The sequence below is a fragment of the Atractosteus spatula genome, chromosome 2 (genome assembly GCF_055471065.1).
Source record: "Atractosteus spatula isolate fAtrSpa1 chromosome 2, fAtrSpa1.hap1, whole genome shotgun sequence".
NCBI lineage: Eukaryota > Metazoa > Chordata > Actinopteri > Semionotiformes > Lepisosteidae > Atractosteus > Atractosteus spatula.
In genome coordinates, this window is record NC_142707.1 from 43,086,375 (window position 1) to 43,230,553 (window position 144,179).

A 144,179-nucleotide genomic window follows, 5' to 3' on the forward strand; every position below is an offset into this window, starting at 1 on the left:
AAAGCAAGTGTTCTCACTACTCTAGGAGGTTTCGTGAAAATGCTACAGGCGTGCCAAAATCGTTTTTTTAAATTCAAGGTGACTTTACCGCATTTTCATTTTCAGATTGTGAATCATAAAAGGCATTTAATTAAACACGCGATTGCGATTTTAATCAATTACTGTATTGATTGAAACACACATTCTGTACAGATACAGTACAGTCATATTCTCCTGTCGTCCAGTGGTGTAAAACGAATTAGCAGGTGATTGAGATAACAATGCACCGCCCACTGAGTGGAATGTTCTCATTTGTTCTCAAGTGATAATTCTTAATAATTCCATGTCGCATTAACTAACCTCTTCAGTTTATTCCGCCAGACAGTACATGAATATAATTATATCGTTATTAATTTGTTTAGATACGCAATTCCATATTATATTCCCTTTTAATCAAATTCTAAAAGTATGCATTTGTTAGATAACAAGCGAATTCACAGAAAAGGTTAAAAGACTATCAATTTTCACAAAGTATATAATCCTAATATGGTCAGAAGGAGCACGTAAAAACGTTTTCCAAATAACAACATGTAAGACTTTGATGCTTAAAATGTTTAGGGAGAAATGGAATACTGGTGTGTATTTTTTCTTTAAACTACCAAGACCAGCAATATACAGTACAGTTTACATACAGTAATATGTTTATGTTCCTAAATTAATATCGTTTATGAGCATGTAAAAAGGTATGGTGAATCGGAGATTCTCAAGAATTACTTTGTATGATTGGAAACGAATGCGTGATCGGATCAACTAAATGCTGTACTGTTACTTTTTGTCAATGAAAAAATAAACTCTTTTCGTTTACAAAGACGGTTACAAAGAATGTGGACCAGGGTAATACTTTGAGCTTACAGCTTGTCCAAGGTCATTCATTATTAATACTATTAGTAATATCTTCGGTTAAGACTTTGATGCATAAAATATTCCTGCATAATTAAAATATTTATGATAAAGGTGGTAGGTTGTGTACCTTTGTCCAACAGAACAATCTTGCTTTTATAAAATATACCGCCTTTTTAATGTTTAATGATTAACATGCTGCAATACACTGTTTAAAATTAAAAGTCTAAAGAGTATACAACTTAAATTCTTAATTGAATAAAGATTGTCCCTCAGCAGTGATCGGGATTCGAAACCGACGTTTTCTGGTGACAGCTCAAATGCTGTACAGGAGAGGTTAACCTTTATTAGCTCCACCTGGCGGTTTTACAAGGTGATTCCGGATACTATTAACATAATCTAATTTGCATACGGTATGATGCGGTATACTGCGACACGCCCACCGTGTTATACCGCAGCATACCCTGCTTGTTTTGAATGGCTGCATCTGTAAGCATATGCATAAAATATAAAATGAATATTATACTGTTGTGTGTTGGAGGTTAACAAAATGTTTGAAGTTCCCAAGAAAAGAACCCCTTCCTAAAATGACAATGTGATGGGCATTATATACAGATATAGTCATTCAAAATGCGCGGTAAAACCCTGTAACATGGGACTGGGGCTGCAGATTACTGCAGCATGTGATCACTGACCAAAAATGATCGACAGGTGGCAGTTGTGGTGCATTAGATGTGAGTGAAGCAATTGCTTTATTTAATCTCTCTACCGTGCATTTTTAAATCTGCTTAATATGGAATAGTAACATAGAATTTTAAAACTAAAGGAAACTTTTGGCAGCAGAACATAAAAATAACAGGAGCATAATGTCTCTGAATGTCATAAACAATATTAATTTAGGAATATAAATATATTATACATAGTGTATATTCATTGGTAAATAAAATAAAAAAATAATTAAATTAAGATTAACCAATGTTAATTAAAATTTAAATTTAAATTATCACAATGCTGTACAGGAGAACCCAGTACAACAGTATGCCTTCACCAATGGGGGGTGATATTATCTTAAAATATTAATTTTATATTTTTACAATACTGAACCCCATTACAAATTTGTTGTTTTGTAAAGCAAAAGTATATTTTTTTATTTACTATTCTGTAACTGTTGTCTGATTGAATTAAAACATAAAAACATCTTTGTTTACCTTACAAATCAAAATTAATTACATTACATATTACAATTAAATATTTACATTTTTCTACCACCACAAGTATTTATGCTGAAACCATGTGAACATTTTTTGTACTGGTATTTGCTAAATCTAGGCACAAGTACTTTAATGTGACAGCACTGGTCTATTTTCCTGTTAAAGCAGAATGAAATTCTGAGTAGTGTGCTTCATTGGAGCATGTCCCATATACGTCGAATAGGACTCAGGTCAGATGTTAATTACTTCACATCAGAGAAAATCCACTGCAGTCTGGGGTCTGCTGGGTCTGCTAATGTCATCCATCAGAGTGAAAGTCAAATTGACTACTCCAGCAAATATGTTCCAAAATCATGTCCTTACATCTCTGGGTAGTGATCTTCTATTGATGACAAGTGTTTCCGTGAGAATGGAGCTTCTAGGCCACGCAATCTTTAAGTGATCCTTCTTCAAGATAAGCACATTTCTGAAAGGCAGAAGAATGAATTTCTATAGTCTTGGGTCATTTCTGAATACATAAGCATATTTCAATGACAAGTTCATGCCACCTATCATCTAAAAATGTCATTGATTGTAATATGGATTTAATTTTCACAGATTAAGGAAAAACTGCATTAATCGTACATTTCTTTATGGAAAATTAAGTTGACCATTGGGCACAACAAGCTCCCACAAATAAAAAACAAAACTGTCTTATGATCTTTATAATTTTAATATTTCTGATGTATTTTAATTACCTCTAATGAAGAGACTTTTAGCATTTAGTTTGCTTCTGTAGACTAGTTGCTCTAATATACTTTTTGTGATAAATAATGGATATATACAGCATATATGGCTTTTTATTACCAAACATGTACTTGAAATGTCAGGTAACAATATTGTGCTATTTCTTTTGTATTAATATATATGCAAATAAACATATATTTTCTATAGATATTCATAACAAAGTCAGATTCGTGCAATAAACATCTGACTATATTCAAATAATTTACAAGGTGATTAAATTCCCATTGCTTTCTGTTCATGTTTTAAGTGCAGAAGTATTTTGAGCATCCATCATTTTAACTGAAATTAAGAATATAATAATGCAAATAATACCTCATATAGGAAGATTATGTAAATATTACTAAAACTAACTCACAAATACAAAAAGAAATATTTTCCCTTTAGATTAGAGGAGGTTGAATTAGTGCTTTAAAAAATATATAGTAACACATTAAAATCTTTGTATTTCCCGGATACTGCATTTCTCATTATATCCGAGTTAGTTATGCAAAACAATTACAGCTTCTAATGGAATGTACATTTTCTAATCAGTCAAAAAGCTGAAATGTGGGACAAATCAACATTTAATAGGCTTAAAAATGAAGTGCTGCTTCATTTAAACAGGTAACCTTAAAGACAGAAGTAGTGGAGTGCATCAATAGGACTCATTACTTAAAATAAAAAGGCAAACTATCAAACTGTTAACTTAATTTTCAGCAAATTGTACTATCCAAAAATGACCCCAAAATGGAATTAGCTTTAGCCATCAAAGTTAAACCTCTTCTTGAAATGTATTGTGGTTACAAATAATTTCTTACATAAATTTTCTAAGTGAATCCAAGTTTGCTCATGATATATCAAAGCATATTGGATCCAGACAAAACTTGTATAAAAAGGCTTTGATTCTTGCAAGGAGAAATAAACTGAAACACTAGAAAAAAGATTACGCTTTTCCAAAGAGCATAAAACTTTTATTTTGTTTAGCTATACACTGCTGTGAAGCACTGGGTATAAGAGGGTGTGATTTAGAGAACTCCATGTGTTTTCTTGTAATGTAAAGGCATTTTATATTAACATTTATTATCACAGATGTCTGTTGCACTGCTGTGTTGAGAGTAACATCAGCAAAAGAAACAATAAAATCTGGCTACTATGTATGTTTAGTACCTCATCACTACCCTCTCTAACATAGTTCATTAACCCTTCTCCCTTCAAGATTTTTTTTCTATAATTTTCTGTGACTACATTGGTTAATATCTGGCCAAACAACCTGCTAGTTTCCCGCTTAACAAGAAATGGTAAATATTTACTGATATCTACTAACATCTATTAGTTCAGCCAACTGGAACAAACTTACTTGATCACTGTTTTTGTAATTTAAAAATGAGCAACAATTAACACTGTAAAATTACACAAAATTACTACTAAATCTTGGCTGAATTATGTCAAACATGACCTGAATTGAACATTTTCAGAAATAAATTAAATATATATATGGAATATATATTAAATATATGTATGGAATATATCATATATATATATGTATGAGTCCAGGTACAGTACACATTGTTTAAAGGGGTATATTGCTCATTTCCATATAAAGTTAAGCATATTATATTATCCTCCTTGCTCATTATTATCATGTTTAGAAAACGCCATTAGTAGATTTTGATTTTCAAATCACGCAAAACTAAAATGTTCCAATTCAACCTATGAATCCATAGGATTTACTTTATCCAAGGGGATTGTCTTATTGCAATACAATGAGAGCAAACCATTAGGATCACACATTTTCAGTTCTTAACCCTACTGAAAGGGTGTGTTTTCCGTACACACATATTTTTGCCTTTAAAGCTACTTTGATAAGTGCCACCTAAATATCTATAATTAAACATTTTATCAAGTCAGTGATTACAGTGCACTGATGAACATTCCCCGTGGGCTTGACAAGTGTGTTCTTAACAACTATAATCTGATAGGGTAATTAGTCATTCTACCGAGGACTTCCTAAAAATTTAAGCCGCATGCAGATTTCTGATTACAGCACTCAAAGATCAACTTTAGCTTCATCAAGGAGAAAGTGTGTAATAAACATTATAATTATATACATTAAAATTTATTAAAATGTTAACTTACACGCTGTTGAAATAGGATCCTGTTGAGACCTTTCAAAAGCCACTTTTATAATTCCATTTTCACAGTAGCACAACCTCAGGGTCAAGGATAAGCTATGGGCTGCGAAAGGCAAGTTTTGTTTAATGTATAGATCACTAAGTGTGCAGAAATCAGTTGCAGTACTGTAAATGCTGCAAGAATTATCCCAGGCAGGTAATACAGCTGCTGTTTCCAGTTTTATAAAATTTTATAAAATATATGGATGGATTTTCTGTTGCATTCTGTCAGGCAATTCTGTCAAAGTGTTTTCTTTCTTTTCCTACAAAGGGTTCAGAAAAGGCTGGGTAAATCATTTTTGTTCAACTTGATGTATAGGTTACAAGGTGCCAAGATTAAGTTAAAAAGTCAACATTCTCTTGAGGAATTGACAGTAATAATTAATAATTCTTTGCTGAATTTGTAAAGTGCTTTTATCCACTTCATTCACCACTGACGTGCAGCACCTGCCTGGGTGAAACACAGCAGCCATTATGCTCCAGCAGTCCTACTTCATGCCTGATCAGGTGGAGAAGTGAGAAATTGCTTCACTACATAAATTAAGTGGGAAGTAAGACAGATTGTGTGAGACCAGGGTGAAATTTATCCAGGACACTGAGTAACACCCCTACTCTTCAGAACAGTGCCATAGAATGTTTAATGATGAAGTAGTCAGGACATTGGACATTACTGAATGTCTCAATTAAAGTACAGCATCTCCTACAGCATAAAGTCCCCTGTCACCACATCGAGGCATTGATTTGGAAATTCTGGAACAGGTGGAAAAGTAAGAGTCACTTACTGGTTTACAAACATCAAATATTGGAATTATCTAACCTTCTCAAGAACTGCGTTTCTGAGTTCTGACAGGCCCAGCCTTGCTTAGTTTCTGAGATGTGATAAAATAAGGATTTCTTTAAGACAGTTTTGGTAATTGAAGGAACACAGACTAAACAGCAATATGGATTCCTTTTTTTGTTTTAGTTTCAATGTTGTCCCAGTGTGGACTCCAAGGTCAATTATAATATAGCAGGAATGCAGTACAATAAAGCAAATCCTAAAGGTCTCCTTTAAGTCATTGATTTGTAAAAACCTGGAACACATGTGATTTCCTATTACAGGAATGGATGGGTGTAATGGGATATGGTGTTTCTCTTCCTTATTGTGCCGTAGATACTGTAGATGTTCTTTGTTGTATTGTGGTTTTGTAGGTAAGTTATCAAACAATACTAAATATACACTGAGGGGATTAACTGTTGTAACAGAGAATAAGGTTCTGGATCACGAGATGAAGTTAAACAGATGAGTTTATTGCATGCAAGGAATAATAAAGCTGAAGTCTTGTTTCCCACAAGAAACAACAAAACCGAAGTATTGTTCAATGTGCCGGTACAAACTTTTAGTTTATATAGTATTTTCTTTCTGCTTCTGACGTCACTCGGTATTATGGTAAAGAGGGGGGGGGGGTCATGGTATTTGGCCAGTTAAGAGACCCTGGCCAAATGGTCAGTTTAAGATTACATCCCCAGGGGGTTCCTAGCTTGCATCTGGAATCCTTATCAGTTAACCCCCTTTCCTGCCATAAATTCCAGCTTGTTGTTTAGAAGTCTAAACCTCATACAGAAAAGGATTTAATTTAAACCCGTTTTCACATCTTTCTTCATAACTAAAAGTTTTACTAAAAGTTTGTATTAGTTTGTATTATATCTTGTTAACTATGTATCTTTTTACTTATATTTTACTAAATCCGTCTCAGGATGTCTGGTCTCAAAAGATAACATAGCCACATGATATCTTTATGCATAGCTGGCATAGTTCTCAGGGAAATTAACGAGTGACCTATCCTGGAACAAATTATCTATTCAGCAGAAGGAGCAGCTTGTCACGCAAGCCAGCAGTTAAGAAAATATATGTACTGGTCAGCTTTCTAGGATGACCATATATAGCCACAATGCAAGCAGAGAGCCATGTGGGGATGTATCTTGGATTGTTTGTTTCACTATATAAAAGAGCACTATAAACATTATCTTTTCATAATCTTGTGTCCAAAAGCAAGACTCCCATATGCATATGAAATAAAGACGGCTTTCAACACACAAACTCTTGGCTAATACCTTTGTTTGGCACAACAACACTAAATAGATTAATCAAGGACATCTTATAAAACCTGCTCAACCGTAACTTAATAGGATAAAACCTGGTCATCTAATGTAGGCTACTGATTTATGTTTGATGTGATAGAACAGGAGTGTCCACATTTGGTACGGTTGGCTTGGTATGTCTTCAGGTTTTCATTTAAGCTCAACTCTTAAGACTGTAAATTAACTCATAATCAAATCAATTTGACAATTTCTCCCATCTTTTCAGGTGCTGATGTTTTGAAGACTTGAAGACCTGCAGACACACTGGTAATACTGATATGTTCAAAGATGGAAACTTCTCATTTGTTTGTAATATAAAATAGTTTTAAATGTATTGCATTGTCATTACTTTTATATCAATGGATTGATATCTAGTTAGGAAGCAAAATCTTAGGTGCATTAATAAGAAAAAAAACGTGATGTTCTATTACTGTATGTGTTTTTTTTCTTTGAACTTTGCAATATATTGAGAAACCACAAATCAGATACTTAAAATGGGCATTTTCGTTTTGTACAATCAATGTTTTTATACACACCAATTCCAAAATAATGTAATACTTTTAATTTCCATTCCGTTATAACTAGGAGTCTTGCTCTGACTGCAGCTTTTAGCATAAATTAAAGTCTAATAATAATTTTATATTGCATCAAATATGAAGCAACAGTGGCTAAATGCCAACTACTGCATATATTAGCATTCACAAATGCTGTCACAGCCCCACGAGTGCATAGATAATTAGCCATTTTCTTTCTTTTTTTTTAATCTGGAATAATGTAGGGCATAAAATTATATGTTTTAACATGTATTATTTTGGTGGGCTATGTCCAGAAAATAGACAAGATGAATTGTTTGTAATTCTGAATTGTGCGGTCTATGACTTTGAATTTTACAAAGAAATGCCTCATGAGAATAAAATACCTAGCAGAAAACCAATATTGGTCACAGTACTGGTAAAAATATAGGCCATACAAAGAATAATGCAAAAAGGATCCAATTTTTTATTTAATGGAAGCAGCCCGGTGAGCAGCGAGTGACGTATTTTCAAAATTCTTTTTCTGTTTTGAAAAACTAAAGAGAGCTTCTGTGCTACTGCATAAATCCTGTTGCCACAGAATGCCAAGAGTTGAAGGAGGAACAGGCTGTGATTAATTAGGTGGCTAGGATTGTGTTAATGTGTGCCTTTCCCAACATCTTCAATTTCAAATATAGACAGTTTTGAAGGAAACAATGAGACAACAACACAGTGGTTGTCCAGACATGACCCAATTAGCATACCTTAGGTGTGAGTGATTGCTTCGCCAGTTTGGAGTGGGAAGCACGAAAGCAAACAAAGAAGTGATAGGGCCCATGACACCTCACAGTTCTCAAACAACCCAAGCTTCCTCCTGATAATCTACCGGGCACACGTGCTCCTGAGGAGATTGGTTAACAGAAAACATAACAAGATCTGAGCCTGAACAGAGAAGCCTCTTTCTCCTTCTCATAAGCCCCTTGACACAAGACAGACAGAGCAAAAATAAAAAGGGCACTTAAATGATACTAGTGTCTTTTATAATTGCTTACATTTATAAAGCAATTTTCTGGACACTCTACTCAAAGCACTTTACTGGTAATGGGGACTCCCCTCTACCACCACCAATGTGCAGCATCCACCTGGATGATGCAACTGCAGCCATAGTGCACCAGAACGGTCACCACACATCAGATATTACTGAGGAGGAGTACAGAGCCAATTCATAGATGGGGATTATTAGGAGGTAACATTTCAAATATATATATTAGCAATGCACAAGCATACTAGGAATGGCCAAACACAGAAGTGTTTACTCTCCTGGATTGATACAATATTATGTAATGTGCGAATATAGAATAGAGATATAGAATAATGAAGAACCAAATATGTTTAAGTGCACAATAAAAGTAATTTTACATATTTTAGGTAATGGCCAATGGGAAATTTGGCCAGGACACCAGGGTTACACCCATACTCTTTTCAAGAAATGCCAGGGGATTTTTAACGACCACAGAGAGTCAGGACCTCTGTTTTAAATATCATCCGAAGGACGGAGCCTTTTTAAGTATAGCGTTCCCGTCACTATACTGGGGCATTAGGATCTACATAGACCACGGGGAGAGTGCCACCTGCTGACCCCACTTACACCTCTTCCAGCAGCATTCTTAAGTTTTACCCAGTAGGTCTCCCATCCAGGTACTGACCAGTCTCACACCTGTTTAGCTTCAGTGGGTCGCTAGTTGTGAGTTGCAGGGTGATATGGCTGCTGGCTTTTGTTTGTCTGCATGTGCATTGGTGATTCTTGGAGTTAACAACCACCTGTGGCTGGGGAAAAAAGGTCCTAGCATCCTCTGCAACTGCTAGGTGGTGTAGTTATGCACAAAACAAGAATAAGTTTTGTTTTTAGGGGTAACCTATCTATGACACTAACATCTTGTTTTACCAGGCTGTAACACAGTTAGTTTTATGTTACAAGTACGTAAGTGACTTCATTTACATGCAGTTTCTTTATTGGGGTATTACAAATAAATTACATAAATTAGGAAATCAATTATAAATAACACAAATTAAATTAAACCCAGTTTAGGTATTTGAATGATCTGTTTTCTATATATTAAGCAGTTCTCTGTCCAAATGCATGAATTACCTTGGATGCGACCAGCCTTCAGCCTAAGAATGAATCTTTTATGTGGCATGTTATCAAAGTCTTTTGAAATTTAAATATATCATATTAAACATAATAAGAAGTGTCATAGTGTCTTTAAGAACATTTTGCTTTCAGCTGTCTTCAGTAGATATTTAAGAAGGCATGTTACAAATTACTCTTTAAATTATGAAAAGCCCCATTGCCTGCATATAACATAAATACATGTGTGTTGATGTGTACAGTTTTTAAATTTACCCAGCTGAAAGTTATATATAAATCTTTGTAATGAAGCAAAATTATTTTGTGTAGTATTCACCCCCCTTGGATGTTATCATATTTTTACATTTTACATATTTTACAAGAATCATAATGTATTTAAGTGTTTTTTTTTTCCATTGATCAACACATAACTTTCTACAATGTCAAAGTAAATACTTCCTCCCTTATGTTCCTCATGTTAGATGGGGACCATTGGTAAACAGCAATTTTCAACTTCTGCCACACATTCTCAATTGAACTAAGGTCCAGGCTTTGACCGTGCTACACCATAACATTTACTTTTTTCATTGACTTGTTTGTAAGTCATTCCAGTGTGACTTTGGCTGTATGTTTAGGGTCATTGTCCTGCTGGAAGATGAACCATTTTCCAACTTGATGTTGGTTTCAACTTCAGCAGGTTTTCCTCCAGGATTTCTCTGTACTTTTCTGCATCTACTTTGCCTTCTATTTTCACAGGTTTTCCAGGCCCTGATGCAGCGAAGCATCCCCATAGCATGATACCACCTGCTTCATGGTAGGGATGGCAATCTCAGGATAATGTGGGGTGTTATGCTTCCACCAAACTGCTTCGTGTTAAGCCCATAAAGTTCAATTTTTGTTCCATCAAATCACAGAATGTTATTCCACTTAGTTTCAAAATCTCCCAAAAATCTTCTGACAAACTGTAGCTGGGATATGATATGTGATTTTTGCATCAATGCTTTTGGTTTTGTCAATCTCCCATGAAGCCCAGACTTGTTAATCACTTGGTTAAAGGTTGTCCTATGCACAATTTTTTTCTATCTCAGCTCGGGAAAACTGTACTTCCTTTAGAGTTGTCATAGGCCTCTTGGTTCCTCCCTGTCCAGTGCTCTTCTTGCCTGGATATTCAGTTTTTGAGGATGCCCTATTCTGTGCAGATTCAAAATTGTGCCATATTTTCTCTATTTCTTTATAATGGGATTTCCGGTGCTTTGGGGGGATATTTAATGCTTTGGAAATGTACTTATACCTTTCACCTAATTGGTGCTTTTCAATACCCCTGTCCCAGATTTACTTTTAATGTTCCTTTGTCTTCATAATGTAACTTGTGTTGGGAGCTGTACTAATCAACTGTGGCACCTCCTGCAGATTTGCAGGTGTACTTAACTTAAATTCATGTGAAACATCTTCATTGCACACAGGTAGACTCCATCCAACTACTAACATGACTTTTTAAGACTATTGGTTCCAATGAAATATATTACGATTCAATTTTGTAACACAAAAATGGTGACAAAATCCAATGGAGGTGAATACTTCTGATAGCCACATTATCTTTTCTCTTGTTAAATTTAAAATAGTGAGTGGATTTACTCTCCACTTTTTTGCATTACACACAAGTGGTTTGATTTTGTGAATAATACAGTATCCTAATCCTTCTTCATTTTTTTCCTTGAGTTGTGAAACAGATGACAATTAATTGTGGAGTCTAGATTAAGACAGAGTCCTTGCTGATTTACATCATAGATGAAGTCAGAACATCCAACAGTGGAAGACAGACTATAAACCAACTACGCAGAAACATGATTTGATATGTATTGCAGGTACCTCTACAAAGTTAAATTGTTGCTGTATAGTTAAAACCATAAACATTATAAACAATAGCAGGATTCACATGTGCTTGAAATCCCAATAATCGGGTGAAAGCATTTAAAGGTTTTGACACAAAACAAAGCCTATCAGTAACACACTAAAATTAAGACAGAGGCATGGGACAACTAATACATTATAATTCAGCAGATTGAAAGATCATTCCTTATCTGTATCATTGCTTGCCTTGTCTTTGAGTTGAAAATTTTACATAACCAGTAGAAATGACCTGTAATTAAGTAGATAGGAAATGAAGTGCACTGCCAATGCAATTGAAGCAAAATTGTTCTGCACTTTTTGATGCATGCCAGATGCTGGGAATCCCATTTAACAAAATCAATGGTTAAATAACAGAAATATAATATAATCATTTAAAAAACCTCTGTGGTTATTCTAAAAGCAGTTCTGGCGAAAGCAGATTATATAATCAAGACACAGCTGCTACATTTTGATTGAAAAGATGCTTTACATTTTTTTCAATAATTCTGTTAATTAAATCACATTGAAAATTTCTCTATTATGCAAATGTAACATACTGGGAAAGAAAATAATTTTAGCTGTCATTTTCCATAAAGTCCTCTTTGATTGACTGCTTTAGACAATTTAATTTCCAGGAATTTTGTTTGTTTCAATTACTTTTTTTTAGAAACCTAGCTTTGCATATTATTCCAAACAATCATATAGTGCGACATCATATAGTGAGATCAATATACTGTATATATACAGTAAATACATTACCATTGGGTTTTGCTGACCTTCCTTCTGCTCATAAATTATGTTAAATGGGCACCAGTACCTTTTACATCCTGAAATCCATTTTTACCATCTCATTTGTGTAAAGCCAGTAATAAATAATTAATACTTAATCATTGGTTAATTAGCATTACTGATGCTTCTCCAGGGATTGCTAATTTTCATATAATTGACAAACTGCCTTGGGAAGATAGATTAAAACTTAATTTTGTGGGATACAGTGATGTTACAGATGCAACCATTCAAAGTGCGCGTCACAGACACGTACCGCAGGTGGCGTCGCTCAGTGTGACGCAAGATGACGCGTGGCACCGCAGTACGTGATTGGTTGACCAACAGGGGCACTCGTGGTCCGTTGGTCTGTCGTAGAAAGACTTACAGTTAACGTCTTTGCTGTGCCCGTTGTAGATATTGAATTTTACCACTGAAGGGAAATCTTAGTAGCTGAGCATAAAAAGAATAGGAGCATACTGTAACGCGTGTGAAGGCCATAAACGATATTAATTTTGGAACATAAACATACAGTATATAGCTGGTCTTGGTACTTTAAAGAAAAAAATACACACCAGTATTCCATTTCTTCCTAAACATTTTAAGCTTTGAAGTCTTTAACTAACGTGATACCGGAGTCAACAAGCATACTTTTAGAATTTGATTAAAAGGGAATATAATATGGAATCGCGTATCTAAAGAATTTAATAACGGTTTTTGTGTGCTGCAACAGGGCTGTGTAGGGCTGTTTCGCCTGCCTGTTCATATGAGCTGTCTTGTAGCCGACTGGTCTAGGTGCGTGACTACCAACTGACAGGTTGTGTGTTCGAATCCAGCTGGTGCCAGACTTTTCTTTTAACAAACATTTCTTCAAAAAAATAGAATAGCGATATTATGGACAATCAATTGACTTTTATATTTCAAAATATCGCAACATGATCGATATTTGCGATATTTTGAACATATCTTCCCTTCTGACAGCGGTTCCTGCTTCTATTGTGTGTGTGTGTGTGTGCAACAGAGTAAATTTTTATAGAGAAATGGAGGCTGGACAGTATGCGTTACAATATAAACATTTATATTGATTTAAATCGTGTTCTGATTTAAATCGCAAACGCGTGTTTAATTATGTGTTTTTTAATCATAATCAGGCTAATGCATTTCTACATTTTCTGTATGAACCAGCTTAGAGGTTCATACAGAAAGACAGCTTGTGTTTAAATTGAGTGTAAGGTAATTTATGCTTCTAAAGTCATGGTCAGCATTTATTATTGTACTGTGCTGTAAACTTTTTCTGTGCCTAGTCACATTATTTTATAGCGTTTTTATTGCGTTATTAAATCCGGTGGCGCTGTGTGTTACAGTAGTTTCCTGACTCCCATGTCACATGGTCTATGATTGAATCCCATAGAACTATGACTTTATTTTTTAACAAACATTTCTTTGAAAAAATGAAACGTTTCCCTTGGTCAGAGATTAAATAAAACCTCACTCGCACCAAACAAATTTATATTTCTAAATATCACAAAATACGTTCATTGTCTTCCAATCGAGTCGAGTTGACATTGGAAGCCTGCCACACCCGGACTGTTAAACCAACGCATTAGCACGTCAAAGCCCATCGAGGGTATTGAGCCAGTATTGGCTTTAGTATTCCCCCCCTCTCCCCTCAATTCAATTCAATTCAAGGTGTTTTATTTGCATGACAGATGGGTACAAGCAGTGTTGGGTATGTATATTGTAACGCTTACGGCAGACAGGCACTGTGTAAGAGCCGGCGCACCAGAGCAGCGCACCGAGGGAGCGTCTGCATTTCTAACTTAGTTTTTAAAATTAGTCAAGCAATATGAAGCATCTCCTTTTACTTAGTGCCTGAGCATAAAAAGAATAGGAGCATACTGCAACGCGTGTGAAGGCCATAAACGATATTAATTTTGGAACATAAACATACAGTATATGGCTGGTCTTGGTACTTTAAAGAAAAAAATACACACCAGTATTCCATTTCTCCCTAAACATTTTAAGCATCGAAGTCTTTAACTAACACGATACCGGAGTCAACAAGCATACTTTTAGAATTTGATTAAAAGGGAATATAATATGGAATCGCGTATCTCAAGAAATTAATAACGATATAATTATATTCATGTTGCAAAAGAACTGCAATGGACATAAAAACTCCCTTGCTTTTAACAGAGCGTTCCATAATTTCTAACTACGAAAATGCCAGGTGAAAGGATTTGTAAACATATTTTGTTAAAGCAAGTCAGTTTTTTCCACAACACATAAAAGACATTTTTCCAAGAAAGTTTAGCCTTTGTCACTAATGAAACCACTAAATAAAGACATAAATATAGAAATCTTAAGATTTGTTCTATTTAATGTTGGTAGCAGGATGAACTGTCAGAGTGTATATTTTGTCGCAGAGTTGCTGCAAGATGTTAACAGTGAAAAAGGTATTTAGTTATTTCAAGATGAAAATTTTCAGAATAATTGCAAATCTAGCAGGATAGAGAAAGCACAGAAAACTGGCAGTTAGATTGATCAGATTAGTATGAAAAGTCATTTAGCAAAGGGAATTAGAAGAGTGACAAACTAGTATACTTTAGATCTTTTTTTCTGAACCAGGGACAATCTGATCATGTTTCCCTATAACAATAATAAAAAACTTTATTTGATATATCACCATTAAAGGTGGCATCTCAAAGCAATACAGTAGATGTAAAAACAGATAAAAGGACCACAGATTACAAAGTAAATGCATATAAGAAAGACAAGCAGTTAGAGGTGCTACCAAAATTAGAAAATGAAGCAGATACAGACACTAAGTCTTCTGAAAAGAAAGGTTCTGAGGTTAGATTTAAACTGGCCTTGGTGTGTGTGTGTTTGTGTCCGTCTGTCCTGTGATGGACTGGCGCTATGTCCAGGGTGTATTCTGCCTTGTGTCCGTCGCTTACTGGGATAGGCTCCAAATCCTCTGTACTGGATAAAGAGATTAGAAATGGATGGAAGTAAAGGCACTGTGTGGATGGAACTATACACAGTGTTAGAAACCCACTATGAAATGGCAGCATCTCACTGAGAATAAAACATTTTATACTGCTGGCTTAAGGAAACAGCCTTTCCACCTCTCTTGCACATCAGTATCCATACCTAGTTATTTAAACAAATTGCCTCTAATTATAAACATCTTAATATGCTGGCTCTGTGGATCCGCATCAGCTATGTTTGCCCATTCCTTCAATTCATGTGCATCCAACACACAGTTCAACGCTAGCAACTACACAAAATCTAAAATATGGGCTCTACTTGCCACTTACAGTACCAACAGTACCAGCTAACTTTAGTAGTGACATTTTCATGGATCTTTTTAACAATAAAATTTACAACATCAGACTTCAGACACAATTAAACAGGCCTCAAAAAAGTCTGGTACAAACATTTTCAGCATGGAATAAACCGTTACTTTAATGGTATAAACCTTAAATGGATTCATATTCTCAATAAGATTTGGTGCTCAGTAACATGACTTAGAAAATGACAGAAGACATACGTATCATGCTTATCCTTCTATTTTTCATAATCGTAAACTCCTTAAGGCAGTTACATTTTCTCTGTTCTGACCTGGAGTTACAGAGAAATTTAAATTCTAATAAGAGATTTGTAATGAGGAAAGTCATACCAATCACTCATACAGTACCAGGATTTGCAATTACAATACAAATACTTTCTTTCTGTATGTGTTTATTTTGCAGTTTGAGTCTATGGCATTCCTTTGGGGGTCTATACTCCAAGGCATGACTTTTTTATGTATAAACATCAGTATTTACTGCTATTAATTACTGTACGATTTATAGTTGAAATCTGAGCCTAGATATAAAGTTAGATATAAAGTTAAAATCTCGACAAAGCAATGTAGGAAATACAAAGAAAATAAATCCTTTCTGACATCTAAAATCAGTTTCGATCAAGGTCTCTAAAACGAACAAGAAAAAGAAGATTTTCGGAGGGCAATTACGCTGTGTTTATATAGAATAAGTGATTTATGAGCAATCTAATTTCTTGTTCGTTTAAAACAGTGAAATGTCAGCTGTAAAAGATCGCACCAGAAACAGCACTCTCTCTGCCTGTCATAGACGTTCAGGAAAGGCTGAATGAAGTCATGTCAAGTACAATAATTCGGAGATCAATAATAACAGTTGTAGGACAGTATATAAGGAGGATAAGGATTTTGAAGTTGACTCGAAATCTGATAGGTAACCAGTGCAAGGACTTGAAAACAGGTGTAATGCATCCCTGATAGGATTCTTGCTGTCATATTCTGAACATATTGAAGATTGCTCAGTGTGGATTTAATTTCCCCAGTGAACAGGATGTGCATTTATTAATTCTAGAAAAAAACTAGATTTCTCTAGTTCTTAGTTTCTCTAGTTCCCTTTAAAATAAACTATTATTCCACAATGCAGAGTATTACATGGCCAGTATTTACACATGATATTTGTGATTTAAAGAAATTAACACAAGCAGCTTTTGGAGATTTAAGTGTTGGCTGAGTTATTGCAGGATAAAAGACTAGAGATGTTGGCAAGAAGAAGATAGTTTGGGGAAAGCTGAGGAATACACTTATAACAAGAACACTTCCTAATGGGGTTAGGCATACTTTTGATGAAGATGATGAAGTTAACAGACTATATGTTTACATAGATACTGAAATAAGGATTGTATTTTAGATTATGTGTAGTTGCTGGCATTGAACTGTGTGTTGGATGCACATGAATTGAAGGAATGGGCAAACATAGCTGATGCGGATCCACAGAGCCAGCATATTAAGATGTTTATAATTAGAGACAAGTTGTTTAAATAACTAGGTATGGATACTGATGTGCAAGAGAGGTGGAAAGGCTGTTTCCTTAAGCCAGCAGTATAAAATATTTTATTCTCAGTGAGATGCTGCCATTTCATAGTGGGTTTCTAACACTGTGTATAGTTCCATCCACACAGTGCCTTTACTTCCATTTCTAATCTCTTTATCCAGTACAGAGGATTTGGAGCCTATCCCAGTAAGCAACGGACACAAGGCAGAATACACCCTGGACATAGCGCCAGTCCATCACAGGACAGACAGACACAAACACACACACACCAGGGCCAGTTTTCCCATAAACCAATTAACTTACCAGTATGTTTTGGAGTGCGAGAGGGAGTCATATCACACATATGGAGAAAAACCATGTAACCCAGAGAGAACATGTAAACCCCACACACACAGGATGGCAGGAATTGAACCTAGGACCCCAGTGCTGCAAGATAGCAATGCTAACCACTTTGCCACCATTATAAATGGATGGATATCTTAGTTATCTTTCTAGTTCACAGGTTTGCATGCATAATTTAATTTTGAAAGCCACTGAGACATCAGGTACTACTGTTGTATTTATGAAAAAGAAACAAAACAAAAAACATACTAACAACTGTGACATCCTACTCCTTAGCTAATACATTTTATTATTCATAAACAGTTAACATTGTTAGCAAAATATTTTGAATTATATTTAACCCTATTTTTTCTTTAGTTTTGTATTTAACTTATTATATGATAGTCAGACTTAATGTATATTTGAACAATGAAAATATATTTTTACAAGATTTTACATTAAGCACTTAAAATTAATATGGTTAATAATAGTAAACTGTAACATGCTGTAACAAGATCGGTTAAACTGCGAAGAAAATGCTTTCAGAGAAAATGTTTCAGGTGTGAAGAACATAGATCTCCAATGCAATTTCAACCAAACCTGTTCCCACACACCCTGCCCCCACTACCATTAGAATATACACAAAGCACTCAAATATTTCGAGCTAATGATCAGGTGACCCGAGAGAGAGTGAGAGGAACACCAAGGGGTGCGGAACCAGGGAACTATTTACATGGAAAACGGGCGATCTCCCCAGACTGTCCGCCCATTTCACTGTTACCTGGATACCTCTTTATTTAGAACTCACAAACACTGATTTTTAGTTTAGAAGGATTCAAGTAGGGTTTTAGATGAAAGGCAGCGACCTTAATCAAGCCCAAATCACAATTGAACCCATTCAGAGCCTACATTACATTTTAGCGTTTCATTCTGAGCAGAAGACCCTCACACCTGAAGAAGGGGGAGGTGTTTTTCGCTGGAAATCTCGCCTGCTTCTACTTTACAACCGGAGTGCTGGCTGTGACGAATTAAACCGGTATTACAGGTTTCAATCACAGACCATGTGACATGGGAGTCAGGAAACTAACAGCACAGTCCCAGCACGAAACGAAACTAAAACGCATACCGTTTCGCGCTTCTTATTAGTTGCTCAAAAGTAATTTGACCGTATGAAATGCATAATATAAACCTAGAAACATATACGTGAGCAGTACTTAAGCACTGTAGTATCGGTGTTAAGACATACCTCTCAAATACTGTAAATCAAGTTAAAAATATCTCAAGACAGATTCTGGTCATAATGAAACCATGTTTCGTGTATGTTTTCTTTAAAGTACCGAGACCAGCCATATACTGTATGTTTATGTTCCAAAATTAATATCGTTTATGGCCTTCACACGCGTTGCAGTATGCTCCTATTCTTTTTATGCTCAGCTACTAAGATTTCCCTTCAGTGGTAAAATTAGATATGAATAGTCAATACTTAAACGGGCACAGTTAAGACATTAAATATACATATACATACTGTATACAGTACAGTTTGCATACGGTAATATGTTTATGTTCCTAAATCAATCTCTTTTATGAGCATGTGTAAGGCATGGTGAATCGATTCTCAAAAATTACTGTACTTTGCATGATTGGAAAAAAATGCGTGATTGCGAAATGCTGTGGTGTTACTTTTACAAAGACGGTCAATGAAAAAAAGAATGTGGACCAGGGCAATACTTTGAGTTTACAGCTTGTCCAAGGTCATTTATTATTAATACTATTATTAATATCTTCGTTAAAGGCTTTGATGGCTACAGCTGAAACATGAGAGGTTGAGCTTTATTAGCTCCACCTTGCGGAAATTCCGGATACTATTATTTTGCTAGCGGTATTTACCGGTAACTTGCGGTATTTACCGGTAACTTGCGGTAGACTGCGTACAGCATACCGGAAAATAATGCGGTATCGCCCGCGCATTTTGAATGGCTGCATCTGTATGTTCCATATTGTGTACTCTGTGATTATATAATTCATCTCCGAAATTCAGCTAAAGATAGCTAGAAACTGTCTTAATCATTTAAGTAACTCAAAAAACATAACTTAATGGCTAAGTTAAAATATAGTTCAGAAAATCTTAATATACTTGATGTTGTGATAATTTTAGGGACACCACACATATTCAGAATGTTACTTGAGTAATGAGTCACGTTTAGGTGCATATACATTTTCAGACTAAAAATAGACTAATAATAGGAATTATGCAGTATACAGAGGATAAATGGACACTGAATACATTCCTGACAACAATGTAATGTGCTGTCAAACTGGAATTCATGAAGAATGCAATACTTCAATACACAATGTCTTCCACAGTGGTGCTACAGTGATGATTAACACTTGTAATTAAGCATTTGTAATTAAGCAATTGAGTGTCCAGATGTTCTTATAATTTTGACAGCCTGTGTATGTAAATACTAGGAATGTATGTCTTGGGAATGTCTTGGGAAAGGTCATGGAAGGTTGCTATATCCTGGGAAGTTCTCTACATTCATTGCATTTTAGAAAGCATATGAGCAGAAAACTGCAGATCCTAGGATTCCATACAGCAACAATCAACTGGCTGATGCAAAGAATTGTGACCTTCTAGGCAGATAGAATTGATCAAACAAACAGTTAAGAGCTGCACTCTCACATGGGTCAGAGAGAGAAGACAATGTTCACTATACTGTAAGCTTGATCAACAACAAAAAAGAAACCCTGCTGACTTCCTTAGACAGAGCCAAAAGGAACACATGAACTTAAATACTCTCTGGAAAAGAAGTTAGGTGAGAGAGAAAGATATTTCACCTGAAAGAATTGTGTTTACTGAACTTTATTGTATGTTACACATTTCTCAGAGGAGAGAAAGCTTGAAATTTTGCCCTTTTGGACTTGGACTCCAGGTCATTCTCTTCCAGAGCCAAACGTTTTGTTTTTTATTGTTATTGAGTATATTAAGTTTGCTGTACCTGATTTTCTACAGAGCAGTTTGTCATTTGATATAAAAGATACAGTACACATGCAGCTATTCAAAGTTCGCGGTGCAAACCCGTACCGCATGCAACTACGCACGAGCCACCGCGCCATACCATGGTACGTGATTGGCTGGCCAAAATGACCGACGGGGCACTTGTGGTGCATTGGTTGGTAGTGAAAAGATTTAATCATTTAATCTCTTTACTGTGCACATTTTAATCCACTTAGTATTGAATATTTATATGGAATTTTACAACTAAAGTTATAGCTGAGCATAAAATGAATAGGAGCATTACGCATCTGAATGTCATAAACGATATTAATTTAGGAACATAAACATATTATGTAAACTGTATATTGCTGGTATTGGTAGTTTAAAGAAAAAATACTCACCAGTATTCCATTTCTCCCTAAACATTTTAAGCATCAAAGTCTTACATCCGGTTATTTCGGAAACATTTTTACGTGCTTCTTCTGACCATATTATATACATTTATATGCTTTGTGAAAATTGATCATTTTAACCTTTTCTGTGAATTAGCTTGTTATCCGATTAAACAGAGGCATACTTTTAGAATTGGATTGATAGGGAATATAATATGGATTCGTGTATCTAAATCGCGCAGGCGAGCAGACACACCCTCTAATGTCAGGCGTATGCGTTAAATATATTTAGATCTTTGAAATAATATCGTTATTGATTTCTTTAGCCTCACAACATTGTCCAATAATACTCTTCTTGTGTCTAATTTTTAGTTAAGCAGGATTTGAGCTACAGACCATAAAAAACAGAATTCACTTTTTTCACACATTGATGATAATTATATCAGTAGCAGTTTGAAACTATTCACTTTTAATAATAAATGATTTAGATTTGAACATGTTGTGATATTTAGAAATATAAAAAAGTCAATAAAGTGTCCATAATACTGCTATTTTGCTATTGGTATTTTAGTTTTTCAAAGAAATGTTTATTTGTTAAAAGAAAACTCTTGCCGATAGCTGGATTTGAACACCCAACCTCAGGGTTAAAAGTCACTCACTTAAGCCATCACACCACTAACACAGTCACATAACAACCAGTGAAACAGCCATACACATATCAATAGAAAGTCTTATACTACTGTTTGTGCTATAGTACATGAATATAATTATATCTTTATTAATTTCTTTAGATATGCGATTCCATGTTAAATTCCCTATTAATCAAATTCTAAAAGTATGCTTTTGTTTACTCCGATATCAAGCATATTCGCAGAAAAGCTTAAAACTATCACTTTTCTCACAAAGTACTGTATATAAACGTACAGTAACATGGTCAGAAGGAGCACACAAAAACGTTTCCGAAATAACCACATGTAAGACTTTGATGCTTAAAATGTTTAGGGAGAAATGGAATACTGGTGGGTATTTTTTCTTTAAACTACCAATACCAGCAATATACAGTTTACATAATATGTTTATGTTCCTAAATTAATATCGTTTAAGAGCGTTTGAAAGGCATGGTGAATCAGAGATTCTCAAAACGAATATGTGATCAGATCAACGAAATGCTGTGGTGTTACTTTTTGTCAATGAAAAAATAAAGTATTTTCGTTTACAAAGACGGTTACAAAAAATGTGGACCAGGGTAATATGTTGAGTTTACAGCTTATCCAAGGTCATTCATTATTAATACTATTAGTAATATCTTCAGTAAAGACTTTGATGCTTAAAATATTTCTGCATAATTAAAATATTTATGATAAAGATGGTAGGTTGTGTATTTTTGCCAAATGAGTAATCTTGCTTTCATAAAATATACCAACGTTTTAATGTATAATGATTAATATGCTCTAAAACACAGTTTAAATTTAAAAGTCTAAAGAGTATACAACTTAAATTTTTAATTGAATAAAGATTGTCCCTCAGCAGTGATCGGGATTCGAAACCAGGTGTTTTCTGGTGACAGCTCAAATGCTGTACATGAGAGGTTAAACTTTATTAGCTCCACCTGGTGGTTTTGCAAGGTGCCCCCGGATACTATTAACATAATCTAATACTGCAGCGTACCCCACTCGTTTTGAATGGCAGCATCTGTACGTGTTAAATCAGAACTAGTTGCTAATTGTGGTTATGAGATTTGGCATATTGCTGTAATAAAGACACCACCACAATCAAGTAAAACATGACATGAATCGTTAATGTGTAAATGTTTAGTCAATGATGCAGAATGCATACATGGCTGTGAGCGTTGTTGCCTCGTTGCACCATAGGTACTGCCTTACTGGCATCATGTGTCTATATGCAGTATTTGGAGTTTATGTGGTCAACGTGTTTTGTAATGGGTTTTGTTTTGGTACTTCAGTTCATTCCCACAAATGACAAATCGCTCAAAGATATGCTGCCTGTGTTTGATTGGTTATTCTGTGTTGTCCCTTTATTCATGCAGGACAAAAATTGTATGCTCTTAATACTACCTTACACCCTTTGCTCAGCAGGATTTCTGACTTTCTGATAATAGATGAATGAATCACTAGCAATTCCCACAGAATAGCAAGAAAACAATATTCCTTGTTTCCAGTCTGGTATGTATTGAAGCTGTTACTGAAATGCTGTACATTTAATAGTTTTGACAAACTGTCTTAATATAAACTGACTGTACATTGGCTTTATCCTATCTCAATGCATTTGTGTAATGTAACTGTCATGCTCTTGATCTACACTGTATGTATATTTTAAGGGTCATCTGGCATGAACATCACCTTTATGTTGTTCAGAGTATTTTGATTGATTACCTTTCATAACTGTTTTTCAGTGGTCCATGAGGCCAACTGCTCAGGTGGTGAATATTTGGAAAATAACCTCAGAATGCTCAGCTTTCAGTTTTCCAGTCCAGTTACTGACATGCTTTACATTACTAGGATACAAAAGCTTAAAGATATTTATTCTTTCTTTTTTGCTCACAAGAATGAAAGAAAATTATATAATTGTGAAATTCAGACATAGAATGGTTCCTGATTGTCATTATTTCACATTTTGTTGTATATTCTTGTGTACTTTAAGTTATGTTATGTAAATATCATAAAAACTAGTAGAAAATTATAGCAATCAGTTGAGAACATTTTTGATATATTCAAATATCCTGTAAAACTGTTATAGCTTGTGCATAGCTGTACATTGTATTGTACATAATACCCCTAAGCACAAAAATAGTCATTCAAAAGTCTCTCTATAAAACACTTACAGTACATCTAATTTAGACAAGAAACAAATGTGAATTAAGTAATAAATGGTTACAAGTATCAGAAGTCTAAACCACAATAAATATTTAATTAATTGTTTCTTTATTAAATTATTAAGATTCCTACAAACAGTTGACCTTACATCTTCTTATGAAAAACGATGTCTATAGAGGTTTTCTATGCAAAAAAACACAGCTTTCAAGCCATCCTGACCATCAAGCAGGGTGGTATAAGTATCACGGATAATGCTTTGCTGCCATCACTGGCTAACCATTAGTGAATGAACCATTAATTCGACACTGTATCAGTAAATCCTGCAGAATGTCAGGCTCTCCATTTGTCAGCTGAAGCTGTGAAGAAAGTGAGTCATGCGACAAGACAATTATCCTAAACAAACAAGAATGGCTGAAAAATGCATTCTGCCTAAACAAGATCCAGACCTAAACTCTATTGAAATGCTATTGAAATGCTACAGCTGGACCTGTAGCAAGTTATTCTTGCAAGGAAACGATCAAATCTTACAAACATGAAGCAATTCTGTTAGCAAGAATAAGCCAAAATTCCTAAGAAAAGACTTAAAACTTAAAGAGACTTAAAAACAGTTGCATAAAATGTTAGTCCAAGTCATTACTATTTATGGAAGTGTCACCAATTACTGTATTTAAAGATTCGCATATATATTCACTTAGGAACAAGTAATAAGTTTATTCCATGCTGAAAGGAGAAGAAAAAAAACACAATGTTTCAGCTGTGGAGCCTTCTTCGGGTGTCGTATGTATTTACTCAGGGATATTTACTGATGGGTCATTGTGTTAATTAAATTATTATAAAAATCTATCTTTAATTTTAGACTTTCATGAAAGATCTATTTTACAGTTGAGGTCTAAAATACATAAAAATATAGACCAACCTTGGAGATTCACAATCTTTTATTGATAGTGATTTCTACTATCATTCTCATAATGGAGTGCAATGGTTTTAGTTTTAATCCACAGTATTTTACATTTACTTTCCCACGTTTTGGTCATAATTATTTAAATGATTTATTACTTCTAAAATACCCCATCTTGTTTTGATTTCTTGAAAAGGTCTGTTCAATACACATATTTCTTCATGTAGCTTTTCTGATGAACTGAGTTAGAAAGCAGTCATTATCCATGTCTACCATTTTGGTTTCTGTTGCCTATATTCCTGTACGTTTAATAGGTGTTTGTGTGGAAGTTCCCTCTTATACATATTTTTTATTTAATTATATATTGATTAATTTCATTATAGATGATTAATTGTAGATTATTTCATTATAGATTTTAATTATTAAATAATATATTTAGTTGCTATTCCATACTCTATACACTGTAGGGGTTTTGTGCATTTACTGGGACAATTATTAATTGTAGCACTACGTCACAAAATGATTCTTTGATGGCTATTAGAAAACCGATCTTGCGGAATGACTCAGCAATGCACACACACAGATACTAATACACGAGAATACACTCCTTAATTCATAAAAGGTGCATATAGACATAACAGATTTTATAGTGAGGGTTTGCACAATACAAAGGTATATATTCAATAACAAAGAGTTACAAATACCAAGAGAGACATACATTCAGTATACCATTCATTTATACCGTTTTGTTAATGAGCTTTGATTACAACTTCTACACTAGATACTCAAAAGCAAGTACATCACTCTTAGGAATTAAATTGATATCAACTGGCGTTGAGGTAACAATTGAATTCTCGAGCTGTAACGCAGAATGTTGAGTACTCATCCAATCTGTGTGGATTCAGATCTCCCGCAGACACAAAGGAACACCAACAGGCTGTTGCTGCATCCAATCGGCGTCCTCTGGCCGGGTGCCAGGCAGTCCTGGTTCGGCGTGAGGTGGGGGAGAAGGAGGGAGAGATTCCTGCTGCGGCGCACTGGCGGTGGGCTCTCTGAAGACCAACTAGTTAGTTCTGGCCTAACTAATAGAGATTGTGCACATGAAACACACTCTTAGACGGGAAGAGGACTGGTTCGTTCCCGACGTAGCGCTAGTCCTGAATACTGAAATTCAACTGTCGACAGTTCCTACCGTAGATCATGGTTGGGTACCGGCGGTTCACGAGGCTTGCTGCTGGGCAAGACAAAACAATGGTATCCTGTTCAACCAACAAGTCCCTCCGGGGTACAGGTTGTTTGACCTCCCGCGTCTCTCAGGCAGAGGTGGGGGCATCATTGTTATTTACAATGTTCTTTACAATTTACATCCTGTAACTGTACCTCTTCCCTCTTCTTTTGAGTGTTTTATTTTAAATGTCTCTGTTCCCCACTCTACTATCATTGCCACAATTTATAGACCACCCAAACCTAAAGAAACCTTTTTAGGTAAGTTTGCTGATTTACTTTTATTTTTATGCCTCCGATTTGAGAGGATCTTTATTCTTGAGGACTTTAATACACATTACACATTGACTCAAGGTCTTCCAATTTAGATAAGGATTTTCAAGCTCTATTTAGATGCTTTGATCTAAATCAAAGTTTGTTTGTAGCCCACCACATAACAAAGTACACACCTTAGATTTAATCATTGCAAATGACTCTTTTGTTTCCCACTGCTCTTCCCTTGAACTCTCTGACCACTTACCTATTCTTTTCAACCTGGAATTACCCAACAGTTCCTCCCATGCTCTGTAAATTTCCGCCACTGGTGATCAATTAATCAGCCTAGGTTCTAATTCTGTTCTAATTCTCTTTATCTTGTTTCTCTTCCTCTGACCCTCTAGAGGACAACATACAGTTGCTTAATAGTGCTCTTTTATCTACCCTTGACACCTTTGCTCCTCTAAAAACACAAACCATCTCTTTTTCTTTTTATAAACCATGGCAATAATGGCAGAGTGGGGAACAAAGACATTTAAAACAAGACATTCAAAAGAAGAGAAAAGAGGTATAGTAATAGGATTTCTGGCCTAAACATACATTATCAGGATTTGAAAGATTATTTGTCTGAAAATAAGGATACGATAGAATCTGCTAGATCCACCTACTTCTCTCAAATCTTCGAAAATAAGCATAATGACCCCAGGCATCTTTTCTCCACCATCAACAGACTGCTAAAGCCTAACTGCTCCAACCACATTACCTGCCTCATAACAACTTTGCAACCCATTCTTAGATTTCTTTAGCTCCAAGATCAACAACATCTGGCATTACATTCTCTCCACAATGCATATCATTTCCACACCTCCTCCCTGCTTGTCCAGCTTTTTTGCCCTCAGTAAATTGGTTTCACATATGAAATCCAACACCTCTATATTAGATCCCATTCCCACCATTTTATTTCAGTCCTGTTTCACTTCTCTCTGCCCCGTTGTCTTCAATATAATAAATTAATCCTTGAGCACTGGTGTTGTACCAATGGTCCTCAGAACTGCGTGCCAAAAAAGCCTAACGTGGCTCTGGACAATCTAAACAATTTTCACCCCATCTCCAACTTACCCTTTCTTGCAAAAATTCTAGAACGGGCTGTCACATTTCAGCTACATAACCACCTCATTGCAAATAATGTTTTCATACCCCTCCAATCTGGCTTCCAGCAACTTCACAGCACAGAAACTGCCCTGGTCAAAGTCACTACCGATCTTCTAATAGCTTCTGATTCTGGTTCTCTTTCTATCTTCATTCTTCTTGATCTCAGTGCTGCTTTTGACACTGTTAACCATGATATCTTACTTTCTCATCTTGAGACTGTGTTTGGAGTTTCTGACACTGCTCTCAAATGGTTCAAGTCTTACCTCACTGATCGCTGTCACTTTGTATCTCTTGGCGGATTTATGTCTGAAATTGGTCTTGTTAAGTCTGGTGTTCCTCAGGGCTCAATACTGGGCCCCTTACTTTTCAGCATTTACATGTTTCCACTTGGTCAGCTTTTAAGATCACATCTTCACTATCATTTCTATGCTGATGATACTTAAATATACATCCATACCAAACCTGGCACTAATGTGGTTGCCTCTATTCTATCTAATTGCATCTCTGACATAAAAACTTGGTTGACTCAAAATTGACATTATCTTAACTGTGACAAGACTGAAGTCATGCTTATTGGCACCCCCCCCCCCCCCCATCAGCTTTGTAAAGCCAGTCCTGTAACCCTATCTGTGGATGGTACTGTACTTGAGCTTCAGTCTAAATTGAAATACCTTGGGGTAATATTTGATTCAGGCTTGACATTTGACTCACATGTGCCACATATTGTCAAAACATCTTTCTTTCACCTCAGAAAATGTTAGATTACGCCCTATGTTATCACTAACTGTGGCTGAAAAGCTGATCAACTCATTTGTGTTCTTCCGAATTGACTACTATAATGCTCTACTCACTGGGGTATGTATAACCATCTATATCCACATTGAACAAACTTCAGTATGTCCAAAATTCGTGCAAGTGATCACATTACTCCTATACTGGAGTTCTTGCACTGGCTTTCTGTCAAGTTTCGTCTGGACTTCAAAATCTTCATGCTCATCTATAAGGCTCCGCATGGCTTGGCACTTCAGTACCTGTCTGAGCTATTGGGCTATATGTAAAGGCATATGTGGAAATTTTGTAAACATATTCACTCCCAATTAATCTGAAACAAAGATTGATCAGGGTGATTAGCACAGGTAACTCATGACAGTAGTTGTAGATCCATTAAATAAACTAAGAATATTTCATGTCAATGTACAATATCAGGATAGAATATGTTGTTTCTTGAAGAGGCAATTCAGTTACTCCATAAATAAAGAAACATTAATCTCATGGATTTATAACAAAGTCCTTAACTTAAATTTATTTATTAGTAAAATTCTCTTAAGCTCTATTTAGCAAAGGAGATAATAGCTTTTCTTAAGAAGTCTTCTACATCTTTTTTACATCAATATATACATTACTGTCTTGCTTTCATAGACAGTGCCAGAGTTAAATTCAAACACGCCTGAAATTCACAGCAGCATTTTTATTTGAAGCCTCCAGATGACTAAATGTGCCTTGTCTTATCCATGCCATGCTTCCAAAGCTACTAAATGCAGACTTATTTTTCACCAAATCCTTATAGATGAAATGAGATTCTTATTTTAGCGTGTTGTTCTCTGGCAACTGACCATATTTTCTAATCTATGCGTTTATCTGAAATTGCCTCATGTTTCACATTAAGCTCTGTAAGCCTATAATCACCATTATAATCATTATTATTGTTGTTTGAGATAAATTGCTTTTTCAACAGATCTAAGAATAAATCATAGTTCCATTGGTAAAGCTGCATTTTTCACACAGGTTTTTTTAAGGAAAATCATAGGCAAGCTACAGCTAATAAAAAAAAAACAGAAATATAGTTTATATCACTTCAATGCAGAAGCTATTAAATCAAAATAAATGATCTTAATTGTTAAAGTATGAGAAAATTATTTTACTTACAGTTATGATATGTCATAATTCTGGTGTCTGCTTTGAACATCTCTCATTTTACTAGATACCTTTGGAATATGAAAATACTTCTGAAGCTTGGACTGCCAATAGAGCAGATTAGGAAAGTGATGTTTTACATCACAATGAAGTTCCGCAGCCCGTTTCATGCACTTTGTGTCAGAACCTACTGCTGTAGCCACTTATTTCTGTTTTGTGTTTTGTTTAGGAAATATATCTGTTAACATATTTTGTGTTTTAGTTTTCTCTTCTACTGTCAATCTCAGGCCTTGCAGATTCCATCTATGTAAAACCATTATTATATCTCAGTGTTGCAGCTTGTTTTTCTCTTGTTTTTAATTCAAAGGAATTTTGCATGCTTTTCATGATATCCTACTACCTTCATGAAATGTTCCCTCTGGGTATGTTACACTTCTCTCTGATGATCCTGCTGTTGCCATTTATCTTTCAACTCTCTCTTCAGCATAATCATTTGTATCCCTGATTGCATGCCTGTTACATCAAATCGTATAGACTGTCACAGATTTCGCTACATGTTTACTATATAACAGCAGATTTGCCTTGCGCTGCATTTTTAGATTTCATTCATCCACTAATAAGAGCTCGAAAACAGAAAAAGGCATTCATTTTCTTTTACTGCATAATATATCTTTGTGTATAATGCTGTGCTCATATCTGGTCCCGTTTCTACAGACATTCTGAAAACGCACAAAACCATGAACAAAAGTAAAATCCATATTTTGAAAATGAACCACATATACACCTGTATAATATTTAAAGACACAGAGATAGAGAATTTAGGGTGCATCATAATGTGAAAGATTATAAATAAATATGACAATATTTAGTCTCTCACCTGCCTCTGGCTCTGTTACGTAACCAATCACAAACTGCCAAGCACTTTCATGTTCGAATAATTTGGTAAACAATATGGATTGGGGTTGAAAGTGCATCTGGACTTTATTTCTCACCCATGCAATATACTGTATTAGCTACACTGATGTGCATAAAATGTCATTATGATTGATAGGATATGTGACAGTATAAATTCAGTTTACGAAAAGCCTTCAGGATAAAAAACAATTACAGTATCAGATTTGTTTATAAAATAACTTAAAGGCTAATGGAAGTAGAGAAAATATGTGAAAAGCTAGTTATTTGTGGTTTTCATATTATGTAAGAATTATTCAACACAGAAAAGTTCCACACGGGGAGGCACTGTTGATTACCACCTTAGGCACAATCTTAATGTGTAGCAGATTGCAACCATACTGAAATGTTATCAGAAGGCTAATTATCCTTGGAATATTCAAAATATAAAAAATGATAGTAGCTGTGATACTATGTCTACCCTTTGTATTTTCAATACTTTGCATATGCTGCCAAGACAAATGTTTTTGACAATCTTTTAGACTTTTGTAAACATCAGATTACATTTAGAAACATTAAACTATAATTAAATATCTAGCCTTCCATGCTGTAAATTGTGTTTGATGAGAAGCAGGCCAACAGAAGTGATTTTCCCCTGAAATAATTGTATTCTACTTTCTTGCAAACTATAGTTGGGTTTCACAGGTTCTCATATGTATGTGGGGATTTACCATTTTGCCTTTGAATATACAGATGCAGCCATTCAAAATGCGCGGTAAAAACCCGCGGTACAGTAACCTACCCACAAGCCACCGCAGGGCACCGGAGGGCACCGCGGTAAGTGATTGGCTGGCCAAAATGACCAACAGGGGCACTCGTGGTGCATTGGTTGGTAGTGCAAAGATTTAATCATTTAATGTCTTTACTGTGCACATTTTAATCCGCTTAGTTTTGAATATTTATATGGATTTTACCACTTGAGGGAAATTTTAGTAGCTGAGCATAAAAAGAAGAGGAGCATAACGCATCTGAAGGTCATAAACGATATTAATTTAGGAACATAAACATTACTGTATGTATGTAAACTGTACTGTGTATGGCTGGTCTTGGTAGTTTAAAGAAAAAATACACACCAGTCTTCCATTTCTCCCTAAACATTTTAAGCATGAAAGTTTTATGAAACGGTACCCAAATATGCGATTGCTGTATAGAATGAATTTTAATTTAAAATAATTATTTAACACGAACATTAAGCTGTTTACATCTTCCGCCTGAGAACAGTCACCCGTTGCTACCCAATGCAGAAACACAGCCACTAACTAGCAAAGAGAGGACATTAGCTACCCAATATGATAAAGAAATAAATGATTATTTTGTTTATTTCTTTTGCACATTTATTTGAACATTTCCATCGATTGTACAAGCACTTGGAAACTGTCCAATCCCTAGTTCATCAGGCATTTTACCGGTCTGGCGCCGGTCTGTGTCTTCCAGGATATAATGCCAGCGAACTCTTGTTTTTATGTCCACTATAACAGACAATCTCCTTTGCTTTTAACCGAGCGTTTAATAATTTCCTAAAATGAAAATGATTTACTTTATTTCCCTCACGGGATCAATAAAAGTATCTATCATCTGTCTAAACTATGGGACAGAATTCTGGGGTCTCCCCATACCAGAGATTATGGTAGGGCTTCAGAATGGTGATTGGCTGACACCATCTGACACCCCTCTGATTGGAGAAAAAAGACGTGCTGGTTTGCTATACATACTGTACCAGGAAGAGGATTTCTTTCTATTCAAAACGTGTATTTTAAAAGTTTAAGAAGTAAAAACCTTACAGCGTACACAGATTTCTAAACTGATCAGGATCGTTATCTTTGTCTTATGCATAATAATGTTCACCGCTCTGTCCAGCAAATTAATAATAAACTTTATTTTATATAGCGTTTTAAACGAATAAGTAATTAGATTGCTCATAAACCTAATCACTTGCTTTTTCTTTTTATTTAGGCTCAGATTTCAACTATAGATCGTATTATTAATAACCATAATAACAACCAACCAACAAAAACAACCATATAAGCATAATACCAACCAAAAACATAGATAACAACCACAATACAAAATCAAATATATCAAACCATTTTACTCTCGCAAAGTCCTCCAATTATCATAATCCCGCCCCTTATGCAAAACCAAACCTTCCTCCCATCCCAGTTTATCCTCTTTATCATAAACAAAATCCACCTCAATTTTCAACATAAAGCATTACACAAAATCAATACCTCAACACTCCATACTCAACAACGATAATTCACAAACAGCCAGAACATGAAACTACACATTCCCAAACAGACCTCATTTCCATAGCCCCGCCCCTTATGCAAAACCAACATCCCTCCCCTGTTCTCTCTCTCCCCTGGCGGTTGTAATTGTTTTTATTTTCAAATAAATTTTAGCAAAGTCATGTATTTTAAAAATCTTAAGATTTTTATATTTATGTCTTTATTTAGTGGTTTCATTAGTGACAAAGGCTAAACTTTCTTGGAAAAATGTATTTTATGTAAACCATGTTTGCTATTAATTCATTCAGGGCTAAAATATGTTCATTGTCTTCTAATGAAAGAAGGGTTCCTTTCGCCGTAGTCGGGTTGAAATTAGAAGCTTGCCACGCCCGGACTGTTACACCAACGCATTAGCATGTTAAAGCGATTTCATTGAGGAGCCTAGCCTTTAACTAGTAAGTACTGTACTTACTGGGTTTTTGAGGGGGGGGGGAGGTGTCTTTCGCTGGAAATCTCGCCTCCTACTTTGAAAATACCTGTGAAACCGGTTCAATTCGTCACAGCCAGCACTCCTGCAGAGAGGGGGGTTGTACTTGCAGTGTATACAGTACACGCGTTATGCTCTTCGTTAATGTCTAAGCCGGAACATATCATTATATCTCATTTTGTATTTCTTAAAAAAAAATCGTTTTCCCAGCCTAACAGTATTGTTTTTAACCTGTAAAGCGCTTTGAGGAGCCACCTTTAAAGGCGCCATATACAATAAAGTTCATTATTATTACTATTGTAAATTTGCTGGACAGAGAGGTGAACATTATTACACAGAAGACAAAGATAGCGATTTACGTTGCATTGTGTATCGTGCTGCTTTAATACAGTTTTAAATAATTAAAAGTCTAAACAGTATCAGCTTTATTTATGGGTTTTAAATAAAGGTGATTTAAACGCGATTTAAATCAATATAAATGTTTATATTGTAACGCATAGGTGACTATTCATTGTTATTAAAATGACTTAAATTCGATCATGTTGTGATATTTAGAAATATACATTTGTTTGGTGCGAGTGAAGTTTTATTTAATCTCTGAGCCATACTGATTCTTCTGGAAGCCAGTTTCCGCCAGGGAGTAAAAAAAAAAACACACTATGGTATTCTCTCCAATGCAGTGCAGTTAAAAACATTCCTCTGATGCTGCTCCTAAATGAATATCGTTTATGACCATCAGAAGCTTTATGCTCCTTTTCTTTTTTCCAGTGGATTGAACAGGGAGAGGCATTTCATGATGTACTTTTCACTGATGAAACAACAGTGGCTCTGGAACAGTTTTCAACCATGTCGTTTTATAAAAAGGGGAGATATGTACACGTTACTGAAGCTAAAAGTTTAGCCTTTGTCACTAATGTAACCACTAAATAAAGACATATAGAATCCCTACGTTACAGACTGTATATGGCTGGTATTGGTAGTTTAAAGAAAAAATACACACCAGTATTCCACTTTCTCCCTAAACATTTTAAGCATCAGAGTCTTACATGTGGTTATTTCGGAAACCTTTGTACGTGCTCCTTCTGACCATGTTACTGTTTACTGTTACTGACCATATTAAGTTTAAGTGCCTGTGGGCACTTTTCCTGTCCGTGGGGGGTGGACCGTCTTTCATTAGAAGGTTAGTCTGTTCTACTCTGAGAATGTAGAGGGGGTGGAAAGTGCCCGCGGTCATTTAATTAGTATTAAAATTCGCACTGATTCCCTTGCGAAGATACGGACATAGGAATATTCGTGCGTGGTCAAAAAATGGCATAAAAACGACAAAGTGAAGGCTGTGAAAACATTCACAATGTACTTTATACACAAAGCAAATATACCCCCCCCCCCCCTCAGTTCAATTCAAGGTGCTTTATTAGCATGACAGATGGGTACAATCAGTGTTGGGTACTTACTTTGCTTTGAGATGCCACTTTTAAAGGTGATATATAAAATCAAGGCTTTAACTTGCTTTAACTCCGCAAGTCTGAGTTCTTGTGTCTGTCCTATCCGAACCCGAAAGTATTACAATATGTATCTTTATAGCAGGTGGTGTACAGCTTTTTAGTATAGATTACACTTTTCTAAAATGTATTTAAAAAATAAAAACGATTACAATCTAATCTTTCCACGTTTGATCCCAAAATAAATCTAAACGGGGAGAAAGCTATGCTGAAAGTTTATTAAGATACTTAGAAGACAAAGATATCAATTTATGTTGCATTTGTCTGATTGTGAATCAAAAAACACATATATTTAAACCCGCATTTGCGATTTAAATCAAAACGTTATTTAAATCAATATAAATGTTTATATTGTAACGCCTAGGTGACTATTCATTGTTATTAAAATGACTTAAATTCGATCATGTTGTGATATTTAGAAATATAAATTTGTTTGGTGCGAGTGAGGTTTTATTTAATCTCTGACTCAGTGATGGCCTGGCATGGTGAGGTGCGCTGGCAGCTATGTGGTGTTACACAGTGGTGGCCTGACACGGTGAGGTGCCCTGGCAGCTGTATGATGCAGTGGTGGCCTGGCACGGTGAGGTGCGCTTGCAGCTATGTGACGCAGTGGTGGCCTGGCACGGTGAGGTGCGCTGGCAGCTGTGTGATGCAGTGGTGGTCGGGTATGTAGAGGTGCACTGGCAGCTGTGTGTTGTGACGCAGTGGTGGCCTGGCACGGTGAGGTGCGCTGGCAGCTGTGTGATGCAGTGGTGGCCTGGCACGGTGAGGTGCGCTGACAGCTGTGTGGTGTGGCGCAGTTGTGGCCTGGCACGGTGAAGTGCGCTGGCAGCTGTGTGATGCAGTGGTGGCCGGGCACGGTGAGGTGCGCTGGCAGGTGGGTGATGCAGTGGTGGCCTGGCACCGTGAGGTGCGCTGGCAGCTGTGTGGTGTGACGCAGTGGTGGCCTGGCACGGTGAAGTGCGCTGGCAACTGTGTGCTGTGACGCAGTGGTGGCCTGGCACGGTGAAGTGCGCTGGCAGCTGTGTGGTGTGACGCAGTGGTGGCCTGGTACGGTGAGGTGCGCTGGCAGCTGTGTGGTGTGACGCAGTGGTGGCCTGGCACGGTGAAGTGTGCTGGCAGCTGTGTGGTGTGACGCAGTGGTGGCCTGGTACGGTGAGGTGCGCTGGCAGCTGTGTGGTGTGACGCTGTGGTGGCCTGGCACGGTTACATGCGCTGGCAGCTGTGTGGTGTGACGCAGTGATGGCCTGGCATGGTGAGGTGCGCTGGCAGCTATGTGGTGTTACGCAGTGGTGGCCTGACACGGTGAGGTGCCCTGGCAGCTGTATGATGCAGTGGTGGCCTGGCACGGTGAGGTGCACTTGCAGCTATGTGACGCAGTGGTGGCCTGGCACGGTGAGGTGCGCTGGCAGCTGTGTGATGCAGTGGTGGTCGGGTATGTAGAGGTGCACTGGCAGCTGTGTGTTGTGACGCAGTGGTGGCCTGGCACGGTGAGGTGCGCTGGCATATAATGAATATATTCATGTGCATCCAACACACAGTTCAACGCTAGCAACTACACAAAATCTAAAATATGAGCTCTACTTGCCACTTACAATACCAACAGTACCAGCTAACTTTAGTAGTGACATTTTCATGGATCTTTTTAACAATAAAATTTACAACATCAGACTTCAGACACAATTAAACAGGCCTCAAAAAAGTCTGGTACAAACATTTTCAGCATGGTGAAACATGGTGAACATTTCCACCACTGCGTCACACCACACAGCTGCCAGCGCACCTCACCGTGCCAGGCCACCACTAGATCACCCAGCTGCCAGCGCACCTCACCGTGCCAGGCCACCACTGCATCACACAGCTGCCAGCGCACCTCACCGTGCCAGGCCACCACTGCGTCACACCACACAGCTGCCAGCGCACTTCACCGTGCCAGGCCACCACTGCGTCACACCACACAGCTGCCAGCGCACTTCACCGTGCCAGGCCACCACTGCGTCACACCACACAGCTGCCAGCGCACCTCACGGTGCCAGGCCACCACTGCATCACCCACCTGCCAGCGCACCTCACCGTGCCCGGCCACCACTGCATCACACAGCTGCCAGCGCACCTCACCGTGCCAGGCCACCACTGCATCACCCACCTGCCAGCGCACCTCACCGTGCCCGGCCACCACTGCATCACACAGCTGCCAGCGCACTTCACCATGCCAGGCCACAACTGCGCCACACCACACAGCTGTCAGCGCACCTCACCGTGCCAGGCCACCACTGCATCACATAGCTGCCAGCGCACCTCACCGTGCCAGGCCACCACTGCGTCACAACACACAGCTGCCAGTGCACCTCTACATACCCGACCACCACTGCATCACACAGCTGCCAGCGCACCTCACCGTGCCAGGCCACCACTGCGTCACATAGCTGCAAGCGCACCTCACCATGCCAGGCCACCACTGCATCATACAGCTGCCAGGGCACCTCACCGTGTCAGGCCACCACTGCATCACACATATTTCAGCGCCATATATTTCATGGATATTATGGAATATAATGGATGGATATCTTAGTTATCTTTCTAGTTCACAGGTTTGCATGCATAATTTAATTTTGAAAGCCACTGAGACATCAGGTACTACTGTTGTATTTATGAAAAAGAAACAAAACAAAAAACATACTAACAACTGTGCCATCCTACTCCTTAGTTAATACATTTTATTATTCATAAACAGTTAACATTGTTAGCAAAATATTTTGAATTATATTTGACCCTATTTTTTCTTTAGTTTTGTATTTAACTTATTATATGATAGTCAGACTTAATGTATATTTGAACAATGAAAATATATTTTTACAAGATTTTACATTAAGCACTTAAAATTAATATGGTTAATAATAGTAAACTGTAACATGCTGTAACAAGATCGGTTAAACTGCGAAGAAAATGCTTTCAGAGAAAATGTTTCAGGTGTGAAGAACATAGATCTCCAATGCAATTTCAACCAAACCTGTTCCCACACACCCTGCCCCCACTACCATTAGAATATACACAAAGCACTCAAATCTTTCGAGCTAATGATCAGGTGACCCGAGAGAGAGCGAGAGGAACACCAAGGGGTGCGGAACCAGGGAACTATTTACATGGAAAACGGGCGATCTCCCCAGACTGTCCGCCCGTTTCACTGTTACCTGGATACCTCTTTATTTAGAACTCACTAACACTGATTTTTAGTTTAGAAGGATTCAAGTAGGGTTTTAGATGAAAGGCAGCGACCTTAATCAAGCCCAAATCATAACTGAACTCATTCAGAGCCTACATTACATTTTAGCGTTTCATTCTGAGCAGAAGACCCTCACACCTGAAGAAGGGGGAGGTGTTTTTCGCTGGAAATCTCGCCTGCTTCTACTTTACAACCGGAGTGCTGGCTGTGACGAATTAAACCGGTATTACAGGTTTCAATCACAGACCATGTGACATGGGAGTCAGGAAACTAACACACAGCGCCACCGGATTTGATAACGCTATAAAAACGCTATAAAATAATGTGACTTGGCACAGAACAAGTTTACAGCACAGTACAATAATAAATGCTGACCATGACTTTAGAAGCATAAATTGCCTTACACTCAATTTAAACACAAGCTGTCTTTAGCCCTCTAAGCTGGTTCATACAGAAATGTAGAGATCCAGGCTCAGAACACACAGCTTCATTAGCGAATACATATGCAGGACAACTAGAGAAGACGTTTTACAGAGGATGGATTTTTAGAAACATCCCATCAGTGACATCACTGAAGTCAACTCCTAGGTACTGTAACTGTCGTGTGGATAGTTTCACAAGAATCAGACAAAGGTTTAAGCATCGCTTGTTCTAGATAAAACTGCAAAAAAAAAACAACAACCCATAATGTACTTCTTTGCGGCTCTGTTTGCCCAAATCATATATTCACAACGTGAAATCTAGAAAATAATATTACGTAACCAAAATCCGCAATATGGAAACAGAACCTGTGTAATTGTTGATAGATGATGTACTCGTAACATTTTTTCAAGACGAACTACAACATTTAAAAAATGACTTGTATGGACTTGATATCTCTAATCAATCCACGGGTCCCAGCACAAAACGAAACTAAAACGCATACCGTTTCGCGCTTCTTATTAGTTGCTCAAAAGTAATTTGACTGTATGAAATGCATAATATAAACCTAGAAACATATACGTGAGCAGTACTTAAGCACTGTAGTATCGGTGTTAAGACATACCTCTCAAATACTGTAAATCAAGTTAAAAATATCTCAAGACCGATTCTGGTCATAATGAAACCATGTTTCGTGTATGTTTTCTTTAAAGTACCGAGACCAGCCATATACTGTATGTTTATGTTCCAAAATTAATATCGTTTATGGCTTTCACACGCATTGCAGTATGCTCCTATTCTTTTTATGCTCAGCTACTAAGATTTCCCTTCAGTGGTAAAATTAGATATGAATATTCAATACTTAAACGGGCACAGTTAAGACATTAAATATACATATACATACTGTATACAGTACAGTTTGCATACGGTAATATGTTTATGTTCCTAAATCAATCTCTTTTATGAGCATGTGAAAGGCATGGTGAATCACTGTACTTTGCATGATTGGAAACAAATGCGTGATTGCGAAATGCTGTGGTGTTACTTTTACAAAGACGGTCAATGAAAAAAAGAATGTTGACCAGGGCAATACTTTGAGTTTACACTTACAGCTTGTCCAAGGTCATTCATTATTAATACTATTAGTAATATCTTCGTTAAAGACTTTGATGGCCACAGCTCAAACATGAGAGGTTGAGCTTTATTAGCTCCACCTTGCGGAAATTCCGGATACTATTATTTTGCTTGTCGTATTATAGGAGAATTTACGGTAACTCGCGGTATTCACCGGTAACTTGCAGTAGACTGCGTACAGCGTACCGCAAAATAATGCGGTATCGCCCGCGCATTTTGAATGGCTGCATCTGTAGAGCTTAAACAGATATCTGGATTCAGTTGTTCTTCTACTTTAGACCTACCAGCAGGATTCAAGGGGTTCTTCTTGCATGAAAAAATAACAGAAAAACAGGCACTCCCTCAAAACCTTACATATACAGCACAAATACTGTGCCTTGTGTATTCATACCTTCATGTGATGTCCCATAATGTGACATAACCAAATGATACACTTTTTTAACTTAACATTCAATTCAAATCTTGAGTGCTCAAACTGAATGCTTTTAATGTCATTAATCTTACATATTTTTAATGTAATGTAATGAAAACTTAACAAAAAGCCAAAAGATGTTCAATTCTTAAGTATTCATGCCTGTGAAATCAATATTTGGTGGAAGTATCTTTGGCAACAAGCAACCTTACAGAGACCTTACAAATAAACAATTTATTTTTTTATTTTTTATTTTTGTTTTAAATGTGTGGAAGAGGTTATGTACATAACAGAGATTTTTTGATACTCCACAGTGTCAGTCTTCAAAGACTGCAAGCTTTATAGCAAAAAACTGCACAAAGATCTGAATACTTTTCCAAGTGTAACAGTTCTTGGAGTTTCCAACCTTGACGCTTCTGCCCTGCCAGTTTGTACTTCACTGCCTGGGCATGAACCTGGGTCTCTAGTGTTATGCAACAGGGAACTTGCCAGCTGAGCTAAAGGAGAACTCCTTCAGCCTGGGGGGCTTAGATTCCTGTTAAACGCAGGGGCATATGTGTTAAACAAGACACTGTTTAGTACACAAAATGCTTTAGAAAAACATTTACTTCCAATCAATAATATTTTAAAAAAATATCAATATTTTTTTAAAAGTACTTTTTTCAAAACTGCATTTTGAGTCAGTACTTGGTAGAGGCAATTTTGTATAGGTCTCTACCAGCTAAACCCAGTGGGAGTGTCTGTCTATTCTTTCTGCCACCAATCCTCCTGATATGCCTGATACGTTCACTAGGAATATTTGACAGACTGCCACTTGCCATGAAATGTCTATAGGATTTGAATTAGGACTCAAAAACATCCATTATATTTCATATGTACACTTCAGTTTGATTTGGCCTTGTGCTTACTGTTGCAATCATCTATGATGCACATGAATCTTGCGTTAATGGTAAGCATACCACAATATAACACAGTTTTGGCACTGTGCTTCTGTAACAGTGTGGGTTTTCTGGACTGCCTTTTCACGGGCAGAAGGTTCGAGACGAGGTTGTAAGCCAGTGTATAGTCACTCAGATTAAGTTCTTCAACCCCGTGAACTAGAATGAATGGCAGGGTTCTAAACAAGTCTCTCTAAAGGATCATTAGAGATATAAGGGCTTTCAGTAGCTTTCCATCTAGTGCCGTGGTTTTAGGGCGAACACATGGGAATCATGTGAGAATATAACATAGGGTTTCTGTTTAAGAACCCAGGTGGTGCTGATATACATTCTCATGCAGTAGGTAGGGGGGGAGAGAGAAATCTCCTTGAAGTTGGCCTTTGTAGTTCGTGATAGCCTTCAAGCCTTGCCACATGTGCCTTGAGTCACCCCCAAGCTGTTTTTCTAATTTGTCCTTATATTCCTGCTTTGCCAGTTAAATAACTTTCTCCAGGTTGAAGAAACATTAAAATGTCAGAGTCCGAGTGTTGGTGAAAGAAGAGCTGTTTATTACGCTTGCAAGCGGGAGAGTAGCTTACCAAAGCCAGTCTCCCCGAGCAGTTATAAAGCTAGTCTTTTTATACAGTGTAACAAACAAAATATTAGCACATACATCATATGACTTGCTAACTGTTGACTCAGTCCTTTCCGTTCTTATGCTGGTCTAACAGAAAAGACCTCCTTATATGGCACTTTGCCAGAACTCAGCATTCACAAAACAGGATGCTACAAGTTCCGAATAGACGTTATGTGAAATCGTGAATGGACAGCACTTGCTATACGTTTCCTGCTGACAGGCAAAGAATATGCAGCTAGACCTTTAGGAGATAAATTGTTAAAAGCATTTATTAGCTAATACAGTATTGGCAACATACAATTAAAAGTACCTTGATTTTTTATACAGTTCTCTGTCACCTGATTGGAAGGCAGCAGACCGCGCTTTAAGTTTGGAGTGAACATCTTTGTTCATCCAGGGCTTCTGATTGGGATATATCCGGATTTTCTTGGTAGGAACAGATCTGTCCACACAGTAGTCGACATAGGACTTGACCACTTCCTACGATCTGATAAATAGCTCCTAAGATGGCGCCGTTCAATGGCGTCGTCTAGCTTGTAGCTCTCTCGTTTATGTTGTTTATTTACATATGTCTCGTGTGTTGTACATGAACTCATTACATTCTGCTGTTTTTTTAAACCCAGTTCATTCTACTGTTAAGAAACAGCTTAACAGCATTGTAGACATTTGATTAATTTTAATAAAAAGATATGTTCTTCTCAGTGTAATATCTGATACAGTATGTTGCCAATGCAAATGGTCATGCACAATAGTTTCACAATAATAGTGTGAATGAACTGGTTAGTACGTTTGCACTACTTTTTCCTTAAAAAAAATGTTTGGTTAGATAGTATATAATCCAACAATATACATTTGAAATATGTAAAAATATCCTTTGAATAAATACAAATGTGTATTACATTTATTATAAAACCATTAACTTTAATAAATCTTATCTCCTCAAAACGTTGCTACAGATGTCTTTATGATGTAAACTGACCCAGAAACCAGTTATTCTAAAGGGCCATTGTCTTTACGTCTTTAGCAATATTCCCTCCTGTCTGGATTCTGATACTGATTAGCATTGTTCTTGCAGACTGCCTTCATTTAGATGTCATACTAGCACCACTGTTTCGCAAGCAATCATTAAAATTATATTGCATTAAACTTTTCAAGCAGAACATAATGTGAAGTAATTCAATAGCAAATTGTGATATCAACAATTAAAATATACTGATCTAAATATAATGCAGACTTGTATTAGCTACAATGCAGCTTACTGTACAGTACATGATCAACAAATAATCCTTACTGTAACATACTGTGATATATAAAATTTCGAAGAATTTCAATATAGTGTACATACAATTTATTATATATTGTTAAAGGAAGAGTCTTCATTATCCCCAAGGGGCAAATTGTTAAAGTGCAGTTTGTGCATTAGCTGGGAACCAAATCTGGGCCTCCTGCATGGGAAGTTGAGACCACTGAACAACCAATGCATCACTCTGATTGGACGAGCTGAATGGAAAACATACAAGCATTGCTTAGTGATGGGTTATTTGATTGCAAGTTTTATTTTCCATTACACTCCAAAGAAACATTTCATTCTACAATGCAGTCCATAAGTATTTGGACAGTGACACAATTCCTGCTGTTTTAGCTCTGTACTCCAGCACATTGGATTTGAAATAAAACAATGACTATGAGGTTAAAGTGCAGAATGTCAGCTTTAATTCGAGGGTATTTACGTCTATATTGGGTGAACCATATAGGAATCACAGCCCTTTTTATACATAGTCCCCCCATTTCATGGGACCAAAACGTAATTGGACAATTGACTGCTCAGTTGTTTCTTGGCCAGCTGTGTGTTGTTGCATCTTTAGTTCATTCACCAGAGAACTACCAAAAGGTCTAGAGTTGAGTCTAGATGTGGCATTTGTTGCTGTTGCTGATAGCTGTTGCCACCGTGAGGCTGAAAATCAGAATAAAACAAACAAACAAAGACATAGACAAAACATTAGGTGTGTCAAAACCAACCTCATAGTCATTGTTTCATTTCAAATCCAATGTGCTGGAGAACAGAGCCAAAACAACAAAAATGTGTCACTGTCTAAATATCTAAACGACAAATTATTAGAGACAGAAAGCACTAACACGTTAATAAACATTTGATTTTTATTAAAATAAGTCTTGCAATCATACACAGCTGTAATTTAAGGATTCACTTCACCGCTTGACAGTTTTACAGTGTAGTGCAGGCCTTCACCAGATGATTGAAAAAAATAATAAGGGTGGAACACAATGCTGTCAGTCATGCTATGGCACTTCTTGGGGTATAGTGCCTGACTAAATGACTGCACCTGTATATGAAATGTATTCCTGGGTGATTCAAACAGATTTTTCCTATAGACCAGTAGTTCTTAACCTGTGGTGCACACACACCCTGAAGGTGTGAGGAGGCCTTTCTGGGGGTGCGAGACACACTTGATTTTTTAGAAGGTAAATCATAGAAAACACAAATTAAGCACAGGCACATAAGTACTTTGTTTCATCAAGCTTAGGTATTTTAAGGCAAAACTTAAAAACATGTACATTTTGTGTATTTTTTAGTTTACTTAAAATTAAAATAAATATATAATTCTATCCATTTCATTCTATAGTTATGATTTATCTTGGGTTTAAAAAAAACTGACCTACTTTAACAAATTTTGATAGGGAATCCTAGAACATATTTTGAGAAGCCAAGGGGGTACAAGCTGCACTAAAGGTTAATAACCACAGCTTTAGACAATCCTTTGCATCATCTATTTTTTCTTCAGTCCTAACAGGCTTCTGAGTCTCTGTTGATAAGAAGTATTCCCATAACAAGATGCTGCCACACTATTCTTGACAGTTGGAACGGTGTTGACTGGATGATGTATTGTGTTGGGTGTGCACCATATGTAATGCTTTGCATTTACTGTAGATACATATACGGTGTATATAATATGAGATTTAAGATTACTCTTTTTTTTGTAAAATCCTCTTTTTTTCAGGCCAGTTTTGTGTAAGGGACCAGTATACTGTCAAAGTATGAATAGTGACTTCCATCAAAAACATAGTTTTAACCTTACTGGTTTGGAGTAGATTGTGGACATTCTAAATATAAAGTATTATTTGAAAGTGTTATAATTGTAAGTTCAGGTACAGTAGCAACAAAATAAGGAAACTTTGCACAGGGTTTTGCCTTTGCAAAGCACTATATATAACTGGAGGTGCATTATTAAATTATTTGTATTTAAAACTATGATTTTCAAAGACTTTGAACATTGTGCATTACATAAAACTCCCTTTCTGTTTTCATTTTTGTGTATACTTCATTTCAACCTAATCTAAAATTCTTTAAATATATGTGTTTATTGTTAAACTGATTAGAAGAGTAAATTATACAATGAGAGGCAATAAAATGCAACAAATGAGTATTTATTTTTTATATATTATCTTATTTTTGCTGTTTTCTTAACTTTCTTTCAATTCATTCTTTTATCTGCTCATCTTTATTACAAAACCTTTAACTAATAATGTATTCCTCAGTAAATACAATGTAACTTCTTGACAGCTTTATATATCAAAATGTAAGGATATCATTTATGGTTTTCAAAATTTCTAAACCGGTTATTTAAGCAGCAAATTTTGAATAATTGAGGCTTCTTTTGTGGAGAAATAAAAGCACAGAAAGTCAGCACACACCCACAGTAACAAGACTTACCTCCCCCTGCCACAGACACACTGTGAAATAGAAAATATATTGCCATCAAACATTAATTTGCCAAAGATCTCTTATGATTTCCCATTTAGAAAACTACTCTGAAAGGGAATTTTTAGTGCGGATGTGGTCCAAAGAGTAGCTGCCGATCACCCATACTACAAAAGAGGAGTAAAATAACCAAATTCTTAGAAATTAGCAAAGAGCAATAGTATCATGTTGAAAAAGAAAGTTTTCCTCTGCTAAATTTGTTCAAGGCTCTGTTTCCCAGTTTTGAATCAACTTGGAAAGTGCACATTAAAAACAATTGTAAATTAAAGAAGATTGAAAAAGTCTTCCACACAAAAATGTCTTATTACATAAATTTGTAAGACAAATCATTTGGGTGCAAACATCCATTTGTGAACAACCATTAAGAATGTGGAAAACCCAGCTTGAAGTACAGTGACATTTAATTCAGTCAGATAGGAGAAACAAAAATCAACTAACACAAACACAAATATCCTTAACAATTAGCTGTGGGTGATTTCCAGAAGAATACTGTGATCTCATAATGTTTTTGAAGTTACATGATTAAATGACTATAGATGCAGCCACTCAGAATGTGCGTCATCTCTTCGAAACGCAGTGCCTGTAATGCAGTGCGTTATATTATGTGATTCTCTGGCCAAAGGCGAGCGATAGATGGCACTTGTAGTGCGTTAGATGTTAGTGAAATGGTTGCTTCATTTAACCTGTTTCCCTGCTTTTTATCATCTTTAAATCCAGTTAACATGAAATATTAATATGGAATTTTTTACCTAAAGGGAAATTATGTTAGTTGACAATAAAAATAACAGAAGCATAATGTCTCCGAAACTCATAATTGATAAATCATATTAGTTTGTGGATTTAAATAAATTATACATACTGTATAGGGCTGGTAATGGCATCTAAAAATAAAAAAATACACAACAGCATTCCACCATCTTCTTCTCATCTTCTTCTGCAAATTTTCTGCATTAAAGTCTTTATGTTTTTTACTGTGGTTATTTTAGAAAAGTTTGATGTGCTCCTTTTGACTATATTAAGTTTATATACTTTATAAAAAGCTATAGTGTTTTAACATTTTCTATGAATACTTGCTGTTGTACTTTCCACTTAATAGGGAATATTAATATGGAATCATGTAACTAAAGAAATTCTGGTAGCTGAAAATAAAAACAGTTTCTGAATGTCATTAACGATATTAATTTATGGATCTAAATATATTATATTTAAATAGCTGGTAGAAGTACCGTATTTTACTTTTTTAATAAACATCTGCATGAATTTCTTTTACTCATTCACTTTGGAAACATTTTGATGTGTCCATTTTAATTATGTTACCAAGTAATCCTTTGTGGTAAAGTGGTATTATGAGTGTCTATCACCCAGAAGGTCCACTGTTCGATTCCTGGTCAGGGCACAAAAAAAAGACTTCTTCTCTTCTATTTTTTAACAAATAAAGACATCTTCTCTTAGAATAAAATAGTAAATAATATGTGCAATAATATGTAATAGTACATTTTATTATTTTTAAACATCACAACATATTAAATATGAAAATGATATTAATATATTAAAAACATGAACGAGTAAGCAAATGTGAATACTGTCAATGCACGAGTAAAAACTAGTTCTACCAGTTTACATCAAGCCTTAAAATGAAATAATATGTATATTTTAATTATAATCTAGAATAATAATGTGGTTTTAAAAAGACCACCCAGAGAAGTCTAATAACAACAACATTAACAATATTAATTATTTAATACAAATAATAATTTCAAACTGCTTGTATTTTGTTTTGTTAAACCTTATTTTTTTTAGTTTTTAGTTTATGTGCAATTACGAACAGACTTGAATGAAGTGGATCGAGTAAACAAGTTCATAATGCGACAATTACTATTCTAAAACTATGTATCTGAAACACCTTACCATATAAAGCAGAACAACTCAAACTCAAAATCCTTTATAATTATGCATCTTGTGTGAGTATTGTTTTCAACCTCCCTTTAGTTTGTGAAACTCTTTCTGTCTTTTTTGTTTTTAGTCAGATAAAGATAAACTACATTCTTTTGACAGGAGGAACAATGTTCTGTGCTCAATGGCTTTTTCACCACAGCACGCATTATATTACATTTCTTTATACATCAGTCGAAGCTTTTTTAAATCTAATACCAAATTAATACTTCTACCTTAATAAAGTTAGTAATAAAATAAAAAGTAAATTAAAAATTTGGACTGGCACTTTCACATTAATACACTGAAGTCACAAGACATTTGGTCTTCTTATATAAAAAGCCCTAAAAAAACAGGTTTTGAGTCTAGATTTGAAAGAGCTCAGAGAAGGTGACACTCTAATATCCTCAGACAAACCAAGAAACTAAAGAAATCAATAAAATATCTGCCTTACAACATTTCTCAAACTGGTCCAAAGTCAAGTGCAGATTAAAATCCTCTAAACTAAATGCCATGATGGACACACCACCGATTACCTCTACGCAGCAACTGTAAAACTATGGACCACTGAAAACTAAAACAACACGTGCACCAAGGAAAAAAATACTGGCTCCACAAAACAGACAAAAGATCTCAGACCAGCCCCCAAATATGTTACTATATTGTTTAATATTTCACATTATAGTTATGGCAAGGTGAAAGTGGGGAGCTACATAAAAGTTGGATATAACTAATGCACAGACACAAACTGAATAACAATACAAAGTGTATTTGCAATTATAAATGTTTAAAAAATATACTTTCAACATAAAGATCACAGTAATACACTGTTATATTAAATCTAACACTCTATGGACACTACACAGTGGAGAACACCCTAAAACACAGGCCTACTTCCTGGCAACTACTACATCTTCTGGTCAATAAGTAATTCCTAGTTTTAATTTGTTCTTTTAAAATATGTAGATGTTAAAGTCACTATATCTAATATATTTCTTGAATTAGAATCATAAATAAAATAATTATCTTAAAATTGAATTAACTTAATATGTATACTATATTGATGTTTTTATTAAATTTATATATCAAAGTATGTTAAATATTCACTTTACATTGATAATGTCTTAAACCCGTAGCAGTACTGGGAACAAATCAGATGTTAAATTGAAGAAGGGAGACGACGAATTCAGCCCAATCCTCCACCCCCTGGACAGACTGAGAAAGGCATTATACCCAGTCAAAAGGGTGTAGTGTCGCAGAGTTCAGCACATTTGTAACTTAATGAAAGGCTATGAATTGCTGCAGCTGCTGTATCGATGTTGGTGGTTTTATAATAAATAAAATTCCAATAAGATTAACTACAGAATGCATTAATTTTCTGTTTCAGCTATGAGACAATATTAGGTCAAATCAGTCAGGATCTCAAAGTTTAACAAGCGAACACGTGGCCCTAAAACATTTAGCATAACAAGACTTAAGTTTAGATCAGACATTACAGTAGGTGTCGGAACTGTTGAGTTTTTATAATTTCCTTCAGGGGAGGGTCCAACAGAAGTCATAAACATATTCTTATGTGTTAATACAAACTCAACTGCTAACACAGGCACTTGTAAGAGCAAGATAATTTTCTGCTCAATTAAGCAGAATAAAGCAAATCAAGCAAAAATGCTGTTTAAGTTTGTCAAATTCAGCTACTTTGTAAGTAGCTGAATTTTCTCAAGTAGGTACCCCTTCTCTCATACAAACTCAATAAAGGTTTAATTTTTTATAATCTTGAAACCTTTGACTGTATGGCTCAGGGACTATTCACAGTATAATCAAAACAAAACACCCACTGGGCTCACCGTGATCTGGCATGAAGGTGTAAAACTCCTGTTTAAATGGTTTCAGATTTGTGTTAAGATTTATATCTGTTGTAACTGTTAATACAATGGTGAATATAATAGCTGCTTATTACTTAATATTGTGATTGTTATACATGTATGTTGTACCAGTGATGTGGTTGTTGGGGTTACTCACAGGTTCAGTCTTAGTGTTTTCACATATATACATATAAAATATAAATGTGTTGTGTTGATGTTAGTGGTTTTAAAATAAATTTAATATAAATTTGTATTAATTTGTGGAATAGTTTGTCTTACATACATGTATTGTTAAGTCACACTGTTAGACTATATATTGCAATGAGGAAAACAAATATTACACAGGACATTTTTCTCTTGATCAGGATTTTTAGTAGCTAATTCTCAACTTTTCTGACATTCCACAGATGCAAATTCCATGAAGTCGTATTGAAAGATATACTGAAATGCTGATGTAATGAAAGTAGCATACACATCAATTAACTGCAGTGTGATCATGTCATGTCATTTGCCAAACCACTTTAAACCATATGGTGTCGAGGGAAGCCGAAGCCTACCCGGCAAGCAATGAGTGCAAAGCAGGGTACACCCTGGACGGGGCACCAGTCCAACGCAGAGCAAGTTCAAGCCAATCATACGTGTGGACAATTTGGAGGCCACGGTAAAGGCCGAGGGGGAAAATTTGGCCCAGACACTGGGATAAGTCACTACTCTTGTTGAGAAATGCCAGGGGATCTTTAATGTCCACTGAGAGTCAAGACCTTGGTTTAACGTCTCATTCGAAAGACGGCGCCCACTTCAGTATAGCGTCCCAACCACTATACTGGGGCATTAGGACCCACACAGACAGCAGATGCCCACTAACACCACTTCCAGCAGCAACCACAGCCTCCCAGGAGATCGCACATCCAGGTACTGACCAGGCTCAACTCTGCTTAGCTTAAGTGGGTAGCCAGTTGAGAGCGATATAGCTGCTAGCCAGTGAGATCATATACTGTTTATTATACTGTATATACAGTATGATACCATATGGTTTTAAAGCCACTACATTACAGTATATGTGAAATATGTTTTATCTTTGCTGAAATTTGAATTAAGACAAAATATAGATTATTTTAATGCGGATGTAAACGTGAAAGAAGCAAATCATGCTCACAACAAACTATAATAATAAACTGTAATATATTGAACTGAGAAATTTTGTTTTTGTGAAATAGCCCTACTTTTTTCAAATTAATTAAATATTTAACACACTGTAATATAAAGTATAAAAAGGAATAAAAGTCTAAATTCTATGCAACATAAGTTCTATAACTGGAAAAAGATTGTTGCAAGGGGCTCAGCACTGACTGGGATTTAAGACGAAGCATTTGGTAGTTTTACATAATGGTGCAGTGCCACAATAAAATACTTTTTAAAAAAGTGGTGAGGCGTATGCATCACATGCATCAACTGCATTATCCAGCGTGCATTATGAATGGCCGGATCTGTATATTCCTTTGAGCAAGACAGAAAAGACCTATGTTAAAGTCAAACATTAGTATATTTCTAAAACATTAAATACTGAATATATTTATTGACAATACCAATTACACACTAAACAACACACAGCATAAACATACAACACACAGTATTTAACGGTATTTAAAAATGTACACATAAGGTCTATCAAAAGGCCTACAGATGCAGCCATTTAAAACGAGCAGGGTACGCTGCGGTACAACGCGGTGGGCATGTCGCAAATTAACGCGTCATAAAGATGGAAGGTTGTGTACTTTTGTCAAATGAGTAATCTTTCTTGCAAAAACTATACCAACGTTTTAATGTATAATGATTAATATGCTCTAATACACAGTTTAAATTTAAAAGTCTAAAGAGTATACAACTTTTTTAATTGAATAAAGATTGTTCCTCAGCAGTGATCGGGATACGAAACTGGGTGTTTTCTGGTGACAGCTCAAATGCTGTACATGAGAGGTTAAATTTTATTAGCTCCACCTGGCGGTTTTACAAGGTGATTCCGGATACTATTAACATAATTATAGTAAGCTCTCTTAACAAGACTCAAATACTTAGCTCTATTCTTTTCTTTCTTGATGGTCTGGAGAAGGAGCTCTCACCCTTTGGCTTTCCTCTCCTATTCTCCTCCATTTCCTTCTCAAATTCTGTCTGCCTGTTTTATGCTCTGTTCCTGGGCTGTTGACTAACACTCAATCATTTACCCAGAAGTAGTTAACTAAGGTAAACCAAGTTAAACTTTATCATTGCTTTAATCACTAACTCTGGCACCCCTACATCCCAGCAAACATCACCCTGCTTTGAAGCTGGAAATGTTGACACTAACCAGGTGTTACCCTTTGTTTCTATATTCACTTCATAACAATATCCAACAGCATATAAAATAGAAATTCAAATTATATAGTCATATAACATGGATTCCACACCTTTCCAATTTCATTTACTTTAGCAAAAGTATATTCTTACAAAATAGGGGTGTTAAAATTAGCTTCTGAAATCAGCTTGCTATTTAAGCAAATTATAATCATTAACAATATCTCCCTCCTGGGGAGGGTAAAATCAGTGAGCTTCATGAACCATACCACAGCTGTGATGATCAAGCAATTATTAAGTCCAAACATAGACAAGACAAATGAATGTTAACAATAGTTTAAACAACATTACACTACAGACAAGTACAATAACCTGTTTAAGAGTTCTTCTTAGTTTATACCTAATTCCAGAACTCTGTCCATATAATCTAAATATACCAAGAAGCACTTTAACAGACCAATAAGAGAAGATTCTACCTAGGACTTAATCTCTCTCTCCAGAACATGGATGCATACAAGTTAATGGAATCCAGTTTCACTAGTACAGTTACTAGTAATGGTAACAATGTATCAATAAAATAAGAGAAATGTTTCTATAATGAGGATTCCACAATATAAATTATTTGAAATCCCTAACATAAATAAGACAACATTATTATGTTATTATATATCATATATATATTTTATTATATATCATTAGACAAGATTATTCTACTGAAATAACTGAAATAATTCTCAGAGTCAAGTACTCTTTAGTTCTCAGATTACCTGGCCAGAATCAGGTTCCTAGATTGGTTAGAAAAATGAGCTCTGGCTCATTTTTTTCTTAGAGATGATGAATGATGATGAGTGATGAAGTCTGTTTAGCCTTCTCTCTTTTCCTTCCTTTCTTTCCTTTTTCCTTTTATGCATGCTCCTGTATTTATGCTATGGTACCTATGGACTTAATAGGGCTTAATGACATCCTAGGTATGGCCTGCTCTGAAAGTTTATTCTTTCATATGGCAGTCTTAAAGATATACTTTGAATCCACCTGAATACATTATCAGGAACATCCTTTGATTAATGCATCTTCCAGTATTTTTTCTTACTTTTTAGCAAAAGGACAGCTACATAAATACAGAAATGTTATTATAGAAATATGACTTTGCTGTACCTAAGGCATCTATCATAGTTGATTTCTTCTTTGGAAAACACCTACAGATGCAGCCATTCAAAATGCGCGGTACAAACCCGCGGTACGGTAATCTACCCACAAGCCACCGCGGGGCACCGTAGGGCACCGCTGTAAGTGATTGGCTGGCCAAAATGACCGACAGGGGCACTCGTGGTGCATTGGTTGGTAGTGAAAAGATTTAATCATTTAATGTCTTTACTGTGCACATTTTAATCCGCTTAGTTTTAAATATTTATATGGAATTTTACCACTAAAGGGAAATTTTAGTAGCTGAGCATAAAAAGAAGAGGAGCATAACGCATCTGAAGGTCATAAACGATATTAATTTACGAACATAAACATTACTGTATGTACGTAAACTGTACTGTGTATGGCTGGTCTTGGTAGTTTAAAGAAAAAATACACACCAGTCTTCCATTTCTCCCTAAACATTTTAAGCATTAAAGTTTTATGAAACGGTACCCAAATATGTGATTGCTGTATAGAATGAATTTTAATTTAAAAAAATTATTTAAAACGAAAATTAAGCTGTTTACATCTTCCGCCTGAGAACAGTCACCCGTTGCTACCCAACGCAGAAACACAGCCACTAACTAGCAAAGAGAGGACATTAGCTAGCCAATATGATAAAGAAATAAATGATTATTTTGTTTATTTCTTTTGCACATTTATTTGAACATTTCCATCGATTGTACAAGCACTTGGAAACTGTCCAATCCCTAGTTCATCAGGCATTTTACTGGTCTAGCGCCGGTCTGTGTCTTCCAGGATATAATGCCAGCGAACTCTTGTTTTTATGTCCACTATAACAGACAATCTCTTTTGCTTTTAACCGAGCATCTAACCCCTCTGATTGGAGAAAAAAGACGTGCTGGTTTGCTATACATACTGTACCAGGAAGATGATTTCTTTCTATTTGAAATGTGTATTTTAAAAGTTTAAGAAGTAAAAACCTTACAGCGTACACAGATTTCTAAACTGATCAGGATCGTTATCTTTGTCTTATCCATAATAATGTTCACCGCTCTGTCCAGCAAATTAATAATAAACTTTATTTTATATCGCGTTTTAAACGAATAAGTAATTAGATTGCTCATAAACCTAATCACTTTTTCTACATAAGCACAGCGTAATTGCTCTCTGAAAATGCTTTTTCTTTTTATTTAGGCTCAGATTTCAACTATAGATTGTATTATTATAAACTTTATTGGAAAAATGTCTTTTATGTAAACCATGTTTGCTATTAATTCATTTAGGGCTAGAATATGTTCATTGTCTTCCAATCAAGTCGAGTTGACATTAGAAGCTTGCCACGCCCGGACTGTTACACCAACGCATTAGCATGTTAAAGCAATTTCATTGAGGAGCCTAGCTTTCTTAACTAGTAAGTACTGTACTTCCTTGGCTTTGGAGGGGGGAGGTGTCTTTCGCTGGAAATCTCACCCCCTTCTACTTTGAAAATACCTGTGAAACCGGTTTAATTCGTCACAGCCAGCACTCCCGCAGAGAGGGGGGTTGTACTCGTTAATGTCTTAGCCAGAACACATCATTATATCTCATTTTGTATTTCTATAAAAAAATCGTTTGCCCAGCTTAACACTATTGTTGTTATTGTTTTTATCCTGTAAAGCGCTTTGAGGAGCACAGCTTTCTCACCACTTAGATTACTTTTTGATACCATCCTTACACAAAGTAGAAACTTCTTGTATTTTCCAATGACATAGAAGTGGAAAGATTACAGATTTTAATCGTCTTTTTTCTGAACCAGGGAAAATCTGATCATGTTTCTCTATAACAATAATAAAAAACTTTATTTTACATATCACCTTTAAAAGTGGCATCTCAAAGCAATACAGTAGATGTAAACCACAGATTACAAAGTAAATACCCAGACAAACGCAAACGCGTTTTTAATAAAATGCTTTTATTCATTCAGCAGAGAGAGAGCGTACAACCCGGGCGTAACAGCTGTTCCTTTTTCTGATCACTCGCTCTCTGGATAAACGTCTCACCTGTCCTGTTCTTTGTTTTCCTAATTTGCTGATTATGCCTTCTGCGATCCACTCCTGCCCTCACACCTAAAGAAGACTATTTTAAATTTCTTTGCGCGGTCCATTGTGCAATTAACCCTTGTATGTGCTGTCCTTAAGGTGATATCACATAAAGGTGATATGTAAAATAATGTTTTTTATTATTGTTATAGAGAAACATGATCAGATTTTCCCCGGTTCAGAAAAAAAGATCTAAAGTATACTAGTTCGTCACTAGTATACTTTTAATACAGTCTTTGCTGTGTTCTAGAGGATCCTTGTGATATTTCGAACTCTGGTTGAATGATAAGTGTCGCAGTTTAAATAAATTTCGTAGTTGGAAATTATGAAACGCTCTGTTAAAAGCAAGGGAGTTTTTATGTCCGTTGCAATTTTTTTGAATCCCCGGCGGAACACATTCCATAAGGTGGCTTCTCAAAACGCTTTACAGGATAAAAACAACAATAACAGCAACAACAACAGTATTGTATTTCATTGCACTTTGACAGATCGTCCTTAAATCAACTGTTGACTCTTCTCTCTTTACTACTTGTTTGGAGTGACTGAGCTCCGCTCTGTACCACACAATGATCACCCCAGAGTCTCTGCCCCGGGTGATTTGGGGTTTTTTGACAGAGGGCAAAAAACTCTCTCTCGCTTGCCCTCCCTCCCCTGTGTATTGTCTGTTTTTTTGTGCTGTCCTTTGACAAAACAAGGCTTGCCAGATAATGTGAATCGAAACCTGTTTTTCTAGCTTTTAAAGTCGTGCGATGTGTAAGCGGGAACACATCATTATATCTTACATATGAAAAATACATAATATAGCTCCCAAACAAACGCAAACGTGTTTTTAATAAGATTCTTTTATTCACTCATAATCCGACAATTTCAGGAAGACTAAGGGAGGTCTGGCTTTTTTTCTGGAAAACCATAACTCTGGTCTTGTCCAGATTGACTGTCAGCGCCCAGGTCTGACAGTGCTGCTCCAGCAGTGCCAGGTTCTGCCGCAGCCTCTGTTTTGTGGGCGACAGCAGGACCAGGTCGTCTGCAAAGAGCAGGAACTCGATTTCTGTAATTAATGCAGATCAGTAAATCAAGGGACAAAACAATTATTGCGCCCGGCTCCTCAATGGGCTTTGACGTGCTAATGCGTTGGTTTAACAGTCCGGCTGTGGTAATGTTTTTTTATTATTGTTATAGAGAAACATGATCAGATTTTCCCCGGTTCAGAAAAAAATATCTAAAGTATACTAGTTTGTCACTCTTCTCATCCCCTCTTTGCTAAATGGCTTTTGAATAGAGTCACATGAAGAGAGAGGTGAAACAGCCCTACACTGCCCTGTCACAGTACACGAATATAATTATATCTTATTAATTTCTTTAGATACGCGATTCTTTTAATACAGTCTTTGCTGTGCTCTTGGGGATCCTTGTAATATTTCGAGTTCTGGTTGAATGATAAGTGTCGCAGTTTAAATACTTTTCGTAGTTAGAAATTATGGAATGCTCTGTTAAAAGCAAGGGAGTTTTTATGTCCGTTGCAGTTTTTTTGCAACATGAATATAATTATATCGTTATTAATTTCTTTAGATACGCGATTCCATATTATATTCCCTTTTAATCAAATTCTAAAAGTATGCTTGTTGACTCCGGTATCACGTTAGTTAAAGACTTCGATGCTTAAAATGTTTAGGGAGAAATGGAATACTGGTGTGTATGTTTTCTTCAAAGTACCGAGACCAGCCATATACTGTATGTTTAAGTTCCAAAATTAATATCGTTTATGGCCTTCACACGCATTACAGTATGCTCCTATTCTTTTTATGCTCAGGTACTAAGATTTCCCTTCAGTGGTAAAATTCCATATAAATATTCAATTCTTAAACGGGCACAGTTAAGACATTAAAGATACATATACATACTGTATACAGTACAGTTTGCATACGGTAATATGTTTATGTTCCTAAATCAATCTCTTTTATGAGCATGTGAAAGGCATGGTGAATCGATTCTCAAAAATTACTGTACTTTGCATGATTGGAAACAAATGCGTGATTGCGAAGTGCTGTGGTGTTACTTTTACAAAGATGGTCAATGAAAAAAATAATGTGGACCAGGGCAATACTTTGAGTTTACAGCTTGTCCAAGGTCATTCATTATTAATACCATTAGTAATATCTTTGTTAAAGACTTTGATGTCGACAGCTCAAATATGAGAGGTTGAGCTTTATTAGCTCCACCTTGCGGAAATTCCGGATACTATTATTTTGCTTGCGGTATTATAGGAGAATTTATGGTAACTAGCGGTATTTACTGGTAACTCGCGGTAGACTGCGTAAAGCGCATCGCAAAATAATGCGGTATCGCCTGCGCATTTTGAATGGCTGCATCTGTAAGTGAAGTATTTGCTGAATAGATCATCCATTTCTCTCTTTGTCCAGTGTTTCCCATTATTATATTTGAAACCTTACTTTATCTGTACTCTTCCTTTGCTGTTGTAGTCAAACATTTTTTTATTATTTTAGCTTCAATTGCAGTATTCTTTTCTATCTCTTTTTTGGCCTTACTAATATTCTTTTTTACCTGTGCTTACAATTCATTATACTCTTTTTCTTTAACTGAACTCAGTGCTACATTATTTTCTAATTTCTTATCTTTTTCTTTGATTTTACCACTTCTCCAGCAGTTCATGTACCTTGGTACATGATACACATTTTTAAAAACATTTTAATCAAAGACTTCAACAAATTGATTAAAATTCAAAATTCTCTGCCTGAGGTCTCTTCTCCATTTTAAAAATGAATCTGCTTCTATATTTGACCTTTTTATTAATATAATACTTCTCTCTCATTCTTAAGGCTACTGGGATAAATTGCATTTTAGTTTTTGTAAATTAAAATTGGATAGGAATAAACTGTGTATTAAATTTTACATTCTACAGCATGAAAGATCTTTATGGGAGTAGCTGTGACAAATTTAAAAACATTTCAATTCTTAAAATATGCTGTTCTTGTGTAGTCATTTTTGGTCTGTTTTATTCCTGACATTCCTATATCTTGGCATCCACTTGTTTAAAAAGTTTGCTCATTTCAAATTTAATTTCAAGATTCACTTTACAGAGATTTTTCTATTAAGCTTTGACCCATGATTCTGAAATATTTTACAACATGGGAGTTGATGTAAGGCTCTTTAAGTCTCAGAAATAATGCCACACACACACATGCACACATGTTCCATTAGTAGAGAAGCCAATTAACCTACTATACCAATATGTCTTTGGATTGTGGGAGAAAACCCAAGCACCCAGAGCAAACCCACATGAAGACAGGGAGAACATCCAAACCCCACACAACTACCACACTAGGACATGGACCCAGGGTCCCAGCACTGGGATGCAGCAATACTAACCGCTGCGCAACCATGTTACACAAGTGTGCCATTATATAATCAAAAAAGAACATCCAGATAAAGGAGATGATTATAATGAACTACAAACACAGATAAAAAAGAATAGAAAAGAATATTCCAATTGAGGCTAAGATACATAATATAATAATCATTTTCCAATATTAAAATAACTAAACAGTAATGAGGGATAAATAAAGGATAAATATGGGAAGGTTTTTTTAGGCATCTAAAAATAAATGGCTGAATTAGTAAATAAATATTTCACTTCCTGTACAATGGACAAAAACAACAAAGTGCTTCAGTTTGAGAAACCATATAATAATGGTAGAATTGCACAGGGAAAAGTTTTAGTTATTAAAGCACATATAATAGTAAAATCATCAGAGTCTGATGGAATTCTGACAATTGTACTTCAAGAACCAAAATATTGTATTCATAGATTGTCAGCAAAACTCTTCTAGTAGTCTCTAAAGACAGGACTAATATCCAGTGACTGGGAAATTAAAAATATAGAACCTACGTCACTGAAGGTGGTCCCTAAGTGTAGGAACTACTTTTGCTTTGTAGCCAATTAAGCTACTTAGCAATTAAAAGGATGCTATGACACTCTCCCCCGCAACAGGTTATTTTTATTTCCCAGACCCACCAATGCACCCACAGACCAGACAAGACAGTTCACCTACATAATTATTAATCATTCATATAGTAACCATAATTCTACTAATTCTCTTAACTTCATGTCAGGTAATGGGAAAGAAATGTGATCTAAACTAGAAGATCATCTATTGTATAGGATACTCAATATGAATTTAGAAAAGGTAGGTTTTGGTAAAGAGATCTTTGTCTAAGCGGCAGATGCAATGGATATAAACATACAGTACAATGTAGTACATTTAAATTTTGAGAAAGACGTTCAGAGTAGGCCTACTGCCTTCTGGTTTTTTTCTAACCTAAGTTTTTGAAAAATATCTTAATAAGGACATCATTTACATATACTGTATAAGCTGTTTCCTTTACAGCTGGTTACTGAAATCATTCACTTCATAAAAGGTGGAGCGACCTATAAAACACATCAGAACCTGGTTAGAAATACATAATACAATTATAGTTTATAAAATAATTATACCTAATATGTAATTGAGAGTGCTGATGGAAGAAAAAACAGAAGACAAAGCCCAACAGGTAAACTATTAACTGCTTTATAAGTGAACAAAAGAACTTAAAGTACAGTGTACATTAGCCTTTTTCTATGGACTTGGATTATGTCATCAATTTCCCTACGGGATTAATAAAGTATTATCTATCTGTCTCTATGTCCTGATATAGAGAACATTTGGTTAGTATACGAACTTCAGGGTTCTTGCCACACTGAAGCCTTAGTAGAACCTTAAAAGAAATACCAGTAATGCATTAAAGTTGTAATGTATTAATATTGCTACATCAGGTAAGTAGAGCATGGATCCTAGCTGAGAAATGTTACACATTCAAAATGCTTAATTGCTTAACACAAGAGCAAAAGAAAGGTTATAAACAAGTACAGGCCATTCTGCTCATCTGGACTGTTTGACTGCTAGTAGCCAATTTTTCTGCATATCATGGCCTGCCAGTTCTTGAAAAAAAGCACAGAATTTAATTTGACAATTTATTCCAGACTCCCACATCCTTTGTGTAGTGACTTCTGTCTTCAGTTTTGCAGTTTTTATTGGGCTTATTTTATTAATAAATTTAAGTATATTGAATATGTGAATCTATCCTTCTGGTAGCCATTTACATTGAAATCTAAGTAGATCTTGTTCTTTTAGCTTGTCAGAATGGAAAATCTTTAAGCCTGATAATGTTTCAATGGTTTTTGGTCTTACTAGTCTTACTAGTACCTTGCACAATTCTAGCACAATATCCATTGATTTAACACTCTGTGCTTTTTACAGTATATTTTAGTATTCTGTTAGCCTTTCATATTGCTTACTCACATTGTGAAATATGGATATTGAAATCTTTTTCACAAGCAGGTCTTTCAAGGTCAGTGATCCCCAACATGTATTTATAGTTATTGATATCTACATGTAGCCTTCTCCAGTTGTCTACATTGAACATATTCTAACAGATGTTAGTCTGACTGTCAAGTCTTAGGTTCTGTTGGGGGGGGCTTGACCTTTTCCACTGTCTTGTCACATTTTTAATTCAGGAGTTAAACGTTCTTTTTTAATCCATATTCAAGTTCTTTTGAGTAAATCTGAGAACATCAACACAGAAGTAGAACCATGATGCTTTTCTTTTTTCTTATTTGTTTTCAACGAGAAACTAATGTCTTCTTCTACCTTTGCATCTTGCACAATGACACAGCTCTCTGTATTTATTCCTACATCTATGAAGGAAAATAATCGAAGAAAGAAGCAAAATGTAAAAATACTGTACACATGAGCACTAGATCGAAAGAAACTATGACAAGACCACATTTTAAAAAAAAGTTTTATGAATTAGCAAAAGAAAATATTCAGTTTCGCAATCCAATAGAATGCAGTGATTGACAGTATTAAAAGCTGATCTCAAATACAGAAAGAAGAATATTAAGTGATCTAGAGTCAGAAGCCATCAGCAAATCATTAACTACCTTAACAAGGGCTGTTTTCATACTGTCTCTCTGTCTAAACCCCTACTGAAAAGGTTCAAAGAGCTCATTAGATTCAAGATGAGATTGTAATTGAACTGCCACTTCCCGTTCCAGAGTTTGAGTGAGAAAAGGCAAATTGGAAATTGTACAGTAGTTGTTAAGTACCCAAGGGTTCAGGCCAGGTTTTTTTTCTGTTGACGCCAGAACAGGTCAACAGAAGATGCTATTGCCACTACCCTCCATACTGCCCTCTCACACCTGGATAAGAAAGGAACATACTGTATGTGAGAATGCTGTTTATTGATTACAGCTCAGCATTCAATACCATAATGACCTCAAAGCTTGTCATCAAGCTCCAGGACCTGGGACTGAACACCTCCCTCTGTAACTAGATCCTGGACTTCTTGACAGAACGTCCGCAGGTGGTGAGGGTGGGCAGCAACATATCCACTACTCTGACTCTAAACACTGAAGCCCCCCAAGGCTGTGTGCTTAGCCCTGTCCTCTACTCCTTATTTACTCATGATTGTGTCTCCAGACATAACTCAAACTCCATCATTAAGTTTATGGACGATACAACAGTCATCGGCCTGATCACAGATGGTGAAGAGTCTGCGTACAGGGAGGAGGTTGAAACCCTGGCAGCATGGTGCCAGGAGAACAACCTCTCTCTGAACATCAGTAAGACTAAGGAGATGATTGTGGACTATAGAAAACACCAGGGAGGAGATCACACACCTATCTACATCAGTGGGACTGCATTGGAGAGGGTCAGCAGTTTTAAGTTCCTAGGAGTTAACATCTCAGAGGACTTAACCTGGACCCACCACACCAACACCATGGTCAAAACAGCACGGCAGTGCCTATTCTTTCTCTGTAAGCTAAAGAGGTTTGGCATGCCATCACATATCCAGGCCAACATCTACAGGTGCACTATTGAGAGCATCCTGACTGGTTGCATCACTGCCTGGTATGGGAACTGCTCCGCCCGGGATCGCAAAGTACTGCAGAGGGTGGTGAAGTCAGTGCAGCTCATTACCAAACATCCTGGATATCTACTCAGCTAGATGTCTGAAGAAGGCCAGGTCCATTCTCAAGGACCCCAGTCATCCCAGTCACAAACTGTTTTCCCTCCTACCGTCCGGTAGACGGTACCAAAGCATTTGGTCCAAGTCCAACAGACTACGGAATAGCTTCTACCTCCAGGCAATAAGAGTGCTAAATAGCCAACCTGTAGCTCCTTTAGCAAATCACCTGTAATGGCTACATGGACACACAGATTTCACTGTATTCAGCATAACCGCACTACTTGTACATATTGCATACACCATGGACACATAGCAGCTCTACTCATATTGAGTTTTATTCAATTTCTATTACATCTATTATTATGTAACCTTATTTTCATAACCTCAATTTTGTGATTTTTGTGTTTTTGTGATTTTTATGATTTCTGTGATTTTTGTGAGCTCGCAGAAAAGACATTTCATTGCCAGCAACTACTGCTGCACGCTGTATTGTTGTGCATTTGATAAATAAACTTTGATTTGATTTTGATTTGATTTGTAAAGAAAAAGAATAGAAGAGTCCTTCTCCATAAAAATGGAATAGAAAGAGGATCTTGCTGCCTTAAGGGTACAGATGAATAGCTTGCTTTGTCTTTTTCTACAAACTCTTAACATGTCATTCTGCTGTCTTCCTAGACTTCTGTTTTTTTTCTGCAAAAGGGTAAAGAACTATCAAAACAAATGAAATGAATCATAAAATATGCCATAAAGATGAGTAAAACTTGCACCAAGCCAGGTGCAAAACTGGTAGAAATTTACCTCAAAGTACCTGTGCCTCTAATTACTGTCAAAGGTGCTTCCATTAAGTATTGAATTAATGGGTTTGAATACTTATGAATTCAATATATTTAACTTTTTTTCTATATATGTTTTACTGGTATTTACTGTATTGTATCTTACCACCCATTCATTGTCCATTTGATAATTCAGTTTTCAAATAAAATATTAAGCTTAAAAATGTGTATGCGTTATCCTGTAATTTTGAAAGAAAATGGAAGACATAGAAAGGGTCTGAATACTTTTGTAAGGTACTGTTTATAGCCTGCTGCAATCCTTTTTAGAAAGAACTGATGCAGAAATCTATACCAGTGATGTGAGCCACTATCAGACATATCTCAGAGTTAAACTCCCAGGGTTAAGGCCAAACAATAATGATAAACAATACTGTGTTTGTACTGTGGTCTTTGGAGTTTGTTTGTAGTCTGGTTTTCTTACAGACATTGATGAAACAAAATGATTGAGAGAGGTGTGAGAGGCAGGGAAAAATTATTCTTAGGACACCTTTATATTACTAACAGAGCGGTGGACTCACTGTATTTGGAAAAGCAACTGTAATTAAATTGCAACAGTTATCCTTTTGCTAAGAAAAATAAAAAAAAATTCCCCCTGGGGATGAATAAAATATTTTGAATTGAATTGAAATTGAAACATACCTAATGTTGCAAAAGAGAACACAGCTCATTTGGTAATTTACAGTAGTTGCTAACCGAATCTAAAATGTTGTCCATATATGATGAGCCGCTTAGACCATGAGTCATTCTTGTTCCAGCTCTTTCTTAGAAATGTTTCTGAGGTAGAATTCTAGAAGCCCTGACTTTCCTTTGAAGTTGTTGCACCACATTCTGAATTCGCTTTATGATTTTCTTCCAGCACGACAATTAACTCAACACATGAATCCCACCATTGATATCTGCACTGAACTGCTAAGGCAACAGAAATGAAATTGAACAAAATGACTGGGTCAAGAGATACTGTACATGAAAATTAATTCTGCCCAAACCTTCTCAGAAAATGTTTTGTGACACTTCCAAATTGTGATATTGCCTGACCACCGAAAGTATGAAGTGGCACATTTTTCAAAAGAACCAAAATCCAAATGTTCATCTAAATAAATAAATATTCAGCATAGCAGCTAAAAACTTTTCAGTTAGACTTTTCAGATGTTTCTTCCACCAAATCTCAGTATGCTCCCAGATTGCCAAGTCCCTTTGCAGAACCTCTTGAAGACGCAAAACATCTTCTTCCCTGCTCCAATAGAACAGCCCCTTGAGTCAGCGCCCAACAGGCATCAACAGAGTACAGCTGTTTCTCTTTCAATGTGGGTTTTAAATCACTTCAGGAAATAGCATCAGGCTGCCCAACCATGCAGTTTCAAAATGTTAAGTCAGTTAACGGAGAATGTGTTAATTTCTGACAGTAATTAAATATTTACTAGTTAGCTTTGAGAGTTTATGAATAGTAATATTTATTTTTTTGTATTGATTTTTCAAGTTGAACTAATACTTCAATAATATGACAATCAATGTACTGTCATAAAAGTTTACATAAGAGTGAAAGCGTGAATTTACTGATTCCAATTCTAATTAGGTAAATTCAAAGCATGAAATCAGCTACAGATGCAGCCATTCAAAGTGCGCGTTACAGACACGTACCGCAGGTGGCGTCGCGCAGTGTGACGCAAGATGACGCGCGGCACCGCAGTACGTGATTGGTTGACTGACAGGGGCACTCGTGGTCCGTTGGTCTGTCGTAGAAAGACTTACAGTAAACGTCTTTGCTGTGCCCATTGTAGATATTGAATTTTACCACTGAAGGGAAATCTTAGTAGCTGAGCATAAAAAGAATAGGAGCATACTGTAACGCGTGTGAAGGCCATAAACGATATTAATTTTGGAACATAAACATACAGTATATGGCTGGTCTTGGTACTTTAAAGAAAAAATACACACCAGTATTCAATTTCTCCCTAAACATTTTAAGCATCGAAGTCTTTAACTAAAGAGATACCAGAGTCAACAGCATACTTTTATAATTTGATTAAAAGGGAATATAATATTGAATCGCGTATCTAAAGAATTTAATAACGATATGATTATATTCGTGTACTGCGACAGGGCTGTGTAGGGCTGTTTCGCCTCCCTCTTCGTGCGACTTCCACTGTAGCCTACTGGTCTACGTGCCTGACTACTAACTCACGGGTTGTGTGTTCAAATCCAGCTGGTGCTGGACTTTTCTTTTAACAAACATTTCTTCGAAAAATTAGAATAGCGATATTATGGACAATCAATTGACTTTTATATTTCAAAATATCACAACATGATCGATTCTAAGTCATTTTTGATAACAATGAATAGTCACCTTCTTCCCTTCTGACAACGGTCCCTGCTTCTGCTTCCTGCTTCTATTGTGTGTGTGTGTGCAATAGAGTAAATTTTTATAGAGAAATGGAGCCTGGACAGTATGCGTTACAATATAAACATTTATATTGATTTAAATCGTGTTCTGATTTAAATCGCAAACGTGTGTTTAATTATATGTGTTTTTTAATCATAATCGGGCTAATGCAACATAAATTGATACAGTATCTTTGTCTTCTAAGTACCTTAATAAACTTTCAGCATAGCTTTCTACCCGTTTAGATTTATATTTCTTGGGATTTTGGGATCAAACGTGGAAGGATTGGATTGTAATCATTTTTATTTGTCAAATACGTGATTGTATTTCTGAATGTTATGTTACTCCTACAATAGTTCACTGCTTTAAATACATCGAATTAAGAAAGTTATGTGTAGCACTTTAGATCTTTTTTTCTGAACCAGGGAAAATCTGATCATGTTTCTCTATAACAATAATAAAAAACTTTATTTTACATATCACCTTTAAAAGTGGCATCTCAAAGCAATACAGTAGATCGGAAAACAGTTAGTTAAAAGGGACCAAAGTAAATACCAGACAAACGCAAACGCGTTTTTAATAAAATGCTTTTATTCATTCAGCAGAGAGTGAGAGGGACATCCAGCAGAGAGAGACACACACACCAGTTTCCACTGACAAAATTGTTTTTTTTCAATTCCTCTTGTCTAACAGGAATGTTTTGTTTGTGGACAGACTGTTAGACTAGAGGAAAAGAGCGTCTCCTTCTACGAAGCATTTCGTTGATCCGATCACGAATTCTTTCCCAGTCGCACGAAGTAAGGGTTGTAAAGCGCGAAGTAAAAAATGAAAAAGTAAAAAAATGTTTTGAATCCCCGGCGGAACCGGGCATCCATATGAATCAAGTAACAGGTTTATTCCATGCTGGAAAAAAGAAGAAAGAAAACACATTCCATAAGAATTGATTGAGCTCCGCTCTGTACCACGCAATGATCCCCCCGGAGTCTCTGCCCCGGGTTATTTGGGTTTTTAGACAGAGGGAAAAAAACTCTCTCTCTGGCTTGACCTCCCCCTCCATGGGTATTGTCTGTTTTTTTTGTTAACAAGGCTCGCCAGCTAATGTGAATCGAAACCTGTCTTTCTAGCTTTTAAAGTCGTGCGATGTGTAAACCACAATTTAAATAGAGAAAAAAGACCTGACTGACAAGCCGATACATACTCTTAGAGTTTGATTAATAGGGAATATAATACAAAAATATAGTACTAAAAAAGGTACTACCACTTTTAAAGGTGATATGTAAAATAAAGTTTTTTATTATTGTTATAGAGAAACATGATCAGATTTTCCCTGGTTCAGAAAAAAAGATCTAAAGTGCTACACATAACTTTCTTAATTCGATGTATTTAAAGCAGTGAACTACTGTAGGTGTAACATAACATTCAGAAATACAATCGAGAATAGTTTTGTGGTGTTTGTTTAGATGAAACGTTCCTAAAACGTATAACGTAACAAAATTAAAGACGATTAAAATCTGTAATCTTTCCACTTGTACTGTAAGTCATCGGAAAGTTTCTGCTTTGTGTAAGGATGGTATCAAAAAGCAATCTTAAGTGGTGAGAAAGCTGTGCTCAATGTATTTAAGGGACTTAAAAGTAAAAGGAGATGCTTCATATTGCTTGACTCATTTTAAAAACTAAGTTATAAATGCAGACGCTCCCTCGGTGCCGCGCCGGGTGTAAATATCAAAATATACATACCCAACACTGATTGTACCCATCTGTCATGCAAATAAAACACCTTGAATTGAATTGAATTGAGGGAGAGAGGGGGGGAGAGGTAGAGAGATAACCAGGACTCAAGGCAAATAAGATACACTCCACAGGCATTCACAACAGCAACATATGAAACGTTTGCACGTATAGTTAAGTTATTACTTGGTTTTCAAAGTGCAATGAAATACAATATTGTTGTTGTTGCTGTTCTTGTTGTTTTTATCCTGTAAAGCGTTTTGAGAAGCCACCTTTAAAGGCGATATATACTGTAAAAGCGCTGATTCTTATGGAATGTGTTCCGCCGGGGATTCAAATTTTTCTTTATTTTTTTTTTTAATCGCGTATCTAAGGAAATCTCAGTATAACTTTGTTCATGAACAAACAGTGGCATGTTACATTATTATTAGTTTTTTTGTTCACAAGGCTCGCCAGCTAATGTGAATCGAAACCTGTCTTTCTGGCTTTTAAAGTCGTGCGATGTGTAAACCACAATTCAAATAGAGAAAAAAGACCTGACTGACAAGATTTAAGATGTGGCTGTCAATGTTGGATTAAAAAAAACACATTGCCCGACGTTTGTTGCATTGCTTGAAAAATAACTTTATTTCGAGAGACTGGATAAGTAATTCAAGTGTTTTTTTTAACTTCCTGAAAAACAACTAATAATTTAACTATATGTGCAAACGTTTTATGATATGTCGCTGTTGTGAATATCTGTGGACATGTGCTGGCTGGACAGGAGGCTCCACTGTACACAGAGAGGGGCGGGAGGAGGGGACAAGCCGATACATACTCTTAGCGTTTGATTAATACAGATGCAGCCATTCAAAATGCGCGGGCGATACCGCATTATTTTCCGGTACGCTGTACGCAGTCTACCGCAAGCTACCGGTAAATACTGCGAGTTACCGGTAAATACCGCTAGTTACCATAAATTCTCCTATAATACGACAAGCAAAATATTAGTATCCGGAATTTCCGCAAGGTGGAGCTAATAAAGCTCAACCTCTCATGTTTGAGCTGTGGCCATCAGTCTTTATCGAAGATATTACTAATAGTATTAATAATGAATGACCTTGGACAAGCTGTAAGTGTAAACTCAAAGTATTGCCCTGGTCAACATTCTTGTTTTCAATGACCGTCTTTGTAAAAGTAACACCACAGCATTTCGTAATCACGCATTTGTTTCCAATCATGCAAAGTACAGTGATTCACCATACCTTTTACATGCTCATAAAAGAGATTGATTTAGGAACATAAACATATTACCGTATGCAAACTGTACTGTATACAGTATGTATATGTATCTTTAATGTCTTAACTGTGCCCGTTTAAGTATTGAATATTCATATCTAATTTTACCACTGAAGGGAAATCTTAGTAGCTGAGCATAAAAAGAATAGTAGCATACTGCAACGCGTGTGAAGGCCATAAACGATATTAATTTTGGAACATAAACATACAGTATATAGCTGGTCTTGGTACTTTAAAGAAAAAAATACACACCAGTATTCCATTTCTCCCTAAACATTTTAAGCTTCGAAGTCTTTAACTAACGTGATACCGGAGTCAACAAGCATACTTTTAGAATTTGATTAAAAGGGAATATAATATGGAATCGCGTATCTAAAGAATTTAATAACGGTATGATTATATTCGTGTGCTGCGACAGGGCTGTGTAGGGCTGTTTCGCCTGCCTGTTCATGCGAGCTGTCTTGTAGCCTACTGGTCTAGGTGTGTGACTAACAACTGGCAGGATGTGTGTTTGAATCCAGCTGGTGCTGGACTTTTCTTTTAACAAACATTTCTTCGAAAAAATAGAGTAGCGATATTATGGACAATCAATTGACTTTTATATTTCAAAATATCGCAACATGATCGATTCTAAGTCATTTTTGATAACAATGAATAGTCACCTTCTTCCCTTCAGGCAGCGGTTCCTGCTTCTATTGTGTGTGTGTGTGCAACAGAGTAATTTTTATAGAGAAATGGAGGCTGGACAGTATGCGTTACAATATAAACATTTATATTGATTTAAATTGTGTTCTGATTTAAATCGCAAACGTGTGTTTAATTATGTGTGTTTTTTAATCATAATCAGGCTAATGCATTTCTACATTTTCTGTATGAACCAGCTTAGAGGTTCATACAGAAAGACAGCTTGTGTTTAAATTGAGTGTAAGGTAATTTATGCTTCTAAAGTCATGGTCAGCATTTATTATTGTACTGTGCTGTAAACTTTTTCTGTGCTTAGTCACATTATTTTATAGCGTTTTTATTGCGTTATTAAATCAGGTGGCGCTGTGTGTTAGTTTCCTGACTCCCATGTCACATGGTCTGTGATTGAATCCCATGGAACTATGACTTTATTTTTTAACAAACATTTCTTTGAAAAAATGAAACGTTTCCCTTGGTCAGAGATTAAATAAAACCTCACTCGCACCAAACAAATTTATATTTCTAAATATCACGACATGATCGAATTTAAGTCTTTTTAATAACAATGAATAGTCACCTATGCGTTACAAAATATACATTTATATTGATTTGAATCGCGTTTTGATTTAAATCGTAAACACGTGTTTAAATATATGTGTTTAAAGACGATATACTGTATAAAAGCGCTGATTCCTATGGAGTGTGTTCCACCGGGGATTCAAAAAAAAATATTTTAAATATGCTGATAAAGCTTAGACTACTGTAACTGTATTCTAGCCTGTATTACAACAGAACATTGGACAATGCAACGTAAATTGCAAAAATGCACTTGGAATCTGTCCAAGCCCTCCTACAAAAATTATTTAAACTGCGACACTGATCATTCATCTCTAAATAAACTTTATTTTATATAGCGTTTTAAGCGAATAGGTAATTAGATTGCTCATAAACCTAATCGCTTTTTCTACATAAACACAGCGTGATTGCTCTCTGAAAATGCTTGTCCTTTATATTTAGGCTCAGATTTCAACTATAGATTGCATTATTATAAACTTTCTTGGAAAAATGTATTTTATGTAAACCATGTTTGCTATTAATTCATTTAGGGCTAAAATACGTTCATTGTCTTCCAATCGAGTCGAGTTGACATTGGAAGCCTGCCACACCCGGACTGTTAAACCAACGCATTAGCACGTCAAAGCCCATTGAGCCAGTATTGGCTTTAGTATCCCCCCCTTCTCCCCTCAATTCAATTCAATTCAAGGTGTTTTATTTGCATGACAGATGGGTACAAGCAGTGTTGGGTATGTATATTGTAACGCTTACTGCCGACAGGCACTGTGTAAGAGCCGGCGTACCAGAGCAGCGCACCGAGGGAGCGTCTGCATTTCTAACTTAGTTTTTAAAATTAGTCAAGCAATATGAAGCATCTCCTTTTACTTTTAACTCCCTTAAATACATTGAGCACAGCTTTCTCACCACTTAAGATTGCTTTTGATACCATCCTTACAAGGGAAATCTTCTGCCCCTTATGCAAAACCAAACCCTCCTCCCATCCCAGTTTACCCTCTTTATCATCCTCAAAATCTACCTCGATTTTCGACTTAAAGCATTACTGCTTACTGGGTTTTTGAGGGGGAGGTGTCTTTCGCTGGAAATCTCGCCTGCCTCCACTACTCAACCCCCTCCCTCCCGGAGTGCTGGCTGTGACGAATTAAACCGGTCTCACAGGTATTCAAAGTAGGAAGTACAGTGTTAAGTGGTAGCTGGGCTGCTCCCTCAATAGAATCGCTTTAAGGAAAGGCATTTTCAGAGAGCAATCACGCTGTGTTTATGTAGAAAAAGCGATTAGGTTTATGAGCAATCTAATTACCTATTCGCTTAAAACGCTATATAAAATAAAGTTTATTTAGAGATGAATGATCAGTGTCGCAGTTTAAATAATTTTTGTAGGAGGGCTTGGACAGATTCCAAGTGCATTTTTGCAATTTACGTTGCATTGTCCAATGTTCTGTTGTAATACAGGCTAGAATACAGTTACAGTAGTCTAAGCTTTATCAGCCTATTTAAAATATTTTTTTTTGAATCCCCGGTGGAACACACTCCATAGGAATCAGCGCTTTTATACAGTATATCGTCTTTAAACACATATATTTAAACACGCGTTTACGATTTAAATCAAAACGCGATTCAAATCAATATAAATGTATATTTTGTAACGCATAGGTGACTATTCATTGTTATTAAAAAGACTTAAATTCGATCATGTCGTGATATTTAGAAATATAAATTTGTTTGGTGCGAGTGAGGTTTTATTTAATCTCTGACCAAGGGAAACGTTTCATTTTTTCAAAGAAATGTTTGTTAAAAAATAAAGTCATAGTTCCATGGGATTCAATCACAGACCATGTGACATGGGAGTCAGGAAACTAACACACAGCGCCACCGGATTTAATAACGCAATAAAAACGCTATAAAATAATGTGACTAGGCACAGAAAAAGTTTACAGCACAGTACAATAATAAATGCTGACCATGACTTTAGAAGCATAAATTACCTTACACTCAATTTAAACACAAGCTGTCTTTCTGTATGAACCTCTAAGCTGGTTCATACAGAAAATGTAGAAATGCATTAGCCTGATTATGATTAAAAAACACATAATTAAACACGCGTTTGCGATTTAAATCAGAACACGATTTAAATCAATATAAATGTTTATATTGTAACGCATACTGTCCAGCCTCCATTTCTCTATAAAAATTACTCTGTTGCACACACACACACAATAGAAGCAGGAACCGCTGCCTGAAGGGAAGAAGGTGACTATTCATTGTTATCAAAAATGACTTAGAATCGATCATGTTGCGATATTTTGAAATATAAAAGTCAATTGATTGTCCATAATATCGCTACTCTATTTTTTCGAAGAAATGTTTGTTAAAAGAAAAGTCCAGCACCAGCTGGATTCAAACACACATCCTGCCAGTTGTTAGTCACACACCTAGACCAGTAGGCTACAAGACAGCTCGCATGAACAGGCAGGCGAAACAGCCCTACACAGCCCTGTCGCAGCACACGAATATAATCATACCGTTATTAAATTCTTTAGATACGCGATTCCATATTATATTCCCTTTTAATCAAATTCTAAAAGTATGCTTGTTGACTCCGGTATCACGTTAGTTAAAGACTTCGAAGCTTAAAATGTTTAGGGAGAAATGGAATACTGGTGTGTATTTTTTTCTTTAAAGTACCAAGACCAGCTATATACTGTATGTTTATGTTCCAAAATTAATATCGTTTATGGCCTTCACACGCGTTGCAGTATGCTACTATTCTTTTTATGCTCAGCTACTAAGATTTCCCTTCAGTGGTAAAATTAGATATGAATATTCAATACTTAAACGGGCACAGTTAAGACATTAAAGATACATATACATACTGTATACAGTACAGTTTGCATACGGTAATATGTTTATGTTCCTAAATCAATCTCTTTTATGAGCATGTAAAAGGTATGGTGAATCACTGTACTTTGCATGATTGGAAACAAATGCGTGATTACGAAATGCTGTGGTGTTACTTTTACAAAGACGGTCATTGAAAACAAGAATGTTGACCAGGGCAATACTTTGAGTTTACACTTACAGCTTGTCCAAGGTCATTCATTATTAATACTATTAGTAATATCTTCGATAAAGACTGATGGCCACAGCTCAAACATGAGAGGTTGAGCTTTATTAGCTCCACCTTGCGGAAATTCCGGATACTAATATTTTGCTTGTCGTATTATAGGAGAATTTATGGTAACTAGCGGTATTTACCGGTAACTCGCAGTATTTACCGGTAGCTTGCGGTAGACTGCGTACAGCGTACCGGAAAATAATGCGGTATCGCCCGCGCATTTTGAATGGCTGCATCTGTATTAATCAAACGCTAAGAGTATGTATCGGCTTGTCCCCTCCTCCCGCCCCTCTCTGTGTACAGTGGAGCCTCCTGTCCAGCCAGCACATGTCCACAGATATTCACAACAGCGACATATCATAAAACGTTTGCACATATAGTTAAATTATTAGTTGTTTTTCAGGAAGTTAAAAAAAACACTTGAATTACTTATCCAGTCTCTCGAAATAAAGTTATTTTTCAAGCAATGCAACAAACGTCGGGCAATGTGTTTTTTTTAATCCAACATTGACAGCCACATCTTAAATCTTGTCAGTCAGGTCTTTTTTCTCTATTTGAATTGTGGTTTACACATCGCACGACTTTAAAAGCCAGAAAGACAGGTTTCGATTCACATTAGCTGGCGAGCCTTGTGAACAAAAAAACTAATAATAATGTAACATGCCACCGTTTGTTCATGAACAAAGTTATACTGAGATTTCCTTAGATACGCGATTAAAAAAAAAAATAAAGAAAAATTTGAATCCCCGGCGGAACACATTCCATAAGAATCAGCGCTTTTACAGTATATATCGCCTTTAAAGGTGGCTTCTCAAAACGCTTTACAGGATAAAAACAACAAGAACAGCAACAACAACAATATTGTATTTCATTGCACTTTGAAAACCAAGTAATAACTTAACTATACGTGCAAACGTTTCATATGTTGCTGTTGTGAATGCCTGTGGAGTGTATCTTATTTGCCTTGAGTCCTGGTTATCTCTCTACCTCTCCCCCCCTCTCTCCCTCAATTCAATTCAATTCAAGGTGTTTTATTTGCATGACAGATGGGTACAATCAGTGTTGGGTATGTATATTTTGATATTTACACCCGGCGCGGCACCGAGGGAGCGTCTGCATTTATAACTTAGTTTTTAAAATGAGTCAAGCAATATGAAGCATCTCCTTTTACTTTTAAGTCCCTTAAATACATTGAGCACAGCTTTCTCACCACTTAAGATTGCTTTTTGATACCATCCTTACACAAAGCAGAAACTTTCCGATGACTTACAGTACAAGTGGAAAGATTACAGATTTTAATCGTCTTTAATTTTGTTACGTTATACGTTTTAGGAACGTTTCATCTAAACAAACACCACAAAACTATTCTCGATTGTATTTCTGAATGTTATGTTACACCTACAGTAGTTCACTGCTTTAAATACATCGAATTAAGAAAGTTATGTGTAGCACTTTAGATCTTTTTTTCTGAACCAGGGAAAATCTGATCATGTTTCTCTATAACAATAATAAAAAACTTTATTTTACATATCACCTTTAAAAGTGGTAGTACCTTTTTTAGTACTATATTTTTGTATTATATTCCCTATTAATCAAACTCTAAGAGTATGTATCGGCTTGTCAGTCAGGTCTTTTTTCTCTATTTAAATTGTGGTTTACACATCGCACGACTTTAAAAGCTAGAAAGACAGGTTTCGATTCACATTAGCTGGCGAGCCTTGTTAACAAAAAAAACAGACAATACCCATGGAGGGGGAGGTCAAGCCAGAGAGAGAGTTTTTTTCCCTCTGTCTAAAAACCCAAATAACCCGGGGCAGAGACTCCGGGGGGATCATTGCGTGGTACAGAGCGGAGCTCAATCAATTCTTATGGAATGTGTTTTCTTTCTTCTTTTTTTCAGCATGGAATAAACCTGTTACTTGATTCATATGGATGCCCGGTTCCGCCGGGGATTCAAAACATTTTTTTACTTTTTCATTTTTTACTTCGCGCTTTACAACCCTTACTTCGTGCGACTGGAAAAGAATTCGTGATCGGATCAACGAAATGCTTCGTAGAAGGAGGCGCTCTTTTCCTCTAGTCTAACAGTCTGTCCACAAACAAAACATTCCTGTTAGACAAGAGGAATTGAAAAAAAACAATTTTGTCAATGTAAACCGGTGTGTGTGTCTCTCTCTGCTGGATGTCCCTCTCACTCTCTGCTGAATGAATAAAAGCATTTTATTAAAAACGCGTTTGCGTTTGTCTGGTATTTACTTTGGTCCCTTTTAACTGTTTTCCGATCTACTGTATTGCTTTGAGATGCCACTTTTAAAGGTGATATGTAAAATAAAGCTTTTTATTATTGTTATAGAGAAACATGATCAGATTTTCCCTGGTTCAGAAAAAAAGATCTAAAGTGCTACACATAACTTTCTTAATTCGATGTATTTAAAGCAGTGAACTACTGTAGGAGTAACATAACATTCAGAAATACAATCACGTATTTGACAAATAAAAACGATTACAATCTAATCCTTCCACGTTTGATCCCAAAATCCCAAGAAATATAAATCTAAACGGGTAGAAAGCTATGCTGAAAGTTTATTAAGATACTTAGAAGACAAAGATACTGTATCAATTTATGTTGCATTAGCCTGATTATGATTAAAAAACACATATAATTAAACACGCGTTTGCGATTTAAATCAGAACACGATTTAAATCAATATAAATGTTTATATTGTAACGCATACTGTCCAGCCTCCATTTCTCTATAAAAATGTACTCTATTGCACACACACACACAATAGAAGCAGGAAGCAGAAGCAGGGACCGTTGTCAGAAGGGAAGAAGGTGACTATTCATTGTTATCAAAAATGACTTAGAATCGATCATGTTGTGATATTTTGAAATATAAAAGTCAATTGATTGTCCATAATATCGCTATTCTATTTTTTCGAAGAAATGTTTGTTAAAAGAAAAGTCCAGCACCAGCTGGATTTGAACACACAACCCCTGAGTTGGTAAGTGGGCACGTAGACCAGTAGGCTACAGGGGAAATCGCATGAAGAGAGAGGCGAAACAGCCCTACACAGCCCTGTTGCAGTACACGAATATAATCATAATGTTATTAAATTCTTTAGATATGCGATTCCATATTATATTAGCAGAAAAGCTTAAAACTACCACTTTTTCACACGCTATTTCACATGCTAGTTAAATACTTTGATGCTTAAAATCGTTAGGGAGAAATGGAATACCGGTGTGTATTTTTCCTTTAAAGTACCGATTCCTGGAATCTGACTGGCTGACACCCTTCTGAAGTGGTTCCATAATATCTGGTATACGGAAAAGAAAGCGTTGATAAAAAAGCCTGGATTCTCATGTATCTCATACAAGTATCTTTTAATACAGTCTTTGCTGTGCTCTTGAGGATCCTTGTGATATTTTGAGCTCTAGTTGAATGATAAGTGTCACATTTTAAATCATTTTCGTAGTTAGAAATTATGAAACGCCCTGTTAAAAGCAAGGAAGTTTTTATGCCCGTTGAAGTAAAACAAAATGCCTGACAAAGTATGGCTTGGACAGATTCCAAGTGCTTGTACAAATGTGCTAAAGAAATTATACTTTGAGTATACAGCTTGTCCAAAGTCATCCATTATTAATACTATTAGTAATATCTTCGGTAAAGGCTTTGATGCATAAATATTTCTGATAAAGGTAGGTTGTGTACTTTTGTCCAACTGAGCAATCTTGCTTTCATAAAATATACCAATATTTTAACGACTGATGATTAACATGCTGTAATACACAGTTCAAAATTAAAAGCTCAAATGCTGTACATGAGAGGTTAAGCTCCCCCTGGCGGTTTTACAAGGTGACGCCGGATAGTTTTCGGCATGACGTCAAATGACGCGCGATTAACCGCGTGATACTGCGTGACACCGCGTGATATCGCGACACGCCCACCGGGGTATGCCGCGAAATACCCCACCCATTTTGAATGGCTGCATCTGTATAATTTCCTTTTGTGGTTTGATAACCAGAACTGAACAATATTCAAAATATGTACTGTGGTGTAATGCAAGGAGTGTCTGGTATGGGGAGCGAAGCCCCAGATTAAGGGAGACGTGAATCTGACGTGAATAATTGGAATGAGTGGCAGGTGTGGGAGTGGTTTAAAACCGTGCTGAATACTGCCCTGTGAGAGAGAGATCCAGCAGTATATCAGTCTTGCTGTGGCTGCAGTGGTGAGAGGACATGGGAGACTAGCTCTGCTGAATGCAGAGGCCCTGCTGTGAGGGGGTGGAGACGAATGATTGGGGAGTGTGAGAGACTGACAGAAGAAATGGAGCCTAATGAGATCAACCGAAGATTTAACAGTATCCTGCTAGAGTGTGAGAGCAGGGCTGTCGGTGTCCACTGTTTGAGTGAGTCGTGATTTGATTAGTGAGTAAGTGTGTGTGGACCAGAGTGGGTCGTGTGGTAGAGGGACTCTCCCCCTTGCCAATACATGGTATCAGGGAAGCAAGTGGGGTTTATCTAGCTAAAGTCCTCTGGGAGGTAGTGCAGTGGTGGCTGGGCACAGATTGAGGTGCGCCAGCAGCTGTAAGTTCATACCTTGAGGTGTGAGAGTGAGGCACCAGAGAGGTTGTGTGTGTTTTTTCTAGAGATGGACAGTGTGTTGGGACTCGGCATGGTGTGGCTGGGCACAGATTGAGGTGCGCCAGCAGCTGTAAGTTCATACCTAGAGGTGTGAGAGTGAGGCACCAGAGAGGTTGTGTGTGTTTTTTGTAGAGATGGACAGTGTGTTGGGACTCGGCATGGTGTATAGTAAAGAAGAGACTCAGTGATGTAGATAATGTGTGTTTGTGTAGCCCAACCCGGTGATGTCAGGACCTGGGAGTCTGAGGCACTGGTTGTGTGTGAGACAGTGGCCTAATGGAGTAGGAGCAGGATGTTCTGTGTTGGTGTCTGGGAGAAGAAGGATGCTAGTAGTGAGAACAAAGTAGTAGAGGGTGAAACTTGGTGAGCCTGGGACTCTGCAAAGGGCCCAGAAGTAACGGAATGTGGAGTCATGTGTCCTGTTACCCCGATGAGGGGGCCAGTGTGATCACCACTCTCGGAAGAGAGTGTGTGTAAAAAAGGAACCTAAAAGAGGCTAAAAAGGGGCGTGTCAGGGGTGAATGGAACACCTGACCATGCCCAAGATGGTGGCCACAACTTCCGTGGCACCACAGTATTTAGTAATGTGTTGGGGAGCATGAACATAACTTTGCTTGATTTTAATCAATGTTAAATTATTTACCCAGTGTCTTGTGAGTCCATCATTTTATGTAAGTCTTTTTATAATGCCTTTGCTAATCATTCTGTGTTTGCCATTACCTCCATTTTTTGATCATCTGTAAATTGACCTAGTGTCCTAACTATATTAGAATCTAAATAATTGATATAGATCAGGAAAAGCAACCACTGCTTACATATCTCCCATTAGAGATCCCCTGTGATCCCATGTTGTCCTCAAGATGACACACTGTTTCCTGTTCATTAATCAGTTCTTGTTAGTTGTGCATACATTACCTTTAACTGTAATCACTGTCATTTAAATCTGCTCTGTATCAAAGATATAATCATATACTGTAACTTATTTTGGATAACTTGAATCCCTACATTTGTATTTGTTCATGACGCATAGATTCCCACATTATAGGCTCTAAGCCACTTTCTTTGTTTCAAGTATTTACTAATGTCATCTATTTATTCAAATTTTCTATTCAATATATACACATTTTAAATAGAGATTCCAAACCAAAAAAATACGATTAAATCTTTTCATGTTTAATACCACACATTAACCATTGAGGCTGTTTCAGTCATATGAACAGTATGCTGGAATAAATCAGTTTATTTAGCCCTTTGACAAAATGAATAAAACATTGAGTGTTCTTTCACTGTTCCAATACTCAGAAGAGCCTGAGGACTTCACACCTAATTTATAATTTGTTAAGTGTCAGTTGTCCTTGGTAAGTTAGTCACTAAATCCCAGTACTTATGTCAATTAAAATGCTGTAAAGTTATGTTTTGTTTTATAAATATTCTGTTTTTTCATTATGAAAAATGTCTGTAAATGTGCATTTGCAACAAATTAAACAGCTTTCCAGGTGGGAACATTCCTGCTATTCATTTAGAATTGCTAAGGGAATTTTATGTAGTACATTTTTACATATTTAATGGAGTCTATAACAAACGTTCAGGAGGAAAAACAACAACCAAGTTCAATCAGACTCAGCTGTCAGTAATTAGCGAACGCTCCTGACAATCCATTCCTCTCCCAAACGTTATAAATACCTATCTCTCTCTCTCATGTCTCTTGCATGAGCCTCTTTGTCTCGCACGCGTCCTTGCATAGACCAGCTAGCCATTGATCTGACTCCATGTACCAGCTAGCCATTGATCTGACTCTTCGTCACTATTCAACATCTGCCAGCTTCATCTGCAGGTCATGCCTTTCCCAAGACCAAGAACCGCCATTGTCAACCTGTCCCTTTTGAAACACCTAGCATTCGACTATCCATTTACTATTGTTTTTTTATATGGGCTGCTCTCGGCAAACGCACATTCGCCACCACGTTTGAAAATCTCCCATTCAAAACCTTTCCTCCTGTTATCACCTGAACAGTAGCACAATGTCACTAAACTATGTTTAAACAGCTTTCGTTCAGGACATACATCTTGGAATATTACTCAGTTACCTATCAAAGTTATACTTAACGTATCCTGAGCTCCCAGTAAACTTCCGCATCTCCTGACAACATCATCAGCAATCCTACACTCCAGTCCGGTGCAAACCCTGAGCTACCATTGCTGCTGACCTGCTGAACCTACCCTCGTGTCCATAGAACCGTGCTCTGGATTTAAAAAAAAAATGCTGCTTATGTCGTATTTCCACCTGCACTACTAACGTTAGTTGCATTCATTCTCTATGCTTCCAGCCAAGAGCAGGGAAGAGAAAAGTGCAACAGACATACATTTCCCCCAGCTTCACACAAACCTGTTTAACATAAAGCAAAAAAAAAAGCTTTGAACTTTGGAGAGAGAGTAATAAATAACAATTGCCCTTCAGCACGCTTCTGCTCAGCTCATAGCAGGACGGACCCTCTGAGCTACCCTCACTGCAATCCCACAACCATCCATTCTGCAATCTTCCTGCATTTCTTCATTCAGCGGTCTGTATTTGTTTTCTTTATCATGTCTAAACCCACCCCTCTGAATCTCAAGCCCCCACTGTTCTTCCTCCATGTCCTTTTAATCTTACTTTTCGCCTGCGAATTTAACTGCATCTTGTGTCCCTATCCTCGGCACTCAATTTAGTTCCAGGTTCCTGTCTCTGCTGCTACTGAGGCCATCTCCTCGGCCCCGGGTCTATCCGGCACCCTACATCCGGCACAGTCAGCAGTTGTCCCGTGTCTCATTCGTGTTTCTGTCCAATTCAGCTCTTATGTCTTGTGTCCTCATCTCGTTGTGTTTTGATCCCCGGTGTCCAGTTTGGCCTCAGGTCCATCCCTTTCGTTCTCTGCTGCTACCAAAGCTTGATATTTATACAGGTAAGTCCTACTTGTGTCCCTGACTCATTCGAGTCTCTATCCCCATTGTCCAATTCGGCCTCGGGTTCATTCCTCTCATTCTGCGCTACTACTGATACCAACTTATCCACTCCAGGTCTGCTCTCGCTTCACTTTCCAAGCCACACCTGCTTCTGGGTCTGTCCAGCATCTTCTCAGTTACAGTATTACAGGGCCAACCCTTACTCAAACGATTAGCTGCCTGGAGGGGGGGCATCCATTTGGGACGGGACCCCCAGAGGTTTATTTTCTCCCAATTTAATTTTTTGTTTTCCTCTCCACGATGCCCACATGGATTCGTTGGGTGGTCAACAGCGCTTTCAGTTCCATTCAAGAATCCAAGCTGTTAGTCCCTTATACTTAACTCTGACTCGGATACCAAGAGGTCACACGTCAACAGGTTTATACACCTCAGCATTACACACTCACTCTGTTTGCCCAGGAGACTCTTATCAAATTCAATGGTTATAGAAGGCCAAGATGTTTATCTCCGTCCCTCATTCTATTCACAGTGCAAATACAGCGAACGAGTCTCCAATTTCCATTGCTGCTTTTGGAGGTAGAATTGGAAACTTGGGCTCTTATCCATTCAGGTAACACCACCATTTTTAGTCAATTTAATAATACCAGTGACTTCCTTTCCCGTTTACAAAGTTTTCACAAATCCGGACCTATTGCAGACATTTCCTCCAACTCAAAGCTGCCTCCTTGCTGCTCATGCACATTTATTTTAATAAGCATCTCGACTAGGTCTTTGGAAGCCTTCCTTCTTTACATACAGTAACTAAACAAACACTCACCCCAGCTGCTATCCAACTTCTGCGTTGACCCACAGTTCACCCCACAAATTCTTCTCACCTCCTCCATGCTTCATAATTCTACATTGGTGGTTTGGGGTCCCACTTGGTTCTTTTGAGGGTCCTGGTCTCCTTGTCCTATGGCCAGGATGTCAGCCTTCAGCCAAGCAGGTTAACCCCCAATTTCGCTCCATGATGCTTTCCTCTTGTGTGTTGTCATTCCTAGTGAAATGGAGTTTATAATGAAAGTTTGGGACGGATGAAAACAACCAAGTTCAATCAGACTCAGCTATCAGTAATTAGCAATCGCTCCTGGCAATCCATTCCTCTCCCAAACACTATAAATACATATGAGATCCCTATCTCTCTGTCTTGCATGTCTCTTACATCCCACCTCCACCCCATCTCCACCTCTGCAGCTACCCCTTGGTCACCCTGCATGGGGGTCCTGGTCTCCTTGTCCTATGGCAGAGAGGTCAGCTCTCAGCCAAGGGGGTTAAGCCACAGTTTTGCTCCATGACACTTTCATCTTGGGTGTTGTCATTCCTAGTGAAATCAAACAATTGCACATGAAAAATCTCAAAATAAATAATATCAATGCTATAAAATGAATTGTGCAATAGTTGATGATTTATATTGTGTTATACATTCAGACATTCAGTTGGTCCTTCTCCCACAGTCTCACAGTCCAGTTCTCTCACATCTCTAGCCTTTCCTTTATCTCACACCCCTGCAGTAGGGAGCACATGCTTTTATAGAGGGATTCTCAGCTGTTAGATATCACAGGAATAACTGACAGCATTCATCCTCTCAGATGGTGATTAGCTGAACGCTGGTCACAAAACACATACCGTACAATTTAATTATTTTTTAAAATGCAAAGAGATATGAAACATACAAATAATTTCATTTTTCTATAAACAATTTATTGAAAATCTTGACATAAGACAGTTGCTGTATTCTAATATCCTTTAAGTTTTGTCAGTTTAACATCAGGATGGCAACATTCCCAGGATTCATTCATGACTTTTCTTATGGCATCTGCATCAATTTGACTTTTGCAAATATGATATTATCATAATCTTGGTTATTATTGAATCTTGTGAGTCATACATGTACAAAAGCCACATTTTATTGTTACTAAAACTACTTTAATTTATTTGGACTGCTGGTATATTGCCAGATGGTGAATGTTGTGTTGCTTGTACTATTGCTTACTCATAATGGACTTTGTCACAAATAGCAAAATTACCTTTGGAAATAATTTCCTAACTATTATTAAGAGAGCTAAATACCATAATCCTCCTTATCAGAAGTTTATGAATGCAGTCATATTATCACTTCTATTCCAGGATCCAGGAGTGGTTTATAATGCAAGTAACTATCTCTTAGAGGAAGAAAAATAATTGAAACAGAAATTTGTCTTTTTACTTGTGATTTTTGTATCCTTGTTGTATGTTAGACACAGACATCCAAGTTTTCTTCTTTTTGTATCTCAAACATTGGTGGTGTAAGCCCTCACACTTATGTGAGGAAAGTTTATGTTCAAGGTCAAAGCAGACCTTATGTACAGATGCAGCCATTCAAAGTGCGCGGTACAGACACGTACCGGAGGTAATTGGCTACGGCGTCGCGCAATGTGACGCACGATGATGCGCGGTACCGCGGTACGTGATTGGTTGACTGACAGGGGCACTCGTGGTCTGTCGTAGAAAGATTTACAGTAAACGTCTTTACTGTGCCCGTTTTAGTATTGAATATTTATATGGAATTTTACCACTGAAGGGAAATCTTAGTAGCTGAGCATAAAAAGAATAGGAGCATACTGTAACGCGTGTGAAGGCCATAAACGATATTAATTTTGGAACATAAACATACAGTATATGGCTGGTCTTGGTACTTTAAAGAAAAATTCCATTTCTCCCTAAACATTTTAAGCATCGAAGTCTTTAACTAACGAGATACCGGAGTCAACAAGCATACTTTTAGAATTTGATTAAAAGGGAATATAATATGGAATCGCGTATCTAAAGAAATTAATAACAATATAATTATATTCATGTACCGCAACACAAGAATAGTACACGCTGTACATTCTCTGTTGATAATGTTTCTGTGGTGCTTTTTCAGCACTCTGCATGTGACCTTGCTGGTGGCGCTGTGGGTTAGGTTCCTGACTCCCATGTTACATGGTCTGTGATTGAATCCCACTGGAACCATGACTTTTTTTTAACAAACATTTCTTTGAAAAAATGAAACGTTTCCCTTGGTCAGAGATTAAATAAAACCTCACTCGCACCAAACAAATTTATATTTCTAAATATCACAACATGATCGAATTTAAGTCATTTTAATAACAATGAATAGTCACCTATGCGTTACAATATAAACATTTATATTGATTTAAATTGCGTTTTGATTTAAATCGTAAACGCGTGTTTAAATATATGTGTTTTTTGATTCACAATCAGACAAATGCAACATAAATTGATATCTTTGTCTTCTAAGTATCTTAATAAACTTTCAGCATAGCTTTCTCCCCATTTAGATTTATTTTTCTTGGGATCTTGGGATCAAACGTGGAAAGATTAGATTGTAATCGTTTTTATTTTTTAAATACATTTTAGAAAAGTGTAATCTATGCTAAAAAGTTGTACACCACCCGCTATAAAGATACATATTGTAATACTTTCGGGTTCAGATAGGACAGACACGAGAACTCAGACTTGCGGAGTTAAAGCAAGTTAAAGCCTTGATTTTATATATCACCTTTAAAAGTGGAATCTCAAAGCAAAGTAAATACCCAACACTGATTGTACCCATCTGTCATGCTAATAAAGCACCTTGAATTGAATTGAATTGAATTGAGGGAGAGAGGGGGGGAGGGCGAGCCAGAGAGCCAGGACAGACAGGCAAATAAGATACACTCCACAGACATTCACAACAGCGATATATCATAAAATGTTTGCACATATAGTTATTACTTGGTTTTCAAAGTGCAATGAAATACAATATTGTTGTTGTTGCTGTTATTGTTGTTTTTATCCTGTAAAGCGTTTTGAGAAGCCACCTTTAAAGGCGATATAGAAAAGCGCTGATTCTTATGGAATGTGTTCCGCCGGGGATTCAAATTTTTTTTTATTTTTTTTAATCGCGTATCTAAGGAAATAGCAGTATAACTTTGTTCATGTACAAACAGTGGCATGTTACATTATTAATTTGGGTGTCTCCTCTTGCCAGAAAGCTCTAAATTGCATTTTGAGTGCGGTTTTTGACTTTTTCTAAATTGCAACCCATAAATAAAGCTGATACAGTTTAGACTTTGAATTATTTTAAACTGTATTACAGCAGCACAATGGACAATGCAACGTAAATTGCAAAAATGCACTTGGAATCTGTCCAAGCCCTACTTTGTCAGGCATTTTCTTTTACTGCAACGGACATAAAAACTCCCTTGCTTTTAACAGAGCGTTTCATAATTTCTAACTACGAAAATTATTTAAACTGCGACACTTATCATTCAACCAGAGCTCGAAATATCACAAGGACCCTCAGGAGCACAGCAAAGACTGTATTAAAAGAATCACGTATCTAAAGAAATTAATAAGATATAATTATATTTGTGTACTGCGACAGGGCTGTGTAGGGCTGTTTCACCTCTCTCTTCATGTGACTCTATTCAAAAGCCATTTAGCAGAAAGGGTATGAGAAGAGTGACAAACTAGTATACTTTAGATCTTTTTTTCTAACCGGGGAAAATCTGATCATGTTTCTCTATAACAATAATAAAAAACATTATTTAACATATCACCTTAAAAAGTGGCATCTCAAAGCAATACAGTAGATGGAAAAACAGTTAAAAGGACCAAAGTAAATACCAGACAAACGCAAACGCGTTTTTAATAAAATGCTTTTATTCATCCAGCAGAGAGAGACACACACACCGGTTTTCATTGACAAAAAGTAATTGTTTTTTTACATTCCTCTTGTCTAACAGGAATGTTTTGTTTGTGGACAGACTGTTAGACTAGAGGAAAAGAGCGCCTCCTTCTACGGAGCATTCCGTTGATCCGGTCACAAATTCTTTTCCAGTCGCACGAAGTAAGGGTTGAGAATCTCCGATTCACCATGCTACTAATGGTTTCCCGGAGATTGCAAGGCAAGGCACTTTTGCCTCTGGACCCATCGAAATTTACAGACGTGGTCCACCCCCAGTAAATTTCAAAAGTCACAAGATTTCGAAACGCGAGGGTGGCGTAGCGGTCGGCTCTTGCTTTCCCGTCCAGTGAAAGGCAGGTTCCTTTTGCGAAGTTGGGAGACATCAGAGGCTTGCCACACCTGGACTGTTAAACCAACGTATTAGCACATCAAAGCCCATTGAGGAGCCGGGCGCAACAATTGTTTTCTCCCTTGATTTACTGATCTGCATTAATTACAGAAATCGAGTTCCTGCTCTTTGCAGACGACCTGGTCCTGCTGTCGCCCACAGAACAGAGGCTGCGGCAGAACCTGTCACTGCTGGAGCAGCACTGTCAGACCTGGGCACTGACAGTCAATCTGGACAAGACCAGAGTTATGGTTTTCCAGAAAAAAAGCCAGACCTCAGGGAAACAGGTACAAATTCACACTTAACAACAACACATTAACACCTAACAACGGCAGCAGGGCCGAATTAGGCCAGCACCCACTATTGTTAAACATACTGTACAGAAAATAATATTAAAGTATTGGCTTTAGTATTAGCCATACAGAACATTAAAGTGCCCCTTTCCGTTCAGCGGGTGTCTGAGCCGCTGTGTCCTATCTTCTGACAGTCGCTGTTGTGAATGTCTGTAGAGTGTATCTTATTTTTAGTACTATATTTTTATATTATATTCCCTATTAATCAAACTCTAAGAGTATGCATCGGCTTGCCCCCCCCTCCCGCCCCTCTCTGTGTACAGTAGAGCCTCCTGTCCAGCCAGCACATGTCCACAGACATTCACAACAGCGACATATCATAAAACGTTTGCACATATGGTTAAATTATTAGTTGTTTTTCAGGAAGTTAAAAAAAAACACTTGAATTACTTATCCAGTCTCTCGAAATAAAGTTATTTTTCAAGCAATGCAACAAACGTCGGGCAATGTGTTTTTTTTTCCAACATTGACAGCCACATCTTAAATCTTGTCAGTCAGCTCTTTTTTCTCTATTTGAATTGTGGCGATTCAAACAACCTGGGATAACAAGTGGTCTCAAAGTCACCGAGCTCACAGAGCTTCAACAACAGATGACAATTACCTTAGTCCTTCCTTAGTCTTCCTGAAATTGTTGGATTATGAGTGAATAAAAGCATCTTATTATAAACATGTTTGCGTTTGTTTAGGAGCTATATTATGTATTTTTCATATGTAAGATATAATGATGTGTTCCCGCTTACACATCGCACGACTTTAAAAGCTAGAAAAACAGGTTTCGATTCACATTATCTGCCGAGCCTTGTTTTGTCAAAGGACAGCACAAAAAAACAGATAATACACAAGGGGGGGAGGGCAAGCGAGAGAGAGTTTTTTGCCCTCTGTCAAAAAACCCCAAATCACCCGGGGCAGAGACTCTGGGGTGATCATTGTGTGGTACAGAGCGGAGCTCAGTCACTCCAAACAAGTAGTAAAGAGAGAAGAGTCAACAGTTGATTTAAGGACGCTCTGTCAAAGTGCAATGAAATACAATATTGTTGTTGTTGCTGTTATTGTTGTTTTTATCCTGTAAAGCGTTTTGAGAAGCCACCTTTAAAAGCAATATATAAAAGCGCTGATTCTTATGGAATGTGTTCCGCCGGGGATTCAAAAAAGTTTTTATTTTTTTTAATCGCGTATCCAATTAAATAGCAGTATAACCTTTATGTGATATCACCTTAAGGACAGCACATACAAGGGTCAATTGCACAATGAACCGTGCCAAGAAATTTAAAATAGTCTTCTTTAGGTGTGAGGGTAGGAGTGGATCGCAGTAGGCATAATCGGTGACTTAGGAAAACAAAGAACAGGACAGGTGAGATGTGTATCCAGAGAGCGAGTGATCAGAAAAAGGGACAGCTGTTACGCCCAGGTTTTCGACGCAATTGTTTTAACTTGCTAATGCATCAGACACATTTCCTGGTGTCCTGGTATTAGCTCATCGGTATGGTGTACGTTTTATCTGTACCATACCATACAGTATATACTGTAGGTACAGAATTCAAGCTGCACCACTGTATCGCTTTGGTAAGGAGAAGGACTATGGCCAAAATCACGAAGACTCTCTCACACCAAATAATGAAGATGAAAAGAAACGGGAAGTCAACACGGGACATTGTACAGCATTTGGCTTCAATGGACATCTTCGTTTCTGAAAGCACAGTGAGACGACATTATAAAGGGGAGAGGAGGCAAATAGAATCTAAACCGAGGCAGTTCAAAGGTAAATAACTTTCTAAAAATACTTTTCTTGCATGTAAATACAACTACGCACATTATTTTTAAAACTAACTGTTGATCTCTTTTTTTTCAAGTCCTATTGTGCGAGCTATCGACAAACTGACTGATGAAAATGATGAGCTACCAGCGAAGTCCAAAGACGGCTATGGGCTTATTCGGTGCGACCGTTAGTCCGACATCGATAAGAAGAGTGTGCAGGAGGCTTGGATGGAGATACAGAAAAACCAACACATGCCCCATGATAAGGCTAAAAAACAAAGAGGAAAGACTCAAACAAGTGCTCCAATGGATTGAACAGGGGGAGGCATTTCAGGATGTACTTTTCACCAACAAAACAACAGTGGCTCTGGAACAGTTTTCAACAATGTCATTTTGCAAAAAGGGGAGATATGTGGACAAACCAAAGCCCAAACGTCCACTGAAGGTTCACGTCTGGGGGGTATATCTAGAAGAGGCCCGGGACCACTTCTTATTTTGAAGGAATTATGGACCGTGAATTCTTCGAGGAAGTCGTGGTCACACAGCATGCCGCCCCATATATCAGGGAGCACTTTGGATCAAGGCACCGTCTCTTTCAAGACAACGATCCGAAACACACAGCAGCAAGGGCGAGGCTTGTAGCAGAAGGAGTGAACTGGGTGAAAACTCCAGCCGAATCCCCAGATCTAAATCCGATAGAGATGGTTTGGCATTCGCTGAAAGACTACGTTCGGAAAACTGCTAAGCCCGTCACAAAGCAGGAACTGATCAATGCGATCTATAAATTCTGGGAGGAAGAACTGACCGAACAAAATTGTAACAATTTTATTAACTCTTCCTAGGATTGTTGACCGGGGCGGGGGACATTCGGGACTGTGAGTCTGAGAAAGACAGTCTCACGTTTGTGGACAGTCTGTCCACAAACAAAACATTCCTGTTAGACAAGAGGAATGTAAAAAAAACAATTACTTTTTGTCAATGAAAACCTGTGTGTGTGTCTCTCTCTGCTGGATGTCTCTCTCTCTCTCTGCTGAATAAATAAAAGCATTTTATTAAAAACGCGTTTGTGTTTGTCTGGGTATTTACTTTGTAATCTGTGGTTTGCATCTACTGTATTGCTTTGAGATACCACTTTTAAAGGTGATATGTAAAATAAAGCTTTTTATTATTGTTATAGAGAAACATGATCAGATTTTCCCTGGTTCAGAAAAAAAGATCTAAAGTGCTACACCTAACTTTCTTAATTCGATGTATTTAAAGCAGTGAACTACTGTAGGTGTAACATAACATTCAGAAATACAATCGAGAATAGTTTTGTGGTGTTTGTTTAGATGAAACGTTCCTAAAACGTATAACGTAACAAAATTAAAGACGATTAAAATCTGTAATCTTTCCACTTGTACTGTATGTCATCTGAAAATACAAGAAGTTTCTGCTTTGTGTAAGGATGGTATCAAAAAGTAATCTAAGTGGTGAGAAAGCTGTGCTCAATGTATTTAAGGGACTTAAAAGTAAAAGGAGATGCTTCATATTGCTTGACTAATTTTAAAAACTAAGTTATAAATGCAGACGCTCCCTCGGTGCCGCGCCGGGTGTAAATATCTAAATATACATTTGTCCCGGGCAGAGGCCGAAGAGCGCCCGGCTGGGGTGCGCAGGGAAGAGCAGCACAGGAGTGAAAGTGGTCAGGGTGGGGTTTAGGAAGGCCGCCGACCAGTGCGGCTGTCCTGCAGTGAAGCGGGCGTACAGTCTGGGCAGGTATAGATTACACTTTTCTAAAAACGTATTTGAAAAATAAAAACGATTACAATCTAATCCTTCCACGTTTGATCCCAAAATCCCAAGAAAAATAAATCTAAACGGGAAGAAAGCTATGCTGAAAGTTTATTAAGATACGTAGAAGACAAAGATACTGTATCAATTTATATTGCATTTGTCTGATTATGATTAAAAAAAACACATATCATTAAACACGCGTTTGCGATTTAAATCAAAATGCGATTTAAATCAATATAAATGTTTATATTGTAACGCATACTGTCCAGCCTCCATTTCTCTATAAAAATTTACTCTATTACAAATTTACAATTTGTTGATAATAGAAATGTTAGGTTCTCTAAAGCTTTGTGATAGCTGACCCACCCAGGCAGGCAGCAAAAGACCAGCTGCACTGGTAAGATGCGACACCGAAGATATGATTAATAACCTTTTAAATCTGAAGGGAGATCTGAAGGGATCCCCCCCACACACACACACACACACACACACACACACACACACACACACACACACACACACACACACACACACACACACACACACACACACACACACACACACACACACACACACAATAGAAGCAGGAAGCAGAAGCAGGGACCGTTGTCAGAAGGGAAGAAGGTGACTATTCATTGTTATCAAAAATGACTTAGATTCGATCATGTTGTGATATTTTGAAATATAAAAGTCAATTGATTGTCCATAATATTGCTATTCTATTTTTTTGAAGAAATGTTTGTTAAAAGAAAAGTCACAGCGCCAGCTGGATTTGAACACACAACCCGTGAGTTAGTAATCAGGCACATAGACCAGTGGGCTACAAGGGAAGTCGCATGAAGAGAGAGAGGTGAAACAGCCCTACACAGCCCTGTCGCAGTACACAAATATAATTATATCTTATTAATTTCTTTAGATACGCGATTCTTTTAATACAGTCTTTGCTGTGCTCTTGGGGATCCTTGTGATATTTCGAGCTCTGGTTGAATGATAAGTGTCGCAGTTTAAATAATTTTCGTAGTTAGAAATTATGGAACACTCTGTTAAAAGCAAGGGAGTTGTTATGTCCGTTGCAGTTTTTTTGCAACATGAATATAATTATATCGTTATTAATTTCTTTAGATACGCGATTCCATATTATATTCCCTTTTAATCAAATTCTAAAAGTATGCTTGTTGACTCCGCTATCACGTTAGTTAAAGACTTCGATGCTTAAAATGTTTAGGGAGAAATGGAATACTGGTGTGTATGTTTTCTTTAAAGTACCGAGACCAGCCATATACTGTATGTTTAAGTTCCATAATTAATATCGTTTATGGCCTTCACACGCGTTACAGTATGCTCCTATTCTTTTTATGCTCAGGTACTAAGATTTCCCTTCAGTGGTAAAATTCCATATAAATATTCAATACTTAAATGGGCACAGTTAAGACATTAAATATACATATACATACTGTATACAGTACAGTTTGCATACGGTAATATGTTTATGTTCCTAAATCAATCTCTTTTATGAGCATGTGAAAGGCATGGTGAATCGATTCTCAAAAATTACTGTACTTTGCATGATTGGAAACAAATGCGTGATTGCGAAATGCTGTGGTGTTACTTTTACAAAGACGGTCAATGAAAAAAAGAATGTGGACCAGGGCAATACTTTGAGTTTACAGCTTGTCCAAGGTCATTCATTATTAATACTATTAGTTATATCTTCGTTAAAGACTTTGATGGCGACAGCTCAAACACGAGAGGTTGAGCTTTATTAGCTCCACCTTGCGGAAATTCCAGATACTATTATTTTGCTTGCGGTATTATAGGAGAATTTACGGTAACTAGTGGTATTTACTGGTAACTCGCGGTAGACTGCGCACAGCGCACCGCAAAATAATGCGGTATCGCCCGCGCATTTTGAATGGCTGCATCTGTACCAATCCTACTACAATGTTAGAGGAAAGTTTCAGATAAGATAGGCAATCATTATTGCTTGTCTTTACTTGTCACCACCTGGTGAGCACTATTCCATCTCTAGTTAATATAAATGCAAAAAAGTTGCACATTCATATAAAATTCACTTATCATTTTGTTTTTGTTTTCTGGACTTATTTAATCTAAATTGTGATAGTAAATATACTCTTTTAAATGTAATTATAATTACAGTCACATTTGCAGTTTTCTATTTTATTAAGCTGGTTCACTTAGTGTTACATGTCTTCCCTTGACCATTGTTGGCGCATTTCTTAATTTCAGGTGGACTACAGTCTTCATTGAGACACTTAGTGCTTTTTCAGTTCTCTTTATTTTCCATTAATGATTTGGTGGGTGAAACTAGTGAAAAGTCTTTGTTTTTTTGGCAGTGATTCTGTAACTTAAAATGGCAGTTGTTAAATGCAAATTATAATGCTTTGGTTTTCAGTGATTTGTAAGTGTGATGAGGCTCATTTGCATTGTAGGTATTGTGATACCATGACAAGCCCCAATGCTCCTGCAAATACTTCATCCAATTCTACGGTGCTTTCCACATGTGGAAGGAGCTCGTCAGGACCATCCTTAACAAGATCAGGCCGGGCTTGTCAGCCTCATTAGGGAATCTCACACACTATTTAAGCCCTGAAGTGGGACATGTATACATCTCACTTATCCAGCATCGCAAATATCGCTACTTAAGCACATTGTGAGAGGTGTTGCTAGGGTCTGTTAATTTAGCCTTCAACAAAAGTCATGCTAAGATGCCATAAAGCTGACTTGCTTTAGCAGCTCCAGTGACTTAACATTATGTAATAAAAGACAGGAACAACACCCACAAACAGGACAAAGCAGACCAATGTCTGCTGCATATCAAAGGACAGAACCTAGAGCAAGACAGAGTAGGACAAGAAGTAATTACATATCAAAGAACAGGACAAGCACTCAGATTGCAGTTTGTCTGTTCTGTGGGGCAGACCCAGCGCGCGTTGTTGGACTTATTGAGCTCAATAAAACTGAATCTGCACAAGACTGTGTCCTGCTCCTCTGATGAAGAATTTCCCCACAACAGCCCTAAATGACCATTCGTCAGGGTTCAGACATTGAGTCCTTAACATTGGTTTGTGTTTTTTCTCTTTTCCAGGTTTTTTTTTCAAGAACTCCCAGGTTTCAGCCTCCAGTTCCAGTTCCCAGGCGCCACCACCACTAATCACCAATCTGCTCTTCCTGACCTCCTCTCAGATCTGTGTTCCCTTCTCTCCAGCCTGCTGTTTTCCTGTCTGGTTCATCTATGATCTAACTCATCCGCCATTACCCTGCCAATTCTCCATTTATTATATCACCACCCATTAAACTCCATCATCTTCACCGCTGAACAGGATCCGAAGGTGATTATTTGCCGTGTTTTTTTTCCATCCTTGGGCATAACATGTATACACTGTGTTTAGTTCAAGTTCAAGCCTGCATCACACACATCCCTCATTCATTTTTGCTACACATTCATTCTGCTCAATTCCTGTGAAACTTTGCAGCTGAACTAACTCACTTTTAGCTTTAAAACCAAAATCAAAATCTGTATTAGAGTTTTGGGGATCTTTCTGGGAGTTGTAGCACTGCTGATCTTCAACCAGTGCTGTATAATAAGTACACCATCCCTTTATATATGTCAGCTCATTTTGTTGTTATCAGAATGTGATCAAACTACTGAAATTGTGTTATTCAGTTGTTTAGAGTTAATTAGACAGTGATATATTTATATATTGACCGACTAGAAATTATTCTCGCAGTAACTGATGAATTGTAATTGATGTAACAATGAATTTCTCTTATTATGGGGAACTCAGGAAAGGGTAAATTCCAATGATGCACTTCCGCTCCCCTACATTTTGTGATGAGTTTAATTGCAATATTCATTACGTTGTGCTAGTCATGGAACAGGTAAAGCTAGCAAAGCAGAGAGGGTGCAGACATCCTCTGGATCCAGAAGAGGGGAAAGAGAAAGAGTGGAAAAGGCAGGAACCTGAGGTAAAAGGGGAGAGGTCATGGGGACAGTGCAATGCCAGAGGTAGTGAATCACTACACTATAAATACTCCCTGGCTGCAAAACACTTTACTTGCATCTTTTCAAGTACCTTTCCAACCATTCCAGCTTTACTGTTGCAGTGTTCTCTCCTTGACTCATATCTCGTAGGTTGTTTCAGCACTGATCTTTGGCTTGCACTGTAATTTCAGGTGAGCTGCTGCAAAACATTGTATCATTTTGTGTTCAATGGATTGTTTCTTTGTCATTAGAATTTGACCAATGGTATACACTACATGATTAAATTCAAAACCTAAGCATCCGTAGTTTGTTTTGCCACTTACAGGACTTTGTTGAGTTGTTTATGGCTAATTATGTGTTTTCATATGGAATGACACCCAAGTGTAGAACTGAACCCAGGATCCCAGTGCTGTGAGCTTTCAATGCTAAACACTTCACCAATGTGCCACCCTATTTATGTCACGATTGTAATCCCTCCTCTTAAGGGCACTCTGGGTCTTCCATATTTTGCTGATTCCGTGCACCTGCCCTCAATCCTGCCCCTCCTTTATTAAGCCGGGCTCGCCTACCACCAAGTCGCCCTACGTCCGCGGCTTGAAGGCATAGCTGAGTCCAGCTGAGTCTGGGGCTCAGAGCACCTGGCCTCGTCATCCTGTTTTTATTTCCCTGTCCCTGTACCAGATCCCATTCTGGTTTTTAACTTTATCTTGTTTTTGTCGCGGACAGATCACTCGGATTAGGACCTTGGACTTTGCCCCAGATTTCCCCCTGGACTCCCTTGAACTTGTTTGCCATGGCTATGCCCCCCGAGCACCAGTTAACTGTCACCACGCCCCCCTGTTTGTCAACCTGCCCTGATCCTCGTCATCTCCTCCCCGTTGTCCTACTCCACTCACTTCCGGATTATACCGTCTGCATAGGGTCCAGAACTACGCAACGTTACAATTGATCTTAAACAGATCCAAGAAAATACAACATAACTGCCTGTGGTAATATGTTAATAATAGTTCTTTTCTATTATAAATTAGTTTTCTTCTTAAAGGATCTCAAAGTGCTTTACATACATTAGGGGAACAAATTCATCCACTATTAAAATCCTAGTAACTGCTGCACAAACTGAGATGAACTGTGGCCAATATGCACCAGCAAGTGTACTATACAGCACAACAGGTGGAGAAGTGAGAAATTTCCTCTGCAATTGAATTAAGGGGGGATTTAAGATAACAGCTTGAGCTTTTGAGATCTGATGAGATCAAGCTACACAGCTTCCTTCTATAGCATTGGCTCACAGTAGGCAATGGTAAGGTGTGGATATTGTTCCTTTAAAGAAAATCTTTAACAACGTGTACATAATGAGTGTTGGTACATCCATGCTCTCTTGATGCTTCCTGCTGCTGGTATATTTTATATTATTGTATGAAAGCATTTGTGTGAAAGACTGTACATGTTCTTGCTGTGATGCTCAGGATCCCTCACAAAGGAGGCAATGATGAAAAATTTATTTTTATTGTTAATGTGCTATTGCAATTATTAGCATCTGTATAGCAATTAAATCAAGACATGCTGAGCACTGCAGGTATAAACAACAGAAAAAGGAAGACATGGAGCTTATCCTACTTTAAACAAGGCTTCAAAAAGTGGAGACAATTAAAGCAGTTTTAACTACTAGTTTAATTTGTTTTGTTATGTTTTAAACATTGTATAGAATATATATTTGCTGATACTATATATCATGGTTCTTTCTTGATTCTAGGGAGGCATCACATTTTCCTGCTCTCACAAAATATTTTAATAACAGAATTACTGGATAGAGGAACTGCTCACTTATTGTTGCACAATATGTATAATTAAAACAACTTCAGTTTAATAAATACATTGAAGACAAATCCCCCTTCAGTTCATAAATGATGTGTTTTGCCCATGGTGAGTTTCTAACATCCAGTTTTAGTGCTTTAAATTTAAATGCAGTAATAATCAGTGCAATCCCCTGCATGGTGCAGTACCAAACTGAAAGCACCAAAATAAATCTGCAATTCAATTCAATAAATTGAAATCTTTGCAAAGAATGGTATTTGTTATTCACACATTGGTGTCACTATTTAATCTGTAATTCAAATTACATTGCTGGGTTACTTCTAGTACATAAACTTCTTGGTCTTCAGTTCGTTTATACTATACCTTAATATTTCTAATGCATAATTCTGCAATATCTACAGAATAATAGTTGTTTACTAAGGCAAATAGCTGGTTGTGCATGTATGGGACATTTTTATCTTTTTTATTACTAGTGGGAATTTATTTTTGTTCTAATGTCTATGGACTGAATTTTATTCATATGCACATTCTTGTTCACATCTGCAAGGGCTTAGGGTGTCCCACTTCTAAATTTGTGATTCACAAGGGTGCTCACGAGTACCCCCAATATGCCTTTAATGCCCCCTTTTCTGAAGTCTGCATTGGAGTGGACTTCACTGAAGGGTATTACCACCAATTCTTTGTGGAATGGTGACATTTCATGTTTTAACCTATCAAAGCAGAGAGAATTTGCCATGTAGAATAAAATATTCAAGCATTAGTAAAGTTTAACTTTTTACAGTTTTAAAACTATTGATATTTTATGTAAATAAAATTTAATTAGGATGCCTTAGATTCATACTGTATGTACAGTATTTGTGGTATGAAGATTTGACATAATTATTTTGTCACCTTATTTCAACTGATGAATATTCAGTTTACCTGCTCAGTATTTTGGTACATGGAATATTTAATTGTACACATATTTAGTAGTACAAAGCTTTGAGGTATTGCCAAGTTTACCTTAATTATGAATGAACATGAATGAACGCGCTATGTTCCTCGTACTGTCATTTTGTACTGGGACAGACAATATGAAATGTATTAAGTAGTACAAAGCTTTGAAACAGTAATATTGTTTCCTTCGTTTACTTTGCCTCTTTTGAGTTGAGCTTGCTAAACATGAATGATCACATGAATGATCTACTTTTGTGCAGGAATAGACTAAATGACATCGAATTTCATGAAACTGCGAGCGGAGAATAAAAAATTCCATTTTAAAAAAATTATTGGCCAACTTCCCTTAGCCACTTAAAAAGAAGCCTCAACAACAGGTAGCATTTTGACCCTGAGCCGTGTAACAAATGAGTGATGTCATACGAAGGTGTCCCATTACCCTTTTTTAAAGGAGCACCCTCGAATACTCGCGCACATTAAGTCCACATCTGTGCTACATCACAGAAGTATGGACTTGGAGGATGGGCTTAGGATGCAGTGCAAGAATTGGGACATGGCCTTAGAGACCACATAAATCAACACCGGAAGGAGTCAATGGGGTGGAAATCAACAAAGTGGAAACAGGAAGCGAGTAAGAGTCCTGTGTGCAGTTGTGAAAGAAGATGGAATATCCAACTTTTTGGAGTGTGGAGAACGTGGAGGACAGAAAACTGTGAAACGGGAACTTTGGAATCATTTGAGGATATAAACTTTTGGATTACAGAATTTGGCTGGCATGCAGGACTTGTTAAAAGAGGACATAAAAAAAAATAATTTCCCCCGTGATATTACAGGTATCTTAGACAGAGCTGGTAAGTTGTTGGGTAGATAAGCTAAAAGTAAAGTTGACTTCACTTAATCTGTGTAAAATCAAACATTATACATTTGTATACTTAAAGTCTAAAAGATTCACTTTGAAAATTATGTTTAGGCTTCTGGTATTTAGCTTAAGCAACATATGGAGTATCTTTTAAGAATTCAGCTAACCATACTACAACTGTGGAAACTACCATTTCCACCAAATCCATTTCCTCCTTGAAAAAGGGAATACACCAGAACTGGTGATGTAGAAACTAAGAGATCATCATGGGATAAAGGAATGGGTAAATTCTATATTTATTCCATATCCTCAGAGGAGTGTAACCCAAATCATTGTTTCGACAACTGACAGACATTTCGATAGACCTGACAGATTAACAGGTCTCAGGTTGTCAAGGGAAAATGGCTTATCCTAAGAATTTTACGTAACATTATATATATTATATTAAACAAAATTTACTCCACTCCACAGCTGGGAAACAGACAACCAATAACCAATACTTGAAAGCACAAGGCTCCATGGCACCAATCGCTGTTACCAAAAAACCTAAAATAAGGGAAGATTATTGGGCCACTAACTGAGCCACAAACTTTAACGATGTGTTCTGAAGAACCCTATGCAGGTAATGAACAAAATCAATTGGGTAAGGCAAGGTCGGTGTGGGTAAGGCAGGCTAAGTGTCAGTATCCAGGTAGACAGTGAAGGCTTATCATCATATCCAAAAGGGACTAGGCAAGGTTGGCGTCAGTGAGGCTGAGTCAAGATCCAGAAGGCTGAGGCGAAAGGCACAAGGGTGAAGAAGAGTGCTTATCCCCATGCCGTTGAGAGAGAATTGCCCCCACACCATGAGCAAAATCATCTACCTCGAACTCGAAAGGTGAGGAGGGATCCAGGTGTCTGAGAAGTGGGGCTGTGGTAAACAAATGCTTTAGGAGCATGAAGGCTGGTTTGCCTCAGGCGTCCATTTGTCCAGGTTTGGACCCCTGTGTGTGAGGGAGGTAATGGGAGCACTCACTGAACTATAGTTCCACATAAAGCGATTAAAATTGGCAAACCCAAGAAAACGCTGAATCTGTTTCAAATTTTTTGGAGGGGCAGTCACTGAGGGCTGTAACCTTTGAGGTGTCCATCTCAATACCAAGGGGGGAAAGAACGTAACCTAGGAAGGGAATCATAAAAAAGTGGAATATGCATTTCTCCAATTTTGTATTGAGTCAGTTCTAAATAAGCCGGGATAGGTTATTAAAGAAGATGAGGATATCATCCAGATAAACCAGGACGTATTTATGAATGATATCCCTGAAGATGTTGTTCATAAAGACCTGGAACACGGCAGGAGTGTTGACAAGGTCAAAAGGCATAATGAAATACTCATAATGTCCATGAGTGGTCATGAACGCCTTTGTCCATTCATCCCTAAAGTCTAAGGGTCCCCTCTTTCTTCCCTACGAAAAAAAATCCGGCACAGGCAGCTTTTATGAAGTTCCCGGCTGAACCTGAGTCAAGCAAAACCAAGAGATCAAGATGACATTGTTTCCAAGACAGGGTCACAGGAAGAGAGGTGTAAGGTGGACACAATAATGACCCTGGGAGATGGAGTGCCGCTGGAAAGGCTTGGGGGTCGGAGGGGGCAAACAGGGCGAAGATTATCGGAAGAGCCATAGTACATGCAATGACCCTCCCGCATGTGCTGGCTTCTCTCCTCAGGTGACAGGCGGTAACTGCTGTACTCTCTGCGGGCTGCCACCGATGGAGGAGGGAGAAATAGAGAAATACAAAATAGAAGCCGTTTAATTAGCTTAGTGATTACAATGTAATTAGATTAACTGAAACATAGTTAACAGAAAGTGATGGTAATGAATACAACATTAGTAGATATTCCATATTCCAGAGAGATAGGAAAGATGGAAGAGGGGAAGGCGCTGTGGTATAAAAAAAAAATAAAAAGATTGGTTGGAGACAGGACCCTAAACTTTATGATCGTGGGTCTCAGAATGCAGATGGGTCATTCAGTTGTACAGAAATAGTTGTTTGGGAGATTTTAATTTTCCCTGCATATACTGGGAAAAACATCAGTGATTATCAATTGAAACTAAAATTGTAGACATGGGTAATGTCTATGACAAATTGTCTATGAAAATGTTTTTTTCTTCAGAAATATTGTGATAGTAAAATAGTACAATACAATAATAATACAAAGATCAGATTTAGGATATTGTGTGTCAATGGGAGGGCAGGAGGGGTGCCCAAGTGAGTCCTTTTAAAACAGAACGATGGCTCAGCCGCAATTGCACTTAGGTGCAAAAGTGATGGTTTATTAGGACAGTGCTCCCCACAAACAATTATATATAGCAAAAAAACCCCAACAAAATGGAACTAGTACACACACAAAAAAAAACCCTTTCTCTAAGAAATAGAGACCAGGAGTCCAGCAGTCCTACCACGCTTAGGTCCTATCAGCTCCCCACTGCAGCTATAGAGAGACTAAGCTCCTGTTAGATCTCTCCCCCCCTCCTAAATAGTAACGTATAGCCCTGCCCCCTCAGGCTGTACCACTGTTACATAATTATGGAGCTGTATTTCACCCAAGATAAACTAATTTCCCAACATGGCAATTCCTTTATTCTTTTAAACAATAGTGTATACAGAATGTACAAAAAAATACCAACCCTGAATACATTTTACTTATTTTTAACCACCTGTAAAAATGGTACAAATGGTACTTCCTTTACCGGAAGATGTGCGCATGCACCACTCAGCGTTGACATTACAAAGCCAAGCTGAAAACGTGTATCGGTTTTTGACCAATGAGACCACCATACCAGGAAGTCGGACAGCAACACGGAAGAGACAAACAAATAGACAGAGCACTCTCTCACACAGCTAAGTACAAATATACAGAAACATAACGATAGATCTACAGAGTTTGTGTTTGTGTCTCTATAGGTAACAGGAACTGATTTTGAAATAAGATTTAGTAATGTGTGAAAAAGGAAACTGCTAGCCCCGAGTGTGCACCAACATGAGCTAGCTAGCCGACCGGAAAGTGTATGCAAGAAACTTAAGTTGGATAATGGGTGTCGTGTACTGTATTGTCTGCGGATGGTGACAGAGATCCCTCTGTCACATTGTGTATACTTTTAGTGGCCATGACACATACATTGCTGCTGCTCTAGAGTACGTCCAGAGAAAAGCACATCCTCAGGATCAAAGGAATGCCTTAGTATGATGGACTAAATCAACTAAATCTTTTAACTAAATCTGATTTTTGAAGAAAATGGAACCTTGCATCAAGTATTAGGAATTCACAAAGTCATTGACAAAGTCAACCCATTGTAATTAATTCTTCAGAAATACCCAGAGGACACAAATAGCTTTAAAATACTAAATTGGGAAAATGGTATTCCAACTACACCACCTAGTTTTATAGTGGACTACAACATCTCAATTCTTCAGTCTATTCTTTAATTGTGTGAACAATTGTAGTGTGAATGACAGCATTCAAGCCCCCAGGGTTTATTTCAATAGTCAGACTAATATAGCTCAATAAATAAAACATCACAAGGTCACTAAAAGTGTCAGAATTGTATAGGAATTACAACTTATACGCAGACTGGTGAGTTAACACATACAAATAAAACCAGACAAAACAGCACAAGTATGAAGATAGACTTACAGTACATTGCTTACAGGAGCACTTTGTTAAGTGGGAAGTGGGCTCATGATAATCTTTATTATTAATAACAGGTTTACCCCAGTAAAACAAGAACCAGACAGACAAGAAATATCTTCCTCTTTGATCCTAGTGCTCTTCAACTGAAGTCTGATAGACAAAAATAGCTTGTGCCAGGGAAAGAAAAGCTGACATAAAGAACAGGTGCCCATTTCCAGGTATACAAAGGTATTGCAAGAAAAGCCCTTCTCTGTTATTTTATTTAGAAGCATCTAAATATAATAATCCCATCTCCTTAATTTAATTAGGCTGTGGTAGCAGTTGTCATAGGCAGAATCACAGCTGCCTAGGTGTTTGTCTATTTCCGCACAGTCAAGGCAGATGTGTCAGGTGAGTGTGAAATGTGATTTTTTACAACGGAAGCAATCTTCGCATTATTCGTCTAGGAATCTATCAATTAACAAAGTCAGGGTCTGACAATTCTATGTTGTGGACAAGACATGGAAATGGAAAACAGAGAGAAAACAAAAAAACAGAGGAAGAAAAATTCAGCACACTCCAGTACTTGCCATTGTCATACAATGCTAGTCCTCTAAGTCATCATGCAATCCACATACAGGGCAGAAAGAAAACAAAAGGGAGAGGTCAATAAATTCTACTCCAATGCTTGCTAATTATCATGCAGACCTAGAGGCTCTTGGCTGATACATGTTACCTAACCTTGTTGTCAAAACTGTTACTGACCTTTGGATCATTTTGCTACTAAAAACAAAACAACTAAGATGGGCTGATTGACCAACTCATTTTCAAACTTACATAGGTTGCTAGAGATTGTGAATAGTTGCTTGATTACTACGATGAACTTCAATTTAATTAATATATTAAAAAAATAGCTAAGACAATTTTTCACATTAATTTGGAAAAAATTAACAAGCCTTTTGATCCTCAGAGGTCTGCCTAGATCTAAATGTCAAATAACACACATTTTGATCCATTTAGGTTCCTGAATGAAAATCTAAGAAGCAAAGACTAAGATGAATATGAAATACAAATACTTTCTGTGACTCCCTTTTCTGAATGTATTTCTCTGGATTGCTAATTTTATATGCCATTGAAATCTAGATGTATGAGTTTGTTATCTATCTTTTGAAACAGAAGTGTGTGGAAGAGTAGTCTTTATGAACTGAGCACTGATAACAGGAAGTGTACATTTCTTGCCTTTACAGATTACAAACCCAATTATAGAGGAGAAGATATAAAATGGACATCATCTGCATATAAATTGATTTGAAAACCTAAAGGGACATGGATTCAGAACATATAATAGCAAGATCTCATCATAGTGTCTAATAGGCTAGAAGTTATTAAGTACAATAATGGTAACAACGGGCTTCCTCTTTTTCCCCTTTTGATGGAAATTAAAGAGAAATTAAACAATTAATTATCACAGACCTTCATTTTACACAACATTTTTACTCAGCAGTACACTGTAATGAAATTTTAATGTTCTTCCTTTTCTTTGATTAGAAAGGGACTGGATTACAATTGACATTTCACAGGACTCATTAGCAGATTTGCATTGGTGCTTTTTAGTGTAAAATGAGAAGTGGAATGTCAAGGATTCCCTATATATTCCCTATATGCAGGACGTAAATAACCCTTTAATTCTTTTAAAAACATTAAACAAGATATGCAACAAGACAATTTTGACCACACACAGTAATAATGACATTAGAAATAAACCCCTTTTGATATAGACCCATAAAGCTGATCCCAAATTTAAATTAAAATCTTTACTTTCATGTCAGTTCTGGCATATAAATTTGTATATATATGTACATTTTGTTTTGTTAATTCTGATTATCATCCAGGTGGATGCTGCACATTGGTGGTGGTGGAGGGGAGTCCCCATTACCTGTAAAGCGCTTTGAGTGGAGTGTCCAGAAAAGCGCTATATAAGTGTAAGCAATTATTATTATTATTATTTATAAAATGTGTGAACACATTAAATTACATAATCTATAGTGGTTTAAAACAATCCAGCAATAATTAAATGGTTGTTGTTTCATTTTCAAATTTTTGAATTTGCAACATTTTGCCTAAGAAACTGATTTTAAACTAAAAACCTATTACCTTTTTACGCTTAATAAAATGAAATTACCACTGATTTTTTAAAAAATAATATTTTATATATATATATTTTCTTTCTTACCTTTTTTAAATTGAACATAAGAATATTTAAAACAAGAGGATACCATTCAGTGTACTTGGAACATGTTTGGACATTCAGAACTTGAACTGAAATTGTGAGGCCACTGTTGGCAGTTGGTGCTGGAGGGCTAAAATGGATATCTGTTCAAAATATTCCTCAGCTCTTTAAGACCTGGTATGCAGGTCTTTAGAAAGAGGGTTAAATGTATCCCGTGGTGATGTGGGTGACATTCAGGAAGGCTTTGTTTATATCAGTTACTGTAGTTTGTCCTTGGTGGGCCACAGATACTGGTGCTCCACAGTCAGTACCACTAGAAAGCATCCTATATTATCTGGCCAGAGTAGTGCAGGTAGTATTTGGCAATGGTCTAAATCTCCAGTCATGTATGTTCTATGTTTACATTGTAAATCCCAACCCAGTTTCCCATGAAGTTGCCAAGGGCAGAAAGTCACCAAAATCTTAGAATCCTGTGCCACGGACTAGTGTTTAGTCTGCCTTATGGAAACAGGTGATTGTGCTAGATGATGCTAGATCTGTGAATTTCATTCATGAAATCTAAATGCAATGGTGCCACCCTTGCCCTGGAATACATAGTAGAAGGCCTTGAAAAAACAGATGTTAACCACTTAAGGAATTCTATGCAGTTATTGGATCTATGATGATTACCTCTACAAGACAACAAAAAGGTCATGCTTGAAAGAATCAAAATGGGCTATGTGAATTGACCCATCCTCCTTGGAATTGTTCCATGATACCATGGTTGAAAGGGCATCTTTGTCAATGGGAGAGGCTGAAGTTCAGTCTGTAGTCACTCTGGGGCCTGTGTTAGATAGACCTAGAGTTAACTAGAAATCGTCTCCATGTGTTCACCCAAGCACTTTCATTCCATCCACTTTATGCATTACTGCAGAACCCAGCTGAGGTTTTTATGATTGGACAACAATCTGCTTTGTCTTGGATAGAAAATAAATTGCTGGTGCTGGTGGTGGGCGCAAGGATGATGTGAATGAGTCTACAAAGACTGATTTGGTATTGCTCTTACAGATGCAGCCATTCAAAGTGCGCGGCACAGACACCGCGGTACAGATACCGCAGGTATGATGACACGGGATACCGCGGTGCGTGATTGGTTGACCGACAGGGGCACTCGTGGTCCGTTGGTCTGTCGTAGAAAGACTTACTGTAAACGTCTTTACTGTGCCCGTTGTAGATATTGAATTTTACCACTGAAGGGAAATCTTAGTAGCTGAGCATAAAAAGAATAGGAGCATACTGTAACGCGTGTGAAGGCCATAAACGATATTAATTTTGGAACGTAAACATACAGTATATAGCTGGTCTTGGTACTTTAAAGAAAAAAATACACACCGGTATTCCATTTCTCACTAAACATTGTAAGCTTCGAAGTCTTTAACTAACGTGATACCGGAGTCAACAAGCATACTTTTAGAATTTGATTAAAAGGGAATATAATATGGAATCGCGTATCTAAAGAATTTAATAACGGTATGATTATATCCGTGTACTGCGGCAGGGCTGTGTAGGGCTGTTTCGCCTGCCTGATCATGCGAGCTCTCTTGTAGCCTACTGGTCTAGGTGTGTGACTACCAACTGGTAGGTTTTGTGTTCGAATCCAGCTGGTGCTGAACTTTTATTTTAACAAACATTTCTTCGAAAAAATAGGTAAGCGATATTATGGACAATCAGTTGACTTTTATATTTCAAAATATCGCAACATGATCGATATTTGCGATATTTTGAACATATCTTCCCTTCTGACAGCGGTTCCCGCTTCTATTGTGTGTGTGTGTGCAACAGTAAATTTTTATAGAGAAATGGAGGCTGGACAGTATGTGTTACAATATAAACATTTATATTGATTTAAATCGTGTTCTGATTTAAATCGCAAACGCGTGTTTAATTATGTGTTTTTAATCATAATCAGGCTAATGCATTTCTACATTTTCTGTATGAACCAGCTTAGAGGTTCATACAGAAAGACAGCTTGTGTTTAAATTGAGTGTAAAGTAATTTATGCTTCTAAAGTCATGGTCAGTATTATTGTACTGTGCTGTACTGTGTCACATTATTTTATAGCGTTTTTATTGCGTTATTAAATGCGGTGGCGCTGTGTTAGTTTCCTGACTCACATTATTTAAACTACCACATTGATCATTCATCTCTAAATAAACTTTATTTTATATAGCGTTTTAAGCGATTAGGTAATTAGATTGCTCATAAACCTAATCGCTTTTTCTACATAAACACAGCGTGATTGCTCTCTGAAAATGCTTTTCCTTTATTTTTAAAGTAGGCTCAGATTTCAACTATAGATCGTATTATTATAAACTTTCTTGGAAAAATGTATTTTATGTAAACCATGTTTGCTATTAATTCATTTAGGGCTAAAATACGTTCATTGTCTTCCAATCGAGTCGAGTTGACATTGGAAGCCTGCCACACCCGGACTGTTAAACCAACGCATTAGCACGTCAAAGCCCATTGAGCCAGTATTGGCTTTAGTATCCCCCCCTTCTCCCCTCAATTCAATTCAATTCAAGATGTTTTATTTGCATGACAGATGGGTACAAGCAGTGTTGGGTATGTATATTGTAACGCTTACGGCAGACAGGCACTGTGTAAGAGCCGGCGCACCAGAGCAGCGCACCGAGGGAGCGTCTGCATTTCTAACTTAGTTTTTAAAATTAGTCAAGCAATATGAAGCATCTCCTTTTACTTAGTGCCTGAGCATAAAAAGAATAGGAGCATACTGCAACGCGTGTGAAGGCCATAAACGATATTAATTTTGGAACATAAACATACAGTATATGGCTGGTCTTGGTACTTTAAAGAAAAAAATACACACCAGTATTCCATTTCTCCCTAAACATTTTAAGCATCGAAGTCTTTAACTAACACGATACCGGAGTCAACAAGCATACTTTTAGAATTTGATTAAAAGGGAATATAATATGGAATCGCGTATCTCAAGAAATTAATAACGATATAATTATATTCATGTTGCAAAAGAACTGCAACGGACATAAAAACTCCCGTGCTTTTAACAGAGCGTTCCATAATTTCTAACTACGAAAATGCCAGGTGAAAGGATTTGTAAACATATTTTGTTAAAGCAAGTCAGTTTTTTCCACAACACATAAAAGACATTTTTCCAAGAAAGTTTAGCCTTTGTCACTAATGAAACCACTAAATAAAGACATAAATATAGAAATCTTAAGATTTGTTCTATTTAATGTTGGTAGCAGGATGAACTGTCAGAGTGTATATTTTGTCGCAGAGTTGCTGCAAGATGTTAACAGTGAAAAAGGTATTTAGAAATGAGTTATTTCAAGATGAAAATTTTCAGAATAATTGCAAATCTAGCAGGATAGAGAAAGCACAGAAAACTGGCAGTTAGATTGATCAGATTAGTATGAAAAGTCATTTAGCAAAGGGAATTAGAAGAGTGACAAACTAGTATACTTTAGATCTTTTTTTCTGAACCAGGGACAATCTGATCATGTTTCCCTATAACAATAATAAAAAACTTTATTTGATATATCACCATTAAAGGTGGCATCTCAAAGCAATACAGTAGATGTAAAAACAGAGAAAAGGACCACAGATTACAAAGTAAATGCATATAAGAAAGACAAGCAGTTAGAGGTGCTACCAAAATTAGAAAATGAAGCAGATACAGACACTAAGTCTTCTGAAAAGAAAGGTTCTGAGGTTAGATTTAAACTGGCCTTGGTGTGTGTGTGTTTGTGTCTGTCTGTCCTGTGATGGACTGGCACTATGTCCAGGGTGTATTCTGCCTTGTGTCCGTCGCTTACTGGGATAGGCTCCAAATCCTCTGTACTGGATAAAGAGATTAGAAATGGAAGTAAAGGCACTGTGTGGATGGAACTATACACAGTGTTAGAAACCCACTATGAAATGGCAGCATCTCACTGAGAATAAAATATTTTATTATTTTATTAAAATATTTTATATCTTAAGGAAACAGCCTTTCCACCTCTCTTGCACATCAGTACCCATACCTAGTTATTTAAACAAATTGCCTCTAATTATAAAAATCTTAATATGCTGGCTCTGTGGATCCGCATCAGCTATGTTTGCCCATTCCTTCAATTCATGTGCATCCAACACACAGTTCAATGCCAGCAACTACACATAATCTAAAATACAATCCTTATTTCAGTATCTATGTAAACATATAGTCTGTTAACTTCATCATCTTCATCAAAAGTATGCCTAACCCCATTAGGAAGTGTTCTTGTTATAAGTGTATTCCTCAGCTTTCCCCAAACTATCTTCTTCTTGCCAACATCTCTAGTCTTTTATCCTGCAATAACTCAGCCAACACTTAAATCTCCAAAAGCTGCTTGTGTTAATTTCTTTAAATCGCAAATATCATGTGTAAATACTGGCCATGTAATACTCTGCATTGTGGAATAATAGTTTATTTTAAAGGGAACTAGAGAAACTAAGAACTAGAGAAATCTAGTTTTTTTCTAGAATTAATAAATGCACATCCTGTTCACTGAGGAAATTAAATCCACACTGAGCAATCTTCAATATGTTCAGAATATGACAGCAAGAATCCTATCAGGGATGCATTACACCTGTTTTCAAGTCCTTGCACTGGTTACCTATCAGATTTCGAGTCAACTTCAAAATCCTTATCCTCCTTATATACTGTCCTACAACTGTTATTATTGATCTCCGAATTATTGTACTTGACATGACTTCATTCAGCCTTTCCTGAACGTCTATGACAGGCAGAGAGAGTGCTGTTTCTGGTGCGATCTTTTACAGCTGACATTTCACTGTTTTAAACGAACAAGAAATTAGATTGCTCATAAATCACTTATTCTATATAAACACAGCGTAATTGCCCTCCGAAAATCTTCTTTTTCTTGTTCGTTTTAGAGACCTTGATCGAAACTGATTTTAGATGTCAGAAAGGATTTATTTTCTCTGTATTTCCTACATTGCTTTGTCGAGATTTTAACTTTATATCTAACTTTATATCTAGGCTCAGATTTCAACTATAAATCGTACAGTAATTAATAGCAGTAAATACTGATGTTTATACATAAAAAAGTCATGCCTTGGAGTATAGACCCCCAAAGGAATGCCATAGACTCAAACTGCAAAATAAACACATACAGAAAGAAAGTATTTGTATTGTAATTGCAAATCCTGGTACTGTATGAGTGATTGGTATGACTTTCCTCATTACAAATCTCTTATTAGAATTTAAATTTCTCTGTAACTCCAGGTCAGAACAGAGAAAATGTAACTGCCTTAAGGAGTTTACGATTATGAAAAATAGAAGGATAAGCATGATACGTATGTCTTCTGTCATTTTCTAAGTCATGTTACTGAGCACCAAATCGTATTGAGAATATGAATCCATTTAAGGTTTATACCATTAAAGTAACGGTTTATTCCATGCTGAAAATGTTTGTACCAGACTTTTTTGAGGCCTGTTTAATTGTGTCTGAAGTCTGATGTTGTAAATTTTATTGTTAAAAAGATCCATGAAAATGTCACTACTAAAGTTAGCTGGTACTGTTGGTACTGTAAGTGGCAAGTAGAGCTCATATTTTAGATTTTAAGGAAGCAACGGACACAAGGCAGAATACACCCTGGACATAGCGCCAGTCCATCACAGGACAGACAGACACAAACACACACACACCAGGGCCAGTTTTCCCATAAACCAATTAACTTACCAGTATGTTTTGGAGTGCGAGAGGGAGTCATATCACACATATGGAGAAAAACCATGTAACCCAGAGAGAACATGTAAACCCCACACACACAGGATGGCAGGAATTGAACCTAGGACCCCAGTGCTGCAAGATAGCAAAGCTAACCACTTTGCCACCATTATAAATGGATGGATATCTTAGTTATCTTTCTAGTTCACAGGTTTGCATGCATAATTTAAATTTGAAAGCCACTGAGACATCAGGTACTACTGTTGTATTTATGAAAAAGAAACAAAACAAAAAACATACTAACAACTGTGCCATCCTACTCCTTAGCTAATACATTTTATTATTCATAAACAGTTAACATTGTTAGCAAAATATTTTGAATTATATTTAACCCTATTTTTTCTTTAGTTTTGTATTTAACTTAATATATGATAGTCAGACTTAATGTATATTTGAACAATGAAAATATATTTTTACAAGATTTTACATTAAGCACTTAAAATTAATATGGTTAATAATAGTAAACTGTAACATGCTGTAACAAGATCGGTTAAACTGCGAAGAAAATGCTTTCAGAGAAAATGTTTCAGGTGTGAAGAACATAGATCTCCAATGCAATTTCAACCAAACCTGTTCCCACACACCCTGCCCCCACTACCATTAGAATATACACAAAGCACTCAAATCTTTCGAGCTAATGATCAGGTGACCCGAGAGAGAGCGAGAGAAACACCAAGGGGTGCGGAACCAGGGAACTATTTACATGGAAAACGGGCGATCTCCCCAGACTGTCCGCCCGTTTCACTGTTACCTGGATACCTCTTTATTTAGAACTCACAAACACTGATTTTTAGTTTAGAAGGATTCAAGTAGGGTTTTAGATGAAAGGCAGCGACCTTAATCAAGCCCAAATCACAATTGAACCCATTCAGAGCCTACATTACATTTTAGCGTTTCATTCTGAGCAGAAGACCCTCACACCTGAAGAAGGGGGAGGTGTTTTTCGCTGGAAATCTCGCCTGCTTCTACTTTACAACCGGAGTGCTGGCTGTGACGAATTAAACCGGTTTTACAAGTTTCAATCACAGACCATGTGACATGGGAGTCAAGAAACTCCACCGGATTTGATAACGCTATAAAAACGCTATAAAATAATGTGACTTGGCACAGAACAAGTTTACAGCACAGTTCAATAATAAATGCTGACCATGACTTTAGAAGCATAAATTGCCTTACACTCAATTTAAACACAAGCTGTCTTTAGCCCTCTAAGCTGGTTCATACAAAAATGTAGAGATCCAGGCTCAGAACACACAGCTTCATTAGCGAATACATATGCAGGACAACTAGAGAAGACGTTTTACAGAGGATGGATTTTTAGAAACATCCCATCAGTGACATCACTGAAGTCAACTCCTAGGTACTGTAACTGTCGTGTGGATAGTTTCACAAGAATCAGACAAAGGTTTAAGCATCGCTTGTTCTAGATAAAACTGCATAAAAAAAACAACAACCCATAATGTACTTCTTTGCGGCTCTTTTTGCCCAAATCATATATTCACAACGTGAAATCTAGAAAATAATATTACGTAACCAAAATCCGCAATATGGAAACAGAACCTGTGTAATTGTTGATAGATGATGTACTCGTAACATTTTTTCAAGACGAACTACAACATTTAAAAAATGACTTGTATGTACTTGATATCTCTAATCAATCCACGGGTCCCAGCACGAAACGAAACTAAAACGCATACCGTTTCGCGCTTCTTATTAGTTGCTCAAAAGTAATTTGACCTTATGAAATGCATAATATAAACCTAGAAACATATACGTGAGCAGTACTTAAGCACTGTAGTATCGGTGTTAAGACATACCTCTCAAATACTGTAAATCAAGTTAAAAATATCTCAAGACAGATTCTGGTCATAATGAAACCATGTTTCGTGTATGTTTTCTTTAAAGTACCGAGACCAGCCATATACTGTATGTTTATGTTCCAAAATTAATATTGTTTATGGCCTTCACACGCGTTGCAGTATGCTCCTATTCTTTTTATGCTCAGCTACTAAGATTTCCCTTCAGTGGTAAAATTAGATATGAATAGTCAATACTTAAACGGGCACAGTTAAGACATTAAATATACATATACATACTGTATACAGTACAGTTTGCATACGGTAATATGTTTATGTTCCTAAATCAATCTCTTTTATGAGCATGTGAAAGGCATGGTGAATCACTGTACTTTGCATGATTGGAAACAAATGCGTGATTGCGAAATGCTGTGGTGTTACTTTGACAAAGATGGTCAATGAAAAAAAGAATGTTGACCAGGGCAATACTTTGAGTTTACACTTACAGCTTGTCCAAGGTCATTCATTATTAATACTATTAGTAATATCTTCGTTAAAGACTTTGATGGCCACAGCTCAAACATGAGAGGTTGAGCTTTATTAGCTCCACCTTGCGGAAATTCCGGATACTATTATTTTGCTTGTCGTATTATAGGAGAATTTACGGTAACTCGCGGTATTTACCGGTAGCTTGCGGTAGACTGCGTACAGCGTACCGCAAAATAATGCGGTATCGCCCGCGCATTTTGAATGGCTGCATCTGTAGGTCAATCAAGAGTCCATCAGGCAGCACTTGGCAATGACTGCATTTTGTCTTCATAAGCAAACTGTTTATTCTTTATTCCAAATTGTTTTTCACTCTTCCTTATATAGTGAGAAGTCCTGAGCAGCAAAACACTGTAATGGTAAATAAATGCTGATAAAATATATGGTGGACCATTTGCATTTCCATGATTTTTAGTCTCTCTGAAAAAAAAATATTACAATGATGAAACCAGGTTGTTTTATCTGCATGCAAAATTCATCAGAAAAGGAAATCCTAGAAACAGGCAAGAAATTATTTTTCTGACTTCTTGTTATGGTTGTGTAGAATGCCCACAACTTTTATAAAACTGCAACGGGAATGACCACCACTCTCAGAACCTCATCAAGCAGCTGCTGCTTTTATAATCTAGACAAAAGGAAAAAACAATTGCAACACACATTTTTATTTTTACATCTGCACACTACATACTAATCAGGGCATCCAAAAGATGGTCTATTTATGTTAACTAAATGCTGAATTTATCTTTGTATAGTTCTTTGCCATATAGAATGACATACTGAATAACTACTAAATTTCCATTTGTGGTGCACCTTCTTTGTGTTTTTTTATTTTCTATTAAGTTTACATAGTTGTATTGATTGTGGGTCTTCCTTCTCCCCTTTTCCCTGTTACCTTGATTTACTAGTAACAGAAGTCTGATTTGTCTGTAATTTCCTGGTTTGGTTCTGACTTACTTTTTATTAATTTGTTACATTTCCAATTATCCATAAGTACAGCTTCCATCCTTAGTGAAATGAGATGAAGAGTTGATGAATATCTTTCATTTCCTTACTAATAAAATATGTAAAATGTTATCAGGCCTCAGCAATTTATTAGTTTAGCCCTGCAAAACCTCTGTATCAGTTATAATAACAATACACAATATCGAGTAGTTTTGAAATCCATTATCAATTCAGTATTGGTACAGTAGATCAGTAAATACACTGTTGAATAACTAATTCCAAAAGCTCTATCTGCCTACTGCCTGCAGATTTCTGCATGCTCCTCTTTCCTTAGACAACTCTAAATGTCATTGGAGTTGAGATTAGGCATGGTATATTGTCCATAAAACATGACGAAGCTACAGTATGTGACATGCATATTTCTCTGGAATTGGAGGTAAAGTAATTGAAACATGGTCTAAGAGGCTGTGTAACTGATTTCCAGACCATCATCTTCATTTTAATATACAGCCTTGTAAAGCAGTGGCAGATGTGTGTGGACGTGCAAGGACCTATGAAGCATATTTTGATCCCTTATCAATACCAAAAAAAAAAACAGAATTGCCAAACTAAATTGAACACTGTTATAATTAGATAATGACAATTTCCCAAAATACTCTACTCCACTTATTAATCCGAGTAAGACTAAAATGTTGTGTTTCTTTTCTTTACCTTTTAGCATGGAATGAAACTTTACCCATCCCTTTGCAGTTTATGCATTCTGACACAGCTACCTACTGGATTGTTACAAATTGATATGAACATTGAAAATAATATCATTGAAATAAAAAAAATGTACCCCAATTAACAAAGATATACTTTAGTGGTTGGTATAATTTGAGGCCCATGAGTCCTTTATCTGGGGCACAATTCTGTTGAAAGAGTAATAAATCAAAGACAAACTAGGACAACCAAATATATACAGTATATATTGACAAGACAATGACACAAAACTAAATGACACAAAGTTTTACCCATGTACAACATTAAACAGAGCTATTTATAGAACTCAAAAGCCTATATTCTTAAGACCCAGAATTCCAGACTGATAACCACCTAATCTCACATCCTATATAATGTCTAAATAAGTTAACAAGAGACATACCCTGCATCCTAAATTAACAGATATCTCCCTACTCTAAAAATGCATTACCAACTAAAAGGGAACATTTTGTACTCATAAACTAGGTTGAAATTACTTAGCTACAATCCAGACTTCAAGACTAATCAAAACAAGGTCCTCTCCCCTGGCACACTTCTTCGCTCATTCCTTTCATTTCTCTTGTCCTGTCTTTTAACCTGTGTTTCTCTGTGTTGATGCATCCTCTAAGGATTTACCGAGATTTAAATTTTTGTTTAGTTTTAAAAAATATATGCTTTTCCTATTTATTTTATTTTATTTTCCTATTGAAATGTTTTGTTCTTGTTGAATATACTTGCTCTTGTAAACCCCAAATTGAAATCTTTCATTAAAATCTATTAAATCAGTTTCTTTTACAACTTTTTTCACTCTATATAGATAAACTGTAGTCCGTATATAACACAGTCTTGTCTTTACTAATTCATAAAACCAAACTTTTAAAACTATTCAATGGTGAATTTTAGATTTTGAAACAAAGTATTTTAACAAATGAAACAATTTTAGTTTCTGAACACCTATTCTCCAAAACACAAGAATGCCATCAATGTATCTCTTCCTATAAGTATAATGTTAAGGACAAAATAATTCATTTCACAATTGTGTGTCAAATTTCTCCCTAATAACCTACTTTATGGTTGGCATAATTTGGTGTCATGAATTTACCCTTTCTTGACAGTACCATTTGAAGAAGATATCAATAACATTATTTTTAAACATAGAATAATGGTGTCTAAGAATTCAATGGCAAAGTTAATCAAGACATAGGAAGGTAATATATTTGAAATTCATATGAGGGGAATAGAGTTGTTCCAGAAATTATTTTCATATTAAAACTTTCCATGTCAAAAGTAACTAAAATACTTTGCAAAGCAAACTTGATCAATTATCAATATAATGATTGGGACTTAGACAATGTTTTCCAGAGATTAGCGAATGGTACTAAAGAAAAGAAAAACATGTATTTTTATACAGTGAACCTGATAATTGAAAAAATATATTTTTTAATTTGTCCACTATCCAAAAAGTAATTTTATTTTTTATTTTTGATTCCAAAACATTGATCAGAAGTAATAAGTAAAATATTTTTAAGTACAGCAAGCATGTGTATAGCTGATTGTGCTATATTTATTGATTTTTATTGAGCTGCTCCTCAATAATTCTTAGGTGTGCCCTCTTCCCTCTCTTTTTGTAACCAAATGGTTTTAATCATTAAAATGCATCTCCATGGTTAAGTTAGACAGTTAAAAAAATAATTTAATGTAGTGAGGCAAAACATGGGAAACTTCTTTTGAAAAAAACATCAAAGTGCATTTACAAGTAGACAAAGGCATTTTAATGTTTTATTGATGGGAATATGAGATATCCATGGAATGCAGTATCACAAAGCAAAAATACAGCAATAAAAACAAACTCAGAAAGACAGTAATAGTATGTGTATATGGCAGTTCCATCTACACAGAATACCCACAGAGAAAGCAAGTGAAAATTTAGATTGCAGGCTCCATTCTGTGAAGAATTTACTAATGGAAATTTCATGATAGTTACAGTATACATTGTGGAAAAAGACTGCCAGGATCTGAAATGACAGTTTAATACACATTCTGTTCACTACACTTTGATCCCCACACCTTAAAGGGATGATTGGAAACAATTTGAATTCAAATGATAAATAAAAAACTTCTATGCTAGTGAAGTCTTCCTAGAGAAGTTAAAGAAAGAGGTATGTTGTTCTTTAGTCCATATATTCAGAATCATTAAGTTCTGAATATATGGAGTAACAAGTATGCAACTTACTCCGCGTTGGAACTAAACCAATAATGATTTTGCATAATGGTTAACTGAGATTGGATATTTTGAAGATACAAATTGCATTGTTTGAGACAGGGAAAATGAAAGCAACCATAGTAGCATCATTATTTCAGCTCAATCTTTCTCTCCAGTGGAAAATCTGCTGTATTTGCCAACACCATCAGTATCCTTTTTTGATAGTTCCCAAAAGATACACTCTGATTTCTTCAAAATGTTCCTCAAGTGAGATGTAATTTCAGAAGGATTACCTTCTTACCCAAGAGGGAGAAATGCAGGGTAAAAACCAAGGTGTTAGGCTGTGTTGGATTCCAAGGATATCAGCAGGAGGACATGGAATAATACTGCAGAATGCTCACTGACTGGGCCAGAAGTAGTATGTTGGACAGACCCAGACCAGAGGAGGTAGTAACAGGAGCAATAGGAGCGGAGGGGGAGGAACTCAGGGACAAAGGCAATAAAAGTGTTGGGCCATGTTGGACACCAGGGATAGGGACAGGAGGAAAGGTAGACATGGCATTAGAAAAAAAAAGCATAGGACACCTGCTGGCTGAGCTTGAGTTTGAACGCTGGATAGAATTGGGCCCAATGAGGTGTTATCAGGAGTAGCAGGTGTCAACCTTTTTTTTTTTTACTCAGTTAGGATATAGGGCCAAAGGATATTAGGCAGTGTTGTGAACCAGCAAGAGAAAAGGTAGATATTAAATGCTATAGGACACTGGACAAACTTGAGGCTGAAGAGACAGTGTCAGGAACAACAGGGGCCGAGATGGAGAAAACCAAAGCCAAAGGCACCTTAAGACGTTGCAATTAGTTCACACTGTAGATCATGAAAAGACGCAGGAGTGGTAAGAATAGAAATTAAATGAATACGTAAGAATGAGTAGAATGATGAGGAAAACAAGAAAGAGCTGAAAAAGCAGAAAAAACAGGAATGGTGGACAAATAGCAAGAAAAACAGCAACAGGCTGTGAAGAAGATGGAATGTTAAGAGAAACAAAGAAGAGGATAAAGTACATTAGGATGTAAGTTCCTGGAGTAGTAGAAGGAGCCAACCAGGGGTCCTTTTGATAAACTGACATCTAGGTGAGCCCTTAGTGAAGTCACAATTAAAACATTGTTCTTATTCATTTTGTCTTATTTTCTCTTTTCCTCTTTTTTGTTTGGAGCATGGTTCATGCTTAGATGAATATTACGTGAAACAAAAATGTGAAAAAAAATGTTTGCATGAGATATATTGTATACAGCAGACATTAGTAATGAATAATAATTTAGAATAGCATGGTGAAATTGGTTTGTTTGTTGTTACCTCTCCTAAACTTCATTTAAGAACTTCCCTTTTTCAATGTACATTTGAAATATCTGTCACATTACCAGGTGTATACAAAATCCACAGATCCACAGATTAAACAAGGGCATTGAATACCTGGTTTGTCTCATAGTCATTAATTTGAAAAAATTACATTACATGTTATGTAGTGCTAGAAACATTTATTTTGTACAGACTGCACAAAAACAAAACATTGTCTAGAATAACAAGACACATTAAAGCAATTGTTTTTATATTTAATGAGATAAGCAAAACAGACATTGTAAAAATATTCAATAAAGAAGTTATATATTTAAAAATATATATTATTTGCAAAAACATTATTAACACTAAAAAGGACATATTTCCAGAAACAGACTCATTTTGTTATGTATTCAACAGTAAAAAAGGTGTAGACATTGGAGTTCTTGTACACTAACTGTAGTCTTTTAGTACCTTTTCAAGTTTAATCCTGTCAGTGATAAGCGTTCCTGCTTTTCTTGACAGCCACGGTTTATCTTTCCAGTAAATGCTTTTTCCTCTTTTGGAAAATTGACAAGTAGTACACCCTTTGTTACTAATGGCTATTATCACTCTGGCTTCAGAGTTGATAGATATTCCTCTAAAATCCTCAAGGGTGATCCGTGCTTTCAGTGCGCACCTTGCTGTCATCATGTAAGTGCATATGTGTCTGACTAAATCTTCCTGATGCAGCACTAAATGGTTATACAGCCTTTTAAAATGGTGCTGTTTTACACCTATAAAAAATAGATTGAATGAAGGGGAGTGTAATAATGTAAGATGCTAGCTTTGAAAGCCTTATAAGGAATAACAAATATAATCAGGGTGCTTCTTAAGTTCACTACCCAGGCCTGCTAATGTATAATGGTCTCAGTTTAATTGGGTACATAGTGTATACTTAAACATACAGTATATGGCTGGTTTCGGTACTTTAAAGAAAACATACACACCAGTATTCCATTTCTCCCTAAACATTTTAAGCATCGAAGTCTTTAACTAACGTTATACCGGAGTCAACAAGCATACTTTTAGAATTTGATTAAAAGGGAATATAGTATGGAATCGCGTATCTAAAGAAATTAATAACGATATAATTATATTCATGTACCGCATCACAAGAATAGTACACGCTGTACATTGTCTGTTGATAATGTTTCTGTAGTGCTTTTTCAGCACTCTCCATGTGACCTTGCTGGTGGCACTGTGGGTTAGGTTCCTGACTCCCATGTCACATGGTCTGTGATCGAATCCCGCTGGAGCAATTCATTTTTTTCAACAAACATTTCTTTGAAAAAATGAAACGTTTCCCTGAGTCAGAGATTAAATAAAACCTCACTCGCACCAAACAAATGTATATTTCTAAATATCACAACATGATCGAATTTAAGTCATTTTAATAACAATGAATAGTCACCTAGGCGTTACAATATAAATATTTATATTGATTTAAATCGCGTTTTGATTTAAATCGCAAAAACGGGTTTAAATATATGTGTTTTTTGATTCACAATCAGACAAATGCAACATAAATTGATATCTTTGTCTTCTAAGTATCTTAATAAACTTTCAGCATAGCTTTCTCCCCGTTTAGATTTATTTTTCTTGGGATCTTGGGATCAAACGTGGAAATATTAGATTGTAATCATTTTTATTTTTTAAATACATTTTAGAAAAGTGTAATCTATACTAAAAAGCTGTACACCACCTGCTATAAAGATACATATTGTAAAACTTTTGGGTTTGGATAGGACAGACACAAGAACTCAGACTTGCGGAGTTAAAGCAAGTTAAAGCCTTGATTTTATAAATCACCTTTAAAAGTGGAATCTCAAAGCAAAGTAAATACCCAACACTGATTGTACCCATCTGTCATGCTAATAAAGCACCTTGAATTGAATTGAGAGAGAGAGAGAGATTTAAACTGCGACACTTATCATTCAACCAGAGCTCGAAATATCACAAGGATCTCAAGAGCACAGCAACGACTGTATTAAAAGTATACTAGTGACAGACTAGTATACTTTAGATCTTTTTTTCTGAACCGGGGAAAATCTGATCATGTTTCTCTATAACAATAATAAAAAACATTATTTTACATATCACCTTTATGTGATATCACCTTAAGGACAGCACATACAAGGGTTAATTGCACAATGGACCGCACAAAGAAATTTAAAATAGTCTTCTTTAGGTGTGAGGGCAGGAGTGGATCGCAGAAGGCATAATCAGCAAATTAGGAAAACAAAGAACAGGACAGGCAAGACGTTTATCCAGAGAGCGAGTGAGGAACAGCTGTTACGCCCAGGTTTTACGCTCTCTCTCTGCTGAATGAATAAAAGCATTTTATTAAAAACGCGTTTGCGTTTGTCTGGGTATTTACTTTGTAATCTGTGGTTTACATCTACTGTATTGCTTTGAGATGCCACTTTTAAAGGTGATATGTAAAATAAAGTTTTTTATTATTGTTATAGAGAAACATGATCAGATTTTCCCTGGTTCAGAAAAAAGATGATTAAAATTTGTAATCTTTCCACTTGTATGTCATCGGAAAATACAAGAAGTTTCTGCTTTGTGTAAGGATGGTATCAAAAAGTAATCTAAGTGGTGAGAAAGCTGTGCTCCTCAAAGCGCTTTACAGGATAAAAACAATAACAACAATAGTGTTAGGCTGGGCAAACGATTTTTTTATAGAAATACAAAATGAGATATAATGATATGTTCCGGCTTAGACATTAACGAGTACAACCCCCCTCTCTGCGGGAGTGCTGGCTGTGACGAATTAAACCGGTTTCACAGGTATTTTCAAAGTAGAAGGGGGTGAGATTTCCAGCGAAAGACACCTCCCCCCTCCAAAACCAAGGAAGTACAGTACTTACTAGTTAGGAAAGCTAGGCTCTTCAATGAAATCGCTTTAACATGCTAATGCGTTGGTGTAAAAGTCCAGTAGAAATGTAACAGTCCGGGAGAAATTAAAATTCATTCTATACTGCAATCGCATATTTGGGTACCATTTCATAAAACTTTCATGCTTAAAATGTTTAGGGAGAAATGGAAGACTGGTGTGTATTTTTTCTTTAAAGTACCAAGACCAGCCATACACAGTACAGTTTACGTACATACAGTAATGTTTATGTTCCTAAATTAATATCATTTATGACCTTCAGATGCGTTATGCTCCTCTTCTTTTTATGCTCAGCTACTAAAATTTCCCTTTAGTGGTAAAATTCCATATAAATATTCAATACTAAGTGGATTAAAATGTGCACAGTAAAGAGATTAAATGATTAAATCTTTTCACTACCGACCAATGCACCACGAGTGCCCCTGTCGGTCATTTTGGCCAGCCAATCACGTACTGCAGTACGTAGCGGTGGTGCATAAGTAGATGCCCGCAGTAAGGGTTTGTACCGTGCATTTTGAATGGCTGCATCTGTAAAAGAAAAGACAAATATCTTATAACTTTTGATGATGTGTTGGGGAGCAAAAAGTGAAATTTGAGTGAACTTTTGTCACTGGTGCCAGCAGTGTAAAATAATGAATCCTCAATATAACAGGTGATACCAGTAGCTGTACTTTCCAAGTGTTATTCTTTAATTTCAATTATTTGTTATAACTTTATTTTATTTACTACATTTTTTACTTTATAATTCGTTCTTGTTTATTAACAGTTTGTGGAGTACTAAGATTCATTTTAATATTTTAATGTCACCAATGATGTCTTCCTAAAATGACATATGTTTAATCCCAAAAGGGAGAAAAATCGAGATCATCTTCTTATGACTGTGTTGTTAAGAGGAAAACAGGAATGATTTTGAGGGCCTTTATTTAAAAAAAAATTACCAAGACATTTTTTTTCCATTAAGTCCAAAGAACCATACTTGTGATCTTAGTACGTACGTTGTGGGGCCTAGAAAAACTGAACCCTGCAGAACAGGTGCAGCTGCACCCTAGCACAGTAGTCCAGTGTCAGTAAGGAGAGCATCTCCTTTGAAGGTTCATATTCCCTTTGCTCAACTGTACCATGGCTATATGATGACTCGGCATCAGATAGTTATGAAGTCTTACTGGGCTCTTTTGCAGCTCCCTTCTCAGATGGACCATGTGCAGTTCCTAAGGAGTAGCCATGTGCTTCTTTAAACAAAACTAGCAAGCCATGCTTATTACTTGGCTGCTGATGTTGCTTTTTAAAATTCATTATTATTTTAGAAATATTTAATTCTACATTTTTTAAATGTTTATTTTTCTGCCACACTTTAGTTCATTTTATTTTGCTATTTCATAATCCCCTTTAGCATTTATGCTTACTTTTATGTATGTTATTTTACAGTATGTAATCAATTTTAGATTAAATGCATATTTGACTAATATCTTGTAAAGTATACTTTACATACTTACATTTCAGTAGTCCAATCAGATTCTATACCAATCTATACTTTGACTTTAAATTGCCTGGCTGTGGAAATGACAGAGGTGGTTTCAAACATTAAACTAAGAGCCACTTTTGCCAGAACTGAGCATTATATGTGTGTAGTATGGAGTAAATGAATAATGTGTATGATACAGCCTTCAACTTATTTAATCAAATAAATTGAGATATGCAGTGCCTGAGATGTACAAATATTGTCAGCTCTTACAAGACCTACTAGAAGTTTGAACACTGTTGTGGCGGTGGAAGACACTGTAGTGATTGGAAGAGCAGCTTGAAGCAGCAGCAGGAAGAAAGCTACTGTATAAAGTAGCTAGCATCACTCGTTGGTGTGAGATTGCAACTCTGTTTTGGGTAGTGGTAAACACTGTGGTGGCCCCGGAAGAGTAGTCTGACGCAGAAACCGAAAGAGAACTGGCACTTGCTGAAGTTTGGTACACGGAATGGATGAGAATGTATTCTGAGTTGATCCCACAAAAAGAGTAGAAATATCAGCTACAGTATGTACTTATGTGACTGGAAGCTTTGGGAGGGAAAAGAGCTGGGAGGCAGCACTGATCAGTTAACCCTAACCAATTGAGGTGTAAAGAGCAGGGGAGAACCCATCGCTGTAGCAGCCTAGACCACCGGTGCTAGGGACAGTGTGGGAATGAACAAAGATGCTCAGAACTGGATTAAACTGATGCAACACACTCATACCCATAGGGCTTCCTAAGATTCAGCTACTGGGGTTACAACTGGGACAGCAAAATATAGGCTTGGGGAGACGGGAGAGATAGCACAACTTATTGAAGCTGGGACTGTAGGTGTGGTGAGTTGGGAAATCAAACAGAAAGGAAAAAAATGAGGAATACAAAACTACCACAGTTAGGAATTTCCACGAGGTTTGATAATATTGGGGAAAAAAAGTCCAGACGGCACTGCAATAGAAGAGCTGCTTGTTTTTTAAAAAAGTCAAGAAATTGACTTCGGTCCTCATTTTTAAGAGTGAAAAAAGATTAAGGTAAGGCCCTGGTTATGATGAATCCGGAGAGAAATGTAAAGTGTTACAAAATATACACGTAGCACTGTGTTCATTTTATGCACATGGAAATTGAAGTGATAACAATAATACCAGTAACATTGTTACGACCCCAAGTGTCTAGGGGTACAGGGGTGTAACATTTAGGATAATTTTTGGAAGCAGGTGGGTTCTGGTGAGGGACTAGGAAGCGTGATGACAAAGGTGGGTGCAAAAGTGATGATTTTAAGTTGAACAAGTGACTGGTAAGACACGATAACACACAGGGGTAAGGAACTAGAGTGGTGCCAAAGAAAAGAAAATAACAAACAAATTGGAGCTGGCTAGGAAAGTGAGGGAAAGCTAACCTGTCTATAAAAGAAAACCCGAAACACACAGTCATCAGCGTCTTCAATGCCCTAGCTAACCTCCACTGACTACCCAAAACCATACAAGACAAGTGGCACTCACCCGTACTAAACTAGTGTCACTAATACAAAATCAACTAAGTGTGTAGAATGTACCCAACAACCTAAACTAACCTTATACACAAAAGTTCACACAAAACACAAGTGAACGAGGAATACAAATAAGGGAAAACAAGAGTAATCAACAGGAACAGGGTACAAAAGAACACAAAGGTTGAACATGTAACACGTTAGGGCAAGGTAATGGCAAAACAAGGATAAACACAAACAAACAAACAGAAACCAACAAAACCGAAGCTATACAAAAATACACACATACACAAAGCAAAACAACAAAGCAACAAAGCTGAAGCAAAAGTGAAATGAAGTGATAACCAAAGCGAAATGAAGCAAAGCACAACCAAACAGGACCGCAGTCAAACGAAAGGCCTCTTCCTTCAGAGGACCTCCATGTTATATGCTGAATAAGATGCACTCTGATTGGCTGAGAAGCTAATTGATCATGATGTCATACGGAACAGTGGTGTAATGGTGGGCCAATGGGGAAGGGAGAACAATTAAAGGTCAGCAGTGTGGAACATAACAACAAAACACACAGACCACACACTGGGACATAACAAACACCTTGAAATACAATAGATTGCTCAAATTAAAATTAAAATATTGGTACAAATAGGGGTATAGGATCAGTAAATTAAAATAAATTATCATAACCCGCAAATTGTAAAGATTTTGTCAAGAATATACCCAAATGGTTAGTATAATTAGAGGCATCTGATTTCTTTAAGATAAGATCACTTTATTGGCCATATACAATATCTTGTATTAGGAATTTGTCTTTTCACATACCCCAACTTGCTCTTCATGAGACACACAGACAGAGAAGCTTGGGATCAGAGTGCAGAGTCAGCCATTTATAACACCCCTGGAGCATTTGGGGTTAAGGGCCTTGCAATGTAGGATTCCTTTGCTGGCCACAGGATATGAACCTGCAACCTTCCAGCCATAGGTGCAGATCCTTACCCACTGAACCACCACACTGCCTTTTACTCTTTAGCCCAAGTTTAATGAAAAGAGTAATAAATCAAGCACACTGGGTTAAACAAATATTTATTAATAATGACACGACAGACACTTAAGAACACACAGCACTAATATACAACATACAAGTTACACTATTTACAAACCAGGCATCGTGAAGGCCTATTTGATGACCAACCAGAAAAACCCCAGAGTGCTACCAAGTATTCAAATCCTACAGTATATATGTCTAACCAAACCAAAAATAGAGATAAATCAGTTAAATTAAAATGAGTTAAATCTCTCTTTCTATAAACCTTTTTTTTGCTTTATTTTGAAAGTTTAATAGATGGCAGTTCCAAAGACGAAAAAGCTACTGTATATTGATATTTTTTGATGATTACTGAATGTAGATAAAAACAACAAGACAAATGGGATCTATTCTGCAAGCCCTTTGGAATGGTTCATGATCAGAGGAAATCCCACATTGCTACCAAGTACTCAAAATCCTACATAACACTTAACAGGCCAACAAGAGAGGTAAACCGGTATCCCAGATAAAACAGAATACAACCTGGGGATTCTTATAGAGGAAATCAGAGATTCCTTAAATAACAGATGGTAAACTCTCTTAAACGAGTTTCAAATAGTTAACTAACTGGTCTTTAAGGTTGATTTGAATAAGCCCCTCTTACCTGGCATGTGCTTCTTTTCCTTTCTCCTTGTATTTCTCCTGTCTTGCTTTGCTTCTCCCTACCTTTCTTTTTATCCTGTGTTCCTGAACTGTTGATGACTTTTAATGATTTACCAATACCTTATTTAACTAAGGTAAACTAGATGATTCCTTTTGATCAATGTTCCTCAAATCCCCCGAAGCTCAGTAAAGCTCAGTGTGAATCATGACAAAGATAAGCAAATTGATAATCTTATATAATCTTAATAATTTTAATAAATCAGTAAACACCTGGTCTTCCATACATTGTTTTTACTCTCTTTGAAACCCTGAGAACTGCAAATGTTGACACTAGCTAGATGTTGACCATTGTATCTAGATCCTGACACACCTTCATAGCCCCTTCAACAATAATGTAGCACTAGTGTACAAATTTGCTAAGCAAAAAACCTTTGTGTAAAGATGTTCAAGAAGGTAGCTGCTTCACTCTGACATCTCAAGAGGACTCCATAGCTGAAATATTTTGTCTCTTTTCAGCATGGAATAAACCTTTACCTGTTCCTTTGTGTAAAGATGTTGCTTCTGGTCCCAGTTTTGAAGTTTCCACTTGTGTCCTCTGGTTCATGTTTCATTGTTCACTCTGAAGAAGTCTACTGGGTTTACCTTATCAATACATTTGACAGTTTTGAATACTTGAATACCTTAACCTAATTCAAAATTAGAAAGTTGCAGATCTTTTAGCCTGGCAGTAGGACAGTCCTTAAAGCCCCTAAGGGTTTCTCTTTGTTCTTATCTGGACTGGGTTCTTACAAACAATATATTTTTGTAACACAGTGAGAAAAAGTGTATAAGTAATTGTACAATTCTTAATTTCTGTCAGATTTCTGTCAACGCAGATGAGACGTAAAACCGAGGTCCTGACTGTGATCATTAAGAAATCCAGGGTGTTTCTCGTAAAGAGTAGGGGTGTAACCCCTGCATCCTGGCTGAATTTCCCATTGGCCCTTACCAATCATGGCCTCCTAATAATCCCCATCTATGAATTGGCTTCATTACTCTGCTCTCCTCCCCACTGATAGCTAATGTGTGGCGAGCATTCTGGCACACTAAGCCTGCCATCACATCATCCAGATCCCATTACCCGTTAAGCGCTTTGAGTGGAGTGTCCAAAAAGCGCTATATAAGTGTAAGCAATGATTTATTATTATTATTATTATTATTATTATTACTATCATTATTTAGGTGGCTCCTAAACCATAATGTATATTTGTAGCACTTAATGAAGTACATCTATAACAAGAATTACAACCAGAAACATTTTATGGACTTTTTGTTAAAAGTCATATTTGAGGATCCACACAGTGTGGGTAGATATATACTGTAGCTCTGCAATTACCATGTTGCCTCTAGGCTGTGTAAATAGTTCATACAGACAAAATTGTTGTAATAGTGTACTGTGTGAATCACATCAGGAGAATAGAGAAATCCACCTTTTTGTAATCTTCCCTAAAATATTAAGAAATGGCTGTAAAATGTAAAACTGAAAAATACTGGAAATGGCTTTAGTTAGTAATGTGTTGAAAACTGCAATATTTTTTGTAGAATACTTAATACATTTTGTATTACATTTTTGTATTATACTTCTGTACTGTATATATATATATATTATTTCTATTATTACACTAATATTAGTTAATTTATATAATATTAATAATATTAGACTCCCCCAAAGCAATGATTTCTCCTTGTTGGAGGAGGCATTGTGGCTTGGACTGTTTGCCTGAGAGACAACTGATGAGCTCCTGTGTACAGTTATGCATGCAATGCACTTTGTGTTCTGGTCTCTGAAGCATGTCTTTAAATCCATGCACATTGTGTATTGTTAGAGGAAGGAAAGAGTTATTGTTAGAGGAAGGAAAAAGTGGGTCTTATGACATATACTACATACTGTATATCTGGACACCGCAACTGTTGCTAATGAACATTGACTACTTCCAGAAATTGTGATTAATGGCACCAGCACCATATCACTGCTAAAGCCAAATTGGTCATGTTTCCAGAAACAGAAAAGTGTAGTGCTGTTCATTTTTAATGGTTAAGCTGAAACCTCTTATTATCACAGAGGTTATACTGGCTTGAAAACTGGGCCTTCCATTAAAGAAGCTGCCACTGAATTCTAGATAACTGGTGATAAGGGCTCAAAAGTTTATAAGAAGCTTAAAAAGTGCTTATTTTCAGACATAAAGGACCTTGTGTATCTTATGGCTTCAAATGAATACAATTCATGCACAAAAAGGACAACTAACAGTAGGGACTATTTAATATTAAGTGTATCACTAATATTTATTTCAATAACTCTTTGGATTTAATTTACAGAATGGTATTGCCAAGATGCTAAGATTACATGGGATCAACATAAAATGACCACACAGTAATCCTTAGATAATTTATCTCTTTATCTGGGAGATAAGGACTTTCTATTTTCAAAACCCTGAGATAATTATTTTATGTTCCTGTGATAATCTTAACTATGTCCTCAATAAATAATCACCTGAAATGCATAAGACCAAAAATAATCAGCAAAATGAAGATAATTAATGTAGGAAAGGGTAAGAAGACTATCCTGGAGCTACCTGTATCTGTATGGAATGTAGATAAACTAAAAATCTATGAGTCAAAGTAATTAATTAAATTTAGATAGCTACTGTTGTGTTTAAAGGAGGTTTTCAGCTGATATCGCAATCACAAACACAATTTGACAGTGTTATTACTGCTTTTGGCAAGGGCAGTGTGAATCATGACAAAGATAAGCAAAAACCCAGAGAGAAGTGCTGATGGCATGCGAATAAATAAACTTTTGTCTTTAAAAGAGACTGACTTAAAACCACAACATGACACCCAGACTCGGCTGCAAATAAATAAGAAAATAAACATTTTAAAAAATATTCAACATTGATCTGATAAAGGTATAGCACACAGTAATATTTGATTGCAAATAGGAGTAAAACATTTTTTCATAGATACACCTGAGGGCATACAATAGCCATCAAAAAATTGGTACAATAAAATCAAAATGATGATTTTTGCTTTATAGTCAGGCAACTTGTTGCTGTGATAATGAAAGTAATAAAAAATAACTAGTACAATTTCATATGTAAGACTTTTTGGCTAAACTGTTTTAGGTGATTTATTAATAATTGTAACTTACATGTACTATAATATTCTTTTTCATTTAATATCACATATTCCTACTTCATTCTTGTATGTTATATTTTAACTCTTTCTGAATTGTTTGCAATTCATTTTGTATCTTTACTTCATATTAATTGGTTGTTGTTTTCATTTAGCTATGATCACAAGAGTGTTAGATTGTTTTTTCTATTTCCAAATATTTCGCTGTCATACAGTATGTTTCAATTAAATTGTTTAAGTGGTCAATGCCTAATGTGTAGTGATCAAATGTGATCCCTACTTCAAAATCATCTGCACAAAACCCGAGAGAGCTTTCCATTCTGTGTTTTTAGAAACTCGTGTTTCCTGAGTCAATAAAACCTTGGTTAAAGATGGTTAAACCTTTTCCTGCTTGGTGGAGCATTTTAAAAACAGGGAGATAGGCTCCCATTCAATTTTGTGACATCTGGTTTGTAGAGAGAGACATTTACAGATGCAGCCATTCAAAATGCGTGCGTTATTTTGCGGCATACCCCGGTGGGCGTGGCGCGGCATCTCGCAGTGTCACGCAGTGTGACGTGTTAATCGCGCGTCATTTGACGCTCTGCCGGAAACTATCCGGCGTCACCTTGTAAAACCGCCAGGGGGAGCTTAACCTCTCATGTACAGCATTTGAGCCTTTAATTTTGAACAGTGTATTACAGCATGTTAATCTTCAGTCATTAAAATGTTGGTATATTTTATGAAAGCAAGATTGCTCAGTTGGACAAAAGTACACAACCTACCTTTATCAGAAATATTTATGCATCAAAGCCTTTACCGGAGATATTACTAATAGTATTAATAATGGATGACTTTGGACAAGCTGTATACTCAAAGTATAATTTCTTTAGCACATTTGTACAAGCACTTGGAATCTGTCCAAGCCATACTTTGTCAGGCATTTTGTTTTACTTCAACGGGCATAAAAACTTCCTTGCTTTTAACAGGGCGTTTCATAATTTCTAACTACGAAAATGATTTAAAATGCGACACCTATCATTCAACTAGAGCTTAAAATATCACAAGGAAAAATACACACCGGTATTCCATTTCTCCCTAAACATTGTAAGCTTCGAAGTCTTTAACTAACGTGATACCGGAGTCAACAAGCATACTTTTAGAATTTGATTAAAAGGGAATATAATATGGAATCGCGTATCTCAAGAATTTAATAACGGTATGATTATATCCATGTACTGCGGCAGGGCTGTGTAGGGCTGTTTCGCCTGCCTGCTCATGCGAGCTGACTGTAGCCGACTGGTCTAGGTGCGTGCCTGCCAACGGGCAGGGTGTGTGCTCGAATCCAGCTGGTGCTGAACCTTCCAGTTTTATTTATTTATTTTTTAATCGCGTAACATATTACCGTATGCAAACTGTACTGTATACAGTATGTATATGTATATTTAATGTCTTAATTGTGCCCGTTTAATTGAATTTTAAAAAATTATTTAACACGAACATTAAGCTGTTTACATCTTCCGCCTGAGAACAGTCACCCGTTGCTACCCAACGCAGAATGGTGATTGGCTGACACCATCTGACACCCCTCTGATTGGAGAAAAAAGACGTGCTAGTTTGCTATACATACTGTAACAGGAAGAGGATTTCTTTCTATTCAAAACGTGTACTTTAAAAGTTTAAGAAGTAAAAACCTTACAGCGTACACAGATTTCTAAACTGATCAGGATCGTTATCTTTGTCTTATGCATAACAATATTCACCGCTCTGTGCAGCAAATTAATAATAAACTTTATTTTATATAGCGTTTTAAACGAATAAGTAATTAGATTGCTCATAAACCTAATCACTTGCTTTTTCTTTTTATTTAGGCTCAGATTTCAACTATAGATCGTATTATTAATACCCTTGGTGATACCCCTTGGTGTTTCTCTCGCTCTCTCTCGGGTCACCTGATCATTAGCTCGAAAGATTTGAGTGCTTTGTGTATATTCTAATGGTAGTGGGGGCAGGGTGTGTGGGAACAGGTTTGGTTGAAATTGCATTGGAGATCTATGTTCTTCACACCTGAAACATTTTCTCTGAAAGCATTTTCTTCGCTGTTTAACCGATCTTGTTACAGCATGTTACAGTTTACTATTATTAACCATATTAATTTTAAGTGCTTAATGTAAAATCTTGTAAAAATATATTTTCATTGTTCAAATATACATTAAGTCTGACTATCATATAATAAGTTAAATACAAAACTAAAGAAAAAATAGGGTTAAATATAATTCAAAATATTTTGCTAACAATGTTAACTGTTTATGAATAATAAAATGTATTAGCTAAGGAGTAGGATGTCACAGTTGTTAGTATGTTTTTTGTTTTGTTTCTTTTTCATAAATACAACAGTAGTACCTGATGTCTCAGTGGCTTTCAAAATTAAATTATGCATGCAAACCTGTGAACTAGAAAGATAACTAAGATATTCATCCATTTATAATGGTGGCAAAGTGGTTAGCATTGCTATCTTGCAGCACTGGGGTCCTAGGTTCAATTCCTGCCATCCTGTGTGTGTGGGGTTTACATGTTCTCTCTGGGTTACATGGTTTTTCTCCATATGTGTGATATGACTCCCTCTCGCACTCCAAAACATACTGGTAAGTTAATTAGTTTATGGGAAACCTGGCCCTGGTCTGTGTGTGTTTGTGTCTGTCTGTCCTGTGATGGACTGGCGCTATGTCCAGGGTGTATTCTGCCTTGTGTCCGTTGCTTACTGGGATAGGCTCCAAATCCTCTGTACTGGATAAAGAGATTAGAAATGGAAGTAAAGGCACTGTGTGGATGGAACTATACACAGTGTTAGAAACCCACTATGAAATGGCAGCATCTCACTGAGAATAAAATATTTTTTACTGCTGGCTTAAGGAAACAGCCTTTCCACCTCTCTTGCACATCAGTATCCATACCTAGTTATTTAAACAAATTGCCTCTAATTATAAACATCTTAATATGCTGGCTCTGTGGATCCGCATCAGCTATGTTTGCCCATTCCTTCAATTCATGTGCATCCAACACACAGTTCAATGCCAGCAACTACACATAATCTAAAATACAATCCTTATTTCAGTATCTATGTAAACATATAGTCTGTTAACTTCATCATCTTCATCAAAAGTATGCCTAACCCCATTAGGAAGTGTTCTTGTTATAAGTGTATTCCTCAGCTTTCCCCAAACTATCTTCTTCTTGCCAACATCTCTAGTCTTTTATCCTGCAATAACTCAGCCAACACTTAAATCTCCAAAAGCTGCTTGTGTTAATTTCTTTAAATCACAAATATCATGTGTAAATACTGGCCATGTAATACTCTGCATTGTGGAATAATAGTTTATTTTAAAGGGAACTAGAGAAACTAAGAACTAGAGAAATCAAGAAAGGCTTTTTTTCTAGAATTAATAAATGCACATCCTGTTCACTGGGGAAATTAAATCCACACTGAGCAATCTTCAATATGTTCAGAATATGACAGCAAGAATCCTATCAGGGATGCATTACACCTGTTTTCAAGTCCTTGCACTGGTTACCTATCAGATTTCGAGTCAACTTCAAAATCCTTATCCTCCTTATATACTGTCCTACAACTGGTATTATTGTTCTCCGAATTATTGTACTTGACATGACTTCATTCAGCCTTTCCTGAACGTCTATGACAGGCAGAGTGAGTGCTGTTTCTGGTGCGATCTTTTACAGCTGACATTTCACTGTTTTAAACGAACAAGAAATTAGATTGCTCATAAATCACTTATTCTATATAAACACAGCGTAATTGCCCTCCGAAAATCTTCTTTTTCTTGTTCGTTTTAGAGACCTTGATCGAAACTGATTTTAGATGTCAGAAAGAATTTATTTTCTCTGTATTTCCTACATTGCTTTGTCAAGATTTTAACTTTATATCTAACTTTATATCTAGGCTCAGATTTCAACTATAAATCGTACAGTAATTAATAGCAGTAAATACTGATGTTTATACATAAAAAAGTCATGCCTTGGAGTATAGACCCCCAAAGGAATGCCATAGACTCAAACTGCAAAATAAACACATACAGAAAGAAAGTATTTGTATTGTAATTGCAAATCCTGGTACTGTATGAGTGATTGGTATGACTTTCCTCATTACAAATCTCTTATTAGAATTTAAATTTCTCTGTAACTCCAGGTCAGAACAGAGAAAATGTAACTGCCTTAAGGAGTTTACGATTATGAAAAATAGAAGGATAAGCATGATACGCATGTCTTCTGTCATTTTCTAAGTCATGTTACTGAGCACCAAATCTTATTGAGAATATGAATCCATTTAAGGTTTATACCATTAAAGTAACAGTTTATTCCATGCTGAAAATGTTTGTACCAGACTTTTTTGAGGCCTGTTTAATTGTGTCTGAAGTCTGATGTTGTAAATTTTATTGTTAAAAAGATCCATGAAAATGTCACTACTAAAGTTAGCTGGTACTGTTGGTACTGTAAGTGGCAAGTAGAGCTCATATTTTAGATTTTGTGTAGTTGCTAGCGTTGAACTGTGTGTTGGATGCACATGAATGAAGCGACGGACACAAGGCAGAATACACCCTGGACATAGCGCCAGTCCATCACAGGACAGACACAAACACACACACACCAGGGCCACTTTAAATCTAACCTCAGAACCTTTCTTTTCAGAAGACTTAGTGTCTGTATCTGCTTCATTTTCTAATTTTGGTAGCACCTCTACCTGCTTGTCTTTCTTATATGCATTTACTTTGTAATCTGTGGTCCTTTTATCTGTTTTTACATCTACTGTATTGCTTTGAGATGCCACCTTTAATGGTGATATATCAAATAAAGTTTTTTATTATTGTTATAGGGAAACATGATCAGATTGTCCCTGGTTCAGAAAAAAAAGATCTAAAGTATACTAGTTTGTCACTCTTCTAATTCCCTTTGCTAAATGACTTTTCATACTAATCTGATCAATCTAACTGCCAGTTTTCTGTGCTTTCTCTATCCTGCTAGATTTGCAATTATTCTGAAAATTTTCATCTTGAAATAACTAATTTCTAAATACCTTTTTCACTGTTAACATCTTGCAGCAACTCTGCGACAAAATATACACTCTGACAGTTCATCCTGCTACCAACATTAAATAAAACAAATCTTAAGATTTCTATATTTATGTCTTTATTTAGTGGTTTCATTAGTGACAAAGGCTAAACTTTCTTGGAAAAATGTCTTTTATGTGTTGCGGAAAAAACTGACTTGCTTTAACAAAATATGTTTACAAATCCTTTCACTTGGCATTTTCGTAGTTAGAAATTATGGAGCGCTCTATTAAAAGCAAGGGAGTTTTTATGTCCGTTGCAGTTCTTTTGCAACATGAATATAATTATATCGTTATTAATTTCTTGAGATACGCGATTCCATATTATATTCCCTTTTAATCAAATTCTAAAAGTATGCTTGTTGACTCCGGTATCGCGGTAGTTAAAGACTTCGATGCTTAAAATGTTTAGGGAGAAATGGAATACTGGTGTGTATGTTTTCTTTAAAGTACCGATACCAGCCATATACTGTATGTTTAAGTTCCAAAATTAATATCGTTTATGGACTTCACACGCGTTGCAGTATGCTCCTATTCTTTTTATGCTCAGGCACAAAGTAAAAGGGGATGCTTCATATTGCTTGACTAATTTTAAAAACTAAGTTAGAAATGCAGACGCTCCCTCGGTGCGCTGCTCTGGTGCGCCGGCTCTTACACAGTGCCTGTCTGCCGTAAGCGTTACAATATACATACCCAACACTGCTTGTACCCATCTGTCATGCAAATAAAACACCTTGAATTGAATTGAATTGAGGGGAGAGGGGGGGAATACTAAAGCCAATACTGGCTCAATACCCTCGATGGGCTTTGACGTGCTAATGCGTTGGTTTAAGAGTCCGGGTGTGGCAGGCTTCCAATGTCAACTCGACTCGATTGGAAGACAATGAACATATTTTGTGATATTTAGAAATATAAATTTGTTTGGTGCGAGTGAGGTTTTATTTAATCTCTGACCAAGGGAAACGTTTCATTTTTTCAAAGAAATGTTTGTTAAAAAAATAAGTCATAGTTCTATGGGATTCAATCACAGACCATGTGACATGGGAGTCACGAAACTACTGTAACACACAGCGCCACCAGATTTAATAACGCAATAAAAACGCTATAAAATAATGTGACTAGGCACAGAAAAAGTTTACAGCACAGTACGATAATAAATGCTGACCATGACTTTAGAAGCATAAATTACCTTACACTCAATTTAAACACAAGCTGTCTTTCTGTATGAACCTCTAAGCTGGTTCATACAGAAAATGTAGGAATGCATTAGCCTGATTATGATTAAAAAACACATAATTAAACACGCGTTTGCGATTTAAATCAGAACACGATTTAAATCAATATAAATGTTTATATTGTAACGCATACTGTCCAGCCTCCATTTCTCTATAAAAAATTACTCTGTTGCACACACACACACAATAGAAGGAGGAACCGCTGTCAGAAGGGAAGATATGTTCAAAATATCGCAAATATCGATCATGTTGCGATATTTTGAAATATAAAAGTCAATTGATTGTCCATAATATCGCTATTCTATTTTTTCGAAGAAATGTTTGTTAAAAGAAAAGTCCGGTACCAGCTGGATTTGAACACACAACCTACCAGTTGCTAGGCACGCACCTAGACCAGTCGGCTACAACACAGCTCGCATGACCAGGCAGGCGAAACAGCCCTACACAGCCCTGTCGCAGCACACGAATACCATTATTAAATTCCTTAGATACGCGATTCCATATTATATTCCCTTTTAATCAAATTCTAAAAGTATGCTTGTTGACTCCGGTATCACATTAGTTAAAGACTTCAAAGCTTAAAATGTTTAGGGAGAAATGGAATACTGGTGTGTATTTTTTTCTTTAAAGTACCAAGACCAGCTATATACTGTATGTTTATGTTCCAAAATTAATATCGTTTATGGCCTTCACACGCGTTACAGTATGCTCCTATTCTTTTTATGCTCAGCTACTAAGATTTCCCTTCATTGGTAAATTCAATATCTACAACGGGCACAGCAAAGACGTTTTTACTGTAAGTCTTTCTACGACAGACCAACGGACCACAAGTGCCCCTGTCGGTCAACCAATCACTTACTGCGGTGCCGCGCGTCATCTTGCGTCATACTGAGCGACGTCACCTGCGGTACGTGTCTGTGACGCACACTTTGAATGGCTGCATCTGTAACTGCAGGTTGCTTTGCATTCAGTTTAGAAGGCAGCTTATCTCTTCTTTGGCCTCTTTAGGCATTATTTAAGAGTTAAATACTTGGTAACAGCCTCAGGCTTTCTGTGTGATTTAGACCTAGGCCTCTGAAATGCCTTTTCTGTAACCATGTACAGTAAATACTGTACTTGTGTGTTGTATGTTTAAGTTTTATGTAGTGTAGTGTTTGTCACTGTCATTGTTAATAAATAGTTGTTTAAGGAAGTATGCCTGGATTATTACTCATTTCACCAAAGTTGTGCCGGAGAACAGAGAATTTCTGTTCGGGCTGTCGGGAAATGGGGGTGGGGTGGCCTAAAGGGGGAAAGGCCACCCTTGAGTGACACTACCCCCGCTCCGAAAAGCCAGAAGGAGCGCTTCACCCCATCTGCTGCCGTGGGAAGGGTTGGCCACAGGCGGGGCTTATTTCTTCCCTGCCTCATCGAGGGCAGACCCTGTCAGGCCCTCGTCGACACCGGTTCGACCATCACCCTGCTGCGGCCTGGTGTCCTGCCGGGCACAGAGGCAGCCGGACCCCCAGGATGGGAAACCACCAGCCTGCGCCTGAGGACAGTGACGGGGCAGTGCGCCGAGGTCCTTGGCAAGCGGGCGCTCACCGTGAAGTTTGGGGCTGCGAAGGTGAAACACTCCTTCTACCTCGCCCCAGTCCTCGAGGACCGTATCCTGGGGTTGGACTGGTTGCAGCAAGTGGTTGCCTTGACTTGGGCCGGCTAGAGTTGGTGGGGCAAGGGGAACGGCTGGGAGTGAGGTGTCCAGGGCGTGCGGGCTGACCGGAGCGGGAAGGGTGCCCACGTGAACCTCGTAGCGTTAAAATATCATTATATCTAGTTTTTTATTTCTTTATAAAAATTTAAAAAATCGTTTGCGCAGCCTATGGGGGGGGGGGGGGGGGGGTCTGCTCTCATTGACAGCTGACACTCCTCCATACACTCAAGTGAAAAATTAATAACACCAATGTAAACATCGTATTTACAATTTGTTGATAATAAAAATGTTAAGTTCTCTAAAGCTTTCTCGGTCAAGTATGATAGTTTACCCAGGGAGCTGTGTAAGCATGCGTGGGCAGCAAAAGATCAGCTAAACTGGAAAGATGCGACACCGGAGATATTATTAATAACCTTTTACATCTGAAGGGAGATCTAAAGGGATCCCCACAGGATACCAGATCCTGCTTCTGGAGCGATTCAGAGGGAAAGTCAATTAATTGTCCATAATATTGCTATTTTATTTTTTCAAAGAAATGTTTGTTAAAAGAACATTTGTGGCGCTAGCTGGATTTGAGCAGCCAACCTCTCGCTTATAAGTCCATCAAGCTTAGACTATCATGCCACTTGCACAGTCACATGATGAGTGGTGAAACAGCCCTACATATATCGATAGACATTGTATGTGTACAGTATATACTACTGTTTGTGTTGCAGTACATGAATATAATTATATCATTATTAATTTCTTTAGATACACCATTCCATATTATATTCCCTATTAATCAAATTCTAAAAGTATGCTTGTTTACTCCGGTATCGAGCGTATTTGCAAGCTTAAAAGCTTTTAAAGCTTAAAACTACCACTTTTCTCACAGAGTACTGTATACACGTTATTTCATGTTAGTTAAAGACTTTGATGCTTAAAATGTTTAGGGAGAAATGGAATACTGGTGTGTATTTTTCCTTTAAAGTACCGAGACCAGCCATATACAGTTGACATAATACTGTATGTTTATGTTCCAAAATTAATATCATTTATGACCTTCACATGCGTTATGCTCCTATTCTTTTTATGCTACTAAAATTTCCCTTCAGTGGTAAAATTCCATATAAATATTCAATACTAAAACGTGCACAGTAAAGACATTAAATATACATATATATATATACAGTACAGTTTGCATACAGTAATATGTTTATGTTCCTAAATCAATATCTTTTATGAGCATGTGAAAGGCATGGTGAATCGGAGATTCTCAAGAATTACTTTACATTACAACGGTTACAAAGAATGTGGACCAGGGTAATACTTTGAGTTTACAGCTTGTCCAAGGTCATTCATTATTAATACTATTAGTAATATCTTCAATAAAGACTTTGATGGCGACAGCTCAAACGCTGTACATGAGAGGTTGAGCTTTATTAGCTCCACCTGGCAGAAATTCCGGATACTATTATTTTACTTGAGGTATCATGCGGTATTATGCGAGAATATATGGTATTAATATGGTATTATACGGTAACTTGAGTTATACTGCGACAAGCGCACCGCTTTTTGACGCGGTATCACCCGCTTGTTTTGAATGGCAGCATCTGTAGGCATAGTACGTAATTCAGGCTTGATGAACTCTAATAATTAATAACCCTAATTAATCGAATCCCAGGTGTGAGTTCATCAAGCCTGAATTACGTACTATGCCTACGTTTGCGAAACACCTGATCATCTGCTCAAAAGATTTCAGTCCTTTGTGTATATTCTAATCGCAGTGGGGGCAGGGTGTGTGGGGACAGATTTCGTTGAAATTGCATTGGGGATCTGTGTTCTTTACACCTGAAACATTTTCTCTGAAAGCGTTTTCTTCCCAGTTTAGCTGATCTTGTTACAGCATGTTACTGTTTACTGTTACTGACTATATTAAGTTTAAGTGCTTAATGCCATTTTTTGACCACGTACGAATATTCTTATATCTTCGCAAGGGAATCAATGCGAATTATAATACTAATTAAATGACTGCGGGCACTTTCCACCCCCTCTACATTCTCAGAGTAGAATAGGCTATCCTTCTAATTAAAGACAGTCCACCCTCCCCCATGGACAGGAAAAGTGCCTGCAGGCAGGGCAGATAATATGGTCAGTAACAGTAAACAGTAACATGCTCAGAAGGAGCACATAAAAATGTTTCCGAAATAACCACATGTAAGACTTTTATGCTTAAAATGTTTAGGGAGAAATGGAATATTGGTGTGTATTTTTTTCTTTAAACTACCAAGACCAGCAATATACAGTACAGTTTACATAATATGTTTATGTTCCTAAATTAATATTGTTTATGAGCATGTGAAAGGCATGGTGAATAGGAGATTCTCAAGACTTACTTTGTATGATTGGAAATGCGTGATTGGATCAACTAAATGCTGTGGTGTTATTTTTTGTCAATGAAAAAATAAAGTCTTTTCGTTTACAAAGACAGTTACAAAGAATGTGGACCAGGGTAATACTTTGAGTTTACAGCTTGTCCAAGGTCATTCATTAATAATACTATTAGTGATATCTTCGGTAAAGACTGACAGCAGGAAGATTGTATCTTATTTTTAGTTTTTGTTTTGTTTCACTTTAATTTTATAAGGGAGAGTGTCATAGAGAAGACTCCCTTGCCCCCATCTTGATTAAAATACTTTAACTTTTTCAAACTCTGGCAATGCCAGACAGATTTCGCATTCGCTGTAGCCAAATGGCCTTGCAGATCAGAAAATAAAGGAACAAAAAAATTATCGCGCCCGGCTTTTCAACGGATTCGCTTTAACTTGCAAATGCATGTCAAACACATTTCCTGGCCTATTGTGTTTTAAAAAAGATGGGAGTTTTTTTTAAATACATTTTAGAAAAGTGTTATCTATACTGAAAAGCTCTATTTATTCAATACCACTTGATAGTTACATTAATAGAGATAAGAATTCAAGTTGATACTGTTGTAGCGGTGAGGCTTATTAATAAGAAAGAATTAAGTGTTTCTGAGCTTTCCCAAATTAGGCCTCATCTCTCTGTTCATCTCTGTGGTGCAGCCACAGAGAAACTATTCATGCAGGCTGATTTAAGGTTTCTTTTGATAAGGTTTCCTAGGACAGCTCCCAAAGGGGGATGCACTTAGCTAAGCCTGGCTATCATGATCAATGGTCATCCATTGGCGCCTATCTGTCTAGGGAGTGCCAGATGGACATCTGGACTGCATTCCTAAGTGTCAGGAGTAAGTGACTCATATCTCACCTTGATCAACCAATCAGGGACTGGTAGGGCTGAGTAACCGACGTGGGACTCTGATGCCCATGGAACTTTCAGCCAATCAATGAGCTGAAGTTCCTCCAGGTAAAAACAGGCAACACAGAGAGCCTGAGAGATTCAGTAAGATTCAGTGGACTTCTGTGGACTTTTCTAAAGGGAATTCAAAGGAGAATTCCAGGGCAGGACAGCCCAGGAGCAGAAGGCTCCCAAGGGCAGGACATTTTCGCAGCGCGCCTCCTGACCATCCTGAGACTCAGCCCGGACAACCACGGAACGGCCAGTGTGTCCGAGTGCCAGAACTTTCCTTTGTTCTAAGAGTCTAGAGCGGAGGTTGCCAGAGATTAACCAGAGGATCCACCCGAGGTTAGCACCAGCAGCAAGCCTCGTGAACAGGTCGGAACTGTGGACAGCTGAATCACTATTCAGAACTAGCTCTTCATCAGGAACAAACCGGTCCTCTTCCTGACTTGCTGGGACCCACAGTCATCTTTTCTCCTGTGCACAAACTTTGCTAATTAAAGCCAACAGTGAGCATCAGCAGCGCACCGTCGCAAGCCACACAGCACAGCCTGGCACGGAGCCAGAGAGCGCGCTGCAACTGTTTCTTTGTGCCTGCAGGAGATCTGAATCCCCAGAGATTGGATGAGTATTCAACTTCAATGCATTACAGCTCGAGAATTCAATTGTTATCCCAACCAGTTGATATCAATTTAATTCCTAAGAGTTATGTACTTGTTTTGAGTATCTAATGTAGAAGTTATAACCAAGTTCATTTACGAAACGGTCTTAATGAATGATATACTGAACGTATGTCCTCTTGATATGTGTAACACTTTGTAACTGACTGAATATATACCTTTTGTATTCTGATAACCCTCTCGATAAGATCTGTTAGGTTTACATGCATATTCTATGTATTAATAAATGTATCCTCGTGTATTAGTACCTGTGTGTGTGCGTTGTTTGAGTTATGTCGCATGGTTGGATTCTAAAGCCATCAAAAGAATCAACTTTGTGATTTACTGCTACAATTAATAATTGTCTCAGTAAATGCCCAAACCCTACAGAACTGGTGCCTTCAGAGAGCTGCTATATTTACATATTTGGCGTCCCTGAACGGCTATGAAACATTACACTGTTTAGACTTTTAATTATTTTATAATTCACAATATGACAATGCAACGTAAATCGTAAATGTATCCTGCATAATAATGTTCACCTCTCTGTCCAGCAAATTAACAACAGTAATAATAATGAACTTTATTGTATATAGCACCTTTAAAGGTGGCTTCTCAAAGCACTTTACAGGATAAAAACAACAATAACAACAACAATATTGTATTTCATTGCACTTTGACAGATCGTCTTTAAATCAATTGTTGATTTAAAGTTTGACAGTAAATGTTTATATTGTAACGCATACAGCCTCCATTGCTCTTGAGAGCCGGCTTACCAGCGCGGTGACATCACCGCCCTTCCCTGGTTCTAGCAGGGACCACAGCCATCAGGCTGAGGGGAGATTACCCTTTGGCTCAAGAGGCTGGGTCCCTGTTGAGTGATGCCGGAGGCCTGGGTTTGAGTCCCTGATGGTGGGGTCTGACCTGATATGGCAGTGGTGAGGGTGCCCATGTGAACCCTGTAGCGTTACAATATCATTATATCTAATTTTTTATTTCTTTATAAAAAATTGTAAAATTGTTTGCGCAGCCTAAGAGGGGGGGTCTGTTCTCATTGACAGTTGACACTCCTCCATACACTCAAGTGAAAAATTAATAACGCAAATTAATAAACGTCGTATTTACAATTTGTTGATAATAAAAAGGTTAAGTTCTCTAAAGCTTTCTCAGTCAAGTATGATAGTTTACGCAGGGAGCTGTGTAAGCATGCGTAGGCAGCAAAAGACCAGCTAAACTGGGAAGATGTGACACCGAAGATATTATTAATAACCTTTTAAATCTGAAGGGAGATCTAAAGGGATCCCCACACGATACAGGTTCCTGCTACTGGAGCGATTCAGAAGGAAAGACGGTGACTATTCGTTGTTATTAAAAAAAGACTTAGATTCGAACGTGTTGTGATATATAGAAATATAAAAAGTCAATTAATTGTCCATAATATTGTTATTTTATTTTTTCAAAGAAATGTTAAAAGAAAATGTGTGGCACTAGCTGGATTTGAACAGCCAACCTCTCACTTAAAGTCAGGCACTTAAAACCATCACGCCACTCACATGACAAGTGGTGAAACAGCCCTACACATATCAATAGACAGTGTGTGTACAGTATACTGTACACTACTGTTTGTGTTGCAGTACATGAATATAATTATATTGTCATTAATTTCTTTAGATACGCGATTCCATATTATATTCCCAATAATCAAATTCTAAAAGTATGCTTGTTTACTCCGGTATCAAGCGTATTCGCAGAAAAGCTTAAAACTACCACTTTTCTCACAGAGTACTGTATACTGTATAAATGTCCAGTAACATGATCAGAGAGTGCAAGGAGCATGTAAAAATGTTTCCGAAATAACCACATGTAAGACTTTGATACTTAAAATGTTTAGGGAGAAATGGAATACTGGTGTGTATTTTTTCTTTAAAGTACCAAGACCAGCCATATATTGTTTACATAATACTGTATGTTTATGTTCCAAAATTAATATCGTTTATGACCTTCACATGCATTATGCTCCTATTCTTTTTATGCTCAGCTACTAAAATTTCCCTTCAGTTGTAAAATTCCATATAAATATTCAATACTAAAACGTGCACAGTAAAGACATTAAATGATTAAATCTTTCCACGACCGACCAACGCACCATGAGTGCACCTGTCGGTCATTTTAGCCAGCCAATCACGTACCGCGGTATGACGCGTTATGATGTAGGAAAATACCTGCAGTACATGTTTGTGCCACGCACTTTGAATGGCTGCATCTGTATATCCCATCAACACAATAAAAGCATGAATTCTGTGGTCCACTCACCAAATGTTTTGTTTTGCCAAGCCTTTGTTTTCTTACCCTGCCTTTTAAACCTTTTTTTATCTTAGACTACACAGAGGAGACTATAAGTGAACATGTTACAAGTAGTTCAGGTGGGTAGCTGCGTCAGCATGTGTAGGCTGCAAAGGAACAAGTAATAGGTTTATTCCATGTTGAAAAAAAGAAGAAAGAAAACACAACATTTTGGCCATGGAGCCTTCTTCAGGTCTGAGAGAGACAAGGCAGTAGGCTAAGGTAATGTAGCGGGAGAACAAAGGCTAGGAGGGAGGAGGAGTGAGAGGCGGGAGCAGGGGACAGAAAGAGAGGCCAATCAAGAGGTGTGAAGTCAGAATAGGTATAGAGAGGTGTGAAATGAAAATTCCAATGAATGGAGAAAATTTAGAAGAAGAGTAGTTTGTCGTTTAGAGAAGGGGGAAGGTGTGATCCTTGCTGCAGGATAAGTTTGGTTTCGGTAGTCTTTTTGATGTATGAGTTCGGAAAACCGTCTTTGAGAACACAGACAGAAAGATTAGAGTGGTCGTGGCCATCAGAGGTGAAATGAAAAACAATGGGCTTGGAGAGATCTTTAATCTTCACAGCCCTGACGTGTTCTCTGAAGCGGTCTCCGAGTCTCCTTCCTGTTTCACCAATGTAGATGGCTGGGCATTTACTGCAAGAGATACAGTAAATAAGGTTGCTGGAGGTACAAGATGCCATCTGGGTGATCCTGAATTGTCCTGAGGGGCCTTGAATGAGTGTGGTGTTGGATGTATACTTGCAGGTGATACAGCGAGCTCTGTTGCAAGGGAAAGTGCCTGGTGTGGATGATTGCTGAGGGCGGTCAAGGGAGCTGTGAACAAGAAGGTTGCGCAGATTAGGTGATCGGCGATATGAGATGATGGGGCTATCAGAAAAGAGGGCCCCAATGGAGGGATCATCCTGTAGGATGGAAAAGTTGTAGTTAATAGTCCTGGGGATAGGAATTGTGTTAAGGTGGTAGGGAAGCACCAAAGAAATGCAGTTGTTGCGCCGGGAGTTCCTGATTGGGTTGATGGTCCGAGGGGTGTTTTTGGTTCGGGCAAGGGCCCTGTCAAGTATTGCCCATGTTACAAGTGCCCATGTTACAAGTATTCAGACTTTTTAAAGGAATTCTTAAAGGAACTGAAATTATTCAGTGGAACATCACTCATATATCCTGGAACTTTTCAGAATATTTACAAACTGAAGTCAAATATTTTTTTTGTCTTTACACATACATTATATTTTCATAGCTGTTTATAGTAAGAAAACATCTTTTCAAAGACTTTTTTTCTTTCAAGGTCTATTCATTATAAATTAAAGCTAATTATCTTTATTTACTATCCAATGGTAAGTTAGTGTTTAGATTATTATTGACCTGGTTTAACCATAAGCTTTTAAACCCATTGTATGAATTAATCATAGCAGTCATTACTAATGAGACATGAGGAAGCACTTCATTAATAACTGTATAAATAATTTTATATCACTATGTAATTTAATATTTGCACGTCATTAGAAGACAACCACAATATTTAATTGTGGAAGCTTTGTTATGCAACAAAATTCATACTGACTACTGCTACTGCAAATATTAAATAAGCTACTATTTAATAACTGATTGATTAGTACAATTGATTGATTAATATAATCAATTTGTGTTAGACTTCCAATGCCTTGCATAAAGCCAGATTGAAGTAAAATATACCAGGTTATCAGGGTGGTTTAAAAAAGTTTATTTTTCATTAAAACTGACAGATGATAGCAAAGTTAAATCCTGCAGTTCCTATTATCTATTTAAAAGCATAACTTCATTTGTAATTAAATCTATCAGTTAAGAGAATGACTTTTATTTAAATTATTCTGGCACATCTGTATCCCTCACATGCCTCGGTGACTCAGCTTCAACTCAAACTTAATTTCAAGCCTAGTTACTGTAATCATAAGCCATCTTACTTCAGATAAAAAATACTACAGTAAAATTGCCAGAAAGATTACTTTTCTTAGTCAGACATCCCCTTTCTACATTTTGAGTGATACAAACTCGCTCCTTCTGTTTTCACTGAACATAAACCTGGTGATATGTTCTAGTAAAAGTCTAATAACGTTTAGACTTATATAGATACACATCTGTGTTTTACATGAATTTAATAACAGAACTAGGAGCTAGGAGTCCTACTAAAAGTTAGTTGCATCAATAAACTGCTGTGATAATCATTGTGTTCCAGGTTGGTCTTACCTATAAGAGATTGACCATAATTAACCATGGGGTGGAGCAGTGGCTCTGTGGCTAAGGATCTGCGCCTGTGGCTGGAAGGTTGTCAGTTCATATCATGCAGCCAGCAGAAGAATCCTACTCCATTGAGCTTCTGAGCAAGGCCTTTAACCCCAGCTGCTCCAGGGGCGCTGTACAATGGCTAACCCTGTGCTCTGACCCTAAGCTTCTCCCCCTGTCTGTGTGTCTCATGGAGAGCAAGCTGGGGTATGCAAAAAGACAAATTCCTAATGCAAGAAATTGTATATGGCTAATAAAGTGATCTTATCTTATAAGTAAAGTACAGGATCACACCAGATACCGTCATGCTGCACATACTGTTCCAAGAGTCATGTATTGTAAGGAATAAATGGAATTTATTTAGAATTGGAATAAAATACAATTTCTAAAAGGCATATTTACATTATGTCCTTTAGAAATTGTAATGCAATGTGTAATGTACATTAAAACATTTTAACTGACATACTTTAAATTATTAGTTTGTTCTGTATATACTTTAGAAAATTGTATTAAACCTTTCTTTTCTAAGGTACTGTTAAGTCAAGCTAAAAAGATTTTTTTATTTTGTTTACTTTTTTCCCTTTGTAATTTTCATGCTACATTAACATAATGTGTGAATAGTGTTGACGAAGTAATGAAGTGAAAACCTACATATCTTAGGAATTTGCATATTAATGAAGGACTCTAGGAGCATGTTATGTAGCAAATGAAAAACACTGATAACAATGCATTACTAAGTAAATTGCTTTGCGTGATATTTTGTTTGCATTTGACCTGGCTCTTGTCCAGTCTAGAAACTGTTTTTTATTAAGAAGCAAGATTATTACTAGAGCAAAATAAACATTACAACAGTTAGCAAAACTTTTCTTTTCTTCAAAGCATTAAACTTATAGGCAAACGATTAACTGTTTCTTTATAATCATTAGTGCAAGTGAGGCATGGATTAAAATTAAAGGTTCAACTTACTTGCCATTTGTTAATTGTAACCTAGTAGTTTACACTGGCTTTCTGTTTCCCAGAGGCATTGGGTATTTGGCATTAAGCACTTTGCTTGCAATTGCTGAAGACAGGTATTTATTTTTTGTTTAATACTGTTGTCGGGATTATACTGCATAAGCATACTTTTTTTTTTATTTTGATCCAGAAATACAGACTTAAATAGTGGAATTCAATTCATATTTAAATACTTTTATCTGACTGACAATTTTAGTAAGCTAGAAATAATTGTGTCTTTTTTAATTATAACAAATAACAAGCATATAAGGAACACCATATAAACTTAGATATTCTTTGTGATTCATTTAATTAATTTAAGCTTTTTAGTTATTTCAATAATTTAACTGTTCCATTAAATTTAAATGATATTGTAATTGCATGGATGCATT